Below are 121,896 nucleotides of genomic sequence, written 5' to 3'. Positions count from 1 at the left end.
AAAGGGTCAAAAACAGTTGAAATATTTTCCAGATTGGTCAGGGCCGCCTCTGGCCCGACCTTTGACCTTTGACCCTTGACCCTTCCTCACCTTTAGTCTGCTGGCGTGGCAGCCGAGGTCGGGAGAGTCGATGAAGCCGAGGCCGAAGACTCGAACGTTGCGACAGTTGAAGGCTCGGATGTCACACAGACCGCCATTCTCCAAATCTGTTACCTCTACTGGCTGGCCTATCAGAGGAGAGCATTCATTACAGCAGATAATCAAAATACAGATTATTACTTATACTTACTTATTACTTATACTTATGAGCTGTGTTATTCCCTACATATTGTTTATTAAATAGTGAACTATATAGGGAATGACCAAACCAGATTTCAGACACTCGCTGAACATTTCTAACCATCGTAGCGTCAGTAGATGCTCCGACAGAGGCATCATGTAAAGAAAGCGAGCACTCCTCTTCTGCGAGGAGAATAGTAAAAGGTTGTATTTTATATATGTTGCATGTAACATTTCTGGAAATGATTTCCTTTCCTTTGTTTTAAACTCAACAAGCAGTTTGTTGTATTTTAGCAGAACACTGAAAGCAGCAGAACTGAGAACGCTTCAGTATCTGTTTATTTATCGCAAGGTATATAGTTATCGCGATATTCAACATCACCCATATTTCCCTCATACCGCGCAACCCTAGTAAAGACATACAGTAATAATTGACCTGCTGAACCCGTTAAGGGTCAGAACAGCAGACACTCACTGATGGCCAGGCTGCAGTCGTAGAAGCTGTGGCTGGGATCGCACTGGCAACCCCACTCCGTACACTCTCCGTTTCCATTGCAAAAGTTGGGGCAGCGCAGCGCCGTCACCACCTCCTTGGACGTTCCCGGCGGACCAGCCACCTCCGAGGCTCTCCGGGTCCGGTTCTCCAACAGCCTCTTCTCGCACTCGTTCTCCAGGTACGGCAGCAGCGCCTCCTCCCAGCCCAGGTCGTCTTTGAGCTGCAAGTCCAGCATGCAGAGGTCCACCGCCTCATCCAGGCGCCGTCCCAGCAGCCCGCGGCACACCACGCCGACAGTGGAGTTGGCCAAGGCTATCTGGCACACTTCCAGAGCTTTGGCCGAGGTCAGGCCACTGGGTGTGGGCCAGCGGGGTCCCGCCGCCGGCCGGGCCTCTGCCGAGTGGTCCTCAGGGAAGAAGTAGGCAAAGTTCTCCAGATCGGCTGCACTGAGGCTCTGAGCGGTGAAGACAGGCTGGAAATCAGACAGCGCCTGTCTCTGCGGCCTGGAGAGCAGAAGATCCTCCCGGAACCCGCTGTCTGGTTCGAGATCGCCGTCGCTGTTTGGATAGTTCTCGCTGTGAAACCAAAGGTGCCTCCGCTCCAGAGGATGGCTGTTGAAGGCAGACGTATCCAGGATGCTTTCCTCTCTCTCTGGACTCTTGATGTATTCCACCGTTGTGTCCATCGAGGGGAACACAGATGTGTAATCCACGTTATCGTATGATGTGCAGTCGGAGTGAGCGGAAGGACTGTACAAGTTCTTCATCGCTCGGCCGGCGTGGTGAGAAGCGCTGTATCCTTTCTGGCAGGCGCAGAAAGGCCTCCGGACCTCCTGCGTCGTCCCAGGAGGGGTCCTGTCAAATAAACTCTCCCCGGGAGCTATCCTAACACACACACGCACGCACGCACACGCACACACACACAGAAAGGACCACCACAGAAACAATTAGCTCAGGTTGCGTCCCCCACTAACATGTTATTAAGTAGCCAAGACAGTGTGAAATTGTTTAGTACCTCCGAAATCTTATTATGAAGCCAATAGTATACGCGTTGCATACTATTTCCGGTGAAATATTAAAGTAAGCAAACCACTGGACCCTACACCGGCATAAGAATCTCACAATGTAATGTGGTAGTAACAACAACATTCGAAACGGACAGAAACTAAGGCAGCTCTGCAACGTCAACACGCTTTGATTTACAATGATAAATATAAAAATCGGTAGTTTTGTCACCTGTTGGTCTAGTTGCTAACCTTTTTCAGTAATTTAAGCCAAACCAAGTCATGATAGAGCTACAGTTTTGCAGTAAAAGCTCTGTGACTGACCTCCAGTATTCTATGAAGCGCTGCAGGCTGATTGGATCAGGAGCCCGTCAGGCGCGGGCCCGGGGCCGCGCCTCGGAGCCCCCAGTCGGGCGGGGCCGTCGTCGCAGCGTTGATGGTGCAGGGGCCGCGAACGTAGGACGGCCGATATGCGTGTTGTTGAACATCGCGGTAAATAAAAGCGGAGGGTAAAGATCAACTAGGCCAAGGGGAAGACAGGTAGGAAAACGCGAGCAGCTAACATTAACAACTGAACATTTAGATTCTGAAAGAGATGTGCATTCTTGAAATGTATAAGATTTAGATTTGATTACATCCTTCATGCAACAGTCAGGGTGTTGTTCAACCAGGAACGCAGCCAATGATGTAGGGCTACACGATATGAGGAAAATATGCAGTAATGTTGTTGAATATTGCAATAAATAAATAGATATTGAAGATAATTTTTTGGGCAAGGGGGAAGACATGCAGGAAAACGCTTTGAGCGTCTAACATTTAATTTTTCTGCATTCTGGTGAATTCTTCTGCAACAATTTATATTGCAAATGTCTTTGTTTATGGAAAGGAAATTATAATAGTTTTTTGGGGTGGCCTGCACTGGCCAGTTTTGATTATTGGGGGGGTTGTAACTCCCCCATCCCCCTTGTAAATTACGCCTATGACCTGGGCGCCGAATACGTATTTGTTAAAGTGTTCTCAGTTCTGCTGCTTTCACTATTCTGCCAAGAACAACAAACTGCTTGTTGAATTTAAAACAAATGAAAGGAAATCGTTTCCAACGTTCTTTTATTGAAGAAATTGAACATTGAATTGAATATTAAAGGCACTAAAAAAAGAATTACAATTACATTTTTACAGTTTTCTACGGATATTTTCTTTCAACTAACTCTCTGTGTGTCTTCGGCGATATGTCGCAGCCTTTCGCGATACGTTTACTGCGCCAGTTGATATTGCGATGATGATAAAAAAAAAAACTTTATATTGTGCAGCCCTACAATGATTCTTCCTGGGAAGCAAATATTAATTTCCCCAAACAAATATGCACCCGTTTCAAAAGGTTGGGATACCTACGGTGACCTTCTTCCCCTGGTGGGACTCCAGCACCCTGACCCGACTGCCCTCCTCGTCACCGAGGTTCTTCAGGGTCAGCTGTGGCCGGGTTTCCTGTGGCCGGCCATTGCACATGTCGAAGACAGCGATGTCGTTCCCCTCTCGCGCCGCAACGCCGCAGTTGCAGGCGACCGTGTAGTGTCGGCTGCCGCAGTCCCACTGGCGAGAGTGGACCTCGAACTCCCTGACGATGCTCCGGTAAAGAACAAAGGTACCGGTCTGGTGGTTTTCATATCGCCTGCACACAGCAGATTGACAGAAGGACATAAAGATATGTCAATATCTGAGTTAATCTGGTGTTTTATAAGGCCTAACTTTTATACGCCTGCTGATAACTGATTTTAAGAGGTAAATTACTTTCAGGGTTACTTTGGGTTTTTTTCAACCTGGACCCTATTTTCCTGTTTTTGTGTCTAAGTGACTGATGTGAACAACAATCTTTGACATTGGTCCAGTAGTAGGCGAGATGAAACAAGCTACAATGTAAGTTATTGGGCAATTGCGCACCTTCAATTTACATCCACAAAAGTTCTTGTTTTGCCGCTGACAGACTCAGATTATTATTCTAAGTTTCTGACAACATTATGGAAAGGATCCCTACAGAGATAGACCTTTTTGTTAAAGAGTAAGATCCTTTTTTTAAACAAAAACATCTACAAAATTGCTATGCAATGCACCAGACTCCATGTAAATAATCAGGACTTTTCTCATCGTAAAACACACTCATTCAAAGTGGACAGAAACTAAATAAAACTACCAAAAGCCGTCTTGGTTCATCTTTCCACTTTTCCAACAATCACCACTCTGGTTTGGTTGAAATAAACCCTTAATTCACCCATTTACATGTGGAGATATGCTGGCTCTATACATGCTAAAAGTCCTGATTATTTACATGGAGTCTGGTGGAGATATGCTGGCTCTATACACGCTAAAAGTCCTGATTATTTACATGGAGTCTGGTGGAGATATGCTGGCTCTATACACGCTAAAAGTCCTGATTATTTACATGGAGTCTGGTGGAGTTTGTAGATGGTGATTTCGGGGCTGTTTCATGTTAAACTAAACGGATCTTAGTCTTTAACTAAAAGGTCTATCTCCGTAGGGATCCTTTTCATAATGTTGTCAGACACTTAGAATAATAATCTGAGTCTGTCAGCAGCAACAACAGAACTTTTAGTGGACTCTAACTGCTGCTGAACATTAGTCCTGTAGGGTTACATTACAGCCCAGGTCACGGCTGCCGGTTACAACCTTCTTGCTTAATACTGGACCAATTTCAAAGAGTGTTGTTCCCATCAGTCACTAACACACAAAAACATGGGGAAATAGGGTTACCCTTTAAGAGGTAAAGTTACCTGCCATCCAGAGTAATGACGTGCGGGTCAGTCAGAGAGTAGCAGATGGAAGTAGGAACATCCTGGACAGTGACCTGCGGGCAGAGGTCAGAAGAAGAGAATTAGGGGCCCTCCACCCTGTGACCCTGTGACCCCGGGCTTTTTGATGTTTGCTACAGGCCAATCAGAGAGACGATCTGGATGTCTAACACACGTAATAATAGCTTGTTGAGATGCAACTATTGACTATGTAGAGCAGCGCTCTTTAACTCTTGTCGACCATGCAATTTCCTCCCAGGTAAAAAAAGATCATGAAAATTAACCCTTTTTTATGCTTTTTTTTAGGGTTTTGATGCTTTTTTCCGCTTTTTTTCACTACCACCAGAGTCACCACTAACATCGACCTACTGGCTTAACATTTATTTTTTGAAATCATGGTCAGTCAAGCTCATTTATGAAATTACACCTCATTTCTGAGTGAAAAAAAGATGAGATTATGAAAATGTGAGTGTATAATCACAGACTGTGATCTCAAGTTTAGTCAGAACACTGTTAAGAAACCATTTCATTGTTTTTTGAAATGCTATAAAATGTTATAAAACACCCCAAAACACTTGGATGATTATATCACACTGCTGTTATTCTTAATTTAGTTTTGGACCCTGCTGGAATGCCAGAGGCGGGGGCGGAGCCAGACGTTGTAAACATTCGGGGCCAAACCCATGGGGGGGTCCGGGAGGCATGCTCCATTTACAGCAGCTATATAAATGCCTAAAAATCTGTCCATCATTTGGAAAACATGATAGTTGTAACATACTAATTATTTTCAACGTTTGTTGCTTTTTTCCCCAACGTTTTTGTCATCATTTTTTGTCAGGCTGTTGAATTTTTTTTCGACACTTTTTCTCACTTTTTTTGTGACATTTTTCAATCTTTTCACCATGAATGTGAACTACATGAATAATCTATCACTCCATGCAGACCTTGGATTTCATTTCAACTCACTCTCAGAGACGTTGGGACGTAGCTTCTCCAGAGTCGTGGTGCGCTGGGTCCGGGCAAAACACCAATTAGACTCGGCCGGTTTCCATCTCGCGTGAAGTCAATGACGGCGGTTAGAAGAAAGGTCGCTCGGCCGCAGCTGCCTCCGCTGCAGGCGTCAGGCTGGAGCTCCACCTGGCAGGTGGACAGCGCCACGTTTGGGGCCTCGTGTCCCAGGCGGTCTGTGGATGTCAACAAAGCAGTGAGTTAGTGTTAACGGATGGCACGCAGCTGCCTGCGGAGCTGTAATAATGTCTTCCTGAGCCGGCTTTCATGTGATGATGTACAGGGCAAGTCAGAGCATAACAGAAGAACCCAAAACAAGCTGCGGGAAATAGCTCTTCTTCTCTTGTACTCTTGCAGTATGTATATTAGGCCTGGGCGATATGGAGAAAATCAAATATCACGATAATTTTGATCAAATATCGATACTGCAACGATATTGTAGTGTTGACTATTGGTGCTTTCACAAAATATTTACACAATGAGATTTTAGATAAATAATTATCAGTAATGTGGATATAATGACTGAGTGGATAAAGGCAAATAGAACAGTTACAACAGTCTGGTAAGATCAGAAAAGTACATCACTTTACTGTGATGCAGCCTTTAAAACCAGGAAAAGACAACACTTGTGCGATATCCAAAATCTAAGACGATATCTAGTCTCATATCACGATATCGATATAATATCGATATATTTCCCAGCTCTAATGTATATCATATGTTTATACTTTTATGTACTATGCACAAGTACATATACAACATTTGCACATATTATAAAGGGCCCTATTTTAACGATCTAAGCGCACGGCGTGAAGCGCCTGGTGCAGGTGTGTTCAGGGCGTGTCCAAATCCACTTCTGATAGTTTAACGGCGGAAAAAAGTGTCCGTGCGCCGGGCGCCTGGTTCTAAAGGGTTGTACTTAGTGTCTTCATTAATCAGAGGTGTGTTTTGGGCGTAACATGCAATCAACCAATCAGTGTCATCTCCCATTCCCTTTAAAAGCCAGGCGCGTTGTGCAAGATAGGGCCCCTAATGTCATTGTTTATATCTGCTGTCCTGTTTTCTGAGTCTGGAGATAATGTTGATGTTGATAACTCTCAAGTCCAACGTTAAGTCTTAATCTTTGAGCTACCCTCTAAGAAATAAATTACAGAATAAGTTCTGGCAGCTCATTACCCGGACTTTGTCCTGTAAATAAAAACAGAAATGTTTTGTGTAGCCTCAGTAACCGTAACATTTTCTCATACAAAGCTGCATCTTCTGAAATGAACTGTTTGACCTGCGTTTCGTTGCATGTGTGCCTGCACATTGTGTCTCTATAATAAAATGGAATTGAATTGAATGTCAGTATGGTGTTTCCCTGCAGGTCTGACCTGGGTCGTGGACACTGAGAGCCAGATGGAGTCCACACTGGTGGCTGTAAACGGGGCCGTAGCAGGGGACAGGCACCGTGCTGTGCACGCTCACCTCGTGCTCTTTACCGTTCTCCGCTACGTGGAGCGAGTCTGGAGAAAACTGAAGAGAAACAGAGGGAGCAAAGAGCTGTCAGAAAAAGAGGTAGAATGCAGGTCAGTCCATTTTTGTTCCCTAAGGGAGGGGTCTTCAACGTTTTTTAGACCAAGGACCCGTGTCAAACTCAAAGGCCCCTCGCAGACTTTAATCTGGCCTGCATATCAATTTTGGTTCACAATACATTTTGGTCGGCCTAGTTTTTGTAGCTTTTTCCAAAGTTTTTGGGTGCTTTTTTTCTGTAAAGGCTGAGGAACTTTATGTCCACCAATAAAGTGACAAAAAACTTTGGAAAAAGCGACAAAAACTAAACGTTTCTTCAACATCAAATACAAAGTCTGGCACCAACAAAGAGAAAAAAAGAAACCGAATTTTACTTTTTTATTGTAAGGAAGAATCTTTCACTCCAACGTACAAAAACATGTCTTGCAAGTAACGAGTAACGAAGACGCTGAGCGGTAATGTATCCGAGTAAAAGTCAAAGTTTCCAGAGATATAAACAACAAAGTACTGTGTTACATTACAACACTGCCCTCAAATACTCCTTATGTTGGTGTAGAGTTCAAACACAAGAGTGTTTACCTTCAGTCCGGCGTAGAAACCCTCACTTTCTTTGGGAGGAGATCTGCTGTGGCTGGAGTTGGCTCTGAAAGTCGACACACTGCAGGAGAACTGCAGGGAAAACATCACTCTTTAACCCTAAAATCACATGTCTATAAAATAAGTTAAAGACAAAAGGTATGTAGTCCCTCTATCAGGGTTTGATCCCTTAAACTTGAAAGTGACTTTCAAGCAAAAGCTAATTTTAAATATCAACTGAAAATTAAATAATTAAATATTTCTGAGGCTACATTTTTATAGGTCTAGATTTCGGGGGGATGCAGGGGATATTTAGAAGAGGTAGTAATTTGTCCCATAAAAAAATAGACAACTTACTCCCCAAAAGAGGTATAATAGTATAAATAACCGCTCACGTGGCTCAAAACATGTATCCCTCTTACCTCTAAATGTGTTTCCTAACAATTTTAGACACCCCTATACTGGACCGTACCATCCTTACCTTGCAGTGCACTGAATATGCAGATAGTTTTAAACAATACAGGAGAATAATAATAATAATTTCCTTTATATTAAGACATTTGAGCCATTAATTGATGCAGAAAAGACAGAAATTCTAGCAGAAAAATTCAACAGAATGCAGGAAACACACCCCGCAGATTCCAAACCAAAACGGGTTAGAGTGTTTCCAAATGTCTCCGGTTTAGGGGCTCGGAAACATCAGAGCAGGGGGAATGAGAGGGGGAAACACCAGAGCAGGGGGAATGAGAGGGGGAAACGCCAGAGCAGGGGGAATGCAAGGGGGGAACACCAGAGCAGGGGAATGAGAGGTGGAAACGCCAGAGCAGGGGGGAATGAGAGGGGAAACACCAGAGCAGGGGGAATGAGAGGGGGAAACACCAGAGCAGGGGGAATGAGAGGTGGAAACGCCAGAGCAGGGGAAACGCCAGAGCAGGGGGAATGAGAGGGGGAAACACCAGAGCAGGGGGAATGAGAGGGGGAAACACCAGAGCAGGGGGAATGAGAGGGGGGAACGCCAGAGCAGGGGGAATGAGAGGGGGAACACCAGAGCAGGGGGAATGAGAGGGGGAAACGTAGCAGAAGATATTCCTTTTTTTAACCGAAACGTAGCGGTGTAAACATTTTAACTTTTAACTTACTTAGAAATGGAGATGACCTTTGACCCAAGAAAGCTGCCAAATCAACATGTGTTAGAGAAAGGCTCGCTGAGTGAGCCCAGCCCTCTGCAACATGTTCCAGACACAACTAATACAACCCTGGGGTCCAAATATGGACAGTCCGCAGCTGTACGAGAAAATCTAATGACTCAATGTTTCCTGGAGAGAGATCATTTCTCCAGGAAATTTCTGAGGCTGTGCAGCAAAAGATGTGCTGCAAAGAAGTGTGATTATAACAAATAATACTCCCAATACAGGAAAGAAATCAATGTTCTCAGGTTTGTTTAGGCTGAAAGAAACTCCAGTAATGAGCAAGTAAAAGTCTGCAATGTTTTTGTTCCCGTGCGTGTGTGCGTCGGTCCATGTGAAAACAACTTCCCCAGAATTTACTGTGAAGATTTGAATGGAGAGGTTTAAATGGGAAGCATGTGGCTTAAGGCTTTCCCAACCTGCAACTGATTTAACTTCCCCACCCTCCTCTTGTCTTCTCTCAATGGGACATGACACACGTTTGCATCTCTGCCTTTGCTTTGTACGGCTGAACCCAGGCGAAGAGAGGTCGGCTTGATCCCTGGCTTACTTTGCCCACTCGAGGGGTCAAACCCTGCGAAACTTTCCTCACGGTCTGGCTGGAATTACCGTTTCTCCGAGCCTGAAATGAACGCCATCCATCTCCACCACAGAGAAGGGCTTCAGTGTAGATTCCTGCCTGAGCTCGGCCTTCATGCTGTGGCTGATGTGTCTGGCCCAAACCACCTGGAAGCCCAGCGGCTGGTTCCACGGCGGCGGGACGAAGGAGCACCTCAGGTGGACACTGTGGCCGATGAGCTCCGGGGTGATCAGCGGCCGGGACAACAGCGACGGGACGGCAGCTGAAAACACAGACGGCACTGATGTTAGGCTACATTTACATTGCTAGGTTAAACCAAAACGTAGCGGTGTAAATGTAGCCTTAAACAACCCTGCTGAGGATTTCAGTTTGACAATAAAATAATAAAATTGAGATGTTCTGATACCGATACCAGTATCAGAAAAGCCTCCGATACCGCTGTAAATACTGGTATTGTTATCGGCAAGTACTGGAGTTTATGATACCACGTAATTTAGCCCAGAAGAAAATCTACTTTAAAGTAGTTTATTGATGTTCTTTTTCCGTTATGACTGACTGTCAAACTGGATAATAAAAGAAAGTTCTGTGTTTGTTCATGTTTCACAACTAGTTTAACAACAAAGATAGAAATCATATCACATCCACACAAGAATAGTAATATACAGCTGTTAAAACATGATAAATTATATGTTTAATAAGATCACGTGTAGTTTCAGAAGCCAACAGAATGTCTCACCTTTGCATCGACCGTTGACTTCTACCTCACCTGCTGGGCAGAGTCTGGCTCCTACATCTGGAGTAACTGAAACATGACATTTATCAGATTTCTGTCTTTATTACACTATTATGTTGCACAAATATTGTCTGGTATGTTTTTATCAGATTTTATTTAAACTCAAATATCAGTATAGGTATTGGCCTAAAAGAAAACACATTCTCCGATGCTTGGTCAGGTATCTTTGGCATTTGTTATTGACGCAAAAAGTCTCCTTCAGCGTCATATTGAGACGCTCTTGGTCGGGACTCTTGGCGTCACTTTTTGACGCTCTGGGTCGGGACGTACGTTTAACTGACACGGGAAAGATGGTGGGTGGGGTTATATAATTTATGTTTTAGTGACATGTGGAACATGAACCCTGGTCTCCTGGGGGAAAGTCCTGTGTTGTTTGATCCATCGGATTTTCAGTCTTTCATACTACTCTCTACTGTTGTCTCTCTACATACTACTCTCTACTGCTGTTTCTCTATATACTACTCTCTACTGTTGTCTCTCTACATACTACTCTCTACTGTTGTCTCTCTACATACTACTCTCTACTGTTGTCTCTCTACATACTACTCTCTACTGTTGTCTCTTACATACTACTCTCTACTGTTGTCTCTTACATACTACTCTTACTGTTGTCTCTAGACATACTACTCTACTGTTGTCTCTCTACATACTACTCACTTCACTGTTGTCTCTCTACATACTACTCTCTACTGCTGTCTCTCTACATACTACTCTCTACCGTTGTCTCTCTACATACTACTCTCTACTGCTGTCTCTACATACTACTCTCTACTGTTGTCTCTCTACATACTACTCTCTACTGTTGTCTCTCTACATACTACTCTCTACTGTTGTCTCTCTACATACTACTCTCTACTGTTGTCTCTCTACATACTACTCTACTGTTGTCTCTCTACATACTACTCTCTATTGTTGTCTCTCTACATACTACTCTCTACTGTTGTCTCTCTTCATACTACGTGATCTTACAGCACCCTGGTCGAGCTCCTGCTCTGCCCGGTGCGTTCCATACAGAAGCTAAAGGGGGATTTTTGTGTCGGTATCTGACGCTGAGAGACACTGACCAAGGGTTAGTATTTTACGAGTTGGGAGTGAGAACGTGTTGGAGTTTCTGACCTTTTTACTAATAGCTCAAAGCACTTGAAAACATGTCAGGGTCGGCTCCCGTTCTGTTTGGGGCATTGACCCGTCCAGCATGGTCACCTTTGGCGCAGTATCCCATGCACCCCTGCGTTGGCTGCAGGTGGTAGAGCAGGAACTCGCCGCAGTTGCGCACCGTGATGGGGATGCGGAAGAGGCAGCAGTCCTTAGTGCTGCCTTGGAAGAACTGCCAGGTGGCGCAGGCAGAGAGCTGGCGGGTCTCGCCGGGCCGCGGCAGGGAGCTGTCCTTCAGAGACAGCCACACTGGAGCCTGGGTCCCACAGCGGTTCATCTGCAACAGAAACAGTTATTACCTGCAGCCAGTGGGTTATTAATCTCTCCACTTGGACTGAAGGTGCTTATTAAAGCAACCTGCTGGATGTTTGCACAGGCAGATGGTGTTTGACTTTGACAATCAGGGAAGTCAGAGTAGAGACACAGGAGGTAGTACAAACTGTTTTTCGGCAGAGCTCAGCTGCTATTTTTGGCGTCTTACCTCAACGCAGGTGGTCGGCATCTCGGCCGGCTTGTTGTTGATCCTGAACCGGTACCAGCCCGGCGGCAGCGAGTGGTCGCAGATCAGATCCTGGATGGCTGTGTTCTGGATCTCTGTGGAGTCAAAGTCCACGCTGCGGTGCGGGTTACGCAAAGTCCGGTGACCTCCGGGGTAACACTCTGGAGCTGGGATGTGAAGGATAACAAGCATGGTGGAAATGACACACTCATTTAGCAGATGTTATGTGTTTAGGTTGGTAAAAAATCTATGTTTTCCAAATCTAAAATCTCCTTTGTGTTTTTGAGTTCCAGATGTGTCAACTTAATGAAGAGGAAATGAAAGCCGAACAATCTGCGGCTGTGATCAGTCGCGTCTTTATCTTTGACTGAGTCCTGCTGTTTGTCTACCACTGTCAGTGAAATAGGTCAAAGTCGTCAACTGAGGCTTTTCTTAACAAAACCTGAACAAAAAGATCAGGCTGCTTACAACTTCCCTTTTACCCCTGTTTGAGTTTGACTGGGGCGGCCGAGTAAAGCCACATCAGAGAAAACAAACACTCAGGGTATTTAGGATGCCTGAGGACGACAGAGCCTTGAATGGACACAGAGGCTGATCCCAAAGCCTAAACACAGACTGACAGGCTGGTCTTCATGTTGACAGCCTCTTGAAAGCAAATGCTATCGTTTACATGGCCGCCTGTCTGCGTGTAAGCCTTGTCTGGAAACTAAACAACAAGATTTGAGGTCACAGGTTGTTCAAACAAGCAGGGTTTTCAGGCAAAGAAAGACAGTCGGGGGAGACTTTTGGCTGATGGCTAAACTATTCCAATAGGCAGCTTAATGAGTTTACATAGCCAGAGGGGAGTTTAGGATTGTAGGGGGGTGGTGAGTTAATGAAGCGGCCCCCCACCCCCAGGGGGGAGGAGATCCCACTGGGAGGGAGGCCCGCAGCAGCCCAGATGTGCACGGACTCTGCAGGGAATTCTCCAGTTTCTCAGGAAAGCAGATTAATTTGGGGGAGCGTGGTGTTAACACAACTGAGGCTAGGGGTCTTGTTCCCAGAGGGCCCGCCACTCACCAGGAAAAACAAATCACACAGATCAAAGTCACAAGTCTGGATAAGAGGACGAGAATGTAACAAGTTAAACCTGTACTGTCTTATTTTGACTGAGACTTTGATTTGGCACACAGAAATGCCTGGTGTTCCTGTCGCAAAGCTTTGCGAGGACCCACAGCGTTTGATTTTTACGACGGTCTGCCTTAAAGTTTACGACTGCAGGCGTTGATGTGTTGTCGGACGCCCCGGAGACAAAGATATGAGCGAGATGGAGAACGAGGGGACAGAGACAGCAGCTTTGTCCAGGGGCATAGGGTTTGTTTCAACATTGGGGGGGACACACATTATACCCAGGGGGTCGTCCTTCATAAAATTTTGAGCGTCAAACACTATGCGTCTTTAACCTCCAGATGTAGCAATGTAGAGAGTCCTTGTTTTCCGTACGTATTTTCAGCCCCCTGAGAGTGGGTTGTTTTTCATATTTTTTTAAGGCGGACACATCTTCCTCTTCTAAATATTGGGGGGGACATATCCCCTGCAAACCCGAAATGTACGCCTATGGTTTTGTTAAAATAAAAGTCAAAAAAGAGTCTATATCCGAAAGAGAAAGGCATGCTGGGAGATGATGCAGTTTACTGGATGATATTGAGCAACAAGTGTATTATGTTGTGTAATAATGAGTCATTACAGTTTTGTAATCTTGTTCCAATTACCGCTGCATGTTTGTGAGCATTGCTCTCCTGATTATAAGTCTGTTTTTGATTTCTCTTCGTGTTTTTACGGCACTTTTTCTTCTGTGATTCCTGGTTGTTTTTTAGTTTTATTGAGTTCAGTGTGTGAAGAATATTTCAGTGAAGTGACTTCCTCTGCCAAAGTGAGAGTTAGCAAATCAGCTCTATAAGCTAATAATAGCAGATAATAACTGCTGCATCGATTGAGGCACTTTTACAAAACTGAAAATGCATTTGAATCAAAAGTAGACATTCTCTCTGTGAGAGATTTTAAAGGGTAACTTCGGGTTTTATTCAACCTGGACTCTATTTTCTCATGTTTTTGTGTCTAAGTGATTCCTGATGGGAACAACAATCTTTGACATTGGTCCAGTACTAAGCAGTCAGCGAAACCAACTACAATGTACTGACTCACATTGCTCAGATTAATAATACGTGTCTGACAACATTATGGAAAGGATTTCTAAGGAGGTCGACCTTTCTGTTAAAGAGTAAGAAAATGAAATAAAAAAATAAAATCCGCAAAATTGCGATCGCTAAACCCACCTGACTCATTTTAAAACCCACTTCATTGAAAGTCGACAGACTCAACATAAAACTATGAACAGCCGTCTTGGTTCATCTTTCCACTGTTCCAACAATCACCACTCTGGTTTGGTTGAAATAAACCCTTAATTCACCCATTTACATGTGGAGATATGCTGGCTCTATACACGCTAAAAGTCCTGATTATTTACATGGAGTTTGGAGTTTGGTGATGGTGATTTCGGGGCTGTTTCAGGATCTTCCTCTTTAACTAAAAGGTCTATCTCTGTAGGGATCCTTTCCATAATGTTGTCAGACACTTAGAATAATTGTCAGCAGCAACAACAGAACTTTTAGTGGACTCTAACTGATGCTAAACATTAGTCCTGTAGGGTTACATTACAGCCTGGTTCACTGGAGCAGTTAAAATTAGATTGTTGTTCTCATCAGACAATTAGACACAAAAATGGGAAAATAGGGTCCAGGTTGGAAAAAAACCTGAAGTTACCCTTTAACTGTGAGTTTCATGTATCTGTGTCTCAGTATTGTAATGTTCTTGTCTGTGATCTCCCGTCTGTCTCTAAAGGTCCATCTAACCTCTGGACTCTGCTGAGTGATAGGAATGCGGCCTCACAGGCCGAGACACGCAGCTCTGCACTCTCTGCAGCTTTAACAGGCAAGATGTTCCTATTTTTTCTGCATTGTAAAAAAAAATTAAAATAATGATTGAATTATTTAAACGGTACCTGTACCTGTGTTGCATTAGACATCTCCTTTATTTATTGTATGTCCCTGATCATGAAGATAAAAAAGTAGTTTTGTGGGTAAAATTATCTTCTAGGCAGTAGAAGTAGAAAGTGGCATGAAAAGAAGACTCAAGTACCTCAACATTTGGACTTAAGTACAGTACTGGAGTAAATGTACTTAGTTACATTCCACCACTGCTTATAGGTGACACAAAAAGGATTTAGGATTGTCTCAACTTGCCATAAAACGTTTGCCTTGCACCTACCGTGTTGCGCGAGCGCTCCTGATTGCACGAGCCACAGCAATGCGATGCGTAAACATCCAAATGCGCAGCAGTCCATGGCTGCAGCTCCGGGGTTTGAGAGAGATGGAGCAGGCTGCTGGTTTCAGTCTTCGGGTCCCATTGAGAGCAAACTGAACTGGACGTATTCCTGCTGATTGATAATCAGAGAGGAGGCGCTCTGTCGCTGCAGACTGCTGCTTCTCATGGGCGGAGGGCGCAAGATGACCCAAAGAGAGGACGGAGGCAGGGAGAGAGAGAGGGAGGGAAGGAGGAGTCAGCGAGGGAGGGAGGTAAGGATGAGGCAGAGAAGGAGAGAGAGAGGGGAAGGGAAGGAGGAGGCAGATTAGTTTTTACATTTAGGATTGCATAAGTTACGGACTTCCTTTATTTAAATTTTTTATATTGTTACTTTATTTTTTAGATATTTTAATTTTATGTGTATTTTACTTTATCACCTACTTGGTAAAATAGGAAATAGATACTTATTATTTTTCCTGTTTAATTATTATTTGCATAGGCAATATGTGGGGGGTGGTGGGAGCAAAAAACTAAATGTTTGTTGTCAAATATTCGTAAGCAATTGCTGTTCTTTTTTGCAAATAAGATGCGTAAAATAAAGAATTTCATGATTTGTGCTCCAACAACCTTTGGCAGGCACGGAGGTTAGATTTGGGAGATTAAAGAAGTCCCTGTGTCAATTTCCTTGACATATGTCGCTTTTTCTAACATATACAATTTTAATTGTTTTTCTCATTTTTTTTACCTTTAGTGACACTTTTTCCAACGTTTTTGTCTGTTTTTTTTTTTTTTACCTTTAGTGCCTTTTCTGATGTTTTTGTTGCTTTTTTCAACAATTTCCAACATTTTTAGAGGTTTCTAACTTTGTCTGAGAGGATTTTCTATAACAGGCCTAACAGAAAATGTTCTGTATTTTAACTGTAGCTACACACATCATTTCTATTTGTCTAATTACGGGTAAGTCCGGGTAATGAGCTGCTAGAACTTTTTTTTATTATTCACATTATTATTCACACATAACATTTTCTTGCATCGTCTCCAACAATCAACAGAGAACATTAAAAAACACACGCACGCCAACACACACACACACACACACACACACACACACACACACACACACACACACACACACATACACACACACACATTTCTTAGAGTGTATAACGTAGGAAGTCTCCTGAACACCAAGCACTCGGTTCCTTATCTCTTCATGTGACTGTAAACACAGACTGGTTTCAGTGGGAACCCCGCAGAGCGTAAACAGAGAGGCTGAAGTAAATCTCAGGTGCTGGGGGCTACAGAGACCAAACGACATACCTTTCCACTAAATAAAAGAGCTGAGAGCAGCAGCAGGTGTTTCTGCGCTCGCCTTCTCATTCAAACTTCTCTTCAAAACTGTGAGAAAGTCCCAGACCTTCAGTTCATTCAGACTCTGCATGTTTGAACCAAAGCATGATGTTTACCTTTTGCAGAGCAGGGGGAATGAGAGGGGGGGGAACGTAGCAGAAGATATTCCTTTTTAAACCTAAACGTAGTGGTGTAAATGTAGCCTGAGTTTTATGAAACCAAACGATAACTAGAGCGCGCCCCAGCTCTAGCAAGACTCTCAGGATTTCATTCAGATAGGAGAGACAACATTACTTGCCCCCTCCTTTTGATGTTTGTGCCCCTGAGAAACAACAGAGGGCGCGGTTTTTTTTTAGTCCCGCCTCCTGAGCGCTTCCAGATGTCACACGTCCTCCTTTTACTGTGAGAAAAACAAGAACGTGCAAGAGGCATGTCAGCGATTACAGTGCAAACGCAAACATCTTGCAGCCATATTGGCTCTTCTGCACTCTTAAAAAACCCACGAGTCATTTATTTTACACGTCTGCGTGCTTAGCTTAGCAAAACACACAACTTGTGTTTCTTCCCAAACGTGGCGTGTTTTCAACTGCACGTGTTTTGTATGTTTTCTTAACAAATGTTGTGGTGGAAAATGGCTCAAATATGTGCTGTGCAGATATCTTTTAAAATGACACTTTATTTTTAAACAGAGTAAAATAGACTACATTTTATTGTCATTGCACAAGCTTCTGATCTGCTACTGCACTATGAACCCCCCAGACCTCTCAGGTGGTCTGGGACAGGTCTGCTTTCTGTCCCCAGAGTCAGAACTACACAGAGAGAAGCAGCGTTCAGTTTCTATGCTCCACATATGTGGAACTAACTCCCAAAAAACTGCAGGTCCGCCGCAACTCTCAGTTCTTTTAAATCAAGGCTGAAGACCTTTCTTTTTGATGTTGCCTTTATTTAAATAATTGTTCATTTCTTATACTGAAGTGGGACCGGCCCGTTCTGGGAATGGCAAGGATTGCAGGTGGATTATGTGTATAGAGCAACGGCTTATACATTGTCCCATACTAGCAGCCTAAAATCTCGTATTTTATCTGCGTTTATATTTTTAAAAAGGTCCCATGGCATGAAAATGTCACTTTGAGGTTTTTTAACATTAATGTGAGTTGCCTGGCTATGGTCCCCCAGTGGCTAGAAATGGTGATAGGTGTAGGGGATATTATATATGCTATGTTACCAGTGTGTGTAGGGGATATTATATATGCTATGTTACCAGTGTGTGTAGTCCCTGGTTTTCTCCACACATACTTAGAATTAACACCAAAAAGTTCAATCTTGGTCTCATCAGACCAGAGAATCTTATTTCTCATAGTCTGGGACTCCTTCATGTGTTTTTTGACAAACTCTATGCGGGCTTTCATATGTCTTGCACTGAGGAGAGGCTTCCGTCGGGCCACTCTGCCATAAAGCCCCGACTGGTGGAGGGCTGCAGTGATAGTTGACTTTGTGGAACTTTCTCCCATCTCCCTACTGCATCTCTGGAGCTCAGCCACAGTGATCTTTGGGTTCTTCTTTACCTCTCTCACCAAGGCTCTTCTCCCACAATTGCTCAGTTTGGCTGGACGGCCAGGTCTAGGAAGAGTTCTGGTCGTCCCAAACTTCCTCCATTTAAGGATTATGGAGGCCACTGTGCTCTTAGGAACCTTGAGTGCTGCAGAAATTCTTTTGTAACCTTGGCCAGATCTGTGCCTTGCCACAATTCTGTCTCTGAGCTCCTTGGGCAGTTCCTTCGACCTCATGATTCTCATTTGCTCTGACATGCACTGTGAGCTGTAAGGTCTTTTATAGACAGGTGTGTGCCTTTCCTAATCAAGTCCAATCAGTTTAATTAAACACAGCAGGACTCCAATGAAGGAGTAGAACCATCTCAAGGAGGATCAGAAGAAATGGACAGCATGTGAGTTAAATATGAGTGTCACAGCAAAGGGTCTGAATACTTATGACCATGTGATATTTCAGTTTTTCTTTTTGAATAAATTTGCAAAAATTTCTACATTTCTGTTTTTTTCTGTCAAGATGGGGTGCTGAGTGTACATTAATGAGAAATAAAATGAACTTTTTTGATTTTAGCAAATGGCTGCAATGAAACAAAGAGTGAAAAATTTGAAGGGGTCTGAATACTTTCCGTACCCACTGTATATGCTATGTTACCAGTGTGTGTGTAGGGGATATTATATATGCTGTTACCAGTGTGTGTGTAGCGGATATTATATATGCTATGTTACCAGTGTGTGTGTAGGGGATATTATATATGCTATGTTACCAGTGTGTGTGTAGCGGATATTATATATGCTGTTACCAGTGTGTGTGTGTGTGTGTGTGTGTGTGTAGCGGATATTATATATGCTGTTACCAGTGTGTGTGTAGCGGATATTATATATGCTGTTACCAGTGTGTGTGTGTGTGTGTGTGTGTGTGTGTAGCGGATATTATATATGCTGTTACCAGTGTGTGTGTAGGGGATATTATATATGCTATGTTACCAGTGTGTGTGTAGGGGATATTATATATGCTATGTTACCAGTGTGTGTGTAGCGGATATTATATATGCTGTTACCAGTGTGTGTGTAGGGGATATTATATATGCTATGTTACCAGTGTGTGTGTAGCGGATATTATATATGCTGTTACCAGTGTGTGTGTAGCGGATATTATATATGCTATGTTACCAGTGTGTGTGTAGGGGATATTATATATGCTGTTACCAGTGTGTGTGTAGCGGATATTATATATGCTTTGCTGCCATCTAGTGGAATGTTTCCACTGTGCAGCATTAATTAAATTCTGTCAAACTAAAGAGCCTTTAACAGCGGTGGAGAAGGAGTTCAGATCCTTTACTGCAATAGTAGTAAAAATCCTGCGTCCTGTGTGAGTGTGTCATAATGCTTTTCTTCACTAAAGTGGAGATTTATTCCACATATCATTTTTGAAGGTACTCCATATGTGGTATACAGTATTTGTTATCAAGAGATTGCAGTTATGCATAGTGGTGGGCAGATCGAGGCTTCGTGAAACAATGAAACAGTTGAAGCAAATGTTCCAGATTGTGTCGAGGCTTCGAAACAATCCGACCCCGTCTCAGCGAGGACACCTAGTGGTCACTGGCAGGTGTTGATCTGAAACAACCTTGACAACGAGCCATTCAAAAAATATGTGAAGCTTGTAGACTCCTCACTGTGCATAATGTTATTTTGGTCATGAAAAATGAATTAATAAAAGAAATCAAGCCACAATGTCTCACTTTTTTATAGATTTTTATTCCAAAATATTAATTTCTCTGCTGTGGAAGGACTTAGCCTACTTCTTTTTTTACAGATAATTTCTCCAGCCTTTGAAAAAATCCTCACACAAGGGACACTTGTTGCTGGCATGCAAAGATATTTTTTAGCAAGTACATACAAATGAGGAAAGATTACTGCTCTCTCTTTCCAGTAAGTTAGGGGATCAGGAGTTCTGGGCAAAAACGCAGAGTTGAGGTATTTTTTCTCTTCCACTGTGGCATCAGCTGTAGCATTGTGTATCATCTTGGTTTCACGGATACGATCATCAAAACGTTCCCATAAACTGTCCTGTGTTTCTACTGGTGGTGATGTTGATTATGATGGGCCTGATGTTGACATTTGTGGCTCTGAATGAAAATGAAAACGGAGCTTCCATTTTTATCTATCTATCTATCTATCTATCTATCTATCTATCTATCTATCTATCTATCTATCTATCTATCTATCTATCTATCTATGTAGCTATATATGTATCTATCTATTAATGTGTCACTGTATGTAGGCTATAGCTGTCTGTCTCTAGCCTATCAGTCAATGTGTAAATTTAAATGTAAGCCTAAATATAACTAAACAAATCGCACTATAAATGTCACTATATCACCAAAATATCACTCAAAATCAAACTCCTCTCACAAAAACCCCAGAGATTGTGTGGTCTGTTCCCTGTCAATCAAACTCTGAAACACTTGTGAAACACTCCGAAGCTTCGTTTAGCCGTAGTCATGTGACATGGGTCTTTTGAATCACGCTTCGGATCAGTGTTTCGAAACATCTGCGCTTCGGGACCTCAACAAAGCTTCGGAACGTCAGTTTCGCGTCAGCCATCCCTAGTTATGCATCCCAAATACTAGACGCAGCCTCTCCCCAGGACCTGTAAACACCTGTTTCCCTTTTTGTAATGTTGGTTAGGGACTTTTCTCTGTGTTCAGCCCAGTCCCAGTCAACACAAGGGTTAAATCCACGGCGGTTTTTTAACATTGTGTGGCAAAAGTGAAACTGTGAAAAGGGGGAACCCGCGTGTTGCACAGAAGGACGTTTGCTAACAGGAATTAGTCTGATCCCAGAGTTACATGTTTTACTACCATGGAGTGTGTTAGAGCAATGATTAACTGGAGGCTAAACACCGAGAGGTCAAAGACCACCCCCAGGTTCGCTCAGTCGGACTGCTGCCTGTGCTAACGGTGAGTCGGCTGTTTCCCTTCTTCATATTATTAATCTAACTGATTCGGAATTGCTAGTGGTGTTCTAGTATCCACGGGGTTTCCCACCATTATAAGGTTTAGCTGCAGCCAAGGGTGTTACTTTAGGTTCAACATGGGGGCGGGGGGGAGTTGCGAGCTTCACTTTTGAGCAAAATTGAAATTTTGAACATTTTGTGCATTTCTGGTGAATTTTTCTGCAACAATTTATGGTGAATTTATTTATGTAAAGGAAATTATAATAGTTTTTTGGGGTAGGTTGCACTGGCCAGTTTTGATTATGGGGGGTGGGGTGGTTATAACTGTAAATTACGCCAATGGGGGCAGCACCTTGGCTGAATGAAACGAAGTCTTTTCTCAGATCTAATGATTGTAGTTTAGCAAGTTTTGTCTTTGACCTTTTGAGTGTTATGTATTTATGATCTGCTCTGGCTTTTCCAACGTTCCAGACACATATATGGTGTTAATAACGCTCCAAAAATGATGTGCAATTGGATTTTTTATTATTATTCATAAACGTGTGCACCTATGTCTTTTATAAACCGAGGGAAAACACTGTATCTAAAACTACATTATGTACTATGTATTTGTTTGTTTAAATATGACTGCAATCTTTAGAAATATAAATACAAACCCCATGTCTACCCAAGACAGAAACGTCACATTAATGGAACAAAGATCTCTAAATGGTTTATGGTTTATTGTTTATACACAGTGCTGGGCAAGTTACTAGTCCTCCTAGCTTCTGATTGGTTAGTTCAGTCACATGTTAGTCAGAAGGAAGTGTTGGGAGGATGTTTTTTTTAAATGGAGTCTGGTGGGTTTAGAGCTAGCGACTTCAGAGCTGTTTCTGGTTAAACAGAAAGGTCTCCTAAAAAAGTAGTAATTATTTGGTTAAAAATGTATATATTTACAGTGTAGGGATCCTTTCCATACAAACAAAATATAAAAAAAAAAACGTAATCTTACATAAAAAATTATCAATTTGTAATGAAGTGATTTGTGATGAATATAAAAAAGGGCAAAAAAGTAAATCCTTTCATTTGAGAAGCTGGAGGGGAACACACACACAGAGACACACACACACACAGACACACACACACACACAGTGGATATGCAACTTGCTGGCTTCTCAACCCTGTTCTGTTTGTGGTTTTAATTATTTTAAAGTTTCAGCTCAACTCCGTTCCAGCTGCCTCCCTATCCCTCCGTAATGGACCTGTTAGTTGGCTCGACGGCGAGGGAAACCTTGGAGCGAGTTTCAGCTTTGCTGGGATGCGGTCCGACCGATGCAGAGGTGGCTGCACATCTGGACCAACACGACACCCTCAGACATCTCAGGGACCAGTTCCTGGTGCCCAAAATAAAAGATCTGCCTCCCTGTGAGTACAGGTGCATCTGCAAAGATTCATCCATTCACCCAGTGTTAAATGAATGAGTCTTTTTTTGTTATGTAAAGAAAGTCAAACTTCCACCATGGTTCCATCTATTAATCCAGAATCCTAAGAGAAAGCAACAAAAACATAGAAACAACACCAACAAAAATGCTTTTTTTTGTGACACTTTTTAAACACTTTTCGGTCACTTTCTTTTTCTACGCATGATAAACTATTTTGTGGTTCTGTTAAGATGAAGGAAAGACGAGCTGCAAAGATTAACCTTTTTTTTTTTTTTTTCTCGACGTTATTGTCGCCAATTTTTACTACTTTTTGGTCTTTTTTTCTTTTTACCTTTTTTGAGTCAAACGTGTGATTAGAGACCAAACAACTAATCCGTTCATCCAGAAAAGAATCGGTAGCTAAAAGCGACAAAAACGGCATATTTGTAAAAACACCAACAAAAGCGTCCAAAAACGTCGATAAATCAGTAAATCAGAGAACAAAACAACTAATCCATTAATAGACAATGAGTGTAACATTAAAGGGTTGAGTAGCTCAGTTGTAGGATGACTTCCTGTGATGTTTCTGCAGCTGATCTCTCGCTGGTCGACGGGGCCGAGGAATGCATCTACCTGGTGGGCAACTCGCTGGGGCTTCAGCCCAGAACGGCCCGGAAATACGTGGAAGAGGAGCTGGACAAGTGGGCCAAAGCGTAGGTCGAGTCTTCTAGTCAACATTCAGACCTTTAGATATTTCCAATGTCATCGAGTCAAATTACAAAGACAGAAACCTGGTTTAAGAGCAATAGGAGTAAAAATTCCATTGTTCCATGTGCAATAACGACATGTAATGTCGAATGTTTTAGAGATTGCTCCTGTGGTGTTGTGTAAAATCGTGTTGTATATTACATACAGGAAAAAAATGTGTACTTCATGTCTTTTATATTGTTGTCTTGTGTTTTTGTATCTTGCTCTCCTGACATTTGGGATAATAAAGTGACTGAACTTAAATGATAAACTCTTTTTCTAGGGCCATCCACGGTCACACCGAAGGCTCCCGACCCTGGGCGTGGGCTGAGAACAACATAGAGGAACTCATGGCCAATGTTGTTGGTAAGAGACAAACTTCTCTGAGTCGCTTTGCTTTTCCTCTCAGCCTAAAAAGCTCTGACTCAGTTCTCACTCCCAACTCGTAAAATCCTGACGCTTGGTTAGTGGCTCTCAGCGTCAGATACCAACGCAGAAATCCTCCTTTATCTCAGCACTTCTCAAAGTCCGGATCGCGGTCCGCAACCGGACCAAACGTGTTATGGATACAGTACATTATGAAGTGTAATGTTTTGTATTTTGAAATAAATTTCTATTGACATATTAGGGACGTTGATTATCCATAACAAATAGACAAAAACATCACAAAAATGCTGAAAAAAGGGCGTATGTATATTAGATATTTCCAAGAGTGTGTAAGTTCACACGAGTTTCGGTCAATTCCTATTTCCTAATTTTAGTTTATGAGCCCAGGTGGCAACATTTTGTTACAGGTTGTGTTCAGGTACACTCTGGTTTTATGTTCAGGTTGTGTTCAGGTACACTCTGGTTTTATGTTCAGGTTGTGTGTGTAAGCTACAGCTACAGCGTGTAGGTTTACACGAGTTTCGGTTAATTCCTATTTCCTAATTTTAGTTTGTGAGCCCCGGTGGCAACATTTAGGGTGGCAACTAACTATTATTTTAATTATAGGCAAATCTATTCATTATGTTTTATTATTAAATAATGTTTTCATCAACAAAAATAGCTGCAAAGATTAATGCATTAGTTTCAACTATTTAACTAATCGGTTCATCGATTCACAACAAGACAATACAAGCCCACATGGACATGGACGCTTAATATGCTGCTGAACAATAAAACCTGGTACGTGTCTTCCAGGAGCGAAACCTGAAGAGGTGGCGCTGATGAACGGCCTAACGGTTAATCTCCACCTTCTACTGGTAACGTCTTACCTTCTCTATATGCAAACGATGGTTAGAAGTTCATGATCAAACACCTCTAAACTAAGTAAAAACGATCTGAGGCGTGGACTCGAGTCACATGACATTTCAGGAAAGGCTTGCAACTCAACTTGGACTTCAACACCAATGACTCGTGACTTCACTTGGACTTGAGCCTTTTGACTAATTCTTTCTACCAATAAGAATTATAGAGCTGTCATTTGTTTTTAATTTATGTAGACATAAAACATTATGCAGTGTCTGTGTTATTATATTCAGTAGCATTTGGTAAAACTTGTAAATAAATACACATTTGAAAAGACCTTCATGGTTTATGTAAATTCAAATTATTATTACTCTGTTGTTTAGATTTGGTGAATATTGCGTTATGACTTGTTTAGGACTCGAAACACAAAGTTTAGGACTTTGGACTTGACTTGGGACTTGTCAGTCTTGGACTTGGGACTTGTTAGTCTTGGACTTGGGACTTGTTAGTCTTGACTTGGGACTTCAGTGCAAAGACTTGAGGCTGACTTGAGACTTGCAAAACAGTGACTTGGTCCCACCTCTGAAAACGGTGATTAAAATGGCAAAAATGACAGCAGGTTGTAGACATTTAACGGTCCTTTCTTAATGCCATTATTCTGCAGCTTTCCTTCTACAAACCCACATCAAGGCGGCACAAAATCCTCCTGGAGGAGAAGGCCTTTCCTTCAGACCACGTGAGTGAAGTGCCAACAGGACACAACTTTTCTTTCGCTTCTCTGATTTGTTCCGTTTTGTTGTCTCTATCAATTTCTTCACTCACGTTGGCCCTCATTTATCAACCTAACGTAGAAACCAGCGCAGATATGAGCGCAGAAATCATCTTACGACAGGCTTCACGTGGGATTCATGAAAAGTTCGTATCACACCAATCAGAGCGTAAGAATGGTCGTACATTGATAAATGCGGCGGCTGGAAACAATCGGCATTTAAATATCAACGCCCCAATATATTCTCGGTTTTGAGGCCTCGCCCCTACAATTTACGACATGGTGAGACGTAATCCGGCTGAGAAGCGGAACTTTTCAGAGGTGGAGACTGAAACCCTGATATCTCAGGTTCATTTGCACTAACGTGTGTCCTATTCGTCAGCCTGAAAACTGTTATTAAAGGCTGTAGAAAGAATTCGGAATGGAAGGAGATCACTGATGCGGTCAACAGTGTTGCCGTAGTAAATCGGACTCCAGCTGAAGTTTAGCCTATTTAATTTATACATCCTTGACACATTTTTCTATAGTCCTAATAGTAATATACAGGCTTCTATTGCAATCTATTATGCCTACATGTAGGTGTACCTATAATTAAATAAACACACGGTAGCGGAGTTTATGCAGTGTCTTTTATTTCACTCCTGTTTTTTTTCATGAGTCAGAACGAGGCAACAGCTGAGGGAGAGCGCTTGTCCTCCGCCCCCCGTGCTGGACCACCCCCCCGACCCTGTCTCCTGACAGCAGAGGGGCTGGAAAAACGAGCCGAAATAACTCTGTCAATGGCAGAAATAAATCATTCACTTGAAAGAGAAACAAATACCTGAAGAATAAATAAAAATGTTGTGCATCGTCATGTTTCCTGTATTGAATATCATTGCCAAACATAACACTATAGGCTACCTTTTAAAAGCAAGGAATAATATCCTGTCTCCTTCGTATAGCCCCCAGTTGGGGCTGTTCTGGACACTTCTCTCAGGGCATCGGGTCATCTGGCTCCATCACTACATTTATGGCACCCTGTTTTCCTGCGCGATGTTGTGCAGAACCCCACAGGCTAAAACAATGTTGCAGACCGGCGCATAGAGGTCTTCTAAAAGAGCCAGATCTGCCATTGCTGATAAGTGATCAACTGATGACTTCTCCTTCTCCTGTTAAACTGATTATATGCTGCACCGCAAGTCCACACATGCGTACACAAGTTCAGACCAGACGTGAGATTTGATCGCAGCCTACGCTCACGTCCAAATTGATAAATGCCGAGCTTTGTGTAGGAATCGTCGTACGCCCGTCGTACGCCTGTTTTAGGTCGTACGCACGTTTCATAAATGAGGGCCAATATGTCCAAATATGCACGCACGTGGTACACTCCATAGGGTTGGTCATGTAGTGGACCCGTGCACGTAAACAGGACCATTACAGCGTTTCAAGCTCCAAATCAATCGTGCTGGCTGGTGTGCTGGCTGGCGTGCATGCTGGCGTGCGTGCTTGGTGTGTGTGCTGGCTGGCTTGGGTTTTTGCTGGCTGGCAGGTGTGTGTGAATAACCATAATGGAAAACTTTGACAAACAGAAAACTGCACGATTAAGCATTTAAAGGCAGGGTCGGTGACTATTTCCAATATACACTTTTTTATTTATTGTTTTAAATGGTCTTTACACCAGCTGGTCTTTACTGTCCTCAGTACGCGGTGGAGTCTCAGATCCGCCTGCGAGGATTGGACCCTCAGAAGAGCATGCTGCTGCTGTCACCCAGACCGGTACGAGGCCTTTAATCTTTCTATCTAGCAGAGCTGTAACAATTCTAATTGTTGCAGTACAATTTACAGTCTTAGAAATAACTGTGATTAATAATTTAATATATATATATATATATATATATCCTTGCCAGTTATGGGCATATGGGCTAACAGTTAACATAGAAACGATCAGACATACATTTAATCCTTGAACTTTTTAAAATCGTTTTGGACGTCTTTTTCGACACTTTTGTTGCTTTTTCACCGATGTTTTTGTCACTTTTCCCAACATTTTTTCTGAAACTTATGACATTTTTGTGTGTTTTTTTCCCCCCACGTTTTTGAAGTTTTTCCCGACATTTTTTTCACTTTTTTTTAACGTTCTTTTATGAAAAGAAATTTCAAATGCTATGAAATTTAATAAAACTTGTGAAGAGCATTGTAGGGAGCCATCCACGTTATTTCTTTTGAAAATTTGGTTGAAAGAAACCCAAATTTCTGATATAGAAACTTTTTGAAAATGGGTCAAATTTGCCCCGAGGACAACAGCAGGGTTAAATGCCCTCAGTAAACAGACAGTATTACCATGGCTATGCTGCCGCCTGCTGGTAGGGCAGTGAACTACAACTTGACGTTTGCCTTTAACAGAGCGACAGTAATCACCTTATATACAGTCATTACTGAGATTAAACTACATTCTCTGTCATATTTGCACTGAATAATCCAGTCTGCTCAAAGTGATGGTCTTTTTCACAAGATGATTATGTAATAATTGTTACAGGCCTAGTATTTGAATACAATTACTAAAGATGAGGAGTGAGGTTTCAGAACAAATATTAAACAATGTGATCCATGGTTCAGGGAGAAGAGACTCTGAGAATCGACGACATCCTGGAGGCCATCGAGAAGGAGGGCGACTCCATCGCTGTGGTGATGTTCAGCGGCGTTCAGTATTACACCGGCCAGCTGTTCGACATGGCCGCCATCACCGAGGCTGGCCAGAGGAAGGTAATCGACACTCATGCACACACACACACAAACACACACACACACACACAGACAGCCACACACACACACACATGGGCTGAAACCCACTTCCCTTAAACCGCAGTGATGGAAGAAGTATTCAGAGCCTTTTACTTCAGTAAAAGTACTAATACTGTAAAAATACTGTTACAAGTAAAAGTCCTGCATTAGTTAGTTACTTAGTGTATTAGTTAAGTAAAAGTCTGTAAATATCATCAGAAAAGTAGTAGCTAAAGTATTAAAAGTAAAAATCCTCACACTTTAGAAGCTGGAAACCATCCAAACAGTAGTGGGTTTAGTGGTCTAATCCTAGTGTTTGGTCTCTCAGGGCTGTTATGTGGGTTTTGACTGCGCCCACGCTGCGGGAAACGCCGAGCTCAAGCTGCACGACTGGGGAGTGGACTTCGCCTGCTGGTGCTCCTACAAGGTACGCTCTGTCTTTCTTCGTGCAAGAGAAAACTCTGATTGGACAGATAGTCTAGCTAGCTGTCTGGATTTACCCTGCAGAGATCTGAAGTCTGAAGCTTCGGGGTTGTTGTTGTTGTTGTTGTTGTTGAATTTTCCACATATGACTGAATATGAGCAGACAAATACAGTGGACGTATAAGTGACGGTCTGTCTGCTTTCTCCCAGTATATAAACTCAGGTGCTGGTGGTCTAGCCGGGGCGTTTATCCACGAGAAACATCGAGACACCATCCAACCTGCGTGAGTGCTTCCCCTGGCCTTTCATTAACCCTTTAGTTGAGTCATCTACAGTCATCTGACAGCTTTAGTTACACTGTAAGAAATCCATGGAATACAGATTTCCATTAAGTTAGTACAGACAGGGCTCCCGGATAGCTCAGTTGGTAGAGCAGATGCCCATATGACTCCTTGACGCAGTGGGCCACGGTTCAACTCCGACCTACGGTCCTTTGCTGCATGTCATTCCCCCTCTCTCTTCCCTTTCAAGTCTTCAGCTGTCCTCTCAAAAATATAGGCCTAAAAAGCCCAACAAATTATCTTTAAAAAAAAAAGTTAGTATGGACTCTTTAAATTGTGTAGATTTACATATACCTTTAACGAACATTTCGGTTTATCCAAAAATCTAAAAACTGAAAAAAAACTGTGAAAAATCATTCAGAATTAACGCGGAATATTTATGACAGTTACTTTGGACGCAAAACACATGTAGTTTATGAAATGGGGGCGATATGCCCGTTCAATTCTTTTGCGTTGCATGGGTGCTGATTGGATTTCTGTTGGGATTTTCATTTATTGTGATTCTAGAAGTATTGGGATTCGATAGTGTTGAGTATTGGGATTTTCTTGGGTTAGGGTTAGGGGGTACTTATACTGCAGTAATCTGAATACTTCGGATTCATCTAAATACACTTGTCTTCTTCTGTCATCGTCTCCTGCAGGCTGCTGGGATGGTGGGGACATGACCTGAAAACTCGGTTCCAGATGAATAACGGTAAAGGAAATTAATTGTTTTTTGCGCTGCAACATGATGCTGGTTTGTCTTTAGCCTGCAAATTTTCATTTTCTCCAAATCAGTATGACATCCAAGTATTTTGGTATACTGTAGATTTTGCTTTTGTTTGCATACTGCATACTACATTTTGGCCAAATCAGAAGGCAATATTATACAGTTTTGAAAACCGCCTACATTAGTTGCCGGAGCGCAGATAAATATCCCATAATGCAATTCCAAAATGTAAATAAAACAGAAATAGAACCGTGAATCCCGTTCTACAGACATTTTAATGTTAAAACAGTTTTTCTGCGTTCTCAGTCATGGAGCTGCAGCCTGGAGTGAGCGGCTTCAGACTGTCCAACCAGCCCATCCTGCTTGTCTGCCCCCTGCAGGCCAGTTTGGAGGTACTGCACTCAGTCACGCTCAGGGTTAATGGCTTCACAACTTCCCTTAAAAAAGTGGTTTAACATAAGCTCTCAGATTTTAATTAATGGCTCTTTGATTCCTCTATTGAGTAGATAACGTATTGCCATTGTCCTGCCGATGGTGGGCTGACACAACACAGAAACATTTGCTTTAAACATTAGCTGGTAAGCTGAAAAAAGTGTTAAAAAGTCATAGTATAGTATGTTCGAATAAAATCATAATAATGTCATAGTATATTATGTCACAACTCCGAAACTTGAACCTAACCTAAATGTACGTCTTACATCATTTTGAGAAGTGATTAACACTGACATTGTTTGGATTTTGCCAGGTGTTTAACATGACCAGTATGCAGGCGTTGCGCAGGAAGTCTCTCCTGTTGACAGGCTACCTGGAGTATCTGATCCAGCATTATTACAGCGAGGACGCCGCTCAGCCTCACAAAGCCCACGTCCACATCGTCACGCCCTCGGACCCTCAGCAGAGAGGCTGCCAGCTGTCGCTCTCCTTCTCCGTCCCTATCCTGAAAATCTTCCGGGAGCTGGAGAAGAGGGGAGTCGCTGTGAGTACACCCAGCAGCTTTTAAGCTACATTTGAATTGCTACGTTTTGGTTTTAAAGCAGCGTTTTGAGCCACAAGTGTTTTTAGGCCAAACCAAAATATTTTATTAACATTCTCGTACACTGTGCATTAACAGAGAGACAGACTTTCAAAACCCTTTTCCTGTTAACGCTATTTATTGTCTTTGTCTTTCAGTGTGACATGAGGGAGCCCAATGTGCTGCGAGTCGCTCCGGTGCCGCTCTACAACTCGTTTAGCGACGTTCACCGCTTCATCCAAACACTGGGATCAGCACTCACCGCCAGCAGCCAGTGAATGAACTATGTACTATAGAGGTCGACCAATAGTGGATTTTACCCATACTGATAGCTAGGTTGGGCCGTATTTGCCGATAACCGATTAATCGACTGATAGTATTTACACTTTGAATTTCGTCATAGCATTTATATAACAAATACTCTATGGTCTTACAAAGCTAACGTTTTTGACCGATTACAATTTAATCAATTTTTGTGACCTGGAGAGGTCTCGTTAGGAGGAAGCTAGCTATAGCTCTGTTTGCCATTTATTCCAATGGGGAAACATCGCGGCTAGACTTTCGACATACATTCCATTCCATTTTTGTGAATTAGAGAAGTCTCGTCAGGGCAGCGGCATTTCGGTAAAACAGTAACCCAGAAAGGGTGACTTTGCGCCGGCCGCAGAGCCCCGTTGGCTGCTGATAGCTCTGTGCCGAGTAGCAGTGCTTCGGCTGTAGCCTACTTCCACCCAATAGTCCCAAGTCAACATCTGCCTAGGAAATCATCTAGTCTTAATCTGCATTGCTATTTTTACCCATTGTGAATACGCAGGCCACAAGAAGTAATTAAGTTTTGTTTTTGTTGTTGTTGGGTCACTTTTACTCACAACATGCTACACTGCAACAAAGGATTCCATTCATTACGCTAAGCTAAGCTAGCCACAGCACCGCCGGACTAAGACAATGCATGCACTGAGACAAAAATGCATTTGTCCACCTATATAAATATAGAGGAGATGGTGAATAACCCTTTTTCAACAAACGGTGGCGTATTCCTTTAACCGTTTGAGGTAAGTTAGCCTACTACTAATGTTTAGCGTCATCTCAGCCTCGAAAGCAAACAAACATACTGTTGTGCTGTTCTTTCTCTACTAATGCAGCATCTATTCAACAAATTACTAACTTTATGATATGACAAAATGTACTGTATACATACCTTTTTGCTGTCGATGCTTTAAACGCGCATCTGATGTCAGCCTTCTCCGCACATCACGTGCTCTCCATGCAGCGCGCAGTAACACGTGTCAAAAATAAACACGAGGCATCAGTGATAGTTTTTATTTCGCCTCTAGAGGCAGCTATTGTAATGTATGATGCCAGCAGACCCTTCTCAGCTCTGTGTACTGTGGAATGAATGACAGCGCGCGCTTCTCAGCCGCTCCAGCAACGGACGCAACCAGGAAAAACTATCGGTATGGATTTTTGCCGATAACGATAGTTCCACCAATCAACTATCTGTGCCGATTAATCGGCAAAACCGATGACTCGGTCGACCTCTAATGTACTATGTACTCTCCCAAAATAAATTGGTTGTGTGGCATTGTTGTAATTACATATTGTTATTACATAAGTAAACACTGAAGTACAGTGACGTGGTTCCAAAAAGAAATATTTATTTATTGAAAGTTATTAAATGATTAAAGACTGAAAAGAGGGTGGTTAGAATGTACTGTAGGTGAATCAAATTAGTAGAAAAATTTAAGTAGAAAATATAGAAATGTTTATTACAATGTTAACAATTTAAAAGGTTTAAAAGGCTTTTATAACTAATACTTTCCATAAGATCATCTCTCAATGCAAATCAAACCAGCTATTAGGCTAACTGAAATAAAACCATGCCAATCTCTAGGTATGGTGAAGGGTACAGTTAGGTTCAGAAATATTTGGACAGTGACACAATTTTCATAGTTTTGGCCCTGTGCGCTAATACAATGGATTTGAAAAGATATTGAGATGAAATTGTAGTGCTGACATCTTTAATTTGAATTACAAACATTTCCATACATAGTCACCTCATTTCAAGGGACTTAAAGTAATTGGACAATTGAGTCTAAAGCTGTTTAATGAGAAGGTGTGGGCTATTCCCTCATTATTTCAGCATCAATTAGGCAGATAAAAGGTCTGGAGTTGGCTGAGAAAAAAGGAACACACCGGTGAGCTCAGCAATACAAAAAGGCCTGGACGTCTACGGAAGACAACAGTCCCCTTCACAACATCTAGTGAAGTGAAGAAGACTTTCCAGGAAGTAGGCGTATCATTATCCAAGTCTACCATAAAGAGAAGACTTCACAAGAGCAAATACAGAGGGTTCACCACAAGGTGCAAACCATTCATAAGCCTCAAGAAAAGAAAAGCCAGATTAGAGTTTGCCAGAAGACATCTTAAAAAAGCCAACCCAGTTCTGGAACAGCATTCTTTGGACTCAAGAAACTAAGATCAACCTATGCCAGAATGATGGGAAGAGAAAAGTATGGAGAAGGCTTGGGACGGCTCTTGATCCAAAGCACACCACATCATCTATAAAACATGGTGGAGGCAGTGTAATGGCATGGGCATGCATGACTTCCAGACGTACTGGGTCACTAGTGTTTATTGATGATATGACAGAAGATGGAAGCAGCCGCATGAATTCTGAAGGCAATAGGAACATTCTGTCTTTTCATATTCAGCCAAATTCAACAAAGTTGATTGGACGGCGCTTCACAGTACGGATGGCCAATGACCCAAAACATATTGCAAAAGCAACCCAGGAGTTTTTCAAGGCAAAGAAGTGGAATATTCTACAATGGCCGAGTCAATTACCTGATCTCAATCCGATCGAGCATGCATTCCACTTGATTAAGACAAAACTTAAGGCACAAAGACCTGCAAACAAACAAAAGCTGCAGTCAAGGCCTCTTTATCCTCCTGAGAACCAAGGAAATGTTTTTTTTCCTAATCATATTGTTTGTGATTCCATACCTGTTTAAGGTTAAAAAAACATCCTACAATTTACACATTTTGATTTTGATTTATTTACAGCATGTCCACTGTAGTGGATAACAGGATCATTTGAGTACGAAAACACATTTGGTAGATGTGGAGTCATTATTTACATGAAGATAGTCCTGATGTCCACTATAATTGACATTCATAAAATGGCAAATTTTTCAAAAGATACATAATGTAGTTGCTATCAGAACTCAATATATGATTCCTAACACCTTAATGAACAAGAAAATATATGATTATCATAGTAACAAAACCATAGACAAACAATATTTGTCTCATGTCTTATCTTTCCATAAAATGTGCTTGTTCCTATGCCGTCCATTTTGGATTGAAATATAGAGGCGGTTCCCGGCCTCCCATCCAATCAAATAACATATCACTGAAAAGCCCAGGATGTCCTCTGTACAGTACAGCAGTAATTAAGAGACTTGCACAAACGATTCCAAGGAGAGGAATGAAACTCAAATGTCCACTACAGTGGACATAAGTCAATGGGCTGGGTCTCAAGTTATACCTTCCATTTTCCAAACTGTGCTCCACTAGGTTGAATTACCAACCAGGCATGGTGGGCAACTGTATGGGGCCCCAAACAATCAGGGGTCCGTAGGCTCCAGGTTCATTGTAAGAAGATTACTTGCAAATGTGTCTGAAAAAGACTGAAGCACAGTATAAACTAAAATGAAAAGGCCTGCATTTGTTTTCCTTTTTTATATGGTGTATATTTCAAAATAAATGTGTGTTGAACCACCTTGCCACAATTTAAACAGCATAAAGCCAAGCAGGGACAGTGATGCATTGCAGCATAGCAGTAGAGTGGACATTCACTGGGAAAGAAAAACTTAAGTCATTATTTCTAAATTATTTCTGATAAATTCAAAGTATGTATACTTTCACTTCATTTAATATGGGATATTGGACATCCAAAATAATGCAATGTAGCAGCCCCTTCTCGCTCAATTTGAATAAATGAATATAGTAATGTTTTGAAAACTTACCAATCCTAATCAAGGACTTCCTGAACATGTGTGAGGCTAGATCTAGTTTACACTGCACCGGATACAGTTGAGATTCAGTGTCAGAGAGAAGGATTCTGACCAAGTTACGTGCCATCTTTGACAATGTCTCCCACCCACTGCATGAGTCAAAGGTCAAACAGGAATACATTCAGCTTAAGACTCATTCCACCTAAATGTGTCCATCAAACTCTTCAACTCCAACCTCAGAGTGGCAGACACTGGGAGGCCCTGGGATAATTCATAACTATTTATTTATTATTTATATCTTCAACTATCTGCAATATTGACTGTGTGCAATACTCCGGTTTACATACATTATTAGTGCATTTATTTATAAGCACAATACATGTTTGTCTATGAGAGGCTGTATAGGAAGTAATTCATACTTCTGTCTTACACACACTATCATAATCTCACATATACACCACTATACTCATACACACACACTATTATAATCATTTTACATGTATGTATGAGAGGGTATAGTCATGTATGTGAGAGAGTATAGTAGTGTATGCGAGAGAGAATAGTAGCTAATGTGTGAGAGAGTATATAGTTGAATATGTGAGCATGTAAAGTTGTTTATGCGAGAGAGTATAGTAGTGTGTGTGTGTGTGTGTGTGTGTGTGTGTGAGGGAGTTTGATTACTCAGCTCCTGATTGGTTGACAAAGAAGAAGCGGTATTTGACGGTCAAAATCCTGCACTGTCATATATCAATAGTTTGGCTGAAGTGGAGCTGTAATGGATAGAGAGAGGCTAACTGAAGCTGTGGGTCTTCTAAATAATATTTTAGGAAATGGTGAGCTATTGTCAACGATGTCTCGACAATTAAATCAAGTCCAACAGAGCTCTGATTTGGAGATACAGAGATTATTCAGGGGTGGAACTGCAAATCCAGTCAGACCTGGCTCCAGGCTAGCACTGCTACTTCTAGCTAGCTCAATGCAACACGGAGGACCCCGTTACCAGACGAGACAGCGTTTCGGTGGATCGTCGTCGAAATCCAGGAAGAGGTAAGTTGATTAAAAAATAGCTAAGGATCCATTTTTTATTAACGTCATCCTATCTGCAGTGTCCCCCCAAATTCATGTTAGCATGGTTGTGACGTTAGCGCTGCTAGCTAGCTAGTTGGGTTTCTCGGCAACGTCATCCCTGCTTGCGTACACAACCGGGGGGCAGAGAGATATGGAGTTATATTACTATCCTAAGTCAAGAGCGCATTATTTCAATTTGAGAGCATTTCTCACTGATATTACGTTCAGATTTCTTGCTCTCACACTCAAATAGTCACTGCTCGTGCTTGGATTTGCTCTGCTTGCGCTCAAACTTTCTGCTTGGACTCAGATATGTTGTTGTTTGGACAGATTTCCTGCTCTCAGCTTTGAACCTTCTCCTCGCACTCAGGCTGATTCTGCTCACTTGCAAAGTTTCTGCTCTCTGATTTCTCCTGCGCGCTTGGATTTTTTTGTGTTATAACCTTATAACCTTATATCCTGTCTATGGTTATAACCCTGTCAAAAGTCAACAACCAATAAATGCCAGCTGTAGAGTTGACCAATGAAATGATCCCAACCCCGTTGAGGGTGCGTTCGCTTTACTTTAGATTTAGAACGTCTGTTGAGGGCGGCTGCACTGTAACCTGACTGTAACCAAGTTTATATATCCCCGCGCCGTTTATAGCTTTATTATAAGTATATGTCAACAATGTGCACAGAATGGTCGACTGCACCCATCAGGAAACGGGAGAATGCTTTGAAGTGGGACGTATGAAGTTATGTCCACAACTACGAGGGTGAGTAACATAACTTAAGTACCTAGCTAGCTAGCTAGCTAGCTAGCATATGGCGCTAGCATATGGCCTAGCTTGATGTCCACAAACAAATAGATGTTCTTTATTGTATAGCTAGCTAGATTGAACGACATATGACGGACAGTATGTGTATATGTGATGACCCTACTTTATATTTTTTCCTCGTTTGGTTAACCATGTTCCTGGGATTTGGCTAATTTCATGTTAGAGCCAGTAGTAAAACCTAAACTGTAATATAACTGAAAGAACACAATAAACTGGATTGTTTGTGTCAGTTTTTGCATCACTGTTGTGTGTTGTTCATCAGAATTTAGTCTTCATTCCTTCATATAACATTAGTTTGAAAATGGATTCATAGTAGTCTGTATAAAACGTTGTAATGTTAAGTTCAATTTTATCACTATAATAAAAACAGATCTAGAAATGATATGGTTTCTTATTTGCTCCTTAAATAGCAGTTATTTGTTTAATTAATACAAAGCAAACTGAACTGAAAAAAGAAGTATTTTGTTTTACTTTCTTTTCATCCAGGTGGGGCTGAGGGGCTTGACCCCTGTTGATCTGTGTGTCATATCACCAACCCATGATAGCTAGAATTCACCCTGCTACTCCAGATCTACCTGCTGTATGGCTGGCTACAGACTACAACCATCTGCTCCAGATCTACCTACTGTATGACTGGCTACAGACTACAACCATCTGCTCCAGATCTACCTACTGTATGGCTGGCTACAGACTACAACCATCTGCTCCAGATCTACCTGCTGTATGGCTGGCTACAGACTACAACCATCTGCTCCAGATCTACCTACTGTATGGCTGGCTACAGACTACAACCATCTGCTCCAGATCTACCTACTGTACGGATGGTTACAGACTACAACCATCTGCTCCAGATCTACCTACTGTATGGCTGGCTACAGACTACAACCATCTGCTCCAGATCTACCTACTGTATGACTGGCTACAGACTACAACCATCTGCTCCAGATCTACCTACTGTATGGCTGGCTACAGACTACAACCATCTGCAAGTTTTGTTTGTAGTGAACATCATCAACAGCTGCACTTAAAGTCTCTTGGGTTCATATGGGACTTGGTTGTTCTCCATACTGCATCAAACACTATATTATTTTTTTGTGTTATATTAGTACAGACAACAGTAAGTATCATTACTTAATCACAGTATATATTATTCTGGTGTACACTGTTGACTTGACTCCATGCTATTGACTATACTTTAGCTTGCCACTACCTCATAACTTTACCTTAATTGCTCTTGTATAGTTAATTTATCTTCTACTAGTTGTACATACCTCCTATTTAATTGAATTATTCTTAATTTGTCTTGCCATACCTGAATCATCCCTCTTGTGAACACTAGGCTTATCTTATCTTTATTCATAACCCTGCTCACAAACTCACCTGAACCTGGGTCATCTGTTTGCCAATATCAATGTTCCTGCTACAGTAAATCCTATAGGCACATTGTACTGCTTCACCGTAGTATGAACCATACACTTTTAAGGTTTTGTGTCAAATATTGTGCAATTTGTTATGAATTACTCATTGTTTTGACAAGGTAAATTAAAGCTATTTATCAAGTGTCAGCTCTGCTAAATTCAATTGTACTGTTTTTTTTTTTTTTTATAAATGTTATGGAACATGAAAAAACTATTTGCCTTGATCAGGGTTTTAATTTGTTGCAAATGTGAACATGGTTTTAATAATCTGTATCTTATTGCTCTGAAAAACTACAATGATTTAAGCAGGGATGTGATTTTTGCGGATTAATCCGGATTTTCTGACCTAAAAATATGACCTACGTGAATCATGCAGATCTGTAAAAAAAAAAAAAAGGGAGGTTGGGGGTTGTGGCGGCGGCGGCATCTCACAGCCGCCACCATGGTAACCCGGGACGGAACCACGGTAATGGTCGCTGCAAAAGGGAAACACAGGACGCGTACCACAGTTACAGGTGGCAAAGAGATGCATTTTTTCCTTCCTTTCCAAGTATCAACAAGGACGTCACGTATTTGCGTTCAGCTTGTTCACCTGCTCAATTTCACTGCTGCGTAGTAACTTACCTCAGTCGCTCTCGCTCGACTACAGTGACAAGAACATCGCTGGATCGGATGATCTGGGTATGTATTATTGCTTGTGTCTTAATATAACCTATAATTACTAATTTGACTTTGTTTTTCATTGATTGATTTTCCACTATGGCAGGATGTTTAACGTTAAGCTTCATTAACATTATTTGTATTTGCTAGCTTTTGTATTTGCTAGCTAACTTATATAATAATAAGATAGCTAACTTAAGTTAGCTACTAACGTTATCTAGCCACCCTTAAAACTTTGCTGTATGAATCGTTGTATTATGTAGCAAGTCGTTTTCAAGGTTTTAGCAACTTATAAATTCATTTCTTGTGAATGTTTGTGATAAAGTTTTTTTTAATGTAACATTAAAGGCGTTTTGCTCTTGATCTGTGCCTTCTCTCTTTCCTCCCTTCCTTCCTCATTTTCACTCTTCTTTCTCTTTCTCTTCTTCCCTTTCTTTTTTTCTTTTCCTTCATCATCTTCTCTTTTTTTTTTTTTTCTTCTTTTTTCCACCTCTCTCTCTCTCTCCTTTTCCTTTTTTTCCTTTTTTTCTTCTTTTCTCCTCTCTTTTCTCTCTCTCTTTTTTTTTTTTTTTTTTTTTTTTTTTTTTTTTTTTTTTTTTTTTTTTTTTTTTTTTCTTTCTTTTTTTCTCTCCCCTCTCTCTCTTTTCCTCTCTCTCCTTTTTCTCCTTTCTTTTTTCTTTTTTTTTTTTTTTTTATTTTTCTTTTTTTGTGTTTATTATATATATAATATATCTATATCTATGTTGTCTGTATCTATATATATATAATATTTTGTTTTTTTTTTTTTTTTTTTTTTTCTTGTTTCTCTCTTCTTTCTTTTCTTGTTCTCTCTCTTGTTTTTCTTCTCTTTTCTTGTGTGTGTTGTGTGTGCTGTTTTGTGTGTTTTTCGTTGTTGTGTGGTTGTTTGTGTGTCTGTTTTTGTTCTTGTGTGTTTTTTGTGTGTTTGTGTTTGTGTGTGTGTGTGTGTGTGTGTGTCTTTGTGTGTGTTTTTCTTTGTGTGTTTTTGTGTGTGTGTGTTTTTTGTTTTTTTTTTTTTTTTTGTGTGTTTTGTGTGTGTGTGTATTATATATATATGTGTATGTATATATATATATATGTGTATGTATATATATATGTGTATGTATATATATATGTGTATGTATGTATATATATATATGTATGTATGTATATGTATGTATATGTATATATGTATGTATGTATGTATGTATATGAAGACTTCAGATGCAAAAGCCTCTAAATGCCATCTGAGATTTTCTTCTAAAAGGATCATTTTTATCAAGCTTGTATGTTTATGTTCAGTTATTTCACTTTAAGGTCAATGAAAATTACCTATTAATTGTCATTCAAGTTAAATTACTGGTTCAAAATACAAGCTTGATAAAAGTGCTCATTTTAGAAGAAAATCTCAGATGGCATTTAGAGGCTTTTGCATCTGAAGTCTTCATATATATATATATATATATATATATATATATATATATATATATATATATATATATATAAATAGGACCATGCGTCAGATCTTAAAGCAACAGCAGCCTAATATAGTTATTGTGAGGTAATATTAAAAAATATCTATATGGCAGTTTTTCTCCATAGTATTGATGTCAAAATTGTAGCTCTGCTCTAGTTTTCAACCTTTCTAAAGAGCGGATAGACATAGTCAAAAAATTTAAATATGAATTTTTTTTTGATATGGATTCTTACATTCTAATGAAAATTTTCCATTATTCTTGATTTCCAGCATACACAGAGTCATGGCCAAGCTAGCACTTAACAGCCCTGAATTAAAGTCTATCGAAGAGGGGGTCAAGAATCGCTTTAAATGGAGCTGGTTGCTGGAGACAAGGGAAACACTTTATCACTCAATTGCTTTAGCAAACTTAGAGAACCAGGTAAAGCAATTTGCAACATTTGCAACCACCCTATTAACTATGGCACAAGTGGGAAGATTGCACTCCGGAAACATATGATGCATCCAAAACATATGAAACTGTGGAAGATCCAACAGCAGAACATGCACATTGAGATCGCACGAGCTGATAACATTGAGGCCTTCTTCTGACATGAAAGTTTGCATGTTGCACATTTAACTGTTAAAGTTGGGTAAAAATGTAAAACAAAAATAAGTTAAAATATATATATTTTTTTGTCATGGTTGTTGTTATAGAGAGAGGTGGTGATGAAGCAGTGTTAATAATAAGCTGGATGTTGCTGTAAAATAAAAAATATAATTTTTTTGTTCAAATAAGTTGTTATGGGTCCTGCTTTACTATCCATATAGATCCGCCACCAGTTTGATCGGCGTGTGTGTGTCGAGTCTCGGTATATTTTCCTGCTTTTTTGTCCTTAGCCAATCACATGCCTGAAATATCAGTGATACTTATCAACATTTATTGAATTGATTGAATATATGGGCAGACATTACAGGCACCTATTCATGTCAACAGAGAAAACAATAATTTGTTCTCTCTTTTATCACTTTGATTATACGCTGATGGTGCAGAAAAGGGTGAAGTCCTTGTAGATCTCTGGCACTTTGAGGACAGACCGATCCAGGAACTCTCCACTGTCTTTGTATAGTATGCTCCTATTAAAGACAGATTCATAGACATCAACACGTAATATATTAGGTGTACATAGCTTGCTTTAACATCATTACTATCTTACCTTACCTTCTCTGATTTGGTTTTGTGGACATCAGTAATTTTCTCTCCCAGGCCTGGTTGTGCACCCTGTGAATTTAAGCAAGAAACATAAATGATAAGTGTATGTAACATGATTTTACTATTATGTTATTATTATTTTTTTTACAATTACATTATTATCAGACTTGCCAACCTTCTTGGTTTGTGCTACTGCTGCCTGTCCTCTGCACACAGGTGAGTAATGTGCTGACTGGCACAGGTCCATGCACATAGTGCAGCTGTGATGCAGCTCAACAGGGGTACTTCAGTCACACCTGGAAGAAGAGAAACAAACAAACAAAATACTTGTTCTTTCTGCTCAGTTTGCTTTGTATTAATTAAAAAAATAGCATTTAAGTTGCAAATAAAGTATATCATTTCTAGATCTGTTTTATTAGTGGTGAAATTGTACTTAACAGACTGGGTCCGTGTACTTTTTTGTTCATTTGATTTTCATTTCATAAACAGGTATTAAAAAACAAATGGTTATTTGATTTTCGTTTTAAAACATGGGGATCAGACCTCCGGTGCTGGGTCTAATATTCTAATATTAGCTGCTGCAGCTAGCTAGCAGCTAGCTGCAGCAGCTAGCTGACTCTGGTCCATCTGCAGAGCTGCGTTACCCGCTCTAGCTGACCTGGGAATCTACCGCGCTCGTGATTTATTCATATTTTATTTTCTTTGCAGTGATATGCTATGCACTGATGTCAGGCAGGCTTGCTGCTGCTGCTGCTTTTAGTCTGAGCCTGTGAGATAACTAAACTTCCTTTGAATATAACGTGCATATAAATAGACGGAATAAATAAAAGTCCCCGGAAATAAATATAAGTAAAACATATGTATTTAGGCTATTGAACTATAATGACTAATGCCTATATATGTATTGCCTCATTTATGTATTGCATGTTCTATTTCATAGCCATATTTATTATGTAAAGGGGGCAAAAACGGACGATCAGTCGCTCAGGAAGTTATAGACTACAGTTGTACAATCAGATAGCAATCAGTTATCAGTCACATAACGTCCATAATAATTGGACTTTGGGTTAGATTTTTTTTGACAGTTTTCTGTTTTCTTTTGGTTATGAGGAGCAATATGAGAGAGAAGTTTGGTAATCATTGATCATTGTTTAGGTACATTAAACCACGTTAAGCTTTTTCACGTTAAGCGTTAGAATGTCCCGGCTGCAGTTGAGGGAAACTGTAGTCTATAACTTCCTGAGCGACATTTTCTACAATAAAGAACATCTATTTGTTTCTGGACATCAAGCTAGGCCATATGCTAGCTAGCTAGCTAGGTGCTTAAGTTATGTTACTCACCCTCGTAGTTGTGGACATAACTTCATACGTCCCACTTCAAAGCTTTCTCCCGTTTCCTGACGGGTGCAGGTGAAAGTGCGTCGACCATTCTGTGCACATTGTTGACATATACTTATAATAAAGCTATAAACGGCGCGGGGATATATAAACTTGGTTACAGTCAGGTTACAGTGCAGCCGCCCTCAACAGACGTTCTAAAGTAAAGTGAACGCACCCTCAACGGGGTTGGGATCATTTCATTGGTCAACTCTACAGCTGGCATTCTATTGGTTGTTGACTTTTGACAGGGTTATAACCTTATATATATGTCAATGGTTATAACCAAGGGGGTAATGGTGCGTTCTTTTTGTCTTGTAATCGCGACTAGTAGCTCGAGTGTGACATCACATCTGTGTCGAAAAACGAATAACCGCGGGTTGTTGCATTCTTTTTGTCACACAATACTACGAGTCGGAGAAAAGATGGATTTTTGTAACATTTTTTAGTAACATTTAGGATTCTATTCACCCAGTTATTGACATATTACACATATATATTTCACAGTTTGATACATGAAAATTACGTTTTGATTAACGTTAACGTTAGGCTACTGCTCTGCTTTCTGCTCAAGACTCGGCTTAAAGCCGTTGTTGTCATATAGCAACCGAGCGTCTCTAGCCAATTACAGCTGCACAAGCTACAAAATAACTAATCAGGCGGTATTTAACTCCTAATAAGACATGCCTATAGGTAGCAGTATACAGCGTTATGTGTACGACTTCTTCATTTGGTTACAACAAAGACAAAAGCGCTTAAAATTGTAGATAACCACAATGTTTACTACGTGTGATGCACGACGTAGCCGTCTTTGAAAGTGAGCTCGGGGTCCTCTGAGTTCAGACGACTTGACGAGTCGTAAATACGACCTCGGGGGCGTTCTTTTTGCAACTTCCGGGTCGTAACTCCGGAAAACAACTCGTAAAACGACTTCGGTGGACTAAAAGAATGCACCATAAGCTTCACTTCAGAACTCGAACCTCCGATGGCGCCATTTTGTTGCTACAAAGGTATCACGTCTTGTTAGCATTCCACTGACCACCTTTTTTTTTTTTACGTCACTTGACTGCGAATAACTTTACATCTGAAGCGTTTAAAGACTATTTGTCCATTGTTTAGTTCTAAAGAAACACGACAATGTATAAAAGGCTCCATTACCTTGTACCTCACGTTATGGCTCCGTAGCAGACGTTTTTGTAAAAATAGGCTAACGATTGTGTCATAACCACGAGACTTACTGTCACACAGTAGAGGAATTACCGTATAGTACAGGAGAAGCTCGCAGGCAGTTTCGACTTACATTAGCTGTTTAGGTTTAATTGCTAATGTTAACTAGCATGTTAGTTAGCAATAATTAGCCTGTGCTTATGTTATCTCCTTACATATACCTACGCTCTCCGTCTCTGTAAGATTGGGAATGATTGAGATTTCTCTCGGCACAGCTACCAGAAGACTTCACACTTTCAGACACGTTGCTCACGTCACATTTACGTTGTCTCCGTCAGTTGGAGGCTGCTCAGTAAAGCAAGAGATCACCGCAAAAGTGCTTCTAATAGCCTTCACTGGTCTCCGTCCAGAGACACGGGATCTATTGGTCCATTATATATATGTCAATGGTTATAACCAAAGAATTTCTAATATAGGAAGAAGTTCCACTCCCTCGTTACTTCCGGCTTCTGAACTGGTTGCAGTTCCACCAGAGATCCATACAGGGGGCGCTCACAGGCCAGTGCAGAATGAATGGGGCTCTATGGAGCTACAGTGCCTTGCGAAAGTATTCGGCCCCCTTGAACTTTTCGACCTTTTGCCACATTTCAGGCCTCAAACATAAAGATATAAAACTGTAATTTTTTGTGAAGAAGCAACAACAAGTGGGTCCCAATTATGAAGTGGAATGAAATTCATTGGCTATTTCAAACTTTTTTAACAAATAAAAAACTGAAAAAGTGGGCGTGCAAAATTATTCAGCCCCTTTACTTTCAGTGCAGCAAACTCTCTCCAGAAGTTCAGTGAGGATCTCTGAATGATCCAATGTTGACCTAAATGACTAATGATGATAAATAGAATCCAGCTGTGTGTAATCAAGTCTCCTTATAAATGCACCTGCTCTGTGATAGTCTCAGAGGTCCGTGTAAAGCGCGCGAAAAGCATCATGAAGAACAAGGAACACACCAGGCAGGTCCGGGAGATACTGTTGTGGAGAAGTTTAAAGCCGGTTGGATACAAAAGATTTCCCAAGCTTTAAACATCCCAAGGAGCACTGTGCAAGCGATAATATTGAAATGGAAGGAGTATCAGACCACTACAAATCTACGAAGACCCGGCCGTCCCTCTAAACTTTCAGCTCATACAATGAGAAGACTGATCAGGGATGCAGCCAAGAGGCCCATGATCACTCTGGATGAACTGCAGAGATCTACAGCTGAGGTGGGAGACTCTGTCCATAGGACAACAATCAGTCGTATACTACACAAATCTGGCCTTTATGGAAGAGTGGCAAGAAGAAAGCCATTTCTTAAAGATATCCATAAAAAGTGTCGTTTAAAGTTTGCCAAAAGCCACCTGGGAGACACACCAAACATGTGGAAGAAGGTGCTGTGGTCAGATGAAACCAAAATCGAACTTTTTGGCAACAATGCAAAACGTTATGTTTGGCGTAAAAGCAACACAGCTCATCACCCTGAACACACCATCCCCACTGTCAAACATGGTGGTGGCAGCATCATGGTTTGGGCCTGCTTTTCTTCAGCAGGGACAGGGAAGATGGTTAAAATTGATGGGAAGATGGATGGAGCCAAATACAGGACCATTCTGGAAGAAAACCTGATGGAGTCTGCAAAAGACCTGAGACTGGGACGGAGATTTGTCTTCCAACAAGACAATGATCCAAAACATAAAGCAAAATCTACAATGGAATGGTTCACAAATAAACATATCCAGGTGTTAGAATGGCCAAGTCAAAGTCCAGACCTGAATCCAATCGAGAATCTGTGGAAAGAACTGAAAACTGCTGTTCACAAACGCTCTCCATCCAACCTCACTGAGCTCTAGCTGTTTTGCAAGGAGGAATGGGCAAAAATGTCAGTCTCCGATGTGCAAAACTGATAGAGACATACCCCAAGCGACTTACAGCTGTAATCGCAGCAAAGGTGGCGCTACAAAGTATTAACTTAAGGGGGCTGAATAATTTTGCACCCAATATTTCAGTTTTTTATTTGTTTAAAAGGTTTGAAATATCCAATAAATTTCGTTCCACTTCATGATTGTGTCCCACTTGTTGTTGATTCTTCACAAAAAATTACAGTTTTATATCTTTATGTTTGAGGCCTGAAATGTGGCAAAAGGTCGAAAAGTTCAAGGGGGCCGAATACTTTCGCAAGGCACTGTATACCCCTCAAAACCCAAATTTTTTGTCTAGTAATTTGAATGTTGCATTCGAAAGGGGAGGCTAAAAAAATACACACTGTTGTGTGTTAGATTTTTTTAAAGTCACTTTTTTGTTCTAAAAAGCCTTTTAAAATGTCAGTGACGTCATACACACACGGCCAGAGATACTGCTTTACGGCAAGCTCTGAGTCGCTTCCTGTGTTCTCTCGAGGCATCGACAACACAGCTGACAGGTTAGGCTCTCCCTGTTAATACATGTGCTAGAAAGAGGTTTGCTGATGTTTTAAAGACCACGCCGAAATATTCACCCTGACATTCTGGTTCTGCTTCGGATGCCGTCAAGCGGGATCTCCGATCGTAATCAGTCCTTCACTGACCAATCAGCATTCATTAGCAGAATGCTAGCGTGTTATGGGCTACAACGACTCACCCTGTAAGAAATCAAAAGGACATGAGTACTCGTTCATTCAACTTTCGACCTATAACCCATGTTGAACATGTTGAAAAACTACAATCAAATCTGAGGTTTCTCAACGACAATCAGGCGAAAGAGACAAATTTAGCCGTCTAGCTCCATAGAGTCTCATTCATTTTGCACTGGACCGCAATCACCCCCAGTGGAACTCTGGTGGAACTGCAACCAAAATCCGGTACAATGGGGCTGAATAGGGAGTGGAACGGCTTTCCGTAGACCGGCTTTGGTTATAACACAAAAAAATCCAAGCGCGCAGGAGAAATCCGAGAGCAGAAACTTTGCAAGTGAGCAGAATCAGCCTGAGTGCGAGGAGAAGGTTCAAAGCTGAGAGCAGGAAATCTGTCCAAACAACAACATATCTGAGTCCAAGCAGAAAGTTTGAGCGCAAGCAGAGCAAATCCAAGCACGAGCAGTGACTATTTGAGTGTGAGAGCAAGAAATCTGAACGTAATATCAGTGAGAAATGCTCTCAAATTGAAATAATGCGCTCTTGACTTATGATAGTAATATAACTCCATAAAAGAAGACGTGTTTTGTGTAGCTAATAGTAGTAGTAGCAGCAGCATAGCGTAAGTCAAAATGCCGAGGAGTTGTTGCGTGGTTAATTGTACAAACAGGGCCAGTGATGGGTGCCTGATGTTTAACATACCTAGGGGGAAGCATGCTTTTGCCAAAAACAGGCGGAGGTTATGGCTTCAAGCCATAATAGAGGCAGATTTGGGTCATATGCAAGAGTCAGGCTCCCATTGTATCAATCAGAAAAGTTGCAGCTTGTTGTTGTTGTTCAGCTAAGTGATATCTACCTGTCAGGGCTGTGGTACTCGAGTCCGGACCATAGACAGTTAAAGGTCCGGACTCGAGACAAGTTTAGACTGCTAGCTAAAGCTACGCCGATGTTTTGCCAACGTTAGCGCAACAGCGTTAGCCTAGCCTACTAGGTAAATATTACGACTGCCTTCGGAGTTTACTATATCTGCGTCCATGTTGTCAACATAAGACCTGTGCAGTTAGTGGTCCTTTTGTATCATAATTTTATTGAATGAAATATTAAGCTTCGCTCCTCTGAGATGGGTGGGTTTTCGTTACGTTACATACAAAGCTAACTGGCTATAGTTAACCTACATTAGCTAGCGGACATTAGCTCACGTTGCCGAGACAGTAACCATGACAGTGTTGTCGCCCACAAACAACCAACCTGCAGTGATTTTTTGAAATGGAGACACACACATTGTACCTTTTCCCAGAAATCCTGGCCACTATTTTAAGGCATAAACCAACCATAAGGGTACACTCAGGGGTAACCCTGCTGCTAACCTCCTAACATTGGATATTACATTAGCCTAAAATGATAATTATAGCCATACATATATATCACAGTAACACTGCAAAATTAAAGACCGACAAACAGATCCAACTAAAATCACGTTTTATTGAGTCAGCAGGGCTCTCAAGTGCTTATACATTTTAGAATGTCACTCTTGCCTGTCTTCAAAACTTGAGAGCCCTGATTAAGTGTGGTAAAGCCACATATTTGTATTTATATTTCTGCAATCTGCACTTCATATGAATGTTTACACCAGGCTTGGTCAGTGCTCAATATACTACTGTGATTAAAGGAGTTAAATAAAAGATGTAATTCATATAAATTCATGCATCACCTAATTTCATCAACCCATACAGGCCTGGCCTCCAGGAAAGAACAGTTTGTTTAATATATCTAATCTTGTGTTGTTCATACTATACAATGATTTATTACAGATTATCTGGCCAATGCTGGGTGTCTAAGGCCTTTGAAACGCATAGAAGACAAAGATCTCTTGGTGGAGGATATCATGTTTCAGGTGGTTCATTGAGTCAGTGGAGCACTTCAAAGGTTTGTGTAACTCAATTTTTTAGCAAACATAATTAGCTAACCCTTGTGTGGTGTTCATATTTTTGTTACACAGCCAATGTTCCTGGGTCTGGTGGATCCACCACATTATTAGGCTTTTAAATCAATACAGCCATAACAATTGATGTAAAAATACTTAACAGAGGTTTATTTAGCTCAATTACCAATGATATATACATCATTTAGGGTTCATATTTGCCATTTACTCCTGTGAGATCATATGATCATATACATTTTTTTGTGAGTAAACAAGGAAATTCAATTATAAAAAAGGTAAAAAATAAATAAAATAGAAACAAGATTTTTCATTCATTATCATCAATCATTATCATTATTGGTGCTTATTTCTTAGAACTTAATCAGAACAGGTGAAACACACACACACAGCAGGCCCAATTAGGAGGAGGACACCGTTAAGTTTCATAGCATCTACAATTATTACACTGTAATAATTACACTCAGGTCCAGTAGACCCGAACACCTCATATGTAATAGTTATGTGTAGGGGGTTGTACCGTGTGCACTCATTGAAAATAAGTTATTTTTTATGTTCTTCACAGAAAATGAGCCAAGGCCAGTGAGTTTGAGTTAGTAGAAATAATAAATAGCATAATTTTTATTTTAGCAAACATTGAAAACGGGTCCTACAGACCCGAACACCTTACAAGGGTTAAGAATAATTAAAGATTTCAACATATTTTTAAAAGCCAGTGTACAACCTTGCAAACACTCCGAATAAAGGCTTACATGTATCATATAAAATAACTTAAAGAACATCACGTTTTAGATAGTTGCATAATCAAAAACACTTAACTGTCTTATAAGTCATCCCTTTCATGTGCTGTGTGATAATTTATCCAATTTGAAATCAGATATTTGTATCTTCTCATGATACATTTTTACAGATTCGGGGATGAAGACCCTTGGTGTTCTTGATGCAATAAGAATGCCCCCAGATGCTTTCAGACCGCTGTTTTGTCACGAGCCATCCCCACTCACAGCTGATGTTCTAGAACAGCTCTTTGAAATTTTGTCAGCAGTGGGCAGCAACAAAAGAAGGGCAGAGGAATGTGTGGTTGCATTTGGAGGAACTACCTGCTGGATGTTGAGGGTAAGTATTATTGCTAGTTATGGAATAAAAATCTTTTCATATGCCCTTCTGTCTGTCTTTGTCTTTCCCTCCTTTTTAAAAGGTTTCTACATGCTAGGTTCAATTTCTTTTTTGGTGTTCTTTGGTGTATTTCTTTTTCAGAGCAAGAGGGACCCTTGCAACTTGGGGGTATCCTGGCCTTTGCGACGGGAGCAAATGATATTCCACCCCTGGGCTTCTCTCCACGACCTTCAGTGGTTTTTCTCCATGAGCTGCCCCTCAGACAAGGCCGTCATTTACCCACCGCAAACACATGCATTAACTGCCTGCGGTTGCCAGTCCTGAAAAAATTCGAGGATTTTAAGGAAACTATGGATTTTGCATTAAAAAACACTCAGGGATTTGGTCAGGAATGACTTCCGAGAACTCCTTAACATACATTATTAAAATCTGTTGCCTGTTGAACTTGACTAAATTGAAGAAGCATCGTTGTCAATAACTCACCATTTCCTAATACATTATTAATGTCTTTTTTAAACAATTGAAAATGGAATAATCATTTGACTAAAAAGGAAACTTGTCACTGGCCTTTTATTAACCTTTGTTAATTGCCTTGACACTAATGAACTTGCTGACTGATAGAGTTCACCAGGCCCAAAAATAATTGAATGCCATGGTTACCGTCATTGGTTAGTGGGTCTACAGTTTCTAGAATTCTGTTCATAACATGAAAATAAAAGTCATTTTCTGGAACAACAACATTGAAGTCTCAAAATGTAATGGGGGTTCATTCATATCAGCGTTGTCACTCCCAACTAAAATGTTCTGCATTGCCTCTGCACTGCCGCGTGCAACCTGGAGCGCGAGCCTGTGTGAAATGATAGAAATTAAGGTCCCGTCGGGTTCGGACAAAGATCTTCAGCTCTACACCAAAGCTTTCCTGATTGTGATCCTCTTCAAACTGCTGGTTGTCATGATTGTGAGTTCTGTTATGTTCTGTTTCCTGTGTTTATTTTGAAGTCAGTCTTGTTTCCCTTGTCTTATATAGTTTACTTCCTGTCTTTGGTTTTCCCTCCCTTGTGATTGCCCTAATGTGTTTCACCTGTTTGCCCAGCCTAGTGTCACCTGTCCCTTGTTAGTCCTCGTTACCTGGTTTATTTAGTCTCTGTGTTGTTTTTGCCTGGTGTCGGATCATTTCATTCTGTTTGCCCTGTTTTCTGTTGCCATGTTTCCTGTTGGATGTTGTTCTCTGTGCTGTTGTGGCTTCTGTTTTTTGATTGTTCCTGCCTGGCTATCTTCCTGAGGACACTTTGTGTAAGACTCTTTTTGTTTAAATAAATCACCTCTAACTGCATTTGGGTCCAAGCCTAGTCTTTCCTGACTAACCGTGACAATGGTTAATCGAGAGCAAGAAAGAGATTGTCCGAGTATAACCATTGATCGCAGAAATTAATCTTTCCAAAATGACACTGTCATGTCCCAAATTGTCAGTTTCCCTCACAATTCTCTGAATAGACCGCAGTGTATCAGTGAAAAAGATAGCAATGTTTTCCTCATTACCATTTACTCCCACAAACAAAAACTGACCGTGGAAAAAGAAACTAAATAAGATAAGAATAAATGTTTTCATCCAACAAGGTTGTTTTTGTCCTTAAAGTTTCTGCTGCTTGATTTAAATGTCCCTTGTTCCTCTGACTTGGTGCTAGCTGTACTTTCAAAGCAGCAAGCCCACCAGATAATGATAATTTAAAATGGCCCCTTTAGCCAATGAGGAAGTGAGAATTTAAACTGTCTTCCTGATTGATCAAACCAACTTCCTTTTCAACTATACTCTCTCACATACACTACTATACTCTCTCACATATACTACTATATGCTCTCGCATAAACAACTCTACATTGTCACATTGATACATTGTTCAACTATATACTCTCTCACACTACTATTCTCACATACACTACTATACTCTCTCACATACACTACTATACATACACTACTATACTCTCTCACATACACTACTATACTCTCTCACATACATGACTATACCCTCTCATACGTACATGTAAAAGGATTATAATAGTGTGTGTGTATGAGTATTGTGGTGTATATGCATGATTATGATAGTGTGTGTAAGAAGTAAGAATTACCTCCTATACGGCCTCTCATATAGGTATGTGTGTGTATGTATATGTGTGTGTGTGTGTGTGTATGTATGTATGTATGTATGTATGTGTATATGTATGTATATGTGTGTGTGTATGTATGTATGTGTATGTATACGTATGTATGTATGTGTATATGTATGTATATGTGTATGTATGTGTGTATGTATATGTGTGTATACGTGTATGTATGTGTGTGTATGTTGTATATTTATGTATGTATGTGTATGTATGTATATGTTGTATGTGTATTTATATGTATGTATGTATATGTATGTATGTATATATGTAAATATGCTGGCTCTATACACACAAAGTCCTGATTATTTACATGGAGTCTGGTGGAGATATACTGGCTCTATACACGCTAAAAGTCCTGATTATTTACATAGAGTCTGGTGGGTTACTAACAGTTCCTGCCATCCAAAGATGGGCGCCAAAAACCTGGCCGTCACTTTGGGCGGCCACACCTGTATGCCGTGGTCCTCGCCGGTGGCGAAGGCCCTCAGCACGGACAAGGAGTTTATCGCTGAGGTCAGTCTCCCCGGCAACAAGTGCTATAACCCTGACAACGACCCCGAGGGCCCCTGGTGCTACGTAGAGGTTTCGGGGAACGTGACCATCGACTACTGCGACCTGCAGCTGTGTGAGTAATCACGGTCTCTGAAACGACCTCATTCATTAGGATATTATACAAAGAACTAACCCGTCTGTCTGCCTGTCTGTCTGTCTGTGTCTCTCTCTCTCTCTCTCTTTTTCTGTCTGTCTGTGTATGTGTCTGTCTGCCTTTCTGTCTCGCTGCCTGTCTGTCTCTCTCTGTCTCCCTGTCTGTCTGCCTGTCTATCTCTCTCTCTGTCTCCCTGTCTGTTTCTCTACCTGTCTGTCTGTCTTCCTGTCTGTCTCTCTGCCTGTCTGTGTGCCTGTCTCCCTGTCTGTCTGCCTGTCTCTCTCTGCCTATCTGTGTGTCTGTCTCCCTGTCTGCCTGTCTGCCTGTCTGTCTGTCTGCCTGTCTGCCTGTCTGTCTGTCTGTCTGTCTGTCTGTCTGCCTGTTTGCCTGTCTGTGTGCCTGTCTGTCTCTCAGAGGAAGGGTTAGATGATGATGATTCCCTGACGTCAGAGACCGGGGGACAGCAGCGCTCAGTCCTCACCACCCGGAAAACCTTCTTCCAGCCTCGAACCTTCGGCCAAGGAGAGAGTGGTGAGCCCACCCAGACCCACCGGTAGACCCACCGGTAGACCCACCCAGACTCACCCAGACCCACTGTTAGACCCACCCACACCCACTGGTAGACGCACCCAGACCCACCCAGACCCACTGGTAGACCCACCCACACCCACAGGTAGACCCACCCAGACTCACCCAGACTCACCCACTGGTAGACCCACCCACACCCACTGGTAGACGCACCCAGACCCACCCAGACCCACTGGTAGACCCACCCACACCCACTGGTAGACCCACCCAGACTCACCCACTGGTAGACCCACCCACACCCACCGGTAGACCCACCCAGACCCACTGGTAGACCCACCCACACCCACTGGTAGACCCAGCCAGACCCACTGGTAGACCCACCCAGACCCACTGGTAGACCCACCCAGATTCAACTAGACCCACCCAGACTCACCCAGACCCACCCACACTCACTGGCTGCCTATTTGACTGCCTGTTTCTCTGTGTGTACCAGTGTGTGGTGAACGACCTGACTGGTTGTTTCTCTGTGTTTACCAGTGTGTGGCGAGCAGCCTGACTGGTTGACTGCCTGTTTGACTGGCTGTTTCTCTGTGTTTACCAGTATTGCCTGACTGGTTGACTGACTGTTTTACTGCCTGTTTCTAGTGTGCAGTGAGCGACCTGACTGACTGGTTGACCGCCTTTTTCTCTGTGTTTACCAGTGTGTTACCTGGCTGGTTGACCGCCTGTTTTACTGCCTGTTTCTAGTGTGCGGAGAGCGACCTCTGTTTGAGAAGATGAAGAAAGCGGATGCCAAGGATGCGGAGCTTCTGGAGTCGCATCGTCATGGTAACCACACTCAAACACAATAAGCTGTCACCATGGTAACACCAAACACACCCCCAGGTTTCTGCACCTCGAGAGATAAATCCTTAAAATAAAAACGGACTTTGTCCCGTAATGGCCGACATTTATATCGCTCGTTTACACCATAGACAGTGTCGGTACACGATCCGTTCTGCGCATGCGCAAGATAATCCTGTTTTACCGAGGATACGACCTGCACGATCTGTTCCACGCTAGCCTATGGCTAGCCTCCACCGGGAAGCTAACGTTAGTTTAGCTAACAGCTAATTTGGCTAACCGCTAGCTGACAGCTAGATTCAGTCTAAAATAACGTTAAGTCAAACTTAATGGGAAAAGCAGGCTACAGCTACATTAAGACTTTACAGTAATAACAATAAAGACCAGTATTGAGTGATTGTATTTTAAATGAGCACGAGTAGTAAAGTAGAACTGACGTTATTTTATTTTGAGGGTCTTTTAAAGTTATTACATGCTGTCTCAGCTAGCGGTTAGCCAAATTAACTGTTAGCTAAACTAACGTTAGCTTGGCTGTCGACCGGAAGCGTGGAACAGATCGTGCAGTGTCGTGAATCCTCGTACAACAGCGCATGCGTTAACATTTTGCGCATGTGCATAACGGATTGTGTACCGACAGGGCTGTCTGAACCATAGACAGTATATAAAATGGACCACCAGAGCCCGTGTCTCTGGACTGAGACCAGTGAAGGACATTAGAAGTCTCTTTCCCGGTGCTGGCTGAGCGTTACTGAGCAGCCTCCAACTGAGCTTGAAGACGTAGATGTGACGTGAGCAACCTGTCTGAAAGTGTGAAGTCTTCTGGTAGCTGTGCCGAGAGAAATCTCAATCATTCCCAATCTTACAGAGACGGAGAGTGTAGGTATATGTAAGGAGATAACATAGGCACAGGCTAATTACTGATCACTAACATGCTAGTTAACATTAGTAATTAACCCTAAACAACTAATGTGAGTCCAAACTGCCTGTGAGCTTCTCCTGTACCATACGGTAATTCCTCTACTATGTGACAGTAAGTCTCGTGGTTATGACCCAATCGTTAGCCTATTTTTATAAAAACGTCTGCTACCTGCTGCCTTTTATACATTGTCGTGTTTCTTTAGAAATAAACAATGGACCAATAGAGTCTTTAAACGCTTCAGATGTAAAGTTATTCGCTGTCAAAGTGACGTCAGAATGAAGGGGAGTCAATGGGATGCTAACAGGAGGTGATGGCTTGGTAGCATCAAAATGGCGCCATAGGAGGTTCGAGGTCTGAAGCGAAGCTTACCCCCCTTGGTTTACGCACGTTTTGGACAATTTTCGTGAGTTTTTTTCATGTTTTTCAAGGTTTTTTGGACAATTTGTCACACATTTTTTAAAGATTCTTTTTTGGACAATTTTATTCCACATTTTTGTTGCCTTTTTCGATAATTCTTTGGGCCAATTTATTCCACATTTGTGTCACCTTTTTCAATAATTTTTTGGGACTAATTTATACCAAATTTTTGTGGCCTTTTTCGATGTTTTTTGGGACTAATTTATTCCACATCTTTATCGCCTTTTTCGATTATTTCTGAAAAATAATTTCTGACAGAAAATGTTTTTGTTTTTGTCTCCTTTTATCAAGCTTTTTCGGGACAATTTTAAACTTTTTTTTGACAAAACGTTGCCGTAACGTTTGTGTAACGTTGTGGTAATGTTGCGGTAACATTGCGGTAACGTTGCTGTAACGTTGTCTTCAGGCAGGTGATGCAAGCAGGATATACAAGCGCAGCCCCCAGGAGCTGCTGTGCGGCGCCAGTCTGATCAGTGACCAATGGATCCTCACTGCTGCACACTGCATCCTGTACCCGCCCTGGAACAAGAACTTCACCGCCAACGATATCCTGGTTCGGCTCTGCAAGCACGACCGGGCCACGTAAGACTTCTCTCATTCCCCCTGCTCTGGCGTTTCCCCCTCTCATTCCCCCTGCTCTGGTGTTTCCCCCTCTCATTCCCCCTGCTCTGGTGTTTCTTCTTTCATCCTAGTTTCCTTCCCTTTTCTTCCCATTCTTGCCTCCTTTCCCCCTCTCATTCCCCCCTGCTCTTGTGATTCCTCCTCTCATTCGCCCTGCTCTGGTGTTCCCCCCTCTCATTCTGCAGGTTTGAGCGCGGCCAGGAGAAGATCGTGGCCATCAGCGAGATCATCGTCCACCCGAAGTACAACTGGAAGGAGAATCTGAACCGCGACATCGCTCTGCTGCGCCTGAGGCGCCCGGTGGAGTTCACCGACCGGATCCATCCGGTCTGCCTGCCCAGCGAGAAGGTCGTCAACACGTAAGACGCAATGCCAAAACACTGCTTCTATAGCCACGCCCACAACTCTCCACCACGACCACAACTCTCCACCGCACTCCGTTGACTTGTATTGTGTGAAGGTTTCAAATGCAAACAAGAGAAACATGCTAGACAAAGTGTACATATTTGTGATTTTTTTTGGTCACTTTTTTCGATTTTTTTGTTCAATTTTTGGCAATTTTTTCCATGTTTTTTTTAACGATGTTTTTGTTGGTTTTTTTGGCATTTTTTTGGCACTTTTTTCCATGTTTTTGTCGATTTGTTTTTTCATTTTTTTTGTCTATTTTTTTCAGCCTTTTTAAAAAAGTTTTTTACTATTGAACGAAACACCCAAAGTCAAATGCTTGCTGCAACCGTAACGTCGGCCATAACCTTATCCAAAGAATTTCTAATATAGGAAGAAGTTCCACTCTCTCGTTACCTCCGGCTTCTGAACTGGTTGCAGTTCCACCAGAGATCCATACAGGGGGCGCTCACAGGCCAGTGCAGAATGAATGGAGCTCTATGGAGCTATACCCCTCAATCCACTTTTCTCAGGATATCATTTTTTGTCTAGTAATTTGAATGTTGCATTCGAAAGGGGAGGCAAAGAAAATACACACTGCTTGGTGTTAAGATTTTTTTAAAGTGGCTTTTTTGTTCTAAAAAGCCTTTTAAAATGTCAAAGACGTCATACACATCGTACGGCCAGAGATACTGCTTTACGGCAAGCTCTGAGTCGCTTCCTGTGTTCTCTCGAGGCATCGACAACACAGCTGACAGGTTAGGCTCTCCCTGTTAATACACGTGCTAGAAAGAGGTTTGCTGATGTTTTAAAGACCACACCGAAATATTCACTCTGATATTCAGGCTCTGCTTCGGATGCCGTCAAGCTGGCTCTCCGATCGTAATCACTCCTTCACTGACCAATCAGCATTCATTAGCAGAATGCTAGCGTGTTATGGGCAACAACGACTCACCCTGTAAGAAATGGAAAGGACACAAGTACTCGTTCGTTCAACTTTCGACCTATAATCCATGTTGAACTTGCAAAAACTACAATCAAATCTGAGGTTTCTCAACAACAATCAGACGAAATAGACACATTTAGCCGTCTAGCTCCATAGATTCCCATTCATTTTGCACTGGACCGCGATCACCCCCAGTGGAACTCTGGTGGAACTGCAACCAAATTCGGTACAATGGGGCTTAATAGGGAGCGGAACGGCTTTCCGTAGACCGGCTTTGCCTTATCTTAGTGTCTCTCCGTTCTCTCTGCCGATTCCTCACATCCGTTTCCACTTTTGTTGTCATTAAAGCTCAGTTTCGCGGGTCGACAGCTTATAAAAACTTAAGTTCTGGGTTCTGTAGGGAATTCTGTCTAAAATGAGGCCTATAAGGCTTGTATTTACCTTCACAAAAGTTCAGTTTTTGCCGCTGCCATACTTGGATTATTATTCTAAGTGTGTGACAACATTATGGGATGGATCCCTATGGAGATAGAGCTTTAAAACCTCTTTGAGACCTTTCTGTTTAACCAGACACAGCTCCGAAGTCGCTAGTGCTAGTAAATCGGTAAACTATGTGTTTATTTCAACCCAAACTAGAGTTGCAATGGTTGGAAAAATGGAAAGACGACCCCAAAACGACTTTTCATAGTTTTATTTTGTTTATTTTACAAAGCTTAAATTACTGATTATTTACACGGAGTTTGGCGAACGCAATTTCACGGCTGTTATTAACACAAAGGTCGATGTCCTTAGAAATCCTTGTCATAATGTTCTCAGACACAAAAGCATGGAGAAAATAGGGTCCGGGTCTCTACGCACGTTACGAGTCGATATTTTTGTCAATTTTTTCCGATGTTTTCGCCGATATTTTTGCCACTTTTTTTCAGTTTTCGATGATATTTTGACCACTTTTTCGCCAATATTTTTGCCACTTTTTTCTGATGTTTTTGTCGATATTTTTAGCACTTTTTTTTGCCACTTTTTCGCAGATATTATTGTCACTTTTTTTTTACGTTTGCGTCGATATTTTCAGCATTTTTTTCCCCGATGAATTTGTCGATATGTTTTTGTCTATTTTCAGTGCTTTTAAAAAAGTTTGTGTTGTTTTTTTCCCACAATTTTGAAGGTTTTTACCAATGTTTTTGTCGATTCTTTTATCACTTGGTGGGGGCGGGACTTAAACACGCTCTATCTCTGTGCACGTTACGAGTCACGTGCCATTTGTTTCTCTGTGGCAGCCTGATGACGGCCGGCTATAAAGGGCGAGCGAGCGACCGGCTGGGGCAACCCGAAGCAAACTTACAGCCCCTTGGCCCGAAATCTGCCCAAAGAGCTGCAGCACACTTACCGACAACACGTTCTGTACCGGTAACGTTTACGTTTTTCCTACTTCTCCTTCGCGGTTCCCAGAAGAGGAATCCTGAAGATTATACGGTTACCCCATCGACCCCATCGAGCCCGTTGCTCTGGACGGAGACCAGCGAAGGCTATTAGAAGCACTTTTCCGGTGATGGCCAGCTTTACTGAGCAGCCTCCAACTGACGGAGACAACGTAAATGTGACGTGAGCAACGTGTCTGAAACTGTGAAGTCTTCTGGTAGCTGTGCCAAGAAAAATCTCAATCATTCCCAATCTTACAGAGACGGAGAGCGTAGGTATATGTAAGGAGATAACATAGGCACAGGCTAATTATTGCTAACTAACATGCTCGTTAACATTAGTAATTAAACCTAAACAGCTAACTGCCTGTGAGCTTCTCCTGTACTATATGGTAATTCCTCTACTGTGTGACAGTAAGTCTCGTGGTTATGACACAATTGTTAGCCTATTTTTACAAAAACGTCTGCTACGGAGCCATAACGTGAGGTACAAGGTAATGGAGCCTTTTATACATTGCTTCAGATGTAAAGTTATTCGCAGTCAAGTAAAAAAAAAAAAAGGCGGTCAGTGGAATGCTAACAGGAGGTGATGGCCAGGTAGCAACAAAATGGCGCCATAGATGGCTTGAGTTCTGAAGCGAAGCTTACCCCCTTGGGTTACCCTCAGAGTTCACATTTAGGGCCTCCAGCAAGTCAACGTTTTCACCCAAAATACCTTAAGATTTAGTGGATGAATATGTCTGTTTTTAGGCAGTTTTCAGTCAGATTTTTGTCAGTTTATTTCCAACAAAATACGAAAGCAAACGGTTATCCTCTGACTTTTTAGCGCCGCTAGCAAGTAAAAGTTTTTCCTTTAAATATCTCCAGATGTACTCGATGAATTGACCAGTTTTTGCTGTTTTTGCAGTTTGTTAGGAGACAGTGTTGAACTTACAGAGAGTTTGCGTTGCAGGTTATAAACCTGAGGATGCCCAACGTGGAGACGACCTGCGAGGGAGACAGTGGCGGACCATTTTATGACAGAAAAACATACGTAAGTGTTCTAATTGTATTATTTCTATGGAAGCAAATATGAGACATTAGCACTGGGTTGCACCAGTATTTACCTTGACAAAAGTTCTGTTTTTGCTGCTGACAGACTCTGATTATTATTCTAAGTGTCTGACAACATTATGGGATGGATCCCTATGGAGATAGACCTTTGAAACGTCTTGGACCAGTTTTACTGTAAACTTTTTCAGATGGTTTAATTGTAAAAAGTCAATATAAATTTGTGAAGCAGAAACCCACCAGACTCCATGTAAATAATCAGGACTTTTAGCGTGTATAGAGCCAGCATATCTGCACATGTAAATGGGTGAATTAAGGGTTTATTTCAACCAAACCAGAGTGGTGACTGGTGGAACAGTGGAAAGATGAACCAACGGTTTTTGGTAGTTTTATTTAGTTTCCATCCACTTTGAACGAAGCGTGTTTTACGATGATAAAAGTCCTGATTATTTACACGGAGTGTGGTGGAGTTTGGTGATGGTGGTTTTGTGGAGGTTTTTATGTTTAAAAAAAGGATCTTAGTCTTTAACAGAAAGAGTGTGTGTGTGTTACATGACATTACATGTAATTTATCTAACCCTTTATCCACAGTGACTTACAATTAAGTGCTTTCAACTGTGAAGGTTCAAAGTCCAGACAACAAGTAGTAAGTGCAGTACATTAGCTTTCAATAAGCAAAGCTACAAAGAGACATATGAAAGTGCAGGTTCAAGAATTTTATTTATTTATTTGTTGTATTTTATCTGAGGTGTAGTCGGAAGAGATGTGTTTTTAGCCTTCGGCAGAAGACGCGTAGGCGAACCCGATGTGGACGGGGAGCTCATTTCACCATTTGGGAGCCTGTCGTGAAGTAAGAGGGCAGAGAGAGGAGGATAGAGTAGAGTGTCCGTGGCAGCGTTGGGAGGCATGAGCAGGAAAGAGTCAGATGGAGGGAGGGTAGATAGAGTACATGCCTCCTAAGAAGAAGGAGAGAGTTAACGGATGTTACGGCGGACAGGTACGGTGTCTGTTGAGATATGGTTGTGAGAGTGGGAGAGGGTAAGAGATGAGGAAATGGTCTGAGGTATGGAGTGGAGTGACAGTGAGGTTGGATGTAGAGCAGTTTATGGTGAATATGAGATCTAGGTGGTTGTGAGCGGGTGGCGAAGGAGAGAGCGAGAGGGCAAAAGAAGAGAGAAGGTGTGGATAGGTAGCCGACTTGTCTGCGTGGATGTTGAAGTTGTTCAGATGTACCAGCGAAAGGCCAGTTTCAGGGGTGTGTGAAGAAGGGACATCCAGCTCCTCCAAAGAGTCCCCTAGAGCACCTGGTGGGCGATAGATAACAACCATGAGTAGCTGTGCTGGATGAGTTATGGTGACAGCATGAAGTTCAAAAGAGAGTGGAGTGAACTGAGGCTGTGGGTAGAGGGACAATGTCCACTTGGGGTTAATGAGTAGGCCTGTCCTCCCACCAGTGGGTCTAGATGTGTGGGTGAAAGAGTAGGCAGAAGAGAGAGCAGTAGGGGTGGATGAGTTAGTCGGTGTGGGTGCTGGTCTGAGTTACCCCTTTTCCACTGACGGGAATCAGGTGCTGGTTCAGAGGTAGAGCTAGTGCCTCAACAACGTTAGCGCCAAACCCCGCCCACAGCTGCTGGCATGAACGGTTGTTACCTCTGGCCCAGCAATGATTCGGTGCTACCGACAAACCACTTTTACTGTTTGGAGCCGGTGCTTTGGTGGTTGAGTAGTCGCGGACCGATTTGGAGGCCGGCTGTGGACCGGCTCCAGCTCTGCCTTGGTGGACTAGGGGTGGGTGGGTGCACGGGGTGCTGGGTGTGTGTGTGGGACGGTGGGTAGGGGTTGTGGGAGTGTTGCTGGCAATGTGTGGTTTGTGGGGCCTGCTCACCTTCCCGCGCTGCCTCCCGCGTAGACTCCTTTGTCTTTGTCCTCCGGAGTCTTCGTCCGATGAGTCTGCCGCCGAGGCTGCCGCCCCGCGCAAACGCCTGCTCAAATACAAGGAGGTGATTGCGCGGGCCACAGGTGCGGAGGCCACACGCCCGCTAATCCGTCAAACACACCTGAGACTCGTTCAACCTCCACTCCCCTAATTCACACCTCACCCTAAACCGCGTCCACCTCAACAACACCAAGCAATCCAGCAAAAACACACAGCAGCAGTAGCACGTTGAATACTACAAGAAGTAGCAAAACACCCAACAAAGTAAGTACTTTCCTGTATATCTAGCACTCCAATAGTCAGTGCCTTCAGACATCCAAAGCACTCTGACTTTGAAACTGATTGTAGCATACTTAGTCAGTCAATAAGCAATCAGACAAGGACGCCACACCCTGCCTAATCAGTCAAAGCATGTGTGTCTGTGTGTATATGGATGTGTCTCTCTCTATGTGTATATAACGGTAGTAACCCTTCAAGTACTACATAACGGAACTGTGGATGTGTGTCTGTGTATATATCTATCTTTTCTAACATGTTAACTGTGTTTTGGGATCCAGTGCCCGGCAGATAACCGCTGATACCAGATCAGCATCGTGTCATGTGGCAAAGCCTGCAACCGCAACAGGATGTACGACTTCTACACGCACATCTTTAGGATGTCAAAGTCAATGAACAAGGTCATCGACAACACAGGCGGAAACGACGACCAAAAACTAGACAACAAGGTCATCGACAACAAAAACTACACTCGGTGCTGACAATCTAATAAAGTCTGTCCTCATCCTGCAACGCTTACATCTCCAACTCGTCATTTAGATATCTCTGAACAGGGACATACAAACAAACACACACACAGAGATATACACACACATACACACAAATGCACGCATGTGCACACACACAGATAGATATATATATACACACACACACACAAACACACACAGACAGACAGACATACACAGACACACATAGCCCCCAGGGTATTTGTAACTTGCGTTTGCTAAATCTTTGCGCTCACATCTTTCATTACTGTGTCAGAGCTCCACTTATGTCGACCACCAGTCGAGAAACCAAAATGTTAACAAGTCAAAAGTGACAGACGCATATCCTCTTCTTCCATTTCTACTCCGTTCCTTCAGTCTTATCCTTTGACGTAAAAAAACAAAACCCAATGCTAATTTCATGACTTCGAAATGCTAATTGGTTGCATGAAACAACATCCGAAATGTCCAAAAACACACAAACAGAGGCCAGACCGCTAATAAGTTGGTAAAGTTTAACAAATATGACAAATAGCAGTACGAGAAAAAGAAAGAAAATAGGCACCGCGGCATACTTTATCATGTAAGATATTAATACGGATCCACACCTGCCAACATGTACGCATTTTGACCCTTGAGTACACTTGTACATTTCGCTGCTCTCTAGGTACACATTTTCTGGCATCTCGCATTTCTCCGGTTTCAGTTTCTATGCAATCTACATCTATGACGTTGATTCTGCCGCTGAGTAGAGGAGTGAAAAGCTTATGGCCAATCAGAGCGCTGCATTTTAACCCTCCGCCCACCTGCCCCTCCTTGCCAAATGCTTCGCGCGTTTAATTCAGTACAGTACCTCAGCGAGCCAGGCTGTCCGGATAACTGTAGGCTTGCGCGCCATGGCTGAACCACCTCAAAAAAAGGTTCGGAACGATCTCTTAACGGGAGAGATAGCCTTTCCTCCGCATTTCTGCAAGACAGACCTCGACATCCGTCACCAAGGGGCAACAGGTAACAACCTCAGTCCCATAAACACATACTCCCCACCCCCCGAAACATAATGATATTAAAAATAAATGGATGATAACAAAAAAAGCGTGATGGGAGTAACGCGTTATAATTCAGTGGTTGAACTGACTGCAGAGACGGATACGTGTGTGAGTTGTTTACGCTGCGTGGAAGCGAGCTGTCCCGTCACTGTTCCCCGGGGTCAGAGCCGGTGTTCTGTCGATCTATGCTACCTATCGAGATGTGCTACTTAGCGGTTCTGCGCATGCGCACGACCCACAAGCATGGTCTGATTCCCCGCCCATAAATCTATGCAACCCTGCGGTCGGACATACGGTCGGACATACGGTCGATACTGTGGTTAATGGAGTAATATCTAATAAATAATTTATTCATTGTACCTTTTGATAGGGTATATTTGTCTATCAGAATACACTACCACTGAAATATTCAATAAATATAATGTAATAGAATATCAAAATATGCTCCTTATCTCCTGACAGTGCACATGGAGTGAGTAGTGGTGCAATATATAATGATTCTGTTGGGGGAGCATTATTTGATAGGGTATATTTGTCTATCAGAATATGCTATCACTGAAATATTCAATAAAGATATAATGGAGTATCAAAATATTCTCAAATAAACATAAGATGTCAATACCTGTTAGAGTTATATCTCTATGGGATTCAGCCTGCCTGCACAATTGGAAATGGGAACACATAAGGAAGCACATTTCGATAGGGCAGCGCGACTCGATAGACTCTACTATTGATTTGCGCTACGGTAGCATTTTTTGACAAGGCAGCATAGATCGTCAGAACACCGGAACCAGAGACAGTAACTGACAACGTCTGTGTCCCGTCAGTGGCGACGGCAATGTGACAGAACAACTGACACATGTCGAGAATTAATGTTTAGTCTTGCTACACGTAATATTACATTTTATCAGCGGTGGAAAGTAACTATAGCCATCGGTATACTACCGTCGGCTACTTTGATTCAATTTTAATTGGGTATTTTTCATTTAATCCTACATATTAGGCTACTTTCTAGTCCACCACAAGTCAGAGTCAAGTAGGCTATTGAACGTTTTACTTCACTATTTATTTTATAGCTTTAGAGTTACTTTGCAGCGTCAGATTAATAATACAAAATAATGTCAATAAATTATGATGTATTAAAGTGGATAAAGACGAGACTTTATTGATCGCGTCGTGAAATTCACAAGCTACCTGCCAAGAATACTCCCGCTTTTATTGTGGTGAAAGTAACGCAAAAGTAGTCATTACAATTCAGAGACAGTAATATTGTAATATAACTAATTACTCTCAAATGACACTAACTAGTAATCTATAATGTATTACATTTTGGAATTAACTTGCCCGACACTGGTGTCAATAGGCTAGCCTATCACACCTGCCATCCTTCCCATTAGTTGGGGGCAGTTAGAAAAGCGGTGGAATGGCTAGAAAACTAAAAGGTTTTAGAAAGGCCAGGTGCAGATTAACGTCAGATAAAGGTAATAGTTGGGCTATTTATGTGATGTGATGGCAACTGACATAATGCAATGTCACCCATGTCAAATTTTTTAAATATCTGACCCATGTTATTTATTAACCTATAATTGTGTCTCTGTCAGGCTTCAATCTTGTGCTTTTTTTTAGTAGTTGCTTTAGGCCTATTTAAAGTTGCTTTATGAGTAAATCATTACTTAGATTACTTAATTTCCCTTCAGTAATCATCGTCTTTAACACAGAGGCACTTAGGCATATTTATTAGCTCTCTCTCTGCCTCCTGTTGGTTAGACTAACTAATATATGGGCACAAAATATTGGACAGGATATAAGAAAACATTTGTATAGTAGTTTCACTACGCGTACAGCCGTTCATCCACTCCTCTACACAGTAATAATAATTTATTGTAATCTAGAAGGTAGTGATGAGCCAAACAATGTATTTTCAGGTGGAAGAAGTTTCCATGGGCTATGCCTCCTGTACAACGGTTTGTTTTCAATTCAATGTTAGGAGTGATAGCAGTAATTGTATAACATTTATGGTCTACTTGTATATGGTTACGGAGTAACTAATAAATCTTGATTGGTGAAATTATATTATGTAGTATGGTGTTAGGTTTCTCATTGGTGAGTGCAACGGTGGAGCGTATATTGGCAGTGGGCTGTCGGTGATTGGTACGCGCGGGGAGTCTGTACTCATAAAAGTTCTTCAAGGTTGGCAGGTCTGCAGATCCTATTTAAAGTGGCTACTGTCTAAATACAATAACCTGACGGTGGAAGAATACGAGATTTGGAGTAATGATTACTTTATATACCGTATGTACTGTATGTAGGATTGCTTTCATTTTATTTCCACATGTGTATCTGTGGGCATGCGCTCATCTTCAAACTACAGCCTATGTAAATATTTAGGCTTTAGGCAACTTCTAGGCCTATATTTATGTAAATGGGTGATAGAATGCAAAACCGATTTTACCCTGTCATAGTTGAATAACGACAGTTCGGTGGGTAAATAGGACATACATATAAGCTCAAAATCCCATTGTCACCCCTTTACTATGAAAATCTCATATTTTGAAACTGCCGCTGAAAACGGGCGAATCTCAACAAAGCTAGTTGCTTGCGTAAGCATCTCAAAATCCGGAACCTTTGTCACAGCCGTGGGTGTATTAAGAGAACGGTCACGCCCCAACATTTACATAGGCTACACAACTGACCTGAGATCAGGTAGTCTTCTGAATCTAGGTCGTGCAGATCTCAGAAAATGTAGACATTGTTCATATGCTATTTTACCATTAAATTCACTTCTGAGACTTTTTTATGCGAGAAATCTACTATGTAGAGGTCAAATATGGGCCGTTTTACGAAAATTGATGTCTAATTGCAAATTTTGTCCGACTGTGTGTCGGAGTTCAGAGGCTGGTGCTGCCTGTGTAGCTGCCTCGCCGCCTGGCCTGCCTTCCTTCACAGACCCCGGCCTGCTGTGAGGAAGATTGAGCTCCGTCACGACTGGCAGCCCACAGCACTCCATACCCGCGCAAAGTCACCGTTTTGGGCTAATGGACTACGAAACGCCGCTGCTCTGACAGAGCTCTAGGGCCTCCAACTCCCCTCTTCCTGCTAGCTAAATGCCCGGTGTATGTGAGTGAAAGCGCGGTCAGCGAGCTTGTTACGCCAGCATTCTATTACCACAGGTTCCAGTTAATCTTTTAATGTGTGTAATTATAATGTGTTGAGTTATTTAAACAAACGATTGGGGAAATAAATGCCGCTTGTCCGTGAGTCTCATTGATAAAGCCTGCGGCTGGATGGAGCTCTATCAATGAGAGCTAGCTAGCCTCCTCTTAGAATTCCCCTGGAATTCACAAATATTCATTAACTTGAAATCGGACACCGTTGTTAGCTTTATAAGACATTTAGGTATATGTTGTATAGCTAAGTGGCGTGACGTGTGTAACATGTGGTAAGAGATTGCTGGTGTAACAAGCTCCCTGACCGCGCTCTCACACACGGGCCATTTAGCTAGCAGGAAGAGGGGAGTTGCAGGCCCTGGAGCTCTGTCAGGGCAGCGGCGTTTGGTAGCTAGTCCATTAGCCCAAACGGTGACTTTGTGCGGGTATGAGGTGCTGTGGGCTGCCGGAGCTCAATCGAGCTCACAGCAGGCCGGGGTCTGTGGAGGAAGGCAGGCCAGGCGGCGAGGCAGCAACACAGGCAGCTGAACTCCGACACACAGTTTTACCAAATTTGCAATTAGCCATCCATTTTTGTAAAACGGCCCATATTTCAGCTTTATATAGTTGATTTCTCGCATAAAAAAGTCTCAGAAGTGAATTTGGTAAGGAAACATGGCAGTGTCTGGAATATGAGATTCTGTCGCGTTTCTAATGTGTGTGTATTGGGGATTCGCTCAACCAATCAGCACGCGACCTCTAATGCGTGTGTATGGCGAGTCCGCTCAACCAATCAGCGCGGCGTCTCGATGTGTTAATGCGGGGCTAAGGCTCAACCAAGCAGCGCGCAGCTCATCTAAATATTCATGACCATACCATATTTGGAAGCAAAGCTCTTGTCACAAATAGGGCCAAAACACAGGGATGCATAAGGGCCAATAAAATATCAACCAGGCCATTTTCAGCCCAACTAATGTTACATACCCCATTAGGAGACCATAAGGAACAGTGTGAAATACCCTATATAATCATTCTATCACCCCTTTAATGAATGCAGAAAGTTAAATTGGGTAAAATATAGCTAATATAATGAAATAATTTAGTTTAGGCTATGCATAGTGCCTAGACCTGCCAACAAATGCTTATTGTTAGAAGAAAACCAAACAGTCCTTATACCTATAGACCACTACTGACCTCAATCAGAATCGACTGCTCTCTCTCTCTGCTGAAATATCTTCCAATATCCATCTCATCTGCTCAAAGAATTGAAGGATACAACAGTACAACAGACCTTTTTCACGGCAGACATGTTGACATGTCATAGTAGGAAAAGCACAGGTGTGTTCAAACCCATTACCAATGGCTGCATTCCACTTAGGAGAGGTCCTGGTATTGTGCATGCTGACTCACTGAAATATCTTACTGGGACACTTGATGGAACTGAGCCATCGTTAAGGTCTCAGCTGTGCTTTTCCTACTATGACAAGTCAACATGTCTGCTGTGAATAAGGTCCATCATGGAGAACCGTGACAGTCCACGTAACTAGAGAAATATCTAGATCCCTTCCCTCACACACAAATAATGGTTTTGACAGCCTTAATATAAACTAATACTGCAATAACAAAGTACTCCTACAGCAGATCTTGCTCGTGCTCACCCAGTCTTCCCATGATGCTTTGGGGTTTTGGGTCTTGTAGGGCGCCAGGCTCTTGCTGAGGGTCCGGCAGGCGTTGAGCACGGCGGCGCCGTTGAGGTCAGAGGACGCTGAGGCCGCCGTGGGGCTGGTGTTGGGGACCGTGTTGGTGCTGGTCTCAGAGACGTGGATCTTAGAGCACGGGATACCCAGAACCCTGCTGGCGACCTGGACACACACACACACCAACACAGACACACATTATATATATATATACACACACACACACACACACACACACACAGAGAGAGAGAGAGAGACATACACACACAGACAGACATATACACACACACAGTGAGACATACACACAGACACACACACACACACATACGCAGACACACACAAATGCACGCATGTGCACACACACACACCCCAAACCACACACACACACACACACACACACAGAGAGACAGAGACATACACCCAGAGAAACATATACACACACACACAGAGACATACACACACACACAAACGCACGCACACACACACACACAGAGACATACACACAGACAGACATATACACACACACACAGAGAGACATACACACAGAGACACACACACACACACACACACACACACAGAGACATACACACAGACAGACATATACACACACACACAGAGACATACACACAGACAGACACACACAGAGAGACACACACACAGATACACACATACGCAGACACACACAAATGCACGCATGTGCACACACACGCACACACAGATATATATATATATATACACACACACACACAAACGCACACGTGTGCACACACACACACACAGACATACACACAGACATACAGAGAGACACACACACACACACATACGCAGACACACACAAATGCACGCATGTGCACACACACACATATACATTTATATATACACATATATACATACACACACACACACACACACACACACACACACACACACACACACACACACACACACACAGACATACAAAACACACACACACAGACATACAAACACACACACACACACACACACACACACACACAGAGAGACAGAGACATACACCCAGAGAAACATATACACACACAGAGAGACATACACACACACACAAACGACGACACACACACACACACACACACACACACACACACACACACACACACACACACACACACACACACACACACACACATACACACACACACACAAACACACACACACACACACACACACACACACACACACACAGACATACACACAGACAGACATATACACACACACACACAGAGAGACATACACACAGAGAGACACACACACATACGCAGACACACACAAATGCACGCATGTGCACACACACGCACACACACAGATATATATATATATATATATATATATATATATATATATATACACACACACAACGCACACGTGCACACACACACACACAGAGAGACAGAGACATACACCCAGAGAGACATATACACACACACAGAGAGACATACACAGACATACACACACACACACACAAACATAACGCGTGTGCGCACACACACACACACACACACACACACACACACACACACACACACAGAGACAGAGACATACACACAGAGACATATACACACACAGAGACATACACACACAGACATACACACACACACACACACAACACAGAGATACACACATACGCAGACACACAAATGCACGCATGTGCACACACACACAGAGATATATATATATATATATATATATATATATATATATATATATTAGGGCTGTCAAAATTAACGCGTTAATTTTTGCGTTAATTTTTAATATTTAACTCGTTAAAAAAATTAACGGAAATTAATGCAGCTGTGTTTGTTTACTTCATGTGGTGGAGAAACGTAATACGTCTCCATAAGAGCAGCGGGCTTACTCTAGGAGGGACTTACCTGATTGAAGTACGGGCCAGTCAAGAGTTGAAACATGGACCAGTAAGATCCCAAAAGAGAAAAAAGATGATGTGTTAGAATCCAGAAATGAATGAGCACGGGCTATAAACGGGACCGAGTACTAGTTCCGGCATGTTGTCTCACGGTCAGAGAGAGGCGCCACCGGTAAGCTGCTGTTTCTACATGCCCGCGTGCCGAGTATGTACGCTGCCGATTTGTTTGCTTGATAACTGTTACGTTGGTCACTCTGGTAAAAACCTTATTTGCAGTCTGATGTTTAACGCTGTCGACTCGATAGTATCCGTGACTATATTCCAGTAAATGTTTGAAATTGGTGCGTCTCACTGTCACACGCTAGCTACTTCCTGGTTGGCCTGCGAAGGGAAATGTAGTCAATCGCTTTACATTGGTAATGGATTGCTGTGCACAGCGTCGCTATCTAAAACTACACTCAATGTTTTCCCTTTAGGCCAACATAGGCCTACACCTTTGTGGTTTTGGGTTACTGGTTTAATGTGTAACATTGATATTGATGTGCATTTCTGTGTTTAGATATATCTGCTTTGCTTAGTCATTCAGATTAAACACTATGTATATTATAATATTTATGATATTAAGTACTGCCTAGATTGTAATTTATATTCTCTCTATATATATATATATATATTTGTATATTATTCAGAATATGGTATATTAGGTATGTGGCTAATATTGGGGGTGGTGACAAAAATCTGCTCTCAAGTCGGACAGTTTCTAGCCGTTTCAGCAGGACTAAATAAGCCAAATTGTTGCTGCTGTTGTTCTGAAAGATATTAACCCTCATGCCCTCCTTAAAAAAACTTACTCTCGACACCTTCGAGGCAAAAATGTCCACGCACACAAAAACTGTTATTAAATCATCATATATCAATATTTTTTTCTGCTTTTTTTTCATAAATAACTTAAACAACTTCTAACCTAATCAAAACTACCAAACATTCAATCATTTTCAGGATTTTAACCCTTTAAATGCCAGTTTATGTATTTGAAGTATTTCATTTTTTATTACAAAAAACACAAAAAATTATTTTTTTTCCATATAATGAATAATATCTAGATGGGGCTTTGGTGGTGATTAGAGGCTTGGATATGTCAAAGATAAGCAACAAAATTAATTTGATTGCATTAGTATTTTTTTACATAGTTCCAGATACTCCCTTTGGACACCTTCGAGGCAAAAATGTACATGTCCAAAAAACTGATATTAAATCATCATATATCAATATTTTTTTCTGCTTTTTTTTCATAAATCACTTAAACAACTTGTAAATTGCTCAAAACTACCAAAAATTTAATAATTTTCTGGATTTTAACCCTTTAAATGCCAGTTTTAAATCTTTGAAGTAACAATTATTTATGAAAAACCCAACAAAACATTAATTATTTTCCATAAAATAAATCATAGGGGAATGGGGCTTTGGTGGGGATTAGAGGCTTGGATATGTCAAAGATAAGCAACAAAACTTATTTGATTGCATTAGTATTTTTAATGTAATTCCAGATACTCCCTCTGGACACCTTCGAGGCAAAAATGGCCCCATTGACTTCCATTATAACCACATGTTTTGATCTCACTGCCTTTACAGTATAAAACCATGCATTCTGTAATGTCAGCATTTCATTTGGAAGAAAACTAGTCATATTTGACATTTTTACAGTATTTCACCAGATTCAACAATTTTGCCCTTGTAGGCCGATGCATGAAATTATAGTTATATTATGGAGCTGTGTGTGTGTGTGTGTGTGTGTGTGTGTGTGTGTGTGTGTGTGTGTGTGTGTGTGTGTGTGTGTGTGTGTGTGTGTGTGTGTGTGTGTGTGTGTGTGAGAGTTTGCGTAAACCTGTAAGCAAGCAATGATCACTTTAGGGCTGAAAAAAGGCATCTTTTGAAGGATGCATTTCATGTGTGTTTGAAGACGTGCTTGAATAAAAATATTTCTCCCTGCATTTGCTGTAAACTGGCGCTTATCATTTCAAATGGTTTGTGGGACATGGTGGCCCTGAAGACTGGTCTCCCACTATGGACATCCCACAGGCTCCGGGGTGGATTCCCCTTTGGACCGGTACACACCAGCCAAGTGTGAAGTCCCATGTATGTTCGACTCTCTTGAGCATCCACATCACTCCATCCTGAGATTGAACACCTCCCGTGTAGGTTTGTCATTTCCTGAATCAGCTGGATCAAGTCAAGAGTGAAGAAAAGGTGGAAAGAGGATGCCACATCATGGATTCTTGATATGGCATATCTCGTGGGCTCTGACATCATGCCGGTCGGTGCTTGAATATTGAGCAGCGTCTCAGTATTAGATGGAGACCAGACTTGCCAATTCTTCACTGTCCATTCAATGTTAGGATGGACAGGATCTTTCTCTTTGCTCTAGATCTTTCTCCTTCTCTAGAGCCAGGTGCATCAACACACTAATAGTTGTTTTTGTTTACAACAAATGCAGGAGACAACGTTTTTATTCAAGCACGTCTTCAAAGACACATGAAAGGCATCCTTCAAAAGAAGCCCTTTTTTCACCCAGATTTACACAAACTCTCTCTCACACACAGACACACATGCACGCACACACGCATGCACGCACACACACACACACACACACACGGCTCCATAATATAACCGGCTAAAGTAAGGTGCGCTTTTTTCACCACTAAAAATCATTGTTTGTTTACAGATTTACACAAACTCTCTCTCACACACAGACATGCATACATGCATGCACACACACACACACACCCCACACCCCCACACACACACACACATACATACATCGCACACACACACACACCCAACCCACACCCCCACCACACACACACACCCACCACCCACCACACCCACAGACACACACAAATATACATATATACACACACACACACATATACACACACACGCGCACGCACGCGCGTGCACGCACGCACACACACACACACACACACACACATACATGGGACTTCACACTTGGCTGGTGTGTACCGGTCCAAAGGGGAATCCACCCGGAGCCTGTGGGATGTCCATAGTGGGAGACCAGTCTTCAGGGCCACCATGTCCCACAAACCATTTGAAATGATAAGCGCCAGTTTACAGCAAATGCAGGAGACAATGTTTTTATTCAAGCACGTCTTCAAACACACATGAAATGCATCCTTCAAAAGATGCCTTTTTTCGCCCGTACTAAGTGATCATTGCTTGCTTACAGGCCCACATACACACAAACTCCACACACACACACACACACACACACACACACACACACACACACACACACACACACACACACACACACACACACACACACACACAGCTCCATAATATAACTATAATTTCATGCATCGGCCTACAAGGGCAAAATTGTTGAATCTGGTGAAATACTGTAAAAATGTCAAATATGACTAGTTTTCTTCCAAATGAAATGCTGACATTACAGAATGCATGGTTTTATACTGTAAAGGCAGTGAGATCAAAACATGTGGTTATAATGGAAGTCAATGGGGCCATTTTTGCCTCGAAGGTGTCCAAAGGGAGTATCTGGAATTACATTAAAAATACTAATGCAATCAAATCAGTTTTGTTGCTTATCTTTGACATATCCAAGCCTCTAATCACCACCAAAGCCCCATTCCCCTATGATTTATTTTATGGAAAATAATTAATGTTTTGTTGGGTTTTTCATAAATAATTGTTACTTCAAAGATTTAAAACTGGCATTTAAAGGGTTAAAATCCAGAAAATTATTACATTTTTGGTAGTTTTGAGCAATTTACAAGTTGTTTAAGTGATTTATGAAAAAAAAGCAGAAAAAAATATTGATATATGATGATTTAATATCAGTTTTTTGGACATGTACATTTTTGCCTCGAAGGTGTCCAGAGGGTACAAAATGAATCATTTAAGTATTAAAAAATTTGACTGAAAAGAAGGATTCCTACAAAATTTCATGCCATAAGAAGTAACACAGCAAAAATGATCACGAAATGACCGAAGAGGGCATGAGGGTTAAACATTCTGAACTTAGCAGAACCTTTCCTTGTTTGTCTTCTCTTCATATTTGTAAAGTTAAGTGATTTAGCATTATTTAAATATCCATTACTACAAGCTTCAGTCTCAATTTAAAAATGCGATTAATCGCGATTAACTACAGCAAATTGTGCGATTAATTAGTTAATTTTTTTTAATCGATTGACAGCCCTAATATATATATATATATATATATATATATATATGAAAAAGGTGCCATTTTAATCAGAGGAAACTTTCCCCTTTTTAAGAACAACAAAGAACTACAACATAATTGCATCATAACGGCAACGTAACATTTTATAGGGCTGCTTTTCTTCTTCAGAGTTTTGCCCCGATTTCTTACAAAGTCTCTGATGTTTTGAAGTGACCGCCTATCAAGATCAGGATGTTCAGCATTCTTGCACTGCTGGCATTCAATTCTTGTGGCCAGTTTTCCGTTGGCACTGTGCTTTTTAAAAATGTCTCATCATAGCTGCAACCTCTTTTGGGGACCACTGCCTTTACTGTTGCATTGGTTGATCCTGTCTTTCAGGGCAATTTCCAGGAGACACTACAAAAGTGATAAAACATATTTGGTCAAGTCAGTGGAAATCTACATGCCTAGAGTTAACACCTATGCACAGAAATGTGGTTGCCTACTATATCGACAACTTAAAATCTGACTTTTTCTCCTCTTGTACTGATTTTGATTTCCCATCTGTCGGTGTAGTGTAGTGATCAAATGCTAATGCTCTCTATTGCCATGTTTAAAATGTGTAAAACTAACAATGGATCTCACTGGGATCATTCTTTTATGTTTAAGGTAGCATAGTGCGTTTTTATGAGTGCTTGTTTTCTGGGCTGCTCTTTATGTCAACTTTGTGAGATATGTAAAATGTTTTTCATCCTGAAAATCTATCTAAATTACTTCATAATATGCACACAAAAAATAACGTGAAAATCTAATACTAATCCATCTCAAGGCAGAATAGGGTCCATTGCACACGACACATTTTTCCAAGCTTGGAATTACTGAGGAAACCACATCATATTTACAGTTTTTATGACAAAAACAGTTAATTAGAAATTGCGTTATACATTTTAAAATGTTTTGATGAAGAGGCTTACAATATAAAACATTTATGCTGAAATACAACCTTTACTGTTCTACACAGTTCTCATAGTGTATACACCTGAACAATACATGTAAACTGAGGACTGTGTATCGAAACCATGAAATATCATCCAGTAAAAACTGTTTGCTACTAAAAACGATCTGATGTCAATATCAACATTCAAAATTAAGTCACCTGTTCAACATCTTTGAGGCTGTCAGATGCCAAGACCACATGGTAACCCTCTGCCTCAGTTGAAATCTTGTGTAGAAAAAAGGGGGAAATTATCATTAATTAACCAGTAAGGCACAATGAGATTATGCTTGTTGATATGGAGTGAGGTAACAACTTAATTATATATACAGGAGTTAGATAAGGCCTCAGGTAAAAAGTATGTTCACATGAATATTTGTACAGCCATTCACAGAAATTAGTACAGCACAGTGACATCCAGTGTTAAACAAATGACTACTACTACTTACTGATATCCTAAAAGCTAACAATAAAATTGTGAACTAAGAAAATTATAAGTGATTGTGATATGATAATGTAGTGAAAAATCATCTTGACATGCACACCAATAATAAAACACTTAACAGTATCCATACACAGTTCTTATAGTGTATACACCTGAACAATACATGTAAACTGAGGACTGTGTATCGAAACCATGAAATATCATCCAGTAAAAACTGCTTTGACACGACCATTGACACGTTGCACAAGGAGGGCAAGACACAAAAGCTCATTGCTAAAGAGGCTGGCTGTTCACAGAGCTCTGTGTCCAAACACATTAATAGAGAGGCGAAGGGAAGGAAAAGATGTGGTAGAAAAAAAGTGTACGAGCAATAGGGATAACCGCACCCTGGAGAGGATTGTGACACAAAACCCATTCAAGAATGTGGGGGAGATTCCTAAAGAGTGGACTGCAGCTGGAGTCAGTGCTTCAAGAACCACCACGCACCACACTGTTGCATTCCTTGTGTCGAGCCACTCTTGAACAAGACGCGGCGTCAGAAACGTCTCGCCTGGGCTAAAGACAAAAAGGACTGGACTGCTGCTGAGCGGTCCAAAGTTATGTTCTCTGATGAAAGTAAATTTTGCATTTCCTTTGGAAATCAAGGTTCCACAGTCTAGAGGAAGAGAGGAGAGGCACAGAATCCACGTTGCTTGAAGTCCAGTGTAAAGTTTCCACAGTCAGTGATGGTTTGGGGTGCCGTGTCATCTGCTGGTGTTGGTCCACTGTGTTTTCTGAGGTCCAAGGTCAACGCAGCCGTCTACCAGGACGTTTTAGAGCACTTCGTGCTTCCTGCTGCTGACCGACTTTATGGAGATGCAGATTTCATTTTCCAACAGGACTTGGCACCTGCACACAGTGCCAAAGCTACCAGTACCTGGTTTAAGGACCATGGTATCCCTGTTCTTAATTGGCCAGCAAACTCGCCTGACCTTAACCCTATAGAAAATCTATGGGGTTTTGTGAAGAGGAAGATGCAATACGCCAGACCCAACGACGCAGAAGAGCTGAAGGCCACTATCGGAGCAACCTGGGCTCTCGTAACACCTGAGCGGTGCCACAGACTGATCGACTCTATGCCACGCCGCATTGCTGCAGTAATTCAGGCAAAAGGAGCCCCAACTAAGTATTGAGTGCTGTACATGCTCATACTTTTCATGTTCATACTTTTCAGTTGGCCAACATTTCTAAAAATCCTTTTTTTGTATTGGTCTTAAGTAATATTCTAATTTTCGGAGATACTGAATTTGGGATTTTCATTAGTTGTCAGTTATAATCATCACAATTAAAAGAAATAAACATTTGAAATCTATCAGTCTGTGTGTAATGAATGAATATAATATACAAATTTCACTTTTTGAATGGAATTACTGACATAAATCAACTTTTTGATGATATTCTAATTATATGTCCAGCACCTGTACAGCCAGCATATATAATAAATATAATGAAATAATTTAGTTCAGGCTATGTATAGTGCCTACACCTGCCAACAAATGCTTATTGTTAGAAGAAAACCAAACAGTCCTTAGACCTATAGAACATTACTGACCTCAATCAGAATCAACTGCTCTGCCGATCTCCTGCGTCTCTCTCTGTCTCTCTGCTGAAATATCTTCCAATATCCATCTCATCTGCTCCATGAATTGAAGGATACAACAGTACAACAGACCTTTTTCACGGCAGACATGTTGACACGTCATAGTAGGAAAAGCACAGGTGTGTTTAAACCCATTACCAATGGCTGCATTCCACTTAGGACAGCTCCTGGTATTAAACCATTAATGATGGCTGCATTCCACTTAGAAGAGGCCCTGGTATTAAACCATTAATGATGGCTGCATTCCACTTAGGAGAGGCCCTGGTATTAAACCATTAATGATGGCTGCATTCCACTTAGGAGAGGCCCTGGTATTAAACCATTAATGATGGCTGCATTCCACTTAGGACAGCTCCTGGTATTAAACCATTAATGATGGCTGCATTCCACTTAGGAGAGGCCCTGGTATTAAACCATTAATGATGGCTGCATTCCACTTAGGAGAGACCCTGGTATTAGTGAACCATCACCTTATCGTGGTGGAGAGGTTTGTGTGTCTCTGTGAACCCTGAGGGCTGTGTTGTCTGGATCTTTGTGCTCCTGGTAGGGTCTCCCAAGGCAAAGTGGTCTCAGGTGAGGGGCCAGACAAAGAATGGTTCAAAAACCCTATGAATAAACAAGGAAGAGATGGAGTGACCCTGCCCTGAGGAAGCCCGGGGCCCCCGTCTAGAGCCAGGCCCAGATGGCGGACTCGTCAGCGAGCGCCTGGTGGCCGGGTTTGCCATGGAGCCCGGCCGGGCACAGCCCGATAAAGCTACGTGGCTCCCATCTCTCCAGCCCATGGGCCCACCACCTGTGGGAGGAACCGCTGGGGTCGGGTGCGCTGCCACATGGGTGGCAGTGAAGGTCAGGGGCCTCGACGGACCAGACCCGGGCGGCAGACGCTGGCTCTGGGGACGTGGAACGTCACCTCTCTGTGGGGAAGGAGCCGGAAATGGTGCGGGAGGTGGAGCGATACCGGTTAGATCTGGTGGGGCTTACCTCTACGCACAGTCTCGGTTCTGGAACCATACTCCTGGATAGGGGTTGGACTCTTTTCTTCTCCGGAGTTGCCCAGGGTGTGAGGCGCCGGGCGGGTGTGGGGATACTCACAAGCCCCCGGCTGAGCGCCGCTATGTCGTGTGTGCACACGCGTGCGTTTTGTGTGTGTGTGTGTGTATGTCTGTGTGTGTATGTCTCTCTGTCGTGCTACCGGTGGACGAGAGGGTCGCCTCCCTACGTCTGCGGGTTTTGGGGGGGGACAACTCTGATTGTTGTTTGTGCATATGCACCCAACAAGAGTTCGGAGTATTCGGCCTTCTTGGAGACCTTGAGTGGAGTCCTGCATGGGGCTCCAGTGGGGGACTCCATTGTTTTGCTGGGGGACTTCAACGCGCACGTGGGCAATGATGGAGACACATGGAGAGGCGTGATTGGGAGGAACGGCCTCCCTGATCTAAACCAGAGTGGTTGTTTGTTGTTGGACTTCTGTGCTAGTGATGGATTGTCTATAACAAACACCATGTTCGAACATAGGAATGCTCATAAGTGTACGTGGTACCAGAGCACCCTAGGCCAAAGGTCAATGATTGATTTTATAATCGTTTCATCTGATCTGAGGCCGTATATTTTGGACACTCGGGTGAAGAGAGGGGCGGAGCTGTCAACCGATCACCATCTGGTGGTGAGTTGGGTCAGGGGGTGGGGAAGACTCTGGACAGACCTGGTAAGCCCAAACGGGTAGTGCGGGTAAATTGGGAACGTCTGGAGGAGGCCCCTGTCCGACAGACTTTCAACTCACACCTCCGGCGGAGCTTATCGTGCATCCCTGTGGAGGCTGGGGGCATTGAACCCGAGTGGACAATGTTCAAAGTTTCCATTGCTGAAGCTGTGGCGAGGAGCTGTGGTCTTTGGGTCTTAGGTGCCTCAAGGGGCGGTAACCCACGAACACCGTGGTGGACACCGGTGGTCAGGGAAGCCGTCCGACTGAAGGAGGAGTCTTTCCGGGATATGTTATCCCGGAGGACTCCGGAGGCAGTTGCAGGGTAGCGAAGGGCCCGAAGGGCTGCAGCCTCTGCCGTGAAAGAGGCAAAGCAGCGGGTGTGGGAGAAGTTTGGAGAAGACATGGAGAAGGACTTTCGGTCGGCACCAAGGTGCTTCTGGAAAACTGTTCGCCACCTCAGGAGGGGGAAGCGAGGAACCATCCAAGCTGTGTATAGTAAGGATGGCACACTGCTGACCTCAACTGGTAATAGGGCGGTGGAAGGGGCACTTAGAGGAACTCCTGAATCCGACTAATACGCCCTCTATGTTAGAGGCAGAGCTGGAGGATGATGGGGGATCGTTGTCAATTTCCCAGGCGGAAGTCACTGATGTAGTCAAACAACTCCACAGTGGCAAAGCCCCTGGGATTGATGAGATCCGTCCAGAAATGCTCAAGGCTCTGGGTGTGGAGGGGCTGTCCTGGTTGACATGCCTCTTCAACATTGCGTGGAAGTCTGGGACAGTGCCAAAGGAGTGGCAGACTGGGGTGGTGGTTCCCCTTTTTAAAAAGGGGGACCTGAGGGTGTGTGCCAATTACAATTTCAATTCAATTTTATTTATAGTATCAAATCATAACAGAGTTATCTCGAGACACTTTACAGATAGAGTGGGTCTAGACCACACTCTATAATTTACAAAGCCCCAACAATTCCAGTAATTCGCTCAAGAGCTAGCATTAGCAGTGGCTATTGCGACAGTGGCAAGGAAAAACTCCCTTTTAGGAAGAAACCTCGGCAGACCCAGACTCTTGGTAGGCAGTGTCTGACGGGGCTGGTTGGGGGTGTGATGGCGATAATAGTCACATTAAAGATAATGGAACAGTGACTTTGAAGGTAGTCGTTGTAGTTCATGTCACAGCAGGACGTTGCGGGATGAAATGTGGCGCTGCAGAGCATGGGTGGATGTGGCGGACGCAGCAGAACGCGGCTGGGCATTGCAGGGAATCGCAGAGCATAGCTCTGCAAAGAAGAAACATAAGGACTCCGGGGAGTAAACTCCCCAGAGCTAGGTTAGTAACAAGCAGTTCTGGGACAGGATGCATACAAAAGGAAACAAATGAAAACATTGATGAGAGGCTGTACTGGCCTGCCTCCCTCTACTCTCACTATATTATTGATTATATGATCAATAAATCTGATGACTACGAAGAGAAGCAGGTGGGCCGGGTTAGGCAGAGGCTGCAACTCCTCACTCCCTAACTATAAGCTTTATCAAAGAGGAGAGTTTTCAGTTTACTCTTAAATGAGGTGATGGTGTCTGCCCCCCTAACCCAGACTGGGAGCTGGTTCCACAGGAAAGGAGCCTGGTAGCTGAAGGCTCTTGCACCCAGTCTACTTTTAGAGACTCTGGGAACCACAAGTAACTCTGCATTCTGGGAGCGCAGTGCTCTAGTGGGACAATAAGGTACTAAGAGCTGTTCTAGATAGGATGGTGCTTGACCATTTAGGGCTTTGTAGGTCAGGAGAAGGACTTTAAAGTCAATCCTGAATTTTACAGGAAGCCAATGCAGAGTAGCTAAAACAGGAGAAATATGATCTCTTTTCTTAGTTCTCGTCAGAACACGTGCTGCAGCATTCTGGATCAGCTGGAGAGTCTTAAGGGCATTTGAGCAACCTGACAGTAGGGAATTACAATAGTCCAGCCTGGAAGTAACGAATGCATGGACTAGTTTTTCAGCATCGTTTTGAGACAGGATATTCCTTGGTAATGCATTTACGAAGATAGAAAAAAGGCTGTTCTCGTTGTTTTTTTAGATTGGAAGCGTTAAAGGATATATCCTGATCAAAAATAACTCCTAGATTTCTGACAGTAGTGCTGGAGGCCAGGACAACACCATCCAGAGTAGCTATATCGTTAGATAATGAAGTTCGGAGGTGTTTAGGGCCCAGCACAATAACTTCAGTTTTGTTACAGTTTAACATCAGAAAATTATAGGTCATCCAGGATTTTATATCTTTAATACATGCTTGAAGTTTAGCTAACTGACTGGTTTCGTCTGGTTTGATTGATAAGTATAATTGGGTGTCGTCCGCATAGCAGTGATAGTTAATTGAGTGTTTCCTAATGATATTACCAAGAGGAAGCATATATAAGGAGAATAAAATTGGTCCAAGCACTGAGCCTTGTGGAACGCCATGTTTAACTTTCGCGTACTTAGAGGATTTATCATTAACATTAACAAATTGAGATCGATCAGAGAAATAAGACTTAAACCAGCTTAGTGCAATTCCTTTAATTCCGACTAAGTGTTCTAATCTCTGTAACAGGATTGTATGGTTAATAGTGTCAAAAGCAGCACTAAGATCTAATAAAACAAGTATGGAGACAAGTCCTTTGTCTGCAGCAGTTAGAACGTCGTTAGTCATTTTCACCAGTGCCGTCTCTGTGCTATGACTCTTTCTAAATCCTGATTGAAAGTCTTCAAATAAACTGTTGCTATGGAGAAAATAACTGATTAGCAACTACTTTCTCAAGGATCTTGGAGAGAAAGGGAAGGTTAGATATAGGTCTATAGTTTGCTAAGACCTCAGGATCGAGGGTGGGTTTTTTCAGAAGAGGTTTTATCACAGCTACTTTAAATGACTACATAACCTGTTAATAGAGACATATTGATCATATCTAGTAGAGAGGTGTTAACCACGGGTAATGCTTTTTTGAGTAGCCTCGTTGGGATGGGGTCTAAGAGACAGGTAGATGGCTTAGCTGAAGATACCTTTACCATTAGTTGTTGAAGGTCTATAGGATAAAAGCAGTTTAAGTATATGTCAGGTCTAGTCGTTCTTTCTAGCAGTCCTGCGTTGAAAGGTGAACCATTAGAAGTTGAGGGCAAAAGGTGATGAATTTTATCTCTAATTGTTATAATTTTATCATTAAAGAAGCTCATGAAGTCATCACTACTCAGAGCTAGAGGAATAGATGGCTCAGTACAATTACAGGGGTATCACACTTCTCAGCCTCCCTGGTAAAGTCTACTCCAAGGTGCTGGAAAGGAGGGTTCGGCCAATAGTCGAACCTCAGATTGAAGAGGAACAATGTGGATTCCGTCCTGGTTGTGGAACAACGGACCAGCTCTTCACTCTCGCAAGGATCCTGGAGGGAGCCTGGGAGTATGCCCAACCGGTCTACATGTGTTTTGTGGATCTGGAAAAGGCGTATGACCGGGTCCCCCGGGAGATACTGTGGGGGGTGCTGCGGGAGTTTGGGGTGAGGGGGTCTCTTCTCAGGGCCATCCAATCTCTGTACGACCAAAGTGAGAGCTGTGTCCGGGTTCTCGGCAGTAAGTCGGACTCCTTTCAGGTGAGGGTTGGCCTCCACCAGGGCTGCGCTTTGTCACCAATCCTGTTTGTAATATTTATGGACAGGATATCGAGGCGTAGTCAGGGTGGGGAGGGGTTGCAGTTCGGTGGGTTGGGGATCTCATCGCTGCTCTTTGCAGATGATGTGGTCCTGATGGCATCAATGGCCTGTGACCTTCAGCACTCACTGGATCGGTTCGCAGCCAAGTGTGAAGCGGCTGGGATGAGGATCAGCACCTCTAAATCTGAGGGCATGGTTCTCAGCAAGAAAACGATGGAGTGCCTACTCCAGGTAGGGAATGAGTCCTTACCCCAAGTGAAGGAGTTTAAGTACCTTGGGGTTTTGTTCGCGAGTGAGGGTACAATGGAGCGTGAGATTGGTCGGAGAAACGGCGCAGCGGGTGCGGTATTACATACAATTTATCGCACCGTTGTGACGAAAAGAGAGCTGAGCTAGAAGGCAAAGCTCTCGATCTACCGGTCAGTTTTCATTCCTACCCTCACCTATGGTCATGAAGGCTGGGTCATGACCGAAAGAACGAGATCCAGGGTACAAGCGGCCGAAATGGGTTTCCTCAGGAGGGGGGCTGGCGTCTCCCTTAGAGATAGGGTGAGAAGCTCAGTCATCCGTGAGGAGCTCGGAGTAAAGCCGCTGCTCCTTCGTGCCGAAAGGAGCCAGTTGAGGTGGTTCGGGCATCTGGTAAGGATGACCCCTGGGCCGGAGGTGTTCCAGGCACGTCCAGCTGGGAGGAGGCCTCGGGGAAGACCCAGGACTAGGTGGAGGGATTATATCTCCAACCCGGCCTGGGAACGCCTCGGGATCCCCCAGTCGGAGCTGGTTAATGTGGCTCGGGAAAGGGAAATTTGGGGTCCCCTGCTGGAGCTGCTCCCCCCGTGACCCGACACCGGATAAGCGGATGAAGATGGATGGATGGATGGATGTGTTCAAACCCATTACTGATGGCTGCATTCCACTTAGGAGAGACCCTGGTATTAAACCATTACTGATGGCTGCATTCCACTTAGGAGAGGTCCTGGTATTAAACCATTAATGATGGCTGCATTCCACTTAGGAGAGGCCCTGGTATTGTGCATGCTGACTCACTGAAATATCTTACTGGGACACTTGATGGAACTGAGCCATCATTAAGGTTATCAATCTCAGCTGTGCTTTTCATACATACATACATACATACACATACACATACGCACATACATATACATACGTATGTGCATACATACAGTGCCTTGCGAAAGTATTCGGCCCCCTTGAACGTTTCGACCTTTTGCCACATTTCAGGCCTCAAACATAAAGATATAAAACTGTAATTTTTTGTGAAGAATCAACAACAAGTGGGTCCCAATTATGAAGTGGAACGAAATTCATTGGCTATTTCAAACTTTTTTAACAAATAAAAAACTGAAAAAGTGGGCGTGCAAAATTATTCAGCCCCTTTACTTTCAGTGCAGCAAACTCTCTCCAGAAGTTCAGTGAGGATCTCTGAATGATCCAATGTTGACCTAAATGACTAATGATGATAAATAGAATCCAGCTGTGTGTAATCAAGTCTCCGTATAAATGCACCTGCTCTGTGATAGTCTCAGAGGTCCGTGTAAAGCGCAGAGAGCATCATGAAGAACAAGGAACACACCAGGCAGGTCCGAGATACTGTTGTGGAGAAGTTTAAAGCCGGATTGGATACAAAAAGATTTCCTAAGCTTTAAACATCCCAAGGAGCACTGTGCAAGCGATAATATTGAAATGGAAGGAGTATCAGACCACTACAAATCTACGAAGACCCGGCCGTCCCTCTAAACTTTCAGCTCATACAATGAGAAGACTGATCAGAGATGCAGCCAAGAGGCCCATGATCACTCTGGATGAACTGCAGAGATCTACAGCTGAGGTGGGAGACTCTGTCCATAGGACAACAATCAGTCGTATACTGCACAAATCTGGCCTTTATGGAAGAGTGGCAAGAAGAAAGCCATTTCTTAAAGACATCAATAAAAGTATCGTTTAAAGTTTGCCAAAAGCCACCTGGGAGACACACACAAACATGTGGAAGAAGGTGCTGTGGTCAGATGAAACCAAAATCGAACTTTTGGCAACAATGCAAAACGTTATGTTTGGCGTAAAAGCAACACAGCTCATCACCCTGAACACACCATCCCCACTGTCAAACATGGTGGTGGCAGCATCATGGTTTGGGCCTGCTTTTCTTCAGCAGGGACAGGGAAGATGGTTAAAATTGATGGGAAGATGGATGGAGCCAAATACAGGACCATTCTGGAAGAAAACCTGATGGAGTCTGCAAAAGACCTGAGACTGGGACGGAGATTTGTCTTCCAACAAGACAATGATCCAAAACATAAAGCAAAATCTACAATGGAATGGTTCACAAATAAACATATCCAGGTGTTAGAATGGCCAAGTCAAAGTCCAGACCTGAATCCAATCGAGAATCTGTGGAAAGAACTGAAAACTGCTGTTCACAAACGCTCTCCATCCAACCTCACTGAGCTCGAGCTGTTTTGCAAGGAGGAATGGGCAAAAATGTCAGTCTCTCGATGTGCAAAACTGATAGAGACATACCCCAAGCGACTTTACAGCTGTAATCGCAGCAAAAGGTGGCGCTACAAAGTATTAACTTAAGGGGGCTGAATAATTTTGCACGTCCAATATTTCAGTTTTATATTTGTTTAAAAGGTTTGAAATATCCAATAAATTTCGTTCCACTTCATGATTGTGTCCCACTTGTTGTTGATTCTTCACAAAAAATTACAGTTTTATATCTTTATGTTTGAGGCCTGAAATGTGGCAAAAGGTCGAAAAGTTCAAGGGGGCCGAATACTTTCGCAAGGCACTGTACATATACATACATAGATACATACATACATATACATATATACACATACATACATACATACACATACATACACACACACACACACACACACACACACTGTAAGAGCCAAATAGGGACTAGTTCAGCTGAAATAATAAGTTTGTTTAAAAAGTTAAAATGGTAAAAAAAAAATGGTCACCATCCCCAGACTTGAGTTGACTGCAGCAGTTGTCGCTGTTAAAATAGACAAGATCTTACATCAAGAGCTTCAAGTTCCTCTGCAACGATCTATTTGCTGGACAGACAGCACTACAGTGCTCCAATACATTGACAGTGAAACTGCTCATTTCAAAACCTTCGTTGCGAACAGAATCTCGTTGATCCGAGAAGCAACCAAGCCATCGCAATGGAAGTACGTCGGAACAACGGAAAATCCTGCAGATCAAGCCAGCAGGGGCCTGAAAGCTAAGAGTTTGGTGCAAGGAGGAACGTGGATCGGACTTTTTGCTGAACAATGAATGCGAGTGGTCGGAACAACCTGTGTGAAAGAAAGAAAGCCTTCACAATGATCCAGAAGTCAAGAATGGAGCTACCGTCAACATGATAAAGGTTGAAGAAAACATGGAACCAATTGACAAACTGATCAACCATTACTCGGACTGGCATAAATTAAAAAGATCAGTGGCCTGGATTTTAAAGGTGAAGGAAAATCTGTGGAAACTGAAAGAGGAAAGAAAGAAAATATCAAGAGCGATCAGGCAAACTGAAAAGGACCCTGAAAAGGAAAGATCAAAGTTAGAACAACAAATGAAGAAATTCAAAACAACAGAAAAGAAATCACTTACTTTGGACGACCTGGTTGCTGCAGAATCAGAAATAATCCAATGCAGTCAAAGACAACAGTTTGGAGAAGAAATCAAGCTACTGGAGAAAGGTAAACAGCTCAGTCGCAGCAGTCAGCTGTTCAAATGGGATCCAATTCTTCAAGATGGCACGTTAAGGGTCGGCGGAAGACTCAACAAGTCTGCCATGCCAGAAAATGTTAAACATCCAGCAATTCTTTCAAAGCAAAGCAGAGTTGCTACACTGATTTTGAGAGACATACACCAAAGAACAGGACATCAAATAGGGACTAGTTCAGCTGAAATAATAAGTTTATTTAAAAACAGTTAAAATGGTAAAAAAAAAAAGAATATTTCATGAAAATTCATAAGACATGTATTGGTTTAAAATGCATGATTTAGTAATGTTTAGGTCTGATAATACTTTAGTATTTTGAGCTTCCAGTCAGATAGCACTACGTCATAGCGTAATTGATTGGATGTAGTTAGTTTTAGTTTGAAGTTAGAGACGTTGGAAGCAACACAGTTTTTTGACCGTGCGTACCATGTATAATTTTGTGTTTTATAAGTAAACATTCAAAAAGAAGACCGTTTGGTTTGCTCATGTTTCAAATACTGGTTGTAGTTAGACTGACTTCAAAAAGTGGCACAGAAGAATTAGAAGCAACTAGGTGCCACTACACACACATACATATACATACATACATACATATATATATATACATACACACACATACATACACACACATACATATACATACACACATACACACACACACACAAACACACATACATACATATATATACATACAGTACAGGCCAAAAGTTTGGACACACCTTCTCATTCAATGCGTTTCCTTTTTATTTTCAGCTATTTACATTGTAGATTCTCACTGAAGGCATCAAAACTATGAATGAACACATATGGAATTATGTAATTAACAAAAAAGTGTGAAATAACTGAAAACATGTCATATTTTAGATTCTTCAAAGTAGCCACCCTTTGCTTTTTTATTAATAAGGGAAAAACTTCCACTAATGAACCCTGACAAAGCACACCTGTGAAGGTAAAACCATTTCAGGTGACTACCTCATGAAGCTCATTGAGAGAACACCAAGGGTTTGCAGAGTTATCAAAAAAAGCAAAGGGTGGCTACTTTGAAGAATCTAAAATATAACACGTTTTCAGTTATTTCACACTTTTTTGTTAAAGGTGCAATATGTAATATTGTATGTAATACTGGCAGCTAGCGGTTAAAATAGTTACTGCACTACCAATTCAAAATACTGGAGAGTCGTTTCCCCCGCCCCCTCCTGCCCAGACTCGAAGTTCACGGGGGTTGCCAGGCTGAGACCGCAGCATTCACAACAATGTTGCTAGATGCTTTTCTCACATAGCCAGACATTACTCCACAGCACAGCAGAGTAGCTAACGTTAGATGCTAGTCTCACATAGCCAGACATTACTTCACAGCACAGCAGAGTAGCTAACGTTAGATGCTAGTCTCACATAGCCAGACATTACTCCACAGCACAGCGGAGTAGCTAACGTTATATGCTAGTCTCACATAGCCAGACATTACTCCACAGCACAGCGGAGTAGCTAACGTTGGTTATATGCTGGCTACATTGACAGTCCTAAAAGCCCGTGCTCACGCGGGGCTCTGTAACCAACTGACAGACACACTTTTTCGGCTTAAAATTACAGTATGAACCGCTAAAAACACAACAACCTCACCGTCCTCTCCACACGCCAGTCAGGCACACTTCCTCGGCTTAGAATTACAATACGAACCGCTAAAAATACCACTAGCTACCTTGCCGACGGAACACACTTCATTGGCTTAGAATTACGGCAACAATCGCTAAACACACTGCAAACTCACAGTGCTCTCTTCCCGATTTACAGCCCCCCTCTCGTGGCTTAAAATAACTCACCGTTGTCGGCTCCAGCCGCTGAACTACACGTTGTAAACAGCCATGGCCCACTTGCCTGGTTCTCCGGTAACGTTAACAGGTAGCAGGGTTAGCATGGCGGCGTTAGCCAGGACCAGTCGGGATCACTTTACTGGCTGTGTCTCAATTGTTTTTGCGAGTAACCAACTCGGATACTCTAGCTATATAATTCAATGTGAGTACACAAATGTTGAAATGACATAAAATGCCCGTCCGTAGTGGCTGTGATAAATTAGCCTGAAGCTATGCTTACCTGTTCGGAAGGAAATAAGCCAATTCTGCGTCCTTTTGGGATCTAAGCTGTCTCCATCTTTCAAATACATCTCCAATATTTACCAGGGGGTTATTACGTCTCTGGTCACGCAACTGTTAGAAACATGCTGTTTTCTTTTTTTTTTAGGTCGGGTAGAATCTGTCTCCGTTGATCCTGTTTGTTTGTTTGCTGCTTTCATGGCTGTACTACCGTTACAGCTGTAGCGTGCTGGGTTTACGTTTTTGCAGGTATATCTGGCAACCCGGCCTGGCTGTCAAACTGGGCCGTTGATAACAACACACAGATCAAAACATAAACAGAAATTCTGTCACGGAATGTAAATTTAAAAAAGAAAAAATACTGACATTAGCATTGTTGTCAGAAAAGATAGTATTTCAGTTTAACATGTTTCCTTAATATCTGATGAGGCATTGGGGTAATTTTTGGATTTATTACTGTACATAATTCCATATGTGTTCATTCATAGTTTTGATGCCTTCAGTGAGAATCTACAATGTAAATAGTCATGAAAATAAAGAAACACATTGAATGAGAAGGTGTATCCAAACTTTTGGCCTCTACTGTACATACACATACATATACATATGATGTTAAACCCTAACAAAACTGAAGTTATTGTGCTGGGCCCTAAACACCTCCGAACTTCATTATCTAGAGATATAGCTACTCTGGATGGTGTTGCCTTGGCCTCCAGCACCACTGTTAGAAATTTAGGAGTTATCTTTGATCAGGATATATCCTTTAATGCCAATCTAAAACAAACCTCAAGAACAGCCTTTTTTCATCTTCGTAACATTGCCAAAATTAGGAATATCCTGTCTCAAAACGACGCTGAAAAACTAGTCCATGCATTTGTTACTTCCAGGCTGGACTATTGTAATTCCCTACTGTCAGGTTGCTCAAATAAGTCTCTTAAGACTCTCCAGCTGATCCAGAATGCTGCAGCGCGTGTTCTCACAAGAACTAAGAGAAGAGATCATATTTCTCCTGTATTAGCTTCTCTGCATTGGCTTCCTGTTGAATCCAGGATTGAGTTTAAAGTCCTTCTCTTGACCTACAAAGCTCTAAATGGTCTAGCACCATCATATCTAGAAGAGCTCCTAATACCCTATTGTCCTACTAGAGCACTGCGCTCCCAGAATGCAGAGTTACTGGTGGTACCTAGAGTCTCTAAAAGTAGAATGGGAGCTAGAGCCTTCAGTTATCAGGCTCCTCTCCTATGGAACCAGCTCCCGATCTGGGTTCGGGGGGCAGAAACTGTCACCTCATTCAAGAATGAACTTAAAACTCTCCTATTTGATAAAGCTTAGGGAGTGAGGAGTTGCAGTGTTCACCTAACTGGCCCAACTGCTTCTCTTCATAATTGTTAGATTAATAATACATAACAAAGTAGAGGGAGGCAGGCCAGCCAAGCCAGATCCGGCAGGGGGAGAGTTCTAAGCCCGAAAAAGCTACCTCTCCTTATGACCTGTCTCTCTTAGTTACCTGTTATAGTTACGCTGTTATAGTTCTAGACTGCCGGGGGACTTCCTTCCTTTGACACACTGAGCTGCTCTCTCCTCTCCCTTTCTATTACTGTTTCTATTACTGTTACTATTACTATTACTATTTGTGTGCAGCCCGTCCCAGAAATGCTTGTTACTAATCCTAGCTTCTGGGGAGTTTACTCCCCGGAGTCCTTATGCTTTTTTTTCCCCCAGCGTATTTCCTTGGAGAACGTTGGCACCAAGACCCTGGTTGCAGCTGTCGCCGTGGTCCTGCTGCACTCCCTGCTGAGCTCAGCGATGCCCTGCAATGTCATGCTGCGTCCTGCTGAACCCTGCAGCTTCCCGCTACATCCAGTCACTGTTCCATTATTAATGTGACTACTATCGCCACTGTTCATCACACCCCCAACCGCTCGCGACAACCGCCAACAAGAGCGGGTCTGTCCGAGGTTTCTTCCCAAGAGGGAGTTTTTCCTCGCCACTGTCGCACTGCTTGCTCTTGAGTGAATTACTGGAATTGTTGGAATTGTTGGGGCTTTGTAAATTATAGAGTGTGGTCTAGACCTACTCTATCTGTAAAGTGTCTTGAGATAACTTATGTTATGATTTGATACTATAAATAAAATTTAATTGAAATTGAATTGAATATACATACACACATACATACATACACCAGGGCTCTAGAGTGCGACCAATTTGGCGCAAATGTGACAAAAATTTGTAAGGGTGCGACTAAGATTTTTCCTTGGTCGCACAGGTGCACCTAACGTCCTCGCATCCGCTGCCTCTCCATGAATGAAGCGATGTCGTTTATATGGATATGGTTTAATGTTGCGTTACATGATCCATTCCTTCTGGAAAGCTGTGCCTGTGTTTGGATCTCTCGTCTGCGCATCCCCCCCCCCATTCACTCGGGCCGGCTCACCTGCAACATGGAGAGACACAGCGCCGCCGGTCCACATGCTGACATTTGTCTACAGTTGTAATTGTTATTAACACAGCTGTATATTGATAAGTATGAGAGGGAAACCTGTATTGGTACCAGTGTTTCCGCTGGTAACTCTCTGTTATTGTGGCCGCCACGGCGAAAAACACATAAGAAGTTATTGAATGGAACTAACTTCAGTTCGTTGAATAATAGCGTGTAAGACGGAGCCTGCTGGACCTGGGCGAGAGATGTGACCCATGGCCACATTATCATAGTTCATAAAAATGCAGTGCAGTGACGATGCAGACAATTCATAGCCTACACAAGACGTGTGTAACGCCGCTGACCCGCATTCGACCCGTGCTGGACCCGTTCATAATGAGTCAGCCGTCACTCTCTGAGTAGCATACGCTTCAGTCCATCGTACTCCCCCTCTCTCCCTATATGAGCTACTGGGCTATAACAGTGTAATAACAATGTGTCATTACATGCGTTACGTGTAATCACAATGTGTTATAACTGTAATATGTGTAATTACATGCATTATGCATAATCACAATGTGTTATAACTGTGTAATAACAACTGTGTAATAAACAGTGTAATAACAGTGTAATAGTGTAATAACAATGTGTAATTACATGCGTTACACGTAATCACAATATGTTATAACTGCGTAATAGTGTAATAACAATGTGTAATAATTTGTAATTACATGCGTTACGCGTAATCACAATGTGTTATAACTGTGTAATAACAACTGTAATTAAAGCTGCGAGCAGCGATGGACGGGCCCTCGCGCATCTCCGCGCGTCAGGGTTACTGGCAGACGCCGCTCCTTGTGACCGTTCATTCGCTCGGCACTCAGACGCCACAAATCGTCACCAATGAAAAGGGAACTCCTTGCCGAGTTCAATGATACCATGATACCTCACACAAGACTCTACGTCAGTGGTTCTCAACCTTTTTTGTGCCAGCGCCACCGTCCATTATCCAGGTCCACTAACGCCCCCCATCAAATATTATGTAGGCTAATTGCCCCGAATATTAATGATTACGCCCCAATATATGCTGCGTTTTACATTGTTTTTCCGACTGGCAGCGTTCACAGGGTCGGGATGCATGTTCTTCTTCTATTATATTGGCGTTTGGCATAACAACTTTTTGCATGACTGCCACCAACGGTTGGCCGTAGCCGAGAGCATCGATCAGGTGGTGAAAACATGGAGGCCACACTAACAGAAGATTTGCTGCTGTTTTCTTATACGAGCATCCAAACAGCACATGGACAGGTGTTTGTTTGTGTTATCTGGAGGACAACGAACGGGAAAAGACACGGATAATGTGTTGTTTTTTTTATACATAGGCCTATTTATGAATAATTTGAAACATATTATGTCTGTGTATGTTTCTTGGCAGAGGCATTTGTCCACAATAAACAGTTTATTGTCATTAAAATATGTTCAGTGAACCAAAGTCGCCTCCATCAAACGTCAGTTGTCAACAACGCGTCACCAACTGGGGAACTCGGTTATCAAAATCCAGCCCGAGTTTCCCACCTCTGACTCCCACAGGACGTTACGTGAATGGTGACGACGTCACTCGGAAAAACGTTTTTCCGATGTCCATGAACGCACGGATAGGCCTATTATTGTTGTTACTATTGTTATCAAAAATAATCAAAAAATCAAATCATTGAATGCCAAACAACACATGTATTAGTTTTCCAGGTATCAAAAAGCCATGTGAATAGAAATTATATATATTTACAGTTTTTTAAAAAAATGCAACCATTTGACATTCAAATTAAATAACATAAGCCAATCAGAATGACTAGATATGTAACATTCAAACTATAATTAGATATTATCAAAAGGCCTGCTGCATGGTGTGAACCTCAGCACCTTTAGAAGATGACTATAATTTGAATGTCCTTTTTTGTTTGTGACGTGACCTTGGGTGTCATGAAAGGCGCTCTGAAATAAAATGTATTATTATTATTATTATTATTATTATTATTATTATTACAATACAAACACTAACAGTAGCCAATCAGCAACAGCTAGCAATTTAACATTCAAATCTATTTTTCATTAAAATCTAAATCTATAATCGAATCCAATGGAAAACAAGCTGGCACTTATCAAGGGGTAAAAGGAGAAGGATTACACACACACACACACACACACACACTTTTGGTGTTTTGGTGATGACAAACGACTTGAAGAACGACACCTGCTGCCGAATGGAAATAATTTTACAACCTTTGAAAGTTAGTGAGAGCCGTTTTTTGATGCTTAGAAGAGTCTAGGTTAGAAGAGTCTAGATTAGAAGAGTCTAGGTTAGAAGAGTCTAGATTAGAAGAGTCTAGGTTAGAAGAGTCTAGGTTAGAAGAGTCTAGATTAGAAGAGTCTAGGTTAGAAGAGTCTAGGTTAGAAGAGTAGATGTTTGCCATCGCCTGTCTTGCGAGTAAATAGCAGAAAAAAACGTTTGGAGAAACGCACCCCCATATCGCGGTGTGTTTTGTGGAGGTGTGAGAGTCCCGTACAGTAAACAGTGACATCACTGCCTGTATCGCTTCCATAAGAAACCCCAAACACAAGCTCTGAACTGGCCGGGAGTTTGTGAACCAGCTAAATGTTTGCGCAACAACAAAGCACAGTTGATGTCTCTCGCTCGTCTCTTTTCTTTTTCTCTTCCTCCGTGAAATGAAGCTGCCTTCAGGTGCAGTAGGAAACGTGTTCTATAAACGATCTGACGAAAAACTGTTACTGTGAAAAACTTGTGCTACATTGAGGGGGGTTAAAGAATACAACACGACGTCACGGCGATTGCTTTTTTTTTTATCTGAACGCAGCTTCACGTAGTAGGCTAGGCTACAGAGCTCATTTAAGATGACCTCTGACGTTCCGTTTCCATGAAGGCAGCACGGAGCTGCGCCAAACTAAGCTGACAGAAGCACAGAAGCGTTATGATACACTGATACACTGTCTCATCCAGTCGCAGTGCTGTAAACTGGCAGCTTTTAATGTTGTAGACCACTGATTTTTTTAGTAGTTTAAGTGTAACCATGTATTGTTATTGTGAATCTTTGGTTTAAACTAGCTTTCAAACAAACGCCCCCCAAGGGCACCTCAACGCCCTCCTTTCCAAAATATTGCTTCCAACGCCCCCCATCATCTTCTGAACGCCCCCTGGGGGCCGGTACCGCCCCCGTTGAGAAACACTGCTCTACGTCATACGGTTCATCAGCTGTGAAAGGGGGCGTGGCTAAAACATAGGGGGCGGGCCAAACCATTACCAATGAATAAGGAAGTCTCTGCTGAGTTCAATGATACCTCACACAAGGGTCTACATCAAACGGGTCATTAGTTATAAAAGGGGGCGTGGCTAAAGCTTAGGGGGCGGGCCAAACCAACACCAATTAAAAAGGAACTCTCTGCTGAGTTCAATGACACCTCACACAAAGGTCAACCTTAAATGGTTCAAATGTTATGAAAGGGGGCATGGCTTAAGCTTAGGGGGCGAGTCAAACCATCACCGTTGAAGAAGGAAATCTGTGCTGAGTTCAATGACACCTCACACAAGGTATACCTTAAACGGTTCAAATGTTATGAAAGGGGGCGTGGCCTGAGTAAGTGGGCGTGGTCATATTATAGGGGGCAGCTCAGTATCACACGTAGACCACACATTCTAAGTTTCATGTAAATCGCATGATGTTTGTCATATAAGGCGCATTTCATGTTGCCAGCGGGGGGCGCTCAATTTTGGCCTGTAGGTGTCCTCAGGCCTGGACCCTTGTCAATCGTGAGAAATTTCGGGCAGATACAACAACGTACACTCAAGTTACAACAACTTCTTTGTTCATCGCTAAACACTCAAAATGGCCGCCACGCCACGCCCACACCGTCTGACGAAAAGTTTTTCTTTTAATAACTTGTCATCGTTAAGGTGTTGGGATGGTACAGACCAAGTTTGAAGTCCATCGGATGAAATCTCTAGGAGGAGTTCAAACTCGGTATGTGCCATCTTAAGATGTTAAAGATGAAAAGTTGTTAAAAGAAAAACTTTTAGTCATAGGGCGTGGCGGGGCGGCCATTTTGTGCGTTTCGCCGCCAAAACAGGAAGTGGGTGTAACTCGAGTGTACGTCGTCCAACTGGTTCGAAACTTTTCAGGATTCATAAGAGTCCAACCCTGAGGACAACTAAAGGCCGATATTTACTTAAAGTCATAGCGCCCCCTAGTGGCAACAGGAAGTAGGCCTAAAAGTCAAGGTGCCATACTTTAACGAACTCCTCCTAGAGATTTCATCCGATGGACTTCAAACTTGGTCTGTACCATCCCAACACCTTAACGATGAAAAGTTGTTAAAAGAAAAACTTTTCGTCAGACGGTGTGGGCGTGGCGGCCATTTTGAGTGTTTAGCGATGAACAAAGAAGTTGTTGTAACTTGAGTGTACGTTGTCGTATCTGCCCGAAATTTCTCACGATGGACAAGGGTCCGGGCCTGAGGACACCTACAGGCCAAAATTGACTTTTGGTCATAGCGCCCCTCGGCCACATGAAATGCACCTTATATGACAAACATCATCCGATTTAAATGAAACTCAGAATGTGTGGTCTACATGTGATAATGATCCGCCCCCTATAAGATGACCACGCCCACTTACTCAGGCCACGCCCCTTTTGATAACATTTGAACCGTTTAAGGTAGAGTCTTGTGTGAGGTGTCATTGAACTCAGCAGAGAGTTCCTTCTTCATTGGTGATGGTTTGGCCCGCCCCCTATGCTTAAGCCACGCCCCCTTTCATAACATTTTAACTGTTTAAGGTAGAGTCTTATGTGACGTATCTACGAACTCAGCAGAGACTTCCTTATTCATTGGTCATGGTTTGGCCCGCCCCTATGCTTAAGCCACGCCCCCTTTCATAACATTTGAACTGTTTAAGGTGGACCCTTGTGTGAGGTGTCATTGAACTCAGCAGAGAGTTTGTTTTTGATAGGTGATGGTTTCACCCGCCCCCAAGCTTTAGCCACTCCCCCTTTTATAACTAATGACCAGTTTGACGTAGACCATTGTGTGAGGTGTCATTGAACTCAGCACAGACTTCCTTCTTCATTGGTGATGGTTTGGCCCGCCCCCTATGTTTAAGCCACGCCCCCTTTCATACATGCTGACCCATTTAAGGTAGAGTCTTGTGTGAGGTATCATTCATCTCAGCAGAGGCTTCATTTTTAATTGGTGATGGTTGGACCCGCCCCCTATGCTTTAGCCACGCCCCTTTCACAGCTAATGAACCGTATGACGTAGAGTCTTGTGTGAGGTATCGTTGAACTCAGCGGGGAGTTCCCTTTTCATTGGTGACGATTTGCGGCGTCTGAGTGCCGCGCGAATGCACGGTCTCAAAGAGCGGTGTCCGCCGGTAACCCCGACGCGCGCAGAGGCGCGAGGGCCCATCCATCGCTGCTCGCAGCTTTAATTATTTTTGTATTTTTTAACATCAGTAGTTTTGATGAATACTTGACAATTTATTACCTTTTTTCCAACCCCCCCCAAATTTCTAATTACGTCCCCCAAAAGGAAACTTCTCTACCATCTGTTTTATCTAAAAGGATACATTTGTCAGTTTTGTTCATCTCATTTCAATTTAATTGCTGCAAAATGTCAAGCAGACAAACTGACCAACACACACACACACACACACACATATACATATATATATATATATATGAAAAAAATAGATCCATACTTGGCGTCTACCACAGAAAATATCGCGATACTATGCCGTATTGATTTCTTCCCCCACCCCTAAGAAAAAACGTGCTCTGGTGGAACATGTGAACGTTCAAAAGTAGTTTTAGTCGTGCAACAGAAAACTCAGATTGGACAGATAGTCTAGCTAGCTGTCTGGATTTACCCTGCAGAGATCTGAGGAGCAGTTAACCATAGTCCTCACAAATCCACCAGAGGTTAGAACGCCAACACAAAGGAAGGGGAAGGGGACGGACATCCGGCCGGAAAAGAGGGACATCCGGCAGATCTTCCGGCGGCACCGGAGCAATCCCGGAAGGAATCGTCGTCGATATTGACTATATAAACAAACAAACTAATTATTCCTAAGAAAAAAACGTATTTACAATAGATAGAAAAGTATGTGAGGACAAATGCATGGGAAATCCCAAAGCAGTCACAGTGACTGCTTTGGGATTTCCCTTTGTCCAGTGTTGTGTGTGTCCATCTCTTGGCGTGGCCGACATAGCTGTTCTCGACGCACAGCATGGCGTAGGAGTTGGAGCAGCTGCTGGAGCTCTGCTGGAGCAAGCTGCCGCTCTGCAGTGACGAGGCCATGCCACTCAGCGCTCGCTCGCCCACATACCACATCTGGCAGTAGCTGTCGCCGTGCGCCTGGCCGCCGCCGGTCGACCCATGCCACATCATCTTATCTGGCCTGGGGGGGAAAACAGGAAGAGCGGCATGAATAGAAACGCATACTTTTGTTTTTTTGTTTTTCGTTGTTAGTAGGGCTGGGCATTGTTTTTATTTAACAATTCTGATTCAAATTCATTTCGATTCCGTTTATCAATTCTCGATTCTGATTTTCTTAAGGAGTTTTCTAACTAAGTCTGTATGATTACATATTTTCACATTTTATAATAATAATAAAAGTAAAATTATTACTTAAATGTATAAGTAATAATGCTCTTTTTATACCATGACTTTTTTCAATATACTATGACTTTTTATTCAACATCCTATACTATGACGTTTTTAACTTTTTTCAACATCCTATACTATGACATTTTTAACTTTTTTCAACATACTATACTATGACTTTTTTTAACATACTATACTATGACTTTTTATGGCTTTTTTGGATATACTATGACTTTTTTTCGACATACTATGCTGTGACTTTTTTCATGTATTTCAACACACTATACTATGACGTTTTTCTCCATACTATACTGTTTTTCACGTATTTCAACATACTATGACTTTTTCCGACATACTATACTATGAATTTTTTCACTTTTTCCAACATACTATACTATGACTTTTTACGATACTATATTATGACTTTTTCAACATACTATGACTTTCCATAATTTATTTTAACATACTGTACTAGGGATTCGTTCATGTCGAAAAGTATGTCAAAAGTCATAAAAAGTCCACGTATAGTAGGTCGAAAAAAGTGATAGTATAGTATGTCCAAAAAATATTCTATGACTTTTTTGACAGTTTGTTCAGTCAAAAAATAACGATAACGAAGTTATTAAGTGCTGATGGCGTTGGCTCACTGAACATCTGATGTGATGGCACATTTAAAACACAGGATCCAATTGTGTGGTTCCAACATGTTATTGTCGGTTTACACTTGGTTGCAGGTGGATGATGGAAGATTTTGTCTAAAGAAATTAATATTTAAAGAAAATGTCACAGATCTGAAAATCAATAACAAATTAGGTTAAGCTCATCTTGAATTACATCATTAATGCATCCACAATCTATACTTAATTTTCTCTTTACTTGAACAGGATTGAACTCTGCAATCTAGCATAAACAAAACAATACATCAAACTTTCAGGCATAACATTCAATGTGACCAAAATATAAGTGCTAAGGCCGTTACACACCGGGGGCATGACGAATGAGTGATGCAAAAATGTGAAATAATTGGCTGCGAATAATTCACATCAAAACTATTCACACCGGCAGCGAAGCAAATCTGCGACAGTTTTCAATAAAAGTTTTGGATATTCCTGCCAGCTCAGTGTCGGAGGAACAGTTTGAGTTTCATCTGGGGACAGCTGCTTGAGAAAGAGAGAGAAAGGGACAGAAGATGCAGTGTGAGCATAAGAGAGAGAGAGAGCAAAATTAACATTAAGTGGTGAAGATATCAAGTGATTGTACAGTAGCTAGAGCTACAAATAAATGCTGCCGCGTCGTGAAAGCTCAGAGAAATCTCATAGAAATCAACCTTGTTTCGGAAAAAAATTACATTGCTTTATCGTTGCATAATATTTGTGTTCTGTGTGAAAAAACTTGTGATGAAAAATATATTGACGTGCGAATTAATCGCATGAAAAAAATGCCCCCGGTGTGTAGAGGCCTTTATACAGGTGAAAAAGTCCATTAGATTCACATCAATCCTCTCTTTGTTCTGCCTGGTGTGGTTTCAGTCATGAATGACAGTCCATGAATGATGCAGGTGAGGTAGAGACTTGATATTTCAAAAAAAGTCATAGTATGTTCGAAAAGCGATAATAGTCATAGTATGTTGAAAAAGTAAAAAAAAAAAAAAGCCACAGTGTGTCAAAAAAGTAAAACAAAAGGGAAGGCTGCTGCCTATATCCTTGCTCATAGCTCCTCAGAGATCCCTCCTCTATCCTCGCTCACCGCTCCTCGGCGATCCCTCCTCCATCCTCGCTCATAGCTCCTCGGAGATCCATCCTCGCTCATAGCTCCTCGAAGATCTCTCCTCCATCCTCGCTCATAGCTCCTCGGAGATCCATCCTCGCTCATAGCTCCTCGGAGATCCCTCCTCCATCCTCGCTCACCACTCCTCGGAGATCCCTCCTTCATCCTCGCTCATAGCTCCTCGGAGATCCCTTCTTCATCCTCGCTCATAGCTCCTCGGAGATGCCTCCTCCATCCTTGCTAATAGATCCTGGGAGCTCCTCCATCTGTGCACATATCGGAAAAAGGGTAAACATATTGGATTTTCATAATGACATTTTTATAATTTGCAATTTATATTTACTAAACCCAAAGCTCAAAAAAGTACAACGAAAAATGTCTAATGGGGCAACAAAGATGCAACTATTGTTCCTTTGCATAGCATTGTCATAAAAATGTGATAAAAGTCATAGTACAATATGTCAAACAGTAAAGTGAGGGGAAACACTGGAGAGTTGACTCAGCGGATATCTACGTGATGCAATCGGCAGTTAAAGAAGAGCGTTTATTTCAGCAGATTGCAATTCAAATCTTTGCTTGCCTTGGTGCTGTCCATGTGTTGTTTTTTCTCTGCAACTCAATAACAATAAATTAAAACAGGGAAGTGAACTGCGTGTATTAAGCACAGGCAAAACCATAGACATAATTTGTGCTTTTTTGGACATTTTTGCAGCTTTTTAAAACAATTTGTGTTGTTTATTTCGGAGTTCACAACAAATGTGTTGAGGATGACTAATTTTCCCTCCTGCCACCTAAAGAAAGTAGAAACTGTCTGATGTTTCTGAACTCAAATAGCCCCAGCCTCAGGAATATCTTTTTCAGTCCACATCGCTCCAATTCGACAGCTGGCAAAGGTAGCTGCAGAGTGAGGTGCTGCGTTTGTCTTTTCATCCTGTTAAAGGGAAACTTCACCGATTAGCATTAAGCTTTGTATCAGTAGACACCTGGTAGTATTTTTGAATGACCATGCTTCCCTCCCTCATGTCCCCCTGAGAGGGGAGATCTCTGTATTGTGGGTCTGGAAAAAAGCCTCAGATGACGCAAAATGACGATTTTTGCGTCATCTGAGGTTTTTTTGCCCAGAGGCAAAAGACTACAGCCTGTATTAGGAGCCACTTCCACATAGCCCAAAGGGGGTTGGACTGTCGGCTTTTTCCGGAGATTGCCGAGGAAAAACGAAGTGTCAGCCATCTTGAATCCTCGCTTAGCTTCTCAGCAGGAGCAGAAACTGTTCATCCCGACGGAAATTTTAGAACAACAATTATGTGCAATCAAACTACCACACACGTGTACCACCGGGATACATCGGTACACATCGGAGAATATGCAGGACACTTTATTACAGACGCAATACTCCACACACTACGCGAGCTTCGCCTGCACGGAGACCAGCGGTGGTGCTCGATACCTCTGGCCGGTAAAGAGACCTCATCAGCGGGGAGCGTTGAACGAGTGTGCCGGTGGAAAGCTAACGCTAGCCGGCCACCTGTTCACCAATCCTGCTTGCAAGTGTCCGCTCATTAAACAAACTGGACTACATCCAACTTCAACGAAACTCCCAACGCGAGTTCAGAGACTGCTGTGCTGTGTTTTTGTTGTTGTGGAAATATGGCTGTGGACAGTCCAGCCTGCTGCTCTGTCACCGGGTAAGACTACTAGTGGAGGTGGGCTGTGTTACCCCGGACTGCCTGTTGCAGAAATGGGGTGATTTGTATCCAACTAACTGCTAACTGCTGGTGGAGTTTGTGACTGTAAAATGCCGACCATTCTAGCTACATCCCACACAAATGTACGGCTGTGTTTATACTCGATGTTTATACCACAGCCCACCAAGAGCTAATGCTAGTAGCTATGTGTTAGCCTTCTTTTATTACATGGCTTGGTTGAATTCTAATGTAGAATGCGGTCTGTTATTTCTTGATAACAGACCGTTGCTAAGGATAACACACCGTGGCCATGCATAGCAGAGCGTTGCCATGGACACAGTTCTGTTCACTCTGGAGCTATCAATCAATCCGCTGAAAGAAGTCCGGATAATGTATCAGCTGTGGCCAAAAAAAAGCATGTTTTAAATGTGTAACACCACTTGAGCCACGGTGAAACGTTTTTTCGTGTATATGGTTGAAATGACAATAAAACACACTTGTTGAGTCTCACTGTCTGTCTGTAAAGGGTAGGCGTGGCTTGGGAGTGGCCTCATACAGCAGCAAAGCAAGTGCATTCTGGGATTTGGTGTATTTCATCCATATGAGCCAAAAACACATTTTCTGGCTTATCTCTGCCTAGAAGGCACCAATTTCAATTTTCTTTTCACATTTCTACTACATTAGTGACCCAATTTAAAGATATATTCAGCTTTCCAGCGGTGAAATTTCCCTTTAACTTATTGTAGAGGAACTAAACCATGAAAAGCGAAAGGGGAACTTTAGCGGCCGCTCTATTGGGGGGTCTGGTATGTAATGCTGACAGAAGTATTCAGATCCTTTACTTAAGTAAAAGTACTAATTCCACACTGTTAAAATACTCAGTCACAAGTTAAAGTCCTGCATTGAAGAAGTAAAAAACTCTCACAGTTGTGTGTTTAATGGTCTGATCATCTCAGCTGGACTTGTAGCCGTTATATTGTTGGCTAGTTTACTTTAGAATCAAACATCAGATTTTATAAACTACATGTGTTTTGTGTGCAGGAATGTGTAAAGTAACTAGTAACTAAAGCTGGAACAGATGAATGTAGTGGAGTAAAAAGTACAATATTTCTCTCTGAAATGTAGCGGAGTAGAAGTAGAAAGTGGCATGAAAAGAAAAGACTCAAGTAAAGTACTTTTGGATTTAAGTACAGTACCACCAAAGGGTTGTAGGAAGTGCACATTAATAAAGCCAGGTGCAAAAAGGAAACTGTAAAACATATTGTACTGTATTAGTTTTGGTTTGTTTAACTTCATTTGAGGTTGAGAACATTAAGCTATCAAAGAATTCCATCAAATACTTTTAATGAAGTGGATAAAAGAACCTTGTTTGGTGAAGAGAAATGTTTTTTGTTTGAAGAAGAGGCTCCATAAAAAAAGAAAAAAAAAAAACACGATGAAAGGGACAGAAGAGTCAACACAAAAAGGCAAAATATTAGCCCAAAAGAAACAAGGAAAAGGAAAGAAGGGGTGCTCTGTGCTCAAATGATTTGTAATCAGATACTACAGCCTCGTTAGCATCGAAGCTTATTTCCATATTAACGACCCCTTCAGAACCTTCAAAGTAATGAATAATTGACAACAAATGAACTGTTTTGATTGCCGTCAGCGCCTGGCGTGTTTAATGTTTCATATGTTGCATTGGAGCTAATTATGGAGATGGCACATTCGTCAGAAATATGTGTCCCTCGCAACCCGTGCGCGACCCTCCCGCCGTTCTCCGCAGATGCCCGTGTGTTTCCAGAAAGGGGGGGTGGGGTACAGAAAACTACAGGCCCTGTTGTAATTCGCTAGCAGGGAATGCTCAATGACCTGAGAGGTAGTATGTAATGTAATGCAAGTATTAAAATGATTAAAATATAGTGCATGCATTTCAGGGGGCGGCGCAAAATGTTTCTTCAACACATTCTCACTCCCATCCCGTCACAAAGCGTGTGACTTGGACGTTTGTTATTGACACAAAAAGTCTTCTTCAGGGTCATATTTAGACGCGTTTGACCGGGACTCTTGGGGTCTGGGTCGGGACGTACGTTTAGCTGACATGTGTCACAAGAACGGGACAGTTAGGTTTAGGAAAAGATGGTGGGTGGGGTTATAAAATGTATGTTTTAGTGACATGTGGGACATGAACCCTGGTCTCCTGGCTAAAAGTCCTGTGTTGTTTAACCCATCCACCTCCCCCCCAACGTGCTTCCTTACACGTACTTTCGGTCTTTCCTACTACTTTCTACTGTTGTCTCACTACATACTACTCTCTACTGTTGTCTCTCTACATACTACTCTCTACTGTTGTCTCACTACATACTACTTTCTACTGTTGTCTCACTACATACTACTCTCTACTGTTGTCTCTCTACATACTACTCTCTACTGTTGTCTCTCTTCATACTTTTCTCTTCATACTACTCTCTACTGTTGTCTCTGTACATACTACTCTCTACTGTACTAATCTCTACTGTTGTCTCTCTATATACTACTCTCTACTGTTGTCTCTCTACATACTACTCTCTACTGTTGTCTCTCTACATACTACTCTCTACTGTACTAATCTCTACTGTTGTCTCTCTACATACTACTCTCTACTGTTGTCTCTCTTCATACTACTCTACTGTACTAATCTCTAAGAATACGTGTGTATAAAAGCGGCATTTATTCTCTCTACGTACTGCTCTCTGCTGTTGCTCCTGCATGCTGCTCTCTGCAGTAGTCTCTCCCTACACTGCTCTCTGTTGTCTCTCTTCATACTACTCTCTACTGTACTAATCTCTGTTGTCTCTCATACTACCTCTCTACTGTTGTCTCTCACATGCTACTCTCTACTGTTGTCTCTCTACATTACTACTGTCTGTTGTCTCTCTACATACTACTCTCTGCTGTTGTCTCTCTACATGCTACTATCTGTTGGCCTCATGCTACTCTCTGCTGTTGTCTCTCTTCATGCTTTCTCTTCATACTGCTCTCTGTTGTCTCCATGTACTACTCTCTACTGTGCCTAATCTCTACTGTTGTCTCTCTACATACTACTCTCTACTGTTGTCTCTTCTGTACTAATCTCTACTGCTGTCTCTCTATACTGCTCTCTGGCTGTCTCTCTATATACTCTCTACTGTTGTCTCTCTACATACTACTCTCTACTGTTGTCTCTCTACATACTACTCTGTTGTCTCTCTTCATACTACTCTCTACTGTACTAATCTCTACTGTTGTCTCTCTACATACTACTCTCTACTGTTGTCTCTCTACTGTTGTCTCTCTACATACTACTCTCTACTGTTGTCTCTCTACATACTACTCTCTACTGTTGTCTCTCTACATACTACTATCTACTGTTGTCTCTACATACTACTCTCTACTGTTGTTTCTCTACATACTACTCTCTACTGTTGTCTCTCTTCATACTTTTCTCTTCATACTACTCTCTACTGTTGTCTCTCTACATACTACTCTCTACTGTACTAATCTCTACTGTTGTCTCTCTACATACTACTCTCTGCTGTTGTCTCTCTTCTGTACTAATCTCTACTGCTGTCTCTCTATATACTACTCTCTACAGCTGTCTCTCTATATACTACTCTCTACTGTTGTCTCTACATACTGCTCTGGTGTCTCTCTTCATACTACTCTCCTGCTGTGCTAATCTCTGTTGTCTCTCATGCTTTTCTCTTCATGCTACTCTCTGCTGTTGTCTCTGTACATGCTACTCTCTCGCAAAAAAGAGTGAGACGATCTGGCCGAAATGACCTGACGACGACGAAAACGACCATCGACCACGAAGAAACGACGACGACGACGACGATGAGACGACAGACAAAAGATGACGACGACGACGACGACGACGACGAGAAAAGAAACGGAGATGATGAGGTGATGAGATGAGATGAATAGAGATGGTAGAGATGGATAGGAGGAGGATGAAGAAGGAGGGAGGAGGATGAGGAAGGAGGATGAAGGAGGAGGAGGATGGAGGAGGAGGAGGAGGGATGGAGGAGGAGGAGGAAGGAGGAGGGAGGAGGATGGAGGAGGAGGAGGAGGGATGGAGGAGGAGGAGGGAGGTGGAGGAGGAGGTGGAGGAAGGAGGAGTGGAGGTGGAGGGTGGAGGAGGAAGGAAAAAACTAAAAAAAACCTAAAAAAAAAAAAAAAAACATGGGTGTGGGGGGGAGTGAGAAAGGGAGGGAGATGAGGGGGAGATGAAATGAAATGAGATGATGGAGAAAGAAAGGGAGAGGAGGAGGAGGAGGGAGGGAGGATGGAGAGTGGAGATGGTGGAGAGGAGGGAGGAGGAAGGAGGAGGATGGAGGAAGGAGGAGGAGGAGGAGGGAGGATGGAGAGGTGGAGGAGAGAGGAGGAGGAGGAGGAGGAGGAGGAGGAGGAGAGAATGAGAAGGGGGGAGGGGGGGGGGAAAGAAGGAGGAAGTAAAAGATGATGAAATGAGGATGACGGAGATGAGAAGATGAAAGATGATGAAAGAGATGAGAGGAGATGATGAAAGGATGAGATGAGAAAGGAGGAGGAGTGAGAAGGATGGAGGAGGAGGAGTGATGGAGAGAGGAGAGAGGAGGAGGAGGAGGAGGAGGAGGAGGAGGGAGGAGGAGGTGGGGGGAGGAGGAGGGAGGAGGAGGGGTGGAGGGGGTGGAGGAGGGTGGAGGAGGGGGAGGAGGAGGAGGAGGAGGGAGGAGGTGGAGGAGGGGAGGGGGGAGGGGGGGGGGGGGGGGAGAGAAGAGAAAAGAAAGAAATGAAAGAGAAGGAGAAAAAAAAAAAAAAGAAGGGAGGAGAAATGAAGGAGATGAGGAGGGAGGAGGAGAGGGAGGAGGAGGAGGAAGGAGGGAGGAGGGAGGAGGGAGGAGGAGGAAGGAGGAATGGAGGAGGGGGGAGGAGGAGGAGGAAGGGAGGAGGAGGAGGAGGAGGGTGGGGAGGGGGGGAGGAGGGAGGAGGAGGAGGGTGGAGGAGGAGGGAGGAGGGTGGAGGGTGGAAGAGGGTTTATCTACGTTGTTCCCTACATACACTACGTGTCTACGGTTTCTCTACATACCACCTCAGCTCTCTACATACTCACTCTCACCGTTGTCTCTTCACTACCTACGAACTCCACTGTTGTCCTCTTCATATTACTCTCTACTGTTGTCTCTACGGTTGTCTCTCACATACCACTTCACCGTTGTCTCTCTACATACCACTCTCACTGTTTCTCTCTACATACTCACTCCCACTGTTGTCTCTCTACATACTCACTTCACTGTTGCTCTCTACATACTACTCTCTACCGTTGTCTCTACGGTTGTCTCTACATACTACTCTCTACTGTTGTCTCTCTACATACTACTCTCTACTGTTGTCTCTAGACATACTACTCTCTACTGTTGTCTCTCTACATACTACTCTCTACTGTTGTCTCTCTTCATACTTTTCTCTTCATACTACTCTCTACCGTTGTCTCTCTACATACTACTCTCTACTGTTGTCTCTCTTCATACTTTTCTCTTCATACTACTCTCTACGTTGTCTCTCTACATACTACTCTCTACTGTTGTCTCTCTTCATACTTTTCTCTTCATACTGCTCTCTACTGTTGTCTCTCTACATACTACTCTACTGTTGTCTCTCTTCATACTTTTCTCTTCATACTACTCTCTACTGTTGTCTCTCTACTGTTGTCTCTCTACATACTACTCTCTACTGTTGTCTCTCTACATACTACTCTCTACCGTTGTCTCTCTACATAGTACTCTCTACTGTACTACTCTCTACTGTTGTCTCTCTACATACTACTCTCTACTGTTGTCTCTCTACATACTACTCTCTACTGTTGTCTCTCTACATACTACTCTCTACTGTTGTCTCTCTACATACTACTCTCTACTGTTGTCTCTCTACATACTACTCTCTACCGTTGTCTCTCTACATACTACTCTCTACCGTTGTCTCTCTACATACTACTATCTACTGTTGTCTCTCTTCATACTTTTCTCTTCATACTACTCTCTAGAGTCATAGCGCCCCCTAGTAGCAACCAGTGGCGGTGCGTGGCAAATTTGACCGAGGAAGCCAGCGAGCTTAGCATGTATACTTGCTCCATCGTATGTCTGACAAATGAGCTTTGTTTCAGGATTGTTGTTGGTAATTGTCAGCATCACCACAGCAGTTATGGCTTCAGCATCTCGTTCAAGGCTAACGTCAAAGAAACCAAGAAACAGCTCACATATCATTCCCTTTTCATTTACGTAGTGGATAATGACCGTCAATTGGCACTTGCATGATATGTCTGTGGTGTCATCCACTTCCACTGCTATAAATGACGCTGTGTTTATTTCTTTATCTATATTTTCCTGAATAACATTAGCAGCGCTCTCTATCCATATGTCATTCTGAACTGTCTTTGACACACCCTAAATGTTGTAGCTGATGCTAGGCGCTCTGCTAGCGTTGTGTCAAACTCGGCGACAGCTTGCACCAGAGCCGCGGGAACATATTTTGAATTGGGGGTGCTGAGTTTTCAGCCTAAGTCAACCACCACACACCAAACTGCAGCCATCACAATTTATTGAACTGTATAGAGATTCAATTCATATAAATAGCCTATCCAAGACTGTAATTAGCCTGCCGTGGGCTACTGATCCCAAAACACCAGGAAATAATAGACCGTTATTGCTATTCAACCAAGATACATTTCTTTCATACCCATACTGTCAAGATGAAGACAAAATATCTCTGTTTATTAAAACAAAGGCACTTCGTGGTGTCAAAACAGTACTAAGGCTTCGCCAATAAAACTGGGACATAGGTACACACTCCACAAGCGAAAAAACTAAAACAAGAATAAAGTCCAAAATCCAAGACAGAACAAACCAGGCACGGGTAACGCAGGGTATCGGCACAAAGCTACGATAATGGTACAAAATAGGCCTACTAAAAGCTCAAACACTGAGCCACAAAACACAAGGGTATAAAACACATCACTGAATTATATTAAATCAAATCAAAGTGAAGCCAGTCAGTCCTGAGATAAACACTGAAATAGAGAAATGCAGCCTTATGTTTTTGTAGCACAGCAATAGCAAATTACAGGCATAAAGATATTGGGCCTGCGTGTTAAGCTGGGCCTAATAATTTTATAACAATACGGTAGGATAATTAAAAATCGGTGTGACCTCATTCTGGTTTTCCAATACGTAGGCTAAGTAGGCTTTACACAAGTGTAACAAAAACACAATTATCTCCAATACTTCGTATAAACTTCCAGTTGAACTGTTACTGAACAGTTGATAAATCATGCCAATTTACTGCATGGCGGCAGCATAATAATAAACCAGTATTATTACCTTGTGTTGCAGTCATAACACTAAAAAGAAATCCTCATCTCCAAAACGTCTAGCAGGAAAAGTGTGAGCCCGAGGCTGGCAGCACTGAGTTGACGTTGATGTTCCCTCTGCGGCTACCCTGGTGCTGCTAGCTTGGTTTACAAGATTAGCTCCCTTGTCGTCTGTTGCTAGCAGGGTCGCTACTTCATTCAGTTACAGTTGCTGAGTTTTCTGCCTCCGGTCCTTTACGCTTTTTAGCTTGTGGTTAATCTATAAAGAAATCCAAAATGCACTTTTGCGCCATTCATTGTGTAAACTTGCTGTTAAATGACTGTTAGCTCAGCTGACACCGGCCGGCACCGCTGCTGTACTGTTACCATAGTTACCCATCTGTCTGAGGTATGTGATTGGTGAGAAGCCAGGTTCAACCTGGCTTCCCTGGTTTTTTTATTTATGATGAATTGACCATTCAATGTCGAGCTCGGTCAAACCTAGCCTCAATCTGATTGGCTGAAAATATAATATATATATTTTTTCTAAGGGAGGCCAGGAAAAGCTGGCCTCCTTTGAGCGTTCGTAGCATTTTACTGGCCACTAGTCAGAGCACAGACAGGACTGCACCACGCACGCAGTGACAGAGGGGCGCTGTTTCGCTCTACCAGCATGATAATGCAATGTTTTGATAAGGGAAATTACAAAATCAGTAAAAGACACAACCGTAAATTTGTAATTCCTACGGTTAAAAATATAAAACATAATTTTAAATTATAACATTTATTGTAAAATTATTTTTTTTAAATTTTATTTAAAAATAATATTAATTATATTAATTATTATTGAACTCAGCACAGACTTCCTTATTCATTGGTGATGGTTTGGCCCACCCCCTATGCATAAGCCACCCCCCCTTTCATAAAACCTTACCCGTTTAAGGTAGAGTGTTATGTGAGGTATCAACGAACTCAGCAGAGACTTCCTTATTCATTGGTCATGGTTTGGCCCGCCCCCTAAGCTTCAGCCACGCCCCCTTTCATAACTTTTGACCCATTTAAGGTAGAGTCTTATGTGAGGTATCATTGAACTCAGCACAGAGTTCCTTTTTAATTGGTGATGGTTTGACCCGCCCCCTATGCTTTTGCCACGCCCCTTTTCACAGCTAATGAACCATATGACGTTGAGTCTTGTGTGAGCTATCGTTGAACTCGGCAGGGATTTCCCTTTTCATTGTTGACGATTTGCAGCGTCTGAGTGCCGCGAGAATGCACGGTCGCAAGGAGCGGCGTCCGCCGTTAACCCCGACGCGCGCAGAGGCGCGAGGGCCCGTCCATCGCTGTTCGCAGCTTTAATACTCTCTACTGTTGTCTCTCTACATACTACTCTACTGTTGTCTCTACCGTTGTCTCTCTACATACTACTCTCTACGGTTGTCTCTCTACATACTACTCTCTACGGTTGTCTCTCTACATACTACTCTCTACTGTTGTCTCTACTGTTGTCTCTCTACATACTACTCTCTACCGTTGTCTCTCTACATACTACTCTCTACTGTTGTCTCTCTACATACTACTCTCTACTGTTGTCTCTCTACATACTACTCTCTACGGTTGTCTCTCTACATACTACTCTCTACTGTTGTCTCTACTGTTGTCTCTCTACATACTACTCTCTACCGTTGTCTCTCTACATACTACTCTCTACCGTTGTCTCTCTACATACTACTCTCTACTGTTGTCTCTCTACATACTACTCTCTACCGTTGTCTCTCTACATACTACTCTCTACTGTTGTCTCTCAACATACTACTCTCTACCGTTGTCTCTCTACATACTACTCTCTACCGTTGTCTCTCTACATACTACTCTCTACCGTTGTCTCTCTACATACTACTCTCTACCGTTGTCTCTCTACATACTACTCTCTACCGTTGTCTCTCTACATACTACTCTCTACCGTTGTCTCTCTACATACTACTCTCTACCGTTGTCTCTCTACATACTACTCTCTACCGTTGTCTCTCTACATACTACTCTCTACTGTTGTCTCTCTACATACTACTCTCTACCGTTGTCTCTCTACATACTACTCTCTACCGTTGTCTCTCTACATACTACTCTCTACCGTTGTCTCTCTACATACTACTCTCTACCGTTGTCTCTACATACTACTCTCTACCGTTGTCTCTCTACATACTACTCTCTACCGTTGTCTCTCTACATACTACTCTCTACTGTTGTCTCTCTACATACTACTAGGTACTAGGTATCTGACGCTGAGAGACACTGACCAAGCGTCAGGATTTTACGAGTTGGGAGTGAGAACGTGTTGGGTTCTGAGGGCCGGTGTTGGCACAAGGGCTGCACTTTGAGGAACTATGGCTTATAGGCATTGTTTTACACTACTATTACAAACTTCTGAGGGAGTCGATGATGTTCCACTTCCAGGATTGTTCTGGTGATGCCGAAAATTCCGGCAGATGTCCCTCATTCCGCCCAGATGTCCGTTCCCTTCCCCTTTCTTTGTGGTGGCGTTCTAACCTCCGGTGGATTTGTGAGGACTATGGTTAACTGCTCCTCTGATCTCTGCAAGGTAAATCCAGACAGCTAGCTAGACTATCTGTCCAATCTGAGTTTTCTGTTGCACGACTAAAACTACTTTTGAATGTACACATGTTCCACCAAAACAAGACTATTTTGCAGAGGCGCCGTGGCTCCGTCCGGCGCCCAAGACGATTGTGAATGGTTTAAAGAAATGCCAATAATATTACTTTGTTGCCTCAAATGTCTACATCAGGGGTGTCAAACTTAATTTCACTAAGAGCCACGCTGGATAATGAGAATCACATCAAGGGCCTAGCATGTTAAAGGTCCCATTACATGGTGCTCTTTGGATGCCTTAGTATACTGTATCTGAAGTCTCTTTTATTTATATATATATATATATATATATATATATATAGTGGTGCAACGGATCGTCATTGATCCGTGATCGGTTCGGATCAATATCTTCGGTTCGGCACACACGTGATCCGCGGATTGATTTCTGAAAAAAAACTACGTCATTTAAATCCCCTGTATGGGAGCATTTTGGTTTCCCTGTCAAATATAATGATGAAGGAAAGAGGTTATTGGATAAAACATTGACGGTGTGTAGGCACTGTGGCACAAGAAAGCCATATGACAGTGGAAACACATCAAGCATGGCCACACATTTGAAGCAACATCACCCCGCTGTTTCACTGACAGGAGTGAAAACGAAAGCTGCTCAACAACTGCTTATCACTGCGGCATTTAAACAGCCCCATGTTGCACAATCAGACCGGGTTATAGCCATCACAAACGCTATCGGTGTGTTTATAGGTGCAGACATGAGGCCATATTCGGTTGTGCAAAACGAGGGCTTTAACATATGCTGAAAAATTGAAAAGTGTTAAACAAAAAGACAAAACTTATGTTTATTTGTCTTGTCCTTTTTTTTTTTGCTTTTGCTGATCCGAAAAATGATCCGATCCGTGACTCTGATCTGAGACACGATCCGAACCGTGAGTTTTTTGATCCGTTGCACCCCTAATATATATATATATATATATATATATATAGTGAGTTTGACACGTGTGCCTTAAACCGGGCAATTATACAGGATTGATTATTGAGTCTCTTCAGGTGGATTTCATATTAGAACATGTAACAACGTGATACATTTTTTCCTGTTTTGGACATTAATCTATTGGCATCCCGACACACTCCAGCTTCCTCCCTCGATGTTTCACATTCCCATATGTACATTCAGCTCAACCTTCATTGACGTGTGCGGTTTAAAGCAGATATTTGTATTTTGCTCGACAAAACTTCCGAGAAACTTTACAAGCTCTTTGTCATCCGTGGCCCAATTATTAAACAGTTGAAATTGAAAAAAATCTATGTTCTTGTAGGTCTACATGGTTTCTGCTTCTGGTCATTGGGAACAAACTCTTCACCGAAGCTCCATCTCCATCTCTCCTCTAACATCCAAGCTGAACTTTCCGGACGCAGTCAGCTGCTTTCGGCCGACACCTTGTCTTTCTGATGCACCTTGACAAGACGACAGACAAACCGAGGCTGACAGAGGTTATCTGTGTCAGACAGAGAGACAGCTGCAGCGTGTGTGTGTGTGTGCTATATTTGGCTGAGTTTGTGTGTACTACAAGTGTGTTTATTTGTGTGTTTAAGTGTGTATCTATATACTTTTCCTCTCTGGGTGTGTGTGTACTATGAGTGTTAATTTGTGTGAGTTAAAGTGTGCATCTATATACTTTTCCTCTCTGTGTGTGTGCTGTATTTGGTTGTGTTTGTGTGTACTTTTGTAGTAAGAAGTGTTTATTTGTGTGAGTTTAAGTTGGAATCTATACACGTTTCCTCAGTGTGTGTGTGTGTGTGTGTGTGTGTGTGTGTGTGTGTGTGTGTGTGTGTGTGTGTGTGTGTGTGTCTATTTCCAGCTCGTCTTCACTCTGATCTGTGTCGCAAAATGACAAGGTAACGCAACTCGGGGGGTCAGCTGTGTTACAGGAACGCATCCACGGATCGGGGAAGAGAAAATCAATCCTGCCTGACAGTGTCTTCAGGATACTCAGACCTGACTGGACCATGACAACTGCACGCACACACACACACACACACACACACACACACACACACACACACACACACACACACACACACACACACACACACACACACACACACAGAGGAAAAGTGGATACACACTTAAACTCACACAAATAAACACTTGTACTACACGCACGCACACACAAAAGAACAGAAATTTGAAAAGGCATCAAAAACATTTTAAAAGTATGTGGCTGTAAAAAAAGCTACGGAAGAGTTGAAAACATTTTGAAAAATTTCGCTAAAAAATGCTGAAACAAGCCACAACAAAAACGTCCTAAAAAAATATATAGTGCAGAGTAACACACTATAGGATCAAATTAGGCCATATTATTTACTTAAAATATATAATGGAAATGTTCCCATTCTTAAACTTATTACTTGTCCTGAAGAATTCAGAGTACAAAATGCTCGCTATATATTTCCAGAACAATATGTGCTAATTTGCATAAATGTCCAAAAGTGTGAACATTGAATAAAGTTCAAAATTCTTGTTTAATTTTATTTATTTATTCATTAAAGTCAAAGGTTTTTTGGTTATCTCTTTTTGTGGTATAAATCAGGCTGTGAATGATGTCTGAACAACGCTCTGTGTAAAAAACTTCAGAATCTAGAGAGGAATGAAAGTGGTATATTGGGTGGAGATTTTGGGCTCAGAGTCTGAATCTTAAACCTTTAAAGATACGGATTGTAAAACAGCAAAATCCTGCATTAAACAGGGCTCAAAACAGCTAATCAAACCCCACGGGTTTTAGGAGATAAATGGCATTTGTTGTTTTGATGCCGTGCGTTTGTGAAATGAACATTTGTAACTTCCTGTCAGCAGCCAGCAGAGGGCAGAACAGCACCAGGAAACACACGGACCCATCTCAACCGGCAGCTTCATCCACCACACACACACACACACACACACACACACACACACACACACACACACACACACACATACACATACACACACACACACACAACACACATACACTACTAACACACACACAGATCCACACACACACAAACACACAGACACACACACAGATGCACACACAAACAAACACACACAAACACACGTACACACTAACAGACACACATGCACGCACACACACACACACACACAAGCATGCACACACACACACACACACACACACACACACACACACACACACACACACACACACACACACACACACACACACACACAGACCTTTATCCACAACCAAATGTCAGTTACAGGAAGTCATATTTAACGAGCAAAGTGAATCATTTGACAGAACATTTTGCACCTAAAGCCAAAAAAACAAACAGGTGAAGGATATGGAATTATTTTTGTGTATTTAAGTCCAAACTAAACTGTTCCAGTATCAAACAAAAATCACTAACTGAAGCAAAATAAATTGTCATTTCAAAAGGAAAAACTTAACACAGGCAAACAGGACTTAAAGAGACAAGAAAATAATTCCACAGAAGGAAATAAAAATCAGAAGACCACGTATGTGTAAGTTATTGTGGCAATAAAACCTTTTTCTGATTCTAATCCTCATGGATACATTTCTCATGTCGCGCCCTGATCTTAAAAAGGTGTTTTGCGGCTAAATCAAACAAATGTTTAATATTCTCCCTGGGAAAGAAAATCAATGTGAATTTATTCTTAAAAAGCAAATGATAGGTTCTGTCTTTTCTTTTAAACTGCAGCGTTCTGATTTGCTAAAAAAAAGAAAATGATGAAACAGATGGTTTAATTTAACAACAAACGAAGAGTCTAGTCTGAGTAAAAGTCTTTTTAAACCCTGTATTGATTCATGTAAAACATTTGAATAAATGATTCCAGAGTCATATTAAGGGGAAATAAACAAAGCTTATTGTCTAATTATTTTTAAAAAGCCATTCAATTTCTTTGCAAAAACATAAAAAATATAGTTCCTGTCAACACTTCTGAAATAATCATTGGGCATTTTATTAAAAAAATCACACAATGTGATGCCACAATGTGGCCAAAGGGTTTGTAAACACCCTTCTTATATATTTTTCCCTTTTGCTGTTTCAACACGACCATGACTACGTTTACATGCAGACAATATTCCGGTTTATGCCCTAACTCCGAAAAAGACGATATTCAGACTAAGCTGTTTACACAGCTAAAGAATATTCCTCTAATATTCCCGTTTACATGCAAAACAGGATTCTTTTCTACCAGCGGTGGAGGACTTGTTGGAGCGTCTCTTTCATTCCTTCAACCAGCCAACCCAGAAAAGGTCGGCTCATAAACAAAAACCTGTTTGCCAACATATTCTCACTAACAGCGCGTCACAAAGTCAGATGTCTTTGGAGTTTGTTACCGACGCAAAAAGACTCCTTTAGCGTCATATTTACACGCTCTAGGTCGGGACTCTTGGCGCTAATGGGGGATTCAGACCGCTGAAACTTTTCTCCTCAACACTCGTCGCGAATCTTTCACCTGAACTGGGATTTAGTCTTGTTTGCTGGTACAGTTCATTTATGATCATCAAATGGAAAAATTAAACAGTTTCCGAAACATAAAAGTTCCCTGTAGCTACTTTAAAGGATGTGAATAGGACACTATCTGATTAGTTCAAGGACACTGAGGCACTATTGGTAGTTTAGAGAGCAAACATACTGCATACAAATTCAATAAAATATTACAAAAATTGTTTTACATATTACATACACGGACACGAACATAATAGGTCCTGTACGGCAGATAATCAGATTAGATAATAAAGTACAAAGCTGCTCCACATACTTGACATCACACCTCAGATAGTTATCATAGCCTATAGCTTCTACATTATCAACGAAGGGTTGCCAAGTCTTACAAAATGTGTTAACGGAACTACACATTGTAGAGTAGATCGGAGTTTTTCCAGTTCACGTGCTGCTCTTTGATCAACAGAGCGAAAGTGGGAAGTTGTGCCTGTTTCAACAGAATGAATCTGCACGCTAAAAGGTTAATGAAGAGAGGAGGGGTCCTGTAAGAGGACTGTCCTCTCCCGGTACTCCGAACACTGGGTCGGGTTTAACTGGGTGTCCCCGAATACCAGACAAAGTTTGAATATATTGAGTCTCAGAAACTGGATAACTTCCTCTCTGATATTTAATAAAAGCCATTATCAACTCTCTGGTCAGTGAGCTGTCTAATCAAAGTTTATTCACCTTTGTATGGATTTATCAATTCATCATTACTCACTGATTTGGATTTATCGCCGTCACTCAACAGAGCCCCAAATATCTCCAACACTTTCTGAATCTTTTTGTTCTTGATCTAACATTTTCCTGTTTTTTTTTCCTGTCTCATTAAATCACTTTTTTTCCCCTCATTTACAATATCTCTTACTAGCAGGTAGAGGGTATTCAATATAGGCTCTACCTACCTACACAAATATACTCAGCAACAGCTCTATGCACTTTAATGTACATTTAATGCACTTGTTATTAAATGGGAGGCAACGCTGCCTCGTGTTGCTTTAAAATTGCAACACGTGGACACGTTTTGAGATAAAAAAAAACATAAAAAACAGCATCTTATATCTAGGGTTGGTTACCACAACCCGGTTCCACTATGGAACCGGTTCCTACGCAACCGGTAGGACCGGATTAGAAAAAAACGGACGTAAAAGCATATTAACCATTCACTACACGCGATTGCTATTAAACATATCTATGATGTCATTTTTCAGTTTTTCCAGAATCGGTTTAGGAATCGGAATCGATTTAAAAGTACCGGTTTGGGCATCGGAATCGTAAAAATCCAAACGATACCCAACCCTACTTCTAACAAAGGTTTAGGTGCCTCGTTCTGCTACTCTCAACAAAAAGCCCGTGAGCAGTCGTTTTACTGTTTGTCCTACGATGATTTAGTTTATGAAATGCTTTCACAGTCTAGCTGAGAGAAACATAGCTGTATATTTCCTGAAAAGTCAGCCTATTCAGAGTTCTACCGTTTTCATCCAGAAACAGACACTGCGTATTCTGACCTTCCTTCCCTTTACATATTCCTTCACTTTCCTCACACAACAAACCTGACAGACAAGGACACACATGCTAGTTGTTCATCCCCCGTTTTAATTGCCAAAGTGTCGATCCTGCAGCTTTGTTTGGAGTTTCTGCATTTGTAATAAAAACTACTTTTCTTTTCACCCCTCTGAGCTCTAAATATCCAGCTCTTAGTTTCAGTTTCTGGCTCCGACAACTTTGTTTCCATTTCTCATTCTCTGGCATAATTACGGCTTTATAGCATTCTCCACTGCTCGGGCATGCTGTAGATATTTCTCTCTCCCCCCCCCCTTTTTTTTGTGTGTCTTTTTTGGTTTGGCTCTCATTAATAATTCACAGAGAGAGAATGGGAAATTTTACTGCAATTTGCAGCTGCTGAATCTGAATCCCAGTTATTGTTTTGCAGGGTGTTGCACACAGAGAGAAAAAGCTCGGACGCAGGCTTTGTAGTCCTGAATGTAATTTGACTGTGTCTCTCTGACAGGCCACACATCATTAATATGGGGGGGGGGGGGGGCAGTCAAACACACTGTCCTCATCTGTCGCTCCGAACCCCCCGACGCTCCGTGTTTTCATAATGCTTTTAGATGCTGTGTGTTCATATTTATGCCTCATGACTATCTATGCTTTATTCCGTTTGTTTGCATTTGACCAGGCGGCCGCTGAATTATTCAGATCAGGCCGAGCGGGCTTCCAGAAGATGACAAAAGACGACGGGAAACTTTTAGTCGCTTTTGTTTCAGAATGCAAGACCAGACACTAGTGGTTAAAGGGCAACTTCGGTTTCTTTTCAACCTGGACCGTATTTTCTTATGTTTTTGTGTTTTGCACACCTAACTGTATTCTTATCTTTCAATCAGTTTATAACCTTTTTCTTACTTGAATGATTGAAAACATTTTGATCCCAGCGCAGGATTTTTTTACAATTGAAGACAATTTTGCTTCTTTTCTTACATCTTTTGCATGAAAAAGTAATGAACCAAACCCCAAAACTCTTCAGTTTGCCAGTCAAACTGATTCTAATTTGCATATACGTGCACGACTGTGTGTGTGTTTGTGAAGGCACCAAGAACCAAGAGAAGAGTCCAGGGGCATCAGGGCTCGGGGGAAAAAAAGAAAAAGATAAGAACTCAAAACCTCTCTTTTTCCTTCTTTCTCTCCTGGCCTATTTTGCTCAGAGTATCTCATAACCGGGGAGTTTAGGGCTGTTTAATGCTAGGTGACACAGCAGTGTCCTGCAGTCTTTTCTTTCCTAATCCCTGGCATCTTCGGGAAAAGATCTCTCGCAAGAACCACCGCTCGTTTCTGGCATCCAGCCGCCGGAGGGAAGGGGAGATTGTCAGGGCGCATTTCTTCTCTGCTCGCCAGCCATTCCTCGGGAGGGTTTTGTGTGTGTGTGTGTGTGTGTGTTTGAGTGTGAGTGGTGTGAGTGAGTGAGTGTGAGAGAGAGTGTGTGTGTGTGTGTATAATAAGAGTGCAGGGTTTTCCCTACCATTATAATTTTTTAGGTGCAGCACCCAAGCGGTTTTGGGCAGTACCTAAGCCGAATGAAGGTAAAATCAATGTGAGCATCCAAACTAACTAAATCCCTTTCCTCTGATCTAATGGGTGGAGTCGGTCCCAAGAGGACTTCTTGGACTTCAGGCTTTTTGAGCGTTATTATTATTATCTGCTCTGGCTTTTCCAACGTTTTAGACACAGATATGGTGATAATAACGCTCCAAAATGATGTCAACTTGCTTTCTTCTTAAAATTAATACAAACTTTTCTTGAGGGACGCACCCTAAACCTTCTGCCAAATGATGTTTTGTTTCAGGTTTATTTGGTTGGACACTAATAATACATAAAAGTCAAAATGTGCTGGAGGCTATTTGACATCTGTAAGAGGTCAACCTAAAAAGATATGAAACGATTAATAAAACTTCATTTTATAACACTTTATCCTGAGCGTTAGATATACATCACAATACTGCACAAGTGCAATTTACATCTTTATAAATACTAAGTAGGTAGGTTGAACATTCTTTCATTTTTATTTTGTATCTTTATTTTTGAATAGTTTCTCTTGTATTCTATCCTATTTATTATTTCTTGTATATTCTGCTGTAGCAGTATTTATACACACACACACACACATACAAACACACACACAGGAAAAGTGTATACACACACACACACACACACACAGCAAACAAGGCACAATAGCATAAACATAAACTTGTCTTTTATAAAACTATGAAAAACACTGGTGTAGATAAATCCCCCCCCCCCCATTATTGGTGAGTTAGATAAACCGAGGGGAAGGCAGGGAAGAACAATTCCACTTTAAGCTCTTTTTGTTGGAAATTACAGGAATGTTTCTCTCGTGTTTGTCACCTTGCCTCCAACGTGGCTGCCAGACAAGCTGAAGTGAAAGTCAGTGATGCGTTTGCTCCGGAGCGGTGGAGGGATGGAGGGAAGGAGGAAGATGCCCGGCGGGCCGGTGTTTTGGTGTCATCCTCTGATAGCGGGGCTGGTTTGGTCAGAGGCGAGGCTGACTGTGTGTCCATGTCAAACCCCCACCTCATTCCAAGGCCGATGAAGTGGTGGGGCGCCCAAAACTTTAAAAACAAAAGGGAGTTTTAAGAAGCCAACAGGAAGCTGGATACGTGCAATAACTGTGGCGTCTTTTAACAAAAGAAAACAAAATCCTCAAACAAAGGGCACAAATGAGTTCTATTTGAATCCCCAGCTCCTGCATTTAGAAATACGTTTAGGGACAATAATTCAGTTGATCATAATGACAGATTCACCCAGAAAGAATAGCGCTAAACTTGGTAAAAGAAAAAGATGTCTTACTTTCTTTATTGTTTAAAATAGCGGCCGATTAAACTAAGGGCGTTTTCACACATGAAAGTCCGAACCAAGGTCCGTACCAAGGTTCATGTTTTTGTTACATTGTATACATTTGATCCGGTAAGTTTTGGTTTCACACTGCAGTTTTGCAAGCGCACTACAGATCTATACGTGACAAAACTACGTCCTGCCGTCATCACATACGTGAGCTGCGTCTCCAGATACTTAGAACTGATTGGTTTGTTGACGGGCTTCCCCGTCCTCTCGTATCTTCTCTCTGGGTCAGAGTTTCGGCTATTCAACTGACCGCTGCTCTCCCCTAGTGCCGTGGCTCTTTTTGTTTTGTTGTGAGAAGCAAGACACGGGAACTTTCTTTCTGGAGCATTTATTCAGAGACAAACTGAAACCTACACTGTACATTTACTACCACTTAACAAATAAACTGCTGATGTATTCTCTGCTCTGATAGCCGACAGCTGTCTGCTCTGAGCGCATTTACCGTCTCTCTCTCTCTCTCTCTCTCTCTCTCTCTCTAAGCACCGAGCTATTCCTTAAAGGAGCTCTCCCGGTCTTGTAACACGAGGAGAGCCTGCCAGAGCTTCCTGTATTTGGTCCGAAGAGTCAGAACCATCCAAAAAATGCTTTCACACTATCAACGAACCGGACCATGGTTCAGTTTGGTCCGGACCGAGACCACCTCTTTTTGTCGGACCAAAATTTGGTCTTTTGATCCGGACCGTGGTCCGGGGGAGGTTTCACACCTTTAATTTTGGTTCGGATCAAATTAAAAAGTCCGAAAGTCCGGACCAAACGAGGTATGTGTGAAAACGCCCTAATTTGAAAGTGGGGGGGGCACTCTTGAAAAGAAAAAAATCCCCGTTCAATTGTTTCACTGACGTTTCAAAAATTGCTGATATATAGGGCCCTATCTTGCACTCAGCGCAATTAATTGCCTTTGTTCACCGACGCATGTATCATTCCTATTTTGCACCCAGCGGACTTTTCCCTCCACAGACACACGTCGGTAAATTAGGGAATGTGTTTGCGCTCCCGGGGGCGGTTCAGCGAAAAGAGGAGGCGTGTTCAGGCGCAAACGTTATGTGGTCCTATTTTGCAGTTTCAGAAAACAATTCCGCCACAGACCAGGAAAAACCTGGTCTAAAGTCAGTGGTGCTAGTCTAAAGTCAGTGGTGCTAGTCTAAAGTCAGTGGCGCTAGTCTAAAGTCAGTGGTGCTAGTCTAAAGTCAGTGGCGCTAGTCTAAAGTCAGTGGCGCTAGTCTAAAGTCAGTGGCGCTAGTCTAAAGTCAGTGGCGCTAGTCTAAAGTCAGTGGTCCTAGTCTAAAGTCAGTAGCGCGTTATTCAGATGCTATTTTAGGGGCATGCTTGGCCATAATGTAGCGTGTGCACAACGCACATACACTTTGCTTCTCTCATCTACACGGACGCAGCAGTTCCCATTTTTGCAAACCAAGGAAAATATTACTGAAAATGCGCTTCAGGTGTTTGGATAGATCAGGAGGCACTTTACAGTACAATCCTCAAAAAGTCGCAGCATTCTTTGTGGCTTGTTGTGTTTTACAAAACATTTCTATGAATCATGGATGTGTTGATGACATAAATGAGGAAATATTAGAGGACTTAAGGAGACGTGATGTTGAACTACGCTGGGATCTGGTCCGGGAGTAATGCGCGATGTGCTCCTGGTGGAGCGGGTGGACGGAGATGGAGTGGGGAAGGGAAGGGGCACAACAGGAGCAGGTGGTGGCGTTTGGAGGCCTACGCTCCATGGCTGCAGCAATCCTCTCCAGACTTGAGGAGATGCGCCCGAGGGGCCGCGCAACATCGCCACCGGACAAGACGGGCATTTATTACTTTGCCGCATCTCGCATCGGCAGCTCCCGCTGGCGTGCGCCAGGCAAATCCGCCGTCATAATAGTAATCCGCCACGGAACAAGCGCCCTGCTCTTAAAGGGAATGTGAGATGACGCTCTGATTGGTTTATTGCACGTTACACCCAAACCACACCTAGCTACTTCAGACCAACCCATTTTAGATTTGCGTCGGGCGCAAGACTCATTTATCCCGCCGGTATCATAGCAACAGCGGCTGAGATCCGCCCACAAAGATACTTGCGTTTTGCGTTTCATACTTGCGTTTCAGATCGTTAAAATAGGGCCCAAAGAGTTTTAAGTCTGGAACCGAGCCAACCAGCTACAAGATGAATAGTGAGCACAGAACATTTGATGTCTTCTTTC

At 42.2% G+C, this 121,896-nt stretch overlaps 3 protein-coding genes and 2 long non-coding RNA genes across 7 annotated transcripts; 4 read left to right on the top strand and 1 right to left on the bottom strand.

Moving 5' to 3' along the window:
- The first annotated feature begins 1,474 nt into the window (after positions 1–1,474).
- Positions 1,475–31,297, top strand: kynu (kynureninase). Of its 3 annotated transcripts, XM_039793267.1 has the most exons (15): positions 1,475–1,556; positions 6,957–7,158; positions 22,283–22,494; positions 23,083–23,203; positions 23,521–23,603; positions 24,420–24,481; positions 25,132–25,203; positions 26,917–26,991; positions 27,832–27,978; positions 28,325–28,423; positions 28,630–28,703; positions 29,402–29,454; positions 29,776–29,861; positions 30,215–30,445; positions 30,640–31,297. In XM_039793267.1, the coding sequence occupies exons 1-15, from the start codon at positions 1,475–1,477 to the stop codon at positions 30,757–30,759; spliced, it is 1,719 nt and encodes a 572-aa protein (XP_039649201.1). In that variant the 3' UTR covers positions 30,760–31,297. The 3 variants fall into 3 exon arrangements, with proteins under 3 accessions (XP_039649201.1, XP_039649200.1, XP_039649199.1); XM_039793266.1 differs by lacking the exons at positions 1,475–1,556; positions 6,957–7,158 and adding an exon at positions 20,660–21,094 and having other exon boundaries at positions 22,305–22,494; XM_039793265.1 differs by lacking the exons at positions 1,475–1,556; positions 6,957–7,158 and adding an exon at positions 20,660–21,094.
- On the top strand, positions 3,358–5,645 carry LOC120554383. Its single transcript, XR_005638391.1, has 2 exons — positions 3,358–3,420; positions 5,555–5,645. It is a non-coding gene; the product is annotated as an uncharacterized LOC120554383 (long non-coding RNA).
- Positions 31,298–35,256: 3,959 nt separating the features above from the next.
- Positions 35,257–49,857, top strand: LOC120554578. Its single transcript, XR_005638518.1, has 4 exons — positions 35,257–35,544; positions 48,128–48,242; positions 49,166–49,371; positions 49,513–49,857. It is a non-coding gene; the product is annotated as an uncharacterized LOC120554578 (long non-coding RNA).
- Positions 49,858–53,490: 3,633 nt separating this feature from the next.
- LOC120554050 (prothrombin-like) lies at positions 53,491–59,229 on the top strand. Its single transcript, XM_039792647.1, has 4 exons — positions 53,491–53,535; positions 55,293–55,468; positions 55,693–55,866; positions 59,208–59,229. The coding sequence occupies exons 1-4, from the start codon at positions 53,497–53,499 to the stop codon at positions 59,212–59,214; spliced, it is 396 nt and encodes a 131-aa protein (XP_039648581.1). The 5' UTR covers positions 53,491–53,496; the 3' UTR covers positions 59,215–59,229.
- An 834-nt stretch (positions 59,230–60,063) lies between these two features.
- On the bottom strand, positions 60,064–69,831 carry LOC120554051. Its single transcript, XM_039792649.1, has 4 exons — positions 69,796–69,831; positions 67,853–68,056; positions 61,191–61,287; positions 60,064–60,609 (listed from the first exon to the last, which is right to left on the bottom strand). The coding sequence occupies exons 1-4, from the start codon at positions 69,829–69,831 to the stop codon at positions 60,290–60,292; spliced, it is 657 nt and encodes a 218-aa protein (XP_039648583.1). The 3' UTR covers positions 60,064–60,289.
- Positions 69,832–121,896: the final 52,065 nt, after the last annotated feature.

Source organism: Perca fluviatilis, chromosome 24 (genome assembly GCF_010015445.1).
Source record: "Perca fluviatilis chromosome 24, GENO_Pfluv_1.0, whole genome shotgun sequence".
NCBI classification, from domain to species: Eukaryota; Metazoa; Chordata; class Actinopteri; order Perciformes; family Percidae; genus Perca; species Perca fluviatilis.
This window is presented reverse-complemented; position numbering and strand designations above follow the sequence as displayed.

Bases quoted from the DNA above. Each gene is read 5' to 3' on its own strand.
- LOC120554050 (XM_039792647.1), top strand. From the start codon at position 53,497: ATGCCAAGGATGCGGAGCTTCTGGAGTCGCATCGTCATG. The intron at 53,536-55,292 runs GTAACCACACTC...CGTTGTCTTCAG, and splicing joins TCTGGAGTCGCATCGTCATG to GCAGGTGATGCAAGCAGGAT. The intron at 55,469-55,692 runs GTAAGACTTCTC...CTCATTCTGCAG, and splicing joins TGCAAGCACGACCGGGCCAC to GTTTGAGCGCGGCCAGGAGA.
- kynu (XM_039793267.1), top strand. From the start codon at position 1,475: ATGTGTAATCCACGTTATCGTATGATGTGCAGTCGGAGTGAGCGGAAG. The intron at 1,557-6,956 runs GTGAGAAGCGCT...GTTTCCCTGCAG, and splicing joins TTCATCGCTCGGCCGGCGTG to GTCTGACCTGGGTCGTGGAC. The intron at 28,424-28,629 runs GTACGCTCTGTC...GCTTTCTCCCAG, and splicing joins CCTGCTGGTGCTCCTACAAG to TATATAAACTCAGGTGCTGG.
- LOC120554051 (XM_039792649.1), bottom strand. From the start codon at position 69,831: ATGTTTCAACTCTTGACTGGCCCGTACTTCAATCAG. The intron at 68,057-69,795 runs GTAAGTCCCTCC...GTGTGTGTCCAG, and splicing joins CTGGCCCGTACTTCAATCAG to GTCGCCAGCAGGGTTCTGGG. The intron at 61,288-67,852 runs GTGAGCACGAGC...GTATTTGAGCAG, and splicing joins AAGCATCATGGGAAGACTGG to GCGTTTGCGCGGGGCGGCAG.